The 144,179-nt window shown below is 42.8% G+C and overlaps 1 protein-coding gene across 1 annotated transcript; it reads left to right on the top strand.

Moving 5' to 3' along the window:
- Positions 1-28,176: 28,176 nt before the first annotated feature.
- Positions 28,177-136,446, top strand: LOC311136242 (glutamate receptor 1-like; the record flags this gene model as incomplete). The annotated part of the gene is made up of 16 exons (XM_084170373.1): positions 28,177-28,261; positions 28,490-28,624; positions 62,482-62,721; positions 92,140-92,327; positions 94,619-94,672; positions 96,954-97,112; positions 97,228-97,395; positions 97,971-98,075; positions 98,936-99,046; positions 108,069-108,275; positions 109,729-110,219; positions 127,427-127,625; positions 127,773-128,020; positions 132,249-132,363; positions 134,442-134,576; positions 136,279-136,446. The coding sequence occupies 16 exons, from the start codon at positions 28,177-28,179 to the stop codon at positions 136,444-136,446; spliced, it is 2,808 nt and encodes a 935-aa protein (XP_084026499.1).
- Positions 136,447-144,179: the final 7,733 nt, after the last annotated feature.

Here is a 144,179-nt window from a genome sequence, read left to right as displayed (position 1 = left end):
GTAAGAAGCATTTCAAGGTCCTGGAGTGGCCTAGCCAGTCTCCAGATCTCAACCCCATAGAAAATCTTTGGAGGGAGTTGAAAGTCCGTGTTGCCCAGCGACAGCCCTAAAACATCACTGCTCTAGAGGAGATCTGCATTGAGGAATGGGCCAAAATACCAGCAACAGTGTGTGAAAACCTTGTGAAGACTTAGAGAAAACGTTTGACCTGTGTCATTGCCAACAAAGGGTATATAACAAAGTATTGAGAAACTTTTATTATTGACCAAATACTTATTTTCAACCATAATTTGCAAATAAATTCATTAAAAATCCTACAATGTGATTTTCTGGATTTTTTTTCCTCATTTTGTCTGTCATAGTTGACGTGTACCTATGATGAAAATTACAGGCCTCTCTCATCTTTTTAAGTGGGAGAACTTGCACAATTGGTGACTGACTAAATACTTTTTTTCTCCACTGTATAGGCCCGTGACTTACACACTTCTTCTTCTTCTTCTTCTTCTTCTTTTTCTTCTTACTAAGGTCAATGATGCATGAAGATCCCCACAGTGTTGAATCCTCAGGGTACATTTTACAGATCAAATTATGTATTTGAGGGTCATATCATAACTCTTTCGTAACTCATTAACAACCCTTCTCCACATCAGAATTAAGTTGGTCATACTGGTCTGTAGCACACACATAAAAGGTATATGCATGAATTACACTGAACAAAAATATGAATGCAACATGTAAAGTGTTGGTCCCATGTTTCATGAGCTGAAATAAAAGATCCCAGAAATATTCCACACGCACAAAAATATTATTCCTCTAAAATGTTGTTCACACATTTGTTTACATCCCTGTTAGTGAGCATTTCTCCTTTGCCACGATAATCCATCCACCTGACAGGTGTGGCATATCAAGAAGCTAATTAAACAGCATGATCATTACACAGGTGCACCTTGTGCTGGGGACAATCAAGGGACACTCTAAAATGTGCAGTTTTGTCACACAACACAATGCCACAGATGTCTCAAGTTTTGAGGGAGCGTGCAATTAGCATGCTGACTGCAGGAATGTGCACCAGAGCTGTTGCCAGGGAATTGAATGTTCATTTCTCCAACATCGCTTTAGAGAATTTGGCAGTATGTCCAACCGGCCTCACAACCACAGACCACGTGTAACCATGCCAGCCCAGGACCTCCATATCTGGCTTCTTCACCAGCGGGATCGTCTGAGACCAGCCACCTGGACAGCTGATGAAACTGTGGGTTTGCACAGCTGAAGAATTTCTGGACAAACTGTCAGAAACCGTCTCAGGGAAGCTCATCTGCATGCTCATCGTCCTCACCAGGGTCTTGACCTGACTGCAGTTCGGCGTTGTAACCGATTTCAGTGGGCAAATGCTCACCTTCGATGGCCACTGGCATGCCGGAGATGTGTGGTCTTCATAGAAGAATCCCAGTATTAACTGTACTGGGCAGGTGGCAGACAGCGTGTATAGCGTCATGTGAGCGAGCGGTTTGCTGATGTCAACGTTGTGAACAGAGTGCCACATGGTGGCGGTGGGGTTATGGTATGGGCAGGCATAAGCTACGGACAACGAACACAATCGTCCTCCGGTGGCTAGCTGGCTTGAGAGCATCCTGTCGGGCTGTATCACCACCTGGTATGCAACTGCACCGCCCGCAAGAAATGGAACACTAGTCACTTTAATTATGCAATACTCATCTCATATGTATATACTGCATTTTATCGATGGCAATTTGAATGTACAGTCGTGGTCAAAAGTTTTGAGAATGACACAAATATAAATTTTCACAAAGTCTGCTGCCTCAGTTTTTATGATGGCAATTTGCATATACTCCAGAATGTTATGAAGAGTGATCAGATGAATTGCAATTAATTGCAAAGTCCCTCTTTGCCATGAAAATTAACTTAATCCCCCAAAAACATTTCCACTGCATTTCAGCCCTGCCACGAAAGGACCAGCTGCCATCATGTCAGTGATTCTCTTGTTAACACAGGTGAGAGTGTTGACGAGGGCAAGGCTGGAGATCACTCTGTCATGCTGATTGAGTTAGAATAACAGACTGGAAGCTTTAAAAGGAGGGTGGTGCTTGAAATCATTGTTCTTCCTCTGTTAACCATGGCTACCTGCAAGGAAATATGTGCCGTCATCATTGCTTTGAACAAAAAGGACTTCACAGGCAAGGATATTGCTGCTAGTAAGATTGCACCTAAATCAACCATTTATCGGATCATCAAGAACTTCAAGGAGAGAGGTTCAATTGTTGTGAAGAAGGCTTCATGGCACCCAAGAAAGTCCAGCAAGCGCCAGGACCATCTCCTAAAGTTGATTAAGCTGCGGGATCGCTTCTCACCCAAGGGAGTGGGCTCACTCACAATTTTGCCTAAGAACACAGCCATGAATAAAGAATGGTACCAACACATCCTCAGAGAGCAACTTCTCCCAACCATCCAAGAACAGTTTGGTGACAAACAATGCCTTTTCCAGCATGATGGAGCACCTTGCCATAAGGAAAAAGTGATAACTATGTGGCTCGGGGAACAAAACATCGAAATTTTGGGTCCATGGCCAGGAAACTCCCCAGACCTTAATCCCATTGAGAACTTGTGGTCAATCGTCAAGAGGCGGGTGGACAAACAAAAACCCACAAATTCTGACAAACTCTAAGTATTGATTATGCAAGAATGGGCTGCCATAAGTCAGGATGTGGCCCAGAAGTTAATTAACAGCATGCCAGGGCGGATTGCAGAGGTCTTGAAAAAGAAGGGTCAACACTGCAAATATTGACTCATTGCATAAACTTAATGTAATTGTCAATAAAAGCCTTTGACACTTATGGAATGCTTGTAATTATACTTCAGTATACCATAGTAACATCTGACAAAAATATCTAAAGACACTGAAGCAGCAAACTTTGTGAAGACCAATACTTGTGTCATTCTCAAAACGTTTGACCACGACTGTACAAAGATCCTGTGACGAGATCCTGAGGTCCATTGTTGTGCCATTCATCCGCCGCCATCACCTCATGTTTCAGCATGATAATGCACGCCCCCTTGTCGCAAGGATCTGTACACAATTTCTGGAAGCTGAAAATGTCACAGTTCTTCCATGGCATGTGTCGTGACATGACTTTTATTAATATGCCGACTGTCGAATCAACTAACTATGTTTAATTGTCTTTCAATTAAATTAATCATGTGACAATTAACTCATTAGGAATTTTGGCCACCACAGAAGAAGTTGTTTAACTAGTTACCATCTCCCGAATTAAACTCTTAGAAGATATATGTTATATATCAATAACAGTCACTTATTAAATAATTACCTCTTATCAGTCTCATTCTGAATGTCGCATAATCCTTGAACCTACAAGAACCCTAACCTTATTGATGAATCAGAAAAACACAAATTGCCTAATTATTTATTTACTAACTAACTAAATAATAACACAGAATACAAACACACACACACACACATAGGTTATTGATCACTAACGTAATACAATGAAAACAGGTCCCTAGTGGACTGGACTAACAATAGCATGAATGCTTGGTTAGAAGGAGGGGTCAGAGTGGAAGGGAGAGACAGAGATTCAAACTATCGTTGTTACTTTGGAAACTATTCTCACGGAAATACAAATGCTTAGAACCCAAATAACCGCTCATTCGGATTAGTAATGCAACATGTATTTACGTGTAGCTGTCTTCGATAGTTGAGTTGATGATGTAGGACTCTGGTTTGCCCACCAGAGACACCAATGTCCTTGGTAGAGTTTCTGGTCATGGTGGTGGTTAAAATGTATACTTCAGCGTACCCTATAGTTCGTAGAGTTGTTCTGTTAGATAGATACTTCAGATGTACCAGCGGTTGTCCTTCCCAACTCGTGTCTTTAGTGAAAGTTCTCTAGACGACTACACATGCCAACTGCAGACTGAGATGATAAGGTCTAGTGCGTTGTCTTCTTCTTCACCTCGTGTAGAGGTTGAGAGTTTCAGAGTTTCACCATTTTGTCATATTCAGCTCGCGCTGCATGTCGGCTGGTCTTCCTGGTCTAACCATTTTGTAACATTTAGCTCACGCTTCACGTCTGCTGGTCTGAGGTGAATTTCGTTACGAGGGGTTTTTATGCCCTCGGGGTAAAAGGGGCGTTCCATCACGCCGACCCAATGTCTGATGGCACTTGGGGTGTGGCTAGTCACTGTGCATAGTTTATGTGAAAAACGATTATCTCATTAAAAGACTAAAATCACATTCCTATCTTCACCAAAATACTCTCATACTTAATCATATATTTTATACAACATTTAGACGTAAACTTGATAGATAGAATATGTACACCTTTCGAGATACAGTTAGTAACGAATTTGACATGATTGATCTTTAAGTCCCCACCGACCGTTTCCCACATTATTTGAAGTAGGAATATTGTTTCATTATCCACTTTTGGATGTTGGAGTCTTGGCGGGAAAACTTCCTTTGTTCTACAGGGAAATTCCCTCTCCCAATACTGCATGGCACGGAAGAGATAGTTTCTGCAAGGAATTTACGACCTGTCATAAAACTGGCCCCCAGGCGATGGGGTGTTCAAACCTTTGCCTAGCCGGCATCTTTGATCCTCAGCCCATGAGGGCAAGTCATGACAGTCCCCCTCTGGTGGTTCAATATTCCTATTATTCTGTAAGTTGCAACCCACCATAAAAATGTCCTGGTTGTGGATCATCGTTGCAGTGCCCCTCTGGTGGTTTACCTTGGGAGGATCTCTGCAAGCTGCCGGCCACCACAAGGATGGGCACGGGAGGTCCGGGTTGGGCATCGCCGTTCCGGACCCGTTGTCTGGTCGTCTAGGCTGGGCAGTAACTTAGGCAGATATTAACAATGCACACACACTCACGAAATACATCATTATATTTCTTTCCCAAATGAGCAGCGTTGTGGCACTAGCTGATGGTTGTATGGGGAACTTGTTTATGGCTCTATCACTGCGTCAGAGAAAATGAAACAAAACGAATCAAAGTATAAACAAAAGAGATACAAAATATAGTTACCACACCTTAATCATCTAATTCTATATACATCCACAGTCTAGTCTAAATTACTCTATCATGGTATTGTCTCTAATGTAATGTCTAGGGTTTCCTACTTAGTGGTGTGTTGCTTAGGCGCTATCCTAAGTTGATAACTACATGATAAGTCTACAGCTGTAAGGCACTAGCTTCACACAGTCTACAGGGATGACCTATGGACTTCTGGGGAGAAACTGGTGAGTACAGTAGCTGTAGAATCAAAGGCCTCAGGGTAAATTTTCAACTTTACCAAGGCTGGTGTTTTGCTCGGACCCTTAAGTGATCCTAGCATAAATCCTTATTGGATGTTCCGTTGTACATGTGCGGTTATGCTTACACAAGTGCTCATGCCAAGGGAAAGAAGACCAGGAATCCTGGTAGGCTGCAACCTGTTCAGAATGAGTCTGACGTAATCAGATAATTTTCATGTCAATGCCTGGAGGTCAGTAAGAATTGGTGTCGAGGGAACCTGTAGTGGTTTTACTACAGGTCACGGTGTCTTACACCATTGTAGTGGCGATACGTACGAAGGAGTCTATTTCATAGCTATGTTATCCCCGGAGGAGCTAAACTCACGACGGAAGTGCTCTATAAGCACTGAACCAGTCATACGCGGTGTGATCATGGTTCATGACTTCTAATAACTTTCCTCCTGAATTGAGGGTTCTATTTATTAGTGGCGTTACATTTTACATTTTAGTCATTTAGCAGACGCTCTTATCCAGAGCGACTTACAGTTAGTGAGTGCATACATTTCTTTTTCATGGCATGTGTGTTAACCATCAGAAGAGTGTTTTGGGCGATTCCCTTCCACGTGTTGCAATCTGAGTGACTACTAACTCCTCTGTCGCTGTTGTCAAGGACAATTTCACTTGTTAGGTCTCTAACCTTCTTACTGATTGTAGCTGGACTGACTGTTGCTGGCATTGTTACTGGTACTCAAGGGGACCAGTTATCCTACCGATTTATTCTGAAATGTTATCCTACCGGAACACATGATTAGAGAACTTTACTAGTTGCATTGTAGTTGAAACTACTAATGGCAAGGAATTATTATTGTTGCCATTTGTTTTGGAGGTGGAAAGTTCACTGGACTTCTTTTATGACCAGTGTGGTACACCTCATTGATATCTCAAATGTGTTCTAAGGTTATCCCCGTCGAGGGGCTTGTCCACCCCTCTATGTTCTCATGGGGAATTTTACAACTTGATTTGTTTCCTGCACGTAGTCTCGATCCCCCCACCGGCCTCGACGAGGCTCATCATGGGTCTGGGCTAGTATTCCCCCGCTTTCTGTCCTGGGACCACCCCACCAGCGGTGGGTGTTGGTGTCCGATGCACAAACGAAAAGGTTGGACCCTTTGTACAAGTTGTCAGCAGCCGCGTGGTTAGTTGATTGGCTGTAACCATTCAACCTAATCTCCTGGTGTTTGTGCTTGAAAACGCTCAGTGGCTGTCGTGATCTGTCAGTCACCACAGCGTCCGCGTGTGGCAACCGTTCCAGTACCTGCGAACTGAGACGAGGATATCTTTCTGCGATATGGCACAGCCATATACCAAGCTCCGGTTGCGAGCTTGGTTGCTTGACTGGGTAGTCACACTGTAGCGCGTGACTGTTCTGGAATTCCTCCAGATGGTACCTATGGGTGGTATTCTGCTGCATGGCAGAGTCCACTTGGGCGCTTAGAATACTTATTTCAGAAACGTAAGTGTCGCACTTGCTCCATTCGGCCTCATACTTATCTGACATGGTTTGCAGGTAGAGGGCTTGAGTATGGAACGAGAGATTCCCTCCGCTTGCTTAGAAATCAATATGTCCATCTTCATCACCTGAGTTCTTACATCATTCTTTGCCTAGCCGGCATTTTTGATCCTCAGCCCATGAGGGCAAGTCATGACACCTGCATACTCACCAGACATGTCACCCATTGAGCGTGTTTGGGATGCTCTGGATCGACGTATACGGCCGCATGTTTCAGTTCCCGCCAATATTCAGCAATTTCGCACAGCCATTGAAAGGAGTGGGACAACATTCCACAGGCCACAATCAACAGCCTGATCAACTTTATGCGAAGGAGATGCGTTACACTGCATGAGGCAAATGGTGGTCACACCAGATACTGACTGGTTTTCTGAACCACGCCCCTATCTTTAAAAAAAAAGGCACCTGTGACGAACAGATGCATATCTGTATTCCCAGTCATGTGAAATCCATAGATTAGGGCCTAATGAATTGAGATTAATTGACTGATTTCCTTATATGAACTGTAACTCAGTAAAATCTTTGAAATTGTTTCATGTTGCATTAATATTTTTGTTCAGTGTATAAACACAACAGGACATGTACATAATAAATTCCTACACATTGTAAATATGAAAATATAATGCAGTATTTCAGAATGTTTCCTATTGCTTGCAGGAAAATATCAGACTGGGAAGAATTTACGTTCGCGATCTCCCCCTATCTGCAAGCATGAGCAATGGCATAACACCTTATTGACATCTGACTTGAACCAACCAATTAGAATATATAAATCAATTTTTTTTTTTCAATTTTTATTTTATATAGCCCTTCTTACATCAGCTAATATCTCGAAGTGCTGTACAGAAACCCAGCCTAAAACCCCAAACAGCTAGTAATGCAGGTGTAGAAGCACGGTGGCTAGGAAAAACTCCCTAGAAAGGCGAAAACCTAGGAAGAAACCTAGAGAGGAACCAGGCTATGAGGGGTGGCCAGTCCTCTTCTGGCTGTGCCGGGTGAAGATTATAACAGAACCATGCCAAGATGTTCAAAAATGTTCATAAGTGACAAGCATGGTCAAATAATAATCAGGAATAAATCTCAGTTGGCTTTTCATAGCCGATCATTAAGAGTTGAAAACAGCAGGTCTGGGACAGGTAGGGGTTCCATAACCGCAGGCAGAACAGTTGAAACTGGAATAGCAGCAAGGCCAGGCGGACTGGGGACAGCAAGGAGTCACCACGGCCGGTAGTCCCGACGTATGGTCCTAGGGCTCAGGTCTCTCAGTTGGCTTTTCATAGCCGATCATTAAGAGTTGAAAACAGCAGGTCTGGGACAGGTAGGGGTTTCGTAACCGCAGGCAGAACAGTTGAAACTGGAATAGCAGCAAGGCCAGGCGGACTGGGGACAGCAAGGTGTCATCATGCCCGGTAGTCCTGACGTATGGTCCTAGGGCTCAGGTTCTCAGAGAGAAAGAGAGAACGAGAGAATTAGAGAGAGCATACTTAAATTCACACAGGACACTGGATAAGACAGGAGAAGTACTCCAGGTATAACCAACTAACCCCAGCCCCCCGACACATAAACTACTGCAGCATAAATACTGGAGGCTGAGACAGGAGCGGTCCGGAGACACTGTGGCCCCATCCGAAGAAACCCCCGGACAGGGCCAAACAGGAAGGATATAACCCCACCCACTCTGCCAAAGCACAGCCCCCGCACCACTAGAGGGATATCCTCAACCACCAACTTACAATCCTGAGACAAGGCCGAGTATAGCCCACAGAGGTCTCCACCACAGCACAAACCAAGGGGGGGCGCCAACCCAGACAGGAAGATCACGTCAGTAACTCAACCCACTCAAGTGACGCACCCCTCCCAGGGACGGCATGAAAGAGCACCAGCAAGCCAGTGACTCAGCCCCTGCAACAGGGTTAGAGGCAGAGAACCCCAGTGGAGAGGGGAACCGGCCTGGCAGAGACAGCAAGGGCTGTTCGTTGCTCCAGAGCCTTTCCGTTCACCTTCACACTCCTGGGCCAGACTACACTCAATCATATGACCTACTGAAGAGATAAGTCTTCAGTAAAGACTTAAAGGTTGAGACCGAGTCTGCGTCTCTCACATGGGTAGGCAGACTGTTCCATAAAAATGGAGATCTATAGGAGAAAGCCCTGCCTCCCGCTGTTTGCTTAGAAATTCTAGGGACAATTAGGAGGCCTGCGTCTTGTGACCGTAGCGTACGTATTGGTATGTACGGCAGGACCAACTCGGAAAGATAGGTAGGAGCAAGCCCATGTAACGCTTTATAGGTTAACAGTAAAACCTTGAAATCAGCCCTTGCCTTAACAGGAAGCCAGTGTAGGGAAGCTAGCACTGGAGTAATATGATCAAATTTCTTGGTTCTAGTCAGGATTCTAGCAGCCGTATTTAGCACTAACTGAAGTTTATTTAGTGCTTTATCCGGGTAGCCGGAAAATAGAGCATTGCAGTAGTCTAACCTAGAAGTAACAAATGCATGGATTAATTTTTCTGCATCATTTTTGGACAGAAAATTTCTGATTTTTGCAATGTTACGTAGATGGAAAAAAGCTGTCCTTGAAACAGTCTTGATATGTTCGTCAAAAGAGAGATCAGGGTCAAGAGTAACGCCGAGGTCCTTCACAGTTTTATTTGAGACGACTTTACAACCATCAAGATGAATTGTCAGATTTAACAGAAGATCTCTTTGTTTCTTGGGACCTAGAACAAGCATCTCTGTTTTGTCCGAGTTTAAAAGTAAAAAGTTTTCAGCCATCCACTTCCTTATGTCTGAAACACAGGCTTCTAGCGAGGGCAATTTTGGGGCTTCACCATGTTTCATTGAAATGTACAGCTGTGTGTCATCCGCATAGCAGTGAAAGTTAACATTATGTTTTCGAATAACATCCCCAAGAGGTAAAATATATAGTGAAGGGATAAACATCTAATTCATATTTCTGCAGTGTCAAGTGGAAACATAACCGACCCTGTTACACTGGCATGGAGAGATTTTAGTGTCAAATATTGAAATTTGATAACATTTTATGAATTTGTTTATTTTATTTGGGGAACTAGGCCAAAAGCAACCCTGAAGGTACATTGTAGATCTTGTGTAACCACATGAATGTGATGTGATGAAAACAGGTCACAGACAGGCAGGAGAGTTAGGGAAGCTGCTGATGCTTTGTGAGCACACTGACTGACCTTGGTCACCTCTTATGGGCTGGAGCACCACTGTGAGCAGCCTGGGTTCCATGTTTATTTACGTCACCTAATGGAGTAATCAGTGTTTTCCTGTTAGAGAATATAAGAAAATGTGGGTATCCTGAAAGCTCTGCAGCGATGACCTACACAGTGTTTTAATGAGCAGTGTACCATAATCCCTTCAGTAGTGAAACTCATTAACTGGTGTAGTAAAACAGATCATTAACCCTGTGTATTCATCTGGATCTAGATTCAAAGGATAGTAATGACCTGTTCAGGTTTCAGGGGGAACAACCCAATTTTGAGTGTAATAAGATCTTAATAAGTAACCACATACCTCACAACTTCCAGTATTCAGAAATATGTTTGGTCAGATACTGTATTTGAGTGCTGAACAAGAAGAACATCAAAACCACCCCAGGGTTAGGACGGGGGGTCATCACCCTTTCTTTTGGTTGGGATATGATCCAAATGTATTTGAGCCCTAGGTTAGAGCTGGGGTGATCATGGGTGTGTAGGAATACTAATACTGACGACAACCATGGCAGGGTGATTGAAAGAGAAGGAGCTCAGGGAGAACAGGAGAACAGGTCCAGCTCTAGTGCCTTTGTCAGATTGGTTGTCCTCTCCCCTCCCCTTCTCTCTGAGGTGTTCCTTGGCTGACCACCCCTCTGCACAGACTGCACAGCAGAACTGAACTCTGTCTGCCATATGTAGAGGAAAGCTAAGTTAGCTCAACAGACTGATTGTTGGCAGCGAAAGGAAGTTTGCCTCCAGATTTGTGTAAACATTGCAATTAGTTACCTTCTGAGTTCCACTCCATTGAACAAGTGACTGGGAGTCGTATGGCACATTTTATAAGCAGATCAAAGTGTCAGATATGCATTTTCCCCCTCTTATTTGGAGCGTGTTTTATGATGTGTTTTGATCGAGTATTCCGGGAGCAGATGTGGGGGAGACTATTTTAGTTTTCAGTCACTTTTCGCTCTGTTCATTATCCATATGTTGACACAATAAAAAAAGTATTACAGTAATAAGTTAAATCTAACAATACGTATTCCAATCATGCTCATAAAAGAGAGTATTTTGTGACAACATGAAAAGTGAGTGCACATTGCATAATCAGTATTCAATAAAGAGCACAAGGAATGTTTATAACACCTGAGCCTCCACCTTTATTTAATAATTCCTTCCCAAACTATTAATGATGTGCCATGAACAATTAGATTGGATGGCTGGCAAAGAGCATCGTTTAAATATTAATTTAAGGATGTATTTTAATGTTTGATGGTGCTTAAGTGAGACAAAGTGTGCACTTCACAGAACACCCCTGCTGACAGTGTGCACTGCACTGACTACAATTCCTGCTCTGCTCTCTCCACAAGAACCTCCAATATACAGGTATAGTAAGTAAAAGTAAAGTAAGTAAGAAAGCCTTACTTAGTAAAGTAAGTAAGTTTAAGCCAGAACGGCTGTTATGAAAATGTATTATGTTATGTGGTTTCATGCATAACACTGTAAACATTTTGTTTTGTTGTGAATATGGTGTCATCCAACTCTTCACAGTGCAGTTTTTTCTTGTAAGCTCTACCAACTCTATTAAATTATATTCAGCAGTTTTCAGTTCTAAAATTTCTAAATACAGCTGTTTCAAGCTATAAACATCTGTGTTTCATGTTCTTCAGCACTTTGTAGCAATTTGCCTGCAAGTTGATATGAGTCATATTTCTATTTCCCCCATAACTTTCTTGTTGATTTTAATTTTCTTCTGAAAGATCTGCTTTCTAGCTTCCGAATAAAACAGCATAAAAAACATGGATAAAGCATGGACTTCATCTCCAACTTTCAGCGGGAAACCTCCAACACATTATTAATTGTCATATTACAAATTATTCATCACATGATTTTATGAGTTATTCATCAGCTTGCAACCACAGCAGAAGCCTGGAATGGAACACTATGAGTGATGTAAGGTTGACTCTAGGTGTGTTTGCGTCTCTGCTCTCCCGCCGCTTCCTATAACAGGTATCTGACAGATGGGTGGGAAACGGCAGGCGAATAAGCACAACAGAGTTGTTATCCTCAAATGACTGTATCTAGTCATGGCAACTTTGTAAACTATTTTGCTCCACTTTTTGTTTTGCTTTTGTACACTCCGTTTGCTAAAGAGCTCAGCATGCAGTTTTGTATTGAGCATGCAGTTTTGTAACTGATATTAATCAGTAAAATATATCTGGAAGATTGTTATTTTTGCTGGCGTGTATAAGGAACAATGCTGTTACAGTTCTGTGCTGGTAAAGTGAATCATCCTCAAAAAGAGAAGGCCCTTTAGTTAGATGAGTGATGGAGCAGAAGAAAACAAGAAAACAAGTGTTGCAGAGGATTGTTTGAGAATATCCCTCTGTTCTGAACCACTCTCCTCTCTACTTTCAAGTTCCCCCTCTTTCCATGCCGCAACTTAGCTGGAACCCCTACTAACCATTCCCTAAGCTACATATTTCAGCCTCACTTTATTCTCTGCAAAATGGCTGACGGGGGAGGAACATCAGAGTCAGCACTACAGCTATGGGTTATAATAGACAAAGGAAGCAGTTAAAAAGTTACCATTACAGAGGCTGTCCTAAATATTCCTGTTGGGTGTCTGGTAACACACACAAACACACACACATGCACATACACTCAAAAAGTTTCCCATCTGCTCCTCTTCTTCTGTGATCCACCACTTAAAGCAGCTTCCATTGAATTACAGTAATTGAGTTTTTTGACTCCAGCATAAAACTACTGACTACATTACCGTATTAATTAGGCTTCCATGATGTGCGATGAACTCTGGGGTGCCTCAGTTCTGGCTGCCAGATTCACTTAGTGCCGTATGTTTCCTGTTGTCAAACATCTCAGAGACAATACAAAGCTGAAAGAACCCTCTCAAAAAAGTTTCAATACCTACTGCCTGTTGTGTTTGCAAAGCTGCAGGTTCTGGTCTCATTGTATGGGCTTCATTAGCAAGTCCTCACAGCAGGTGTCTGTCACGTCTTTATCTCATTTTGATCCTTCTCCACCTCCTCTATCTCTACGCGTGGCAGTTTTTCTGTTTCACAAAGCCCAGGGTGCGCTATGTTTATGCTCCAGCACTGCACAGTCTGTTTGTGGTGCTATAAAGCTGAAAGTCATTACAACACCCCCCCCCCCCCCCCCCCCCCCAGAAGCGATAAAATGGCTTCAAAGAGTTCCACAGTTGCCATGACAACCAAAATAAAAGCAATTATATATGATTTAAGGAGAAAAGGCTGATGAGACGGAATTTCAAAGTAGCCCATGGAGTCCTATCTATGCCAGGAGTTAATGTCATCTTGTGTTCACACCCACATCTTGGTTTAGAATTCCACACAGTTTTTTTTTTTTTACCCGCAAATCAGCATGCTTTTACTTAATCAGGTTCCCTCTTATTATGGGGGAGGACATTAATCATAGTCTTCCTTCTCATGGACATAGAATCAAAATATAGATTAACAAAGAGGCCAACAGTGGTTTTCCTGGCATGTCGTGCATGGCAGTGCAGCAGCTGTGACATCTATTGAGTAACTTTAAATACTTAGTGTTCACATTACTGCAATATAATGACTGACTCATACTGCCATCACAATCACTTTCATTGTATGATGCCATAACTTTTAATAGCATGTTGAACGTTTGTATTTCCTACAGGAAATTCAAGAAAAAATAACAGAAAACATGTTTCACCTGAGAACCTGAGATCTGCCACTCATAGGGTGACTCAGTCAAAATTGTCTCATCAGGTCACTTGCTGTGCTCATCCACTTCCTCTCTGCCATGACGGTGATAAAGCCATCCCAGTCGTCTTCAATCAGCGGAGTAATTTGACATCTCCACACTCCACGGTAAGGACACTGTCTTCCCCTCTGGCTCTCCAGTAATAACATTTGAGGCACAGAGGACGGAGGTCAATATGTTCTGAGAAGTGTTAGTAGTTCAAGGGAAATGAGAGAAATGAGCTCTCGACAGATCCTCTCTCACGTTGGGCTCCTAAAGGTCTCCGATGAGGGGTAGCATTTGCAGTGTCTTTGATGGTGTTTCTCTGACCTTAGCGTTGACCTGCTTTAAAGTCTGACTGATCTGACACAATGTGGATAAGCAATGCCCAAAGAGGAGGCATACTGTTATCAAGCACTCTGTGAATGCTGGTTACTATTGCCACTCAGAACTATGTACGTTCTGAGAGTATAGAGCAGTGGATCCCAACCTACTAGGATTCTGCCAGAAGCAGTGACAACATAAAACCACATGTGGGAAGATAATTACATCAACACAAAGAAGTTGACCCTTTAGTCCTGTTCAAGTGCAACAGGGAATAGAGCTATAACCATGTGTAGCTTATGTTTCTATATACCAGGTCTTAGTGGACATTCACATACATACCTGTCAATCCACAGCTTGTGCAACATTTGAGTAAGTATTAGGGAGCACCAGACATGATACAGTGAAATTCACAGCCCAAATATAAAAGGGCAACACACTCCATAATCTCTGTTTCCTGCAGTTATGTCTACATTTTTGGAGGAAGCATTGGAAATTAATTCACCATACTTCTATTGTTGGGTAACACTTACGATATGTTGTGTACAGGTATCCAGGTCTCCAGAGTATGTAGAGTTTTCTGGGATAAGGTACAGTGGCTATCAAAAGTATTCACCCCCTTTGGCATTTTTCCTATTTTGTTGCCTTACAACCTGGAATTAAAATAGATTTTTTGGGGGTTTATATAATTTGATTTAAACAACATGCCTACCACTTTGAAGATGAAAAAATAATAATTTTGTGAAGCAAACAAGAAATAAGACAAAAAAACAGAAAACTTGAGCGTGCATAACTATTCACGGCTTAAAGTGGTCCTATGGACAAATACTCCAATCTCCAATCTCCGCTGTGGAGCGTTGCAGCTCCTTCCGGGTTATCTTTGGTCTCTTTGTTGCCTCTCTGATTAATGCCCTCCTTGCCAGGTCCGTGAGTTTTGGTTGGCGGCCCTCCCTTGGTAGGTTTGTTGTGGTACCATATTCTTTCCATTCTTTAATAATGGATTTAATGGTGCTCCGTGGGCTGTTCAAAATGGCTGCTCTCATTCTAGCAGTACATTCAGTACAAAAGCCGTAGTCAGATCTATCCTCTGTTATTCGATATAGAGTGTATAGAAATGGCTTATAAAGGCTTCAACTTAAAAATCAATGATGCACAATCAAAGGCTCTCTCTCTCCTTCTCACATCAAGGACTTTGAACAGGAAAAGCTGATGTAGCCAGTCCTTCACAGGCAGATTTGACAGTATAATTCTTACCCCTCATCATCCCATCTTGTGAAAAACTCCTGTGCGCCTCATTTTGAGACAAACACTTGCTTCTCCTCTCGCCTCCAGCAATAACAAGATATGACAGTTGAGATGCCGAAGCAAACCTAATATGAAAGGCGGGTAGGCTTTTCTTGCACCACAGACTACTTTGTGTAATAATGACGGTAATAGCCCATCTGCTTCCTGTATGGGGTGAATGCACTGAGACCTCCTGCCTCACTGTCTGCTTTTTCAAAGGTGAAAGGCTTTTAAAGTATAATGGAGTTGCAAATGTTACCTCAGTGAATTAGCCATGCTCTGTCACCTTTCTCGCAGGCCAGGGAAAACAGTCAGGGCCTGAGGATGGAGGGGAGCTAACAAAGCCAGTGTTTTGATTGCGCTGTGAACAAAAAATGCACAATCAATGCGACACATGGTTGAAGAATATTGGATGTCAGCTGTTCGGATGGTTTGTTCCATTATTCATCTGTTTAATATTTCATCCATTGGCCTCTTTACATACAGTGGGGGAAAAAAGTATTTAGTCAGCCACCAATTGTGCAAGTTCTCCCACTTAAAAATATGAGAGAGGAAATGTTTTCCAGAAAATCACATTGTAGGATTTTTTATGAATTTATTTGCAAATTATGGTGGAAAATAAGTATTTGGTCACCTACAAACAAGCAAGATTTCTGGCTCTCACAGACCTGTAACTTCTTCTTTAAGAGTCTCCTCTGTCCTCCACTCGTTACCTGTATTAATGGCACGTGTTTGAGCTTGTTATCAGTATAAAAGACACCTGTCCACAACCTCAAACAGTCACACTCCAAACTCCACTATGGCCAAGACCAAAGAGCTGTCAAAGGACACCAGAAACAAAATTGTAGACCTGCACCAGGCTGGGAAGACTGAATCTGCAATAGGTAAGCAGCTTGGTTTGAAGAAATCAACTGTGGGAGCAATTATTAGGAAATGGAAGACATACAAGACCACTGATAATCTCCCTCGATCTGGGGCTCCACGCAAGATCTCACCCCGTGGGGTCAAAATGATCACAAGAACGGGGAGCAAAAATCCCAGAACCACACGGGGGGACCTAGTGAATGACCTGCAGAGAGCTGGGACCAAAGTAACAAAGCTTACCATCAGTAACACACTACGCTGCCAGGGACTCAAATCCTGCAGTGCCAGACGTGTCCCCCTGCTTAAGCCAGTACATGTCCAGGCCCGTCTGAAGTTTGCTAGAGTGCGTTTGGATGATCCAGAAGAGGATTGGGAGAATGTCATATGGTCAGATGAAACCAAAATAGAACTTTTTGGTAAAAACTCAACTCGTCGTGTTTGGAGGACAAAGAATGCTGAGTTGCATCCAAAGAACACCATACCTACTGTGAAGCATGGGGGTGGAAACATCATGCTTTGGGGCTGTTTTTCTGCAAAGGGACCAGGACGACTGATCCGTGTAAAGGAAAGAATGAATGGGGCCATGTATCGTGAGATTTTGAGTGAAAACCTCCTTCCATCAGCAAGGGCATTGAAGATGAAACGTGGCTGGGTCTTTCAGCATGACAATGATCCCAAACACACCGCCCGGGCAACGAAGGAGTGGCTTCGTAAGAAGCATTTCAAGGTCCTGGAGTGGCCTAGCCAGTCTCCAGATCTCAACCCCATAGAAAATCTTTGGAGGGAGTTGAAAGTCTGTGTTGCCCAGTGACAGCCCCAAAACATCACTGCTCTAGAGGAGATCTGCATGGAGGAATGGGCCAAAATACCAGCAACAGTGTGTGAAAACCTTGTGAAGACTTACAGAAAACATTTGACCTGTGTCATTGCCAACAAAGGGTATATAACAAAGTATTGAGAAACTTTTGTTATTGGCCAAATACTTATTTTCCACCATAATTTGCAAATAAATTCATTAAAGATCCTACAATGTGATTTTCTGGATATTTTTCCCTCATTTTGTCTGTTATAGTTGACGTGTACCTGTGATGAAAATTACAGGCCTCTCTCATCTTTTTAAGTGGGAGAACTTGCACAATTGGTGGCTGACTAAATACTTTTTTTCCCCACTGTACATGGGTGCCACATTGAAACATGTTGGAATTACTACACACAATGTACAAAATGGGCCCGCCTGTCTGAAACTATTTGTCCTGGCGATCACTGCCTCAGATTCAACCAGTCTTCCCATGAGAGATTTCAGTCGTCAACTGGTGTGATCAATGCATGCACTGTATAACTTATACATTACAGCCCTCAGTGATTCATGTGGTAATGTAAATCCCAAAGAGATTTGTGCTTTTGTGGCTCTGATGATTTTTTGCTGACTCAGACTAAGAGGTCAGTGGGACTTACCTAGAGACAATTAAAATCCTGGATGGCTCATTCATCAACAAACACACTATCATATGATGCATCACCTTCCCATGATCTTTAACATAGAGGGTGAAATGGTGAGGCTTATGTCCTTGCACTTTAATAGCCAGTTTTGAGGGCTACAAACATGGTCTGGTGTTAAAATCTCTCACACAAACATTCCAGTCCTATATCTTATGTTATTAACCAAATGGACAATTACTTTGTTAATTTTACTTGCTTAGTATAAGAGGCATGTCAGTGCTAAATAAATGGTTCAAAATGTTTGGAGCCACATAAGGCCCCGAGACAAGCTGTCCTTTTCCCCTTTTCTGTCACTAGGGTCTCTTTCCCCAAACAGGGCATTACACACTCTGTAGTCACCTTACATATAGTCACACAAGGATTACCGTGGCTTGCGAAAGTATTCACCCCCCTTGGCATTTTTCCTATTTTGTTGCCTTAACCTGGAATTAAAATGGATTTTTGGGGGGTTTGAATAATTTGATTTACACAACATGCCTACCACTTTGAAGATGCAAAATATTTTTTTATTGTGAAGCAAACAAGAAATAAGACAAAAAAACAGAAAACTTGAGTGTGCATAACTATTCACCCTCTCTGATTAATGCCCTCCTTGCCTTGTCCGTGAGTTTTGGTGGGTGGCCCTCTCTTGGCAGGTTTGTTGTGGTGCCATTTTCTTTCAATTTTTTAATAATGGATTTAATGGTGCTCCGTGGGATGTTCAACGTTTCAGATATTTTTTTATAACCCAACCCTGATCTGTACTTCTCCACAACTTTGTCCCTGACCTGTTTGGAGAGCTCCATGGTCTTCATGGTGCCGCTTGCTTGGTGGTACCCCTTGCTTAGTGGTGTTGCAGACTCTGGGGCCTTTCAGAACAGGTGTATATACAGTTGAAATCTGAAGTTTATATACACCTTAGCCAAATACATTTAAACTCAGTTTTTCACAATTCCTGACATTTAATCCTAGTAAAAATTCCCTGTCTTAGGTCAGTTAGGATCACCATTTTATTTTAAGAATGTGAAATGTCAGAATAATAGTAAGATAATTATTTATTTCAGCTTTAATTTCTTTCATCACATTCCCAGTGGGTCAGATGTTTACATACACTCAATTAGTATTTGTTAGCATTGCCTTTAAATTGTTTAACTTGGGTCAAATGTTTCGAGTAGCCTTCCACAAGCTTCCCACAATAAGTTGGGTGAATTTTGGCCCATTCCTCCTTACAGAGCTGGTGTAACTGAGTCAGGTTTGTAGGCCTCCTTGCTCGCACATGCTTTTTCAGTGCTGCCCACACATTTTCTATATTATTGAGGTCAGGGCTTTGTGATGGCCACTCCAATACCTTAACTTTGTTGTCCTTAAGGTCATTGTCCATTTGAAAGACCCATTTGCGACCAAGCTTTAACTTCTTGACTGATGTCTTGAGATGTTGCTTGAATATATCCACATAATTTTCCTTCCTCATGATGCCATCTATTTTGTGAAGTGCACCAGTCCCTCCTGCAGCAAAGCACCCCCACAGCATGATGCAACCACCCCCGTGCTTCACGGTTGGGATGGTGTTCTTCAGCTTGCAAGCTGCCCCCTTTTTCCTCCAAACAATGGCCATTATGGCCAAACAGTTCTATTTTTGTTTCATCAGACCAGAGGACATTTCTCCAAAAAGTACAATTTTCGTCCCCATGTACAGTTGCAAACCGTAGGCTGGATTTGTTATGGCAGTTTTGGAGCAGTGGCTTCTTCCTTGCTGAGCGGCCTTTCATGTTATGTCGATATAGGACTTGTTTTACTGTGGATATAGATACTTTTGTACCTGTTTCCTCCAGCATCTTCACAAGGTCCTTTGCTGTTGTTCTGGGACTGATTTGCACTTTTCGCACCAAAGTATGTTCATCCCTAGGAGACAGAACGCATCTCTTTCCTGAGCGGTATGACTGCTGCGTGGTTCCATGGTGTTTATACTTGCGTACTATTGTTTGTACAGATGAACGTGGTACCTTCAGGCGTTTGGAAATTGCTCCCAAGGATGAACCAGATTTGTGGAGGTCTACAATTTGTTTTCTGAGGTCTTGGCTGATTTCTTTTGATTTTCCCATGATGTCAAGCAAAGAGGTACTGAGTTTGAAGGTAGGCCTTGAAATACATCCACAGGTACACCTCCAAATGACTCAAATTATTTTTTGGAATTTTCCAAGCTGTTAAAAGGCACAGTCAACTTAGTGTATGTTAAGTTCTGACCCACTGGAATTGTGATACAGTGAATTATAAGTGAAATAATCTGTCTGTAAACAATTATTGGAAAAATTACTTGTGTCATGCACAAAGTAGATGTCCTAACCGACTTGCCAAAACTGTAGTTTGTTAACAAGAAATGTGTGGAGTGGTTGAAAAACAAGTTTTAATGACACCAACCTAAGTGTATGTAAACTTCCGACTTCAACTGTATACTGAGATCATGAGACACTTAGATTGCACACAGGTGGACTTTATTTAACTAATGTGACTTCTGAAGGTAATTGGTTGCACCAGATCTTATTTAGGGGCTTCATAGCAAAGGGGGTGAATACATTTGCACGCACCACTTTTCCGTTATTAATTTTTTTGATTTTTTTTTAAACAAATTATTTATTTCACTTAACTTCACCAATTTGAACTATTTTGTGTATGTCCAATACATGAAATCCAAATAAAAATCCATTTCAATTACAGGTTGTAATGCAACAAAATAGGAAAAACGCCAAGGGGGATGAATACTTTTGCAAGGCACTGTACATACCCTCAGGCCAAACTTCATTATTACATTTAGAGCATTAACGTATTATTTAGGAATACTCAGTTATATTTTATATTTGTGTTTCAACCGACTCTCAACAGTAACTAACTCCCATAAGGCATATTCCTGGCACTTGCTTCAGAAGCACAATTACCATGGTAGAGCCGGGTGAATTCCTTTTAAAACAGCCACAGCATAGAGGCCTTTTGATGCCACCCTGGTGTTACTGCTATGTGTAAAGTGAATATTTAAAAAGCAAAAGCCATAACTGTAAACTAACAAGACACTGTTTAGTAAAATGGCGTTCCAAAGCAAAGTTTTTCTTTCCTTATGTAATCTAATGATCTCCCAATGGATAGTGCTTGTGCACACCTCTCTTTTAATTACTTTTAACAACACACTGTAAGAGCTCAGCTTTCTATCTGTTGCATGGATATGAAAGAGTGTTCTGCTTTCGCGGAACACATCGTATCCAAGTGAATAAATAAAATAAAATAAAATTGTATTGTCACATGCGCCGAATACAACAGGTGTAGACCTTACTTACAAGCCCTTAAAATTCCCTAAAAATATATATATGCACTACCGGTCAAAAGTTTTAGAACACACTCATTCAAGGGTTTTTCTTTATTTTTACTATTTTCTACATTGTAGAATAATAGTGAAGACATCAAAACTATGAAATAACACATATGGAATCATGTAGTAACCAAAAAAGTGTTAAACAAATCCAAATATATTTTACATTTGAGATTCTTGAAATAGCAACCCTTTGCCTTGATGACAGCTTTGCACACTCTTGGCATTCTCTCAACCAGCTTCATGAGGAATGCTTTTCCAACAGTCTTGAAGGAGTTCCCACATATGCTGAGCACTTGTTGGCTGCTTTTCCTTCACTCTGCAGTCCTCATCCTAAACCATCTCTAATTTGGTTGAGGTCGGGGGATTGTGGAGGCCAGGTCATCTGATGCAGCACTTCATCGCTCTCCTTCTTAGTAAAATAGCACTTACACAGCCTGGAGTTGTGTTGGGTCATTGTCCTGTTGAAAAACAAATGATAGTCCCACTAAGCCGAAACCAGTTGGGATGGCGTATCGCTGCAGAATGCTGTGGTAGCCATGCTGGTTAAGTGTGCCTTGAATTCTAAATAAATCACAGACAGTGTCACCAGCAAAGCACCCCCACACCAAATCTCAAATTTGGACTCCAGACCAAAGGACACATTTCCACCGTTCTAACGTCCACTGCTCGAGTTTCTTGGCCCAAGCAAGTCTCTTCATAATTATTGGTGTCCTTTAGTAGTGGTTTCTTTGCAGCAATTCGACCATGAAGGCCTGATTCACATAGTCTCCTCTGAACAGTTGATGTTGAGATGTGTCTGTTACTTGAAATCTGTGAAGCATTTATTTGGGCTGCAATTTCTGAGGCTGGTAACTCTAATGAACTTATCCTCTGCAGCAGAGGTAACTCTGGGTCTTCCATTCCTGTGGCGGTCCTCATGAGAGCCAGTTTCATCATAGCGCTTGATGGTTTTTGCGACTGCACTTGAAGAAACTTGAAAAGTTCTTGAAATGTTCGGTATTGATGGACCTTCATGTCTTAAAGTAATGATGGACTGTTGTTTCTCTTTGCTTATTTGAGCTGTAATTGCCATAATATGGACTTGGTCTTTTACCAAATAGGGCTATCTTCTGTATATCCCCCTACTTTGTCACAACACAACTGATTGGCTGAAACGCATTAAGAAGGAAATAAATTCCCCAAAATTAACTTTTAAGAAGGCACACCTGTTAATTGAAATCCATTCTAGGTGACTACCTCATGAAGCTGGTTGAGAGACTGCCAAGAGTGTGCAAAGCTGTCATCAAGGCAAAGGGTGGCTATTTGAAGAATCTCAAATATAAAATATACTTTGATTTGTTTAACACTTTTTTTGGTTACTACATGATTCCATATGTGTTTTTTTTAAATAGTTTTGATGTCTTCACTATTATTCTACAATGTAGAAAATAGTAAAAATAAAGAAAAACCCTTGATTGAGTAGGTGTTCTAAAACTTTTGACTGGTAGTGTATATAATACAGAATTTGAACAATATAGCCTTGTAGAAGTGTTTGTTATATAATTATTGTATGCATTGTGAATTGAACAATGGCTGACTCTCTGCTTGTGAAATACTGTGATTCATTGTGGCGGTGAAAATGCCATCTTTACTATGTACTACTATATTGCTGTATTTACTATATCTACATTTTAATCTAGAATTCAATGTGAGAAAATGTGTTTGGATGACACTGCACCTTGCATAATGTGTTATGAATACCACAAAATAACATGCCATGGATGTAAGAGCAATGAATGGGCTTTACTCCTGCTCTCTACCGTAAACTGTGCCCACAGCACATAGCAGAACTGATTTAAACGTTTAATTGCTCAGGTTTGTAATGCATTATGTCATTCTGCATTTTATAGATGTTGTGTATGCACAATGCATTCATAATTTATTAATTCCCTGGCTTCCCACTGTAGTTTATGGAAAATAGGGAAGTAAGGAAGTTAACATTAGTCATTCATGAGCTCTTGCTGTGAGGTTGCAATGTATAGAATTGTGCAGTAGATGCTCATGACAACAATATTGTTTTTAAATGTTGTTTTACTGCTAGCATGGAAACACTGTAAACTCAGGGCTATGGATAAAGACATTTAAGAGATGAACAAGTCAAAGTCTTTTTTAAAAATTATCAGAGTAGGCCAGTGTGAATGAGATAGAGACTTTACTTGGACAAGAGACTATTGTATTTGACTGTTGAAGCAAGTAATGTGTTTGTCTTTGTATTTTCAATTCCATTCAAACATTCCATATAGCCTGCGCTGATTGCCACCCACACGCCAACTGCTAATCAGTGGTGGAAAAGGTACCCTATTGTCATTCTTGAGAAAAAAGATACCTTAATAGAAAATGACTCGAATAAAAGTGAAAGTCACCCAGTAAAATACTACTTGAGTAAAAGTCTAAAAGTATTTGGTTTTAAATATACTTAATTATCAAAAGTAAATGTAATTGCTAAAATATACTTAAGTATCAAAAGTAAAAGCAAGAGTATAATTAATTTCAAATTCCCTATATTAAGCAAACCGGACGGCATACTTTTCTTGTTTTTTATATTTATTTACAGGGCCTTCGGAAAGTATTCAGACCCCTTGACTTTTTCCACATTTTGTTACGTTACAGCCTTATTCTAAAATGGATTAAATTATATTTTTTCTCAGCAATGTACACACAATATCCCATAATGACAAATCGAAAACAGGTTTTTAGACATTTTTGCAAATGTCATCAAAATAAAAAACTGAAATACTAATAAGTATTCAGATCCTTTGCAATGAGACTCAAAATTGAACTCAGGTGCATCCTGTTTCCATTGATCATCCTTGAGATGTTTCTACAACTTGATTGGAGTCCACCTGTGGTAAATTCAATTGATTGGACATGATTTGGAAAGGCACACACCTGTCTATATAAGGTCCCACAGTTGACTGTGCATGTCAGAGCAAAAACCAAGCCATGAGGTCGAAGGAATTGTCCGTAGTGCTCCGAGACAGGATTGTGTCAAGGCACAGATCTGGGGAAGGGTACCAAAAAATGTCTGCAGCATTGAAGGTCCCCAAGAACACAGTGGCCTCCATCATTCTTAAATGAAGAAGTTGGAAACCACCTAGACTCTTCCTAGAGCTGGCCGCCCGGACAAACTGAGCAATCGGGGAGAAGGGCCTTGTTCAGGGAGGTGACCAAGAACCCAATGGTCACTGACAGAGCTCTAGAGTTCCTCTGTGGAGATGGGAGAACCTTCCAGAGGGACAACCATCTCTGCAGCACTCCACCAATCAGGCCTTTATGGTAGAGTTGCCAGAAGGAAGCCACTCCTCAGTAAAAGGCACATGACTTCGCGTTTGGAGTTTGCCAAAAGGCACCTAAAGACTCTCAGACCATGAGAAACAAGATTATCTGGTCTGATGAAACCAAGATTGAACTCTTTGGCCTGAATGCCAAGCGTCACGTCTGGAGGAAACCTGGCAACATCCCTACGGTGAAGCATGGTGGTGGCAGCATCATGCTGTGGGGATGTTTTTCAGTGGCAGGGACTGGGAGACTAGTCAGGATGGAGGGAAAGATTAACGGAGCAAAGTACAGATAGATCCTTGATGAAAACCTGCTCCAGAGTACTCAGGACCTCAGACTGGGGCAAAGGTTCACCTTCCAACAGGACACAGCCAAGACAACACAGGAGTGGCTTCGGGACAAGTCTCTGAATGTCCTTGAGTGGCCAAGCCAGAGACCGGACTTGAACACGATCGAACCTCTCTGGAGAGACCTGAAAATAGCTGTGCAGCAACACTCCTCATCCAACCTGAGCTTGAGAGGATCTGCAGAGAAGAATGGGAGAAACTCCCCAAATACAAGTTTGCCAAGCTTGTACCCAAGAAGACTCGATGCTGCAATCGCTGCCAAAAGGTGCTTCAACAAAGTACTGAGTAAAGGGTCTGAATACTTATGTAAATGTGATATTTCTGTTTTTAATTTTTTATAAATTAGCAAACATTTCTAAAAACCTGTTTTGCTTTGTCAATATGGGATATTGCGTGTAGATTGATGAGGGAAAAAACGATTTAATGAACGGAAAGGCTCTGGAGCAACGAACAGCCCTTGCTGTCTCTGCCAGGCCGGTTCCCCTCTCCACTGGGGTTCTCTGCCTCTAACACTGTTGCAGGGGCTGAGTCACTGGCTTGCTGGTGCTCTTTCATGCCGTCCCTGGGAGGGGTGCGTCACTTGAGTGGGTTGAGTTACTGACGTGATCTTCCTGTCTGGGTTGGCGCCCCCCCTTGGTTTGTGCTGTGGTGGAGACCTCTGTGGGCTATACTTGGCCTTGTCTCAGGATTGTAAGTTGGTGGTTGAGGATATCCCTCTAGTGGTGCGGGGGCTGTGCTTTGGCAGAGTGGGTGGGGTTATATCCTTCCTGTTTGGCCCTGTCCGGGGGTTTCTTCGGATGGGGCCACAGTGTCTCCGGACCGCTCCTGTCTCAGCCTCCAGTATTTATGCTGCAGTAGTTTATGTGTCGGGGGGCTGGGGTTAGTTGGTTATACCTGGAGTACTTCTCCTGTCTTATCCAGTGTCCTGTGTGAATTTAAGTATGCTCTCTCTAATTCTCTCGTTCTCTCTTTCTCTCTGAGAACCTGAGCCCTAGGACCATACGTCAGGACTACCGGGCATGATGACACCTTGCTGTCCCCAGTCCGCCTGGCCTTGCTGCTATTCCAGTTTCAACTGTTCTGCCTGCGGTTACGAAACCCCTACCTGTCCCAGACCTGCTGTTTTCAACTCTTAATGATCGGCTATGAAAAGCCAACTGAGAGACCTGAGCCCTAGGACCATACGTCGGGACTACCGGCCGTGGTGACTCCTTGCTGTCCCCAGTCCGCCTGGCCTTGCTGCTATTCCAGTTTCAACTGTTCTGCCTGCGGTTATGGAACCCCTACCTGTCCCAGACCTGCTGTTTTCAACTCTTAATGATCGGCTATGAAAAGCCAACTGAGATTTATTCCTGATTATTATTTGACCATGCTTGTCACTTATGAACATTTTTGAACATCTTGGCATGGTTCTGTTATAATCTTCACCCGGCACAGCCAGAAGAGGACTGGCCACCCCTCATAGCCTGGTTCCTCTCTAGGTTTCTTCCTAGGTTTTCGCCTTTCTAGGGAGTTTTTCCTAGCCACCGTGCTTCTACACCTGCATTACTAGCTGTTTGGGGTTTTAGGCTGGGTTTCTGTACAGCACTTCGAGATATTAGCTGATGTAAGAAGGGCTATATAAAATAAAATTGATTGATTGAAATTGATTTAATCAATTTTAGAATAAAACATTTTGTAATGTAACAAAATGTGGAAAATGTCAAGGGGTTTGAAAACTTTCCGAAGGAACTGTACGCCAGGGGCACACTCCAACACTTAGACATAATTTACAAATGAAGCATGTGTGTTTAGTGAGTCTACCAGATCAGACTCGGTAGGGTTGACCAGGGATGGTCTCTTGATAAGTGTATAATTGGACAATTTTCCTGTCCTGCTAAGCATTCAAAATGTAACAAGTACTTTTGGGTGTCAGGGAAAATGCATGGAGTAAAAAGTACATTATTTTCTTTAGGAATGTAGTGAAGTGAAAGTTAAAAATGGCAAAAACATAAATAGTAGGGTAAAGTACAGATACCCCAGAAAACTACTTAAATAGTACTTTAAAGTATTTTTACATAAGTACTTTACACCACTGCTGATAATTTTCTTGTCAATTGTTACTCTGTTCTCATTGGTTGTTCAGACTGACACAGGTGCACATTATTTTACATAGTAAAGGAACATGTATTTCTAACCTGTGTCAGAAGTGTTTGGAGAGTTGTCCAACCAAGGTGACGTTTTACTGCCTATGGTTTTACTTGCTCAACAGTTTTAAGCAGGGGTACAACTTTCACTGGGGACATGTCCCCCCCACATTCTGAAATTATATATAAAAATATTGTTTTTAACCCTTTCAATTGTTAGAGTAGGCCACCTCTTTCACAGCCAGTATCAATTGTTTCTGCCGTTTTCAAAAACCTATGGCGCCAAATCCGCCCATCTAAACAGAAAAACAAATATTCTGCTCTCCAAAAAGAGCAAACAGTCTCTTAAAATATATTCTCTGTCAGTATCTCTCCCATGATCCAAAGTCATAAGGCTCCAGACATGAGAACAGTGGTGGGACCAAACTAGGCTATTATGAGGTTATTATCAGGCCAATCAGGCAATCGCGCCGCATTCTACAGTGCCCATTCATTTCCGATGTCCTGGAATAGTACGCGCAAAGAGTTGATCTCGGTTGCCAGTTAAGACAAAGCCGACGTCTTGTTTTCTTATTTCTGCTGGAGCAGCAGAATTTAAACACTGTGTCCTATATGCTATTATGTGAAGAAGCAGTTGGTTGGGCTATACATTTTATGATCTGCAATAATCTAATAAATAAAGTGTCAATATTTTCACTATACTTGCGTACATAAATATAATTATTAACTAATCAATGTAGGTTAAAATGTATGACCAATAATAGACAGGTCATCGGGTCATTATGCCATAAACGTATTGGCAACTCCACTACTTTAACAGCTACAAAAGTGGTACAGTCTGGGCAAGGGATTTGGGCATTCCCAGTTCTGTACCGATGTATTCTCATAGTGTGTGAATACTGTACTAGAATGTTAAAACCATCGTACACTCCCATTTAATACTGATATAATAATTGAAGCTCCGCAGCCTATATCTAATGTAGGTAGGGCTCTCAGTCGGCTCGTTTATTGGCATGATTATTCTTATTAGCTCTGCGCGCACGGCAGAGACAGCGAAAGAGAGCGCCAGGGTAGGGAGAGAGCGGTTCTGACGCTGCTATGAGACCAGGCTGCAATACAGCTCTGCAAATTCAGTTTGTCTATTTCAACAATGGATGCATTGTGAGTGTGTCAGTGAACTGACAGAGGCTTGTGGGAAACAGAAGCAGACCTTTGTTTGGAATTTGTCTATTTTTTCGTCGCCAATGCAAAAGGAAATATGCAGCGAAGCCTTACCTTGGTCTTTGTCAGTTTTTGTGTTGGGTTTTGCTCTGGTTCAAGTTTCCCAAGTAATATCAATATAGGTGAGTGTTATCAGCACGGAATGCTTCTTATATCAACACGGAATGCTTATTATATCACTACTACATCTTGTCAGTTTGACATCTAAACTGCTGCGAAATTTCCAAAGTTGCATTACAGTCTCCATACGTCTAATTTTGTAATACATTCAAATATTCGTTGTATGATGACAGTTGATGTGAACCTACTTTCAACCTTGTCTTCAATGATTGTCTTTGTCTTGCTAACAGGGGGATTGTTCCCAACGGGCTCCCATGAATATGAGGTTTTTCGGTTTGCGCTATCTCATCACCAGGATATCCCCAAACTGGTACCACAAGTGGACATGGTCGACACCGCAAGCAGCTTTGCTATGACATATGCATGTAAGTTTATTCTTTATCTCCCCCGAATGAACAGTACATGTAATTGCACTGAATACTGTTCCCACTTTGATGACAGTTAGTGTTCAAATGCTGTCTGCATTTCTTTAACATCTGTTGCTTTAATAAATGTAAAGGATAGTGTCATTCACTCCTTCTACATTCGGACATTTTGATTTTGGAGGTAGGAAATCGTCCTGTCTAAGCACTCATATTTCCATAAATCTGCAGTTTTATGATCGATTAAAACATTTTAATGCACCATATGTTGGCCTCATGCAACTACGTTTTGTCTTTCATTTTGTCTAAGGAAGCTGCACAACAGTTGAAGAATAATGGGTATTAAGGGCGCCAGAAACTACTTGGAGATGTTTTTAATCATAGCAGTCATGAAACGTGTCAACCAAGTTGAGTTGAGCTGTATCAGTGTCATTTTGGGGGAAATGATATGCAACAGCACTATCAGGGAACCATAATTATATTATCTGTTTCCTCAAGCTTCCAAGAATGTTAACCTCAGCCATAGACATACAATGCAGTAGACTACTAGACAGTGGCTTTGAGTTCAGGGCTCTTGTTATAAGAGCTCAGTGATTCAGTATTGTTCCTATGCCTCCCGATTCTAGACATTAGTGTGACCTGCTCAGGACATCAGGATTTGCTTTAGGAAGGAGAAGCTGTGTTTCATCTGTGTTTCATCAGTTGATTTAAATAGACATAGACTATCTAGATGATGTACTGTACATTTAAATAGACTGGACTATCTAGATTATGTACTTTACATTGAAATATATTGGACTATCTAGATTATGTATTGTACGTTTAAATAGACGTAGACTATCTAGGTTATGCACTGTAAATGACCTTAGCATTTCAGTGTGTTTTTTTCAGACAGCACAATTGATCATAGTCATGATCAACGTCATACTGATACTTGGCTGTATCAGACAGGGGACAACCTATTCATGGATTTTGCACGGTCGCGTCACTCTATTGTAATGGACGTTCTTAATCCGACTGACTCCCATTCTGACTGTGCTACCCCAGGCATTCTCAATGGGGGCTAATGATGATTTCGTCTTAAGTACACTATAGTGTCTTGGGAATACAATTATATTTTTAAAGAAAGCAAACGATTAGTAGGAAACTCTTTTGTCATCATTATGATACTGTCAGATTTACTTTAGACAGATGGCTATGTTGCCATAATCTAGCAACCATCATCATAAAAAACATAATTGAGTTGCCCAGGGTGAGTTTGAGGAACGACAAGCCATGGAGAGCCATAATAACAGTTACAATAATTACTGTATAGTAGAATAATAATAACATCCAATTATCCTATTAGAACCATTAACTAGGCTACCAATAACTCAGAGAAACCACTTGATGCCTACCATGGTGAAGGATTAATGCGGAATGCATTGAAGTTAGTCTGCATGCATCACAAATACAGTCACCCTCATCTACAGCCAGGGTCTCAGGGTGTGCAGACACAGCTGCCTGCTTCTCCCAGGCAGCACAGTATCACTCACCTGGTAGAGAGCTGGGAGACACATGGTAAATGGCGTTAGTGGACTCTTGACAGTCTCTTGTGCCACACATGACCTAAGGTGTCCCACATAGCTACTTCAGGATTTTGGCAATGAAGCCCTTTATCTACTTCCCCGGAGTCAGATGAACTCGTGGATAACATTTTTATGTCTCTGCATGCAGGTTGAAGGAAGTTGCTAACAAGCATTAGCACAATTGCTAACTAGATTTTACGCTAGCATGATGTCATAGCGCTAATGCTAGTTAGCGTTGGCTCACAAAACTAGATCTACCTTCATACTGGATGCAAAGTCATCAAAATGGTATCCATGAGTTCATCTGACTCTGGGAAAGTAGATAAAGGGCTTCATTGCCAAAATCCCGAAGTATCCCTTTAAGGCCAGGCACCACACCCTAACAGGGATTTATTTTCTCTTTATCATATCACAATCAACTTTTACCAGTTGAATGTAGACACAAATGTAATATTTTTTTTGGTAACATTTGCCCATATCTATTTATATATGCGCATATTTGCAAAAAACTTTTTTCTGGAAACATGAATGAAGTCGGCCTAAATATTATTATAATTATTTTTATTTTTTATTTTTTAGGGGGTAGCTTTAATATTGCAGATAGATTGTAACTTCCATCAATGTAATTGTCTGCATCACTTCCAATCCCCCATGTTTTTTTTTCTCGCAAATATATATATATATATATATATATATATACATATACATACATATAAATACATATACATACAGTGGGGAGAACAAGTATTTGATACACTGCCGATTTTGCAGGTTTTCCTACTTACAAAGCATGTAGAGGTCTGTAATTTTTATCATAGGTACACTTCAACTGTGAGAGACGGAATCTAAAACAAAAATCCAGAAAATCACATTGTATGATTTTTAAGTAATTAATTTGCATTTTATTGCATGACATAAGTATTTGATACATCAGAAAAGCAGAACTTAATATTTGGTACAGAAACCTTTGTTTGCAATTACAGAGATCATATGTTTCCTGTAGGTCTTGACCAGGTTTGCACACACTGCAGCAGGGATTTTGGCCCACTCCTCCATACAGACCTTCTCCAGATCCTTCAGGTTTCGGGGCTGTCGCTGGGCAATACGGACTTTCAGCTCCCTCCAAATATTTTCTATTGGGTTCAGGTCTGGAGACTGGCTAGGCCACTCCAGGACCTTGAGATGCTTCTTACGGAGCCACTCCTTAGTTGCCCTGGCTGTGTGTTTTGGGTCGTTGTCATGCTGGAAGACCCAGCCACAACCCATCTTCAATGCTCTTACTGAGGGAAGGAGGTTGTTGGCCAAGATCTCGCGATACATGGCCCCATCCATCCTCCCCTCAATACGGTGCAGTCGTCCTGTCCCCTTTGCAGAAAAGCATCCCCAAAGAATGATGTTTCCACCTCCATGCTTCACGGTTGGGATGGTGTTCTTGGGGTTGTACTCATCCTTCTTCTTCCTCTAAACACGGCGAGTGGAGTTTAGACCAAAAAGCTCTATTTTTGTCTCATCAGACCACATGACCTTCTCCCATTCCTCCTCTGGATCATCCAGATGGTCATTGGCAAACTTCAGACGGGCCTGGACATGCGCTGGCTTGAGCAGGGGGACCTTGCGTGCGCTGCAGGATTTTAATCCATGACGGCGTAGTGTGTTACTAATGGTTTTCTTTGAGACTGTGGTCCCAGCTCTCTTCAGGTCATTGACCAGGTCCTGCCGTGTAGTTCTGGGCTGATCCCTCACCTTCCTCATGATCATTGATGCCCCACGAGGTGAGATCTTGCATGGAGCCCCAGACCGAGGGTGATTGACCGTCATCTTGAACTTCTTCCATTTTCTAATAATTGCACCAACAGTTGTTGCCTTCTCACCAAGCTGCTTGCCTATTGTCCTGTAGCCCATCCCAGCCTTGTGCAGGTCTACAATTTTATCCCTGATGTCCTTACACAGCTCTCTGGTCTTGGCCATTGTGGAGAGGTTGGAGTCTGTTTGATTGAGTGTGTGGACAGGTGTCTTTTATACAGGTAACGAGTTCAAACAGGTGCAGTTAATACAGGTAATGAGTGGAGAACAGGAGGGCTTCTTAAAGAAAAACTAACAGGTCTGTGAGAGCCGGAATACTTACTGGTTGGTAGGTGATCAAATACTTATGTCATGCAATAAAATGCAAATTAATTACTGGATTTTGTTTTAGATTCCGTCTCTCACAGTTGAAGTGTACCTATGATAAAAATTACAGACCTCTACATGCTTTGTAAGTAGGAAAACCTGCAAAATCGGCAGTGTATCAAATACTTGTTCTCCCCACTGTACATATATATACACACATCCTTTTTAAAAATATAGTTCCCTTTATTACTTTCCAACCCCACCACCCATTCCCTAATTGGAGTAAACTAGTTAACAACACTACTTCAAGCTTATACATACTATATATATTTTATGGACACAGTCAATTTTACAATAATTATATTTAGTTTGTTTTTACTCATGAACTTCCTCTATCCTCAACCTCTCCGATCATTTTCATGATGTCCATCCGGTTTGCTTCTATATGCCATATCTTTCTAACTGTGCTCTTTCAAAAAGCTCTCAACCTATAACCTATATACTTATTATGGAGACAGTATGCTTTACATTAGTTATCTTGTTGTTATTAGTTGTTGTTAGTTGTTATTAGTCCCATCCTTCAACTCCATTCAACACCACCCATCTATCTCTTAACACCATCCATATTGGATTTCTATTTGCCATATATTTTTCAACTGTACTGTGATGTTTTACAAAAGTTCTGAAGCCTTCTATTCTCATTGTTTCTACAGATTGTAAATTGAAAATAATTGTATTATATTATTGATCGATTAACTATGACTTTTCAGATCACCCAGTAGTGCTATCTGCAGGGTTAGCTCCAGGTAAATATTGCAATCCTTGAGCCATTTCTGGACCTGTGTCCGAAAACAAGCTACAAATGGACAGTACCAAAACAAATGATCCTGTCTTTCGCAGCAAAATCTGCAGTGCTGGGAAGATTGTATTCCCAATATCAATAACATTATATTGGTAGCAAGAATTGTATATAATAATTTAAATTGAAATATTCAAAGTTTTGAATCCGGCGTCGTTTTGCGCATCAGTTCATAAACACTATGCCATGGAATCGGTACGTCAAAAATCTCTTCCCAACTATTTTGCAATCTATGTGGGATGGCTGTCAATCCTTTGGTCCTTAAATGAAGCTTGTATACTTTTTTTTTAATCACAAAGTTTTTGAAATGTGTATGTTTCGTTTTTGAAAATACTAATATGAACAGACCAAAATACCAATAAATCTCAAAATTGATATGTCGATGCAAAAATTGCATTTCAGCCTGTGGTGCCTGGCCTTAAAGACCTATAAGGTATTCAAACATTTCTATGAATACTTGATGGATCCAGTGCAGACTCTCTGACCACCTAAAGCTACCCACCACAAGTGCATAGGTTGAAGCCATAATGTCATGCCCTGTATCCTGACATCAGGCCTATAGAGGGCAATGTTGGGGTATAAACGAAATAAGTGTTGATGGTTACAGTGTATTCTAGTCCAGTAAAACCAAGTGCTGTTTATTCAAAAGACTGGTTTTCCTTTGCCTGAGTGAAAGGGTTGAGAAAACCTATTTCAATGACTAGATATACTAGTTCACTAATCAATGGTGTCTAGAATTGTCATTCATTTTGGAGGCACAAACAGATAAAGATGGATAAAGTTAAATGGAATATGATTTATCAGTCATCCCAAACCACTATCTGTATGACTTATCAGTGCTGGAGTATTTTTTTGTTGAATTCTACATTGTACTAGAAGCTAATCCTCCTCGAGTGAAGAAGTTTCCTAAGTAGTCCATGGGTCAGACCAAAAGTTTGTCCACTTTGGGGTGGCAAAGATTTGATGGTATTAAATTGTTCCCCGCAAGCCCCTGATCAAATTGCTAGATGATGACATCTCCAAAACATTTGGTTTCTATGTTTTTCATACCTTTATATGTCTTGTTGTATGGGAGTCTATGCAATTGAATGTTCACAGGCTGATTTTTGATAAAGGAATGTTGAGACAAGTTGGAACGTTCACATGCACAAAACAATGCCCGAACATTCTATTGGATCTATTGGATCTCATCTTAATACCAGGCACCACATGCTAAAATGACATTTTTGCATTTACTTATACATTTTTAGATTTGGGGTATGTTGGTCCATTAAAATTAGTATTTTCAAAAAGTTAAAATAAAAATGTCAAAAAGTTGATGAAAATGTATATTTTTATCATACTACCGTCATCAAAATGTCATGAATTGTAACTACTTTTAAAAGCCCATTTCATATAGAATGTTACAAACTGGAATATATGTAAATTAGTAACTTACTTCGAAGAGATGGTGATTGGGTCTAAATAGGTGTTTGGCATTTGGTAGTGTACTCGTCTTGAACTGCCATTTTCCACGCTCCAACTAATTTTTCTAAGCCTCAGAAGCATCTGTATTCACCACATGTTGTGTTGTTATCCTTAGACGTATTCTCCAGACGTATACATAGGAAATTGTTGATATGTTGTCAAACTTTTATTCTAGATAACATTTTCTTTAAAACAAATAGCCAAAAATGCATTTTAGGTACCTTTCTGTAGTATTTTACAGAGAAAAATGAAAAAATTATTTATCTACAATCTGCTATGTATAAGTCCGGTCCTGGAGTGTCTTAACAAAATGAAACCAAAATATTTAGGCAACTCAATATTAGGAAGGTGTTCTTAATGTTTGCTATACTCAGTGTAAATATTATATATATATATATATATATATATATATATATATATATATATATATATATATATATATACTTGCTAAAATTCAAAATCAAATAGCTAAATGATCCTTGGTATGACCATCTTAAAACAATTCCCTATGTTAGCTTAGTAGAAACCCAGCCCCGGGCCATTAGACTTAGGGGGTTATTAATAGATGCATTATTTCAATGACATAGTGGTGTCATCATTATGGCTGTTCTCAAAAGTGTGCTTCTGCCATATCAAAAGGCCAAAACACATCTAGAAAATTATGCTGATATATAGCCTGTACTTGCCCCATTTCCCCCACCGGCCGGTATAGGCCCGTGACTTACAAAATTCTTCTTCTTCTTCTTCTTCTTCTTCTTCTTCTTCTTCTTCTTCTTCTTCTTCTTCTTCTTCTTCTTCTTCTTCTTCTTCTTCTTCTTCTTCAGGTCAATGGTGCATGAAGATCCCCACAGTGTTGAATCCTCAGGGTACATTTTACAGATAAAATTGTGTATTTGAGGGTCATATCATAACTCTTTTGTAACTCATTAACAATCCTCCTCCACATCAGAATTAAGTTGGTCATATACACATAAAAGGTATATGCATGAATTACACTGAACAAAAATATAAACGCAACATGTAAAGTGTTGGTCCCATGTTTCATGAGCTGAAATAAAAGATCCCAGAAATGTTTCATACGCACAAAGGCTTATTTCTCTCAACTTTTGTGCACAAATTTGTTTACATCCCTGTTAGTGAGCATTTCTCCTTTGCCAAGATAATCCATCCACCTGACAGGTGTGGCATATCAAGAAGCTGATTAAACAACATGATCATTACACAGGTGCACCTTGTGCTGGGGACAATAAAAGGCCACTCTAAAATGTGCAGTTTTGTCACACAACACAATACCACAGATGTCTCAAGTTTTGAGGGAGTGTGCAATTGACATGCTGACTGCAGGAATGTCCACCAGAGCTGTTGCCAAATAATGTAATTTTAATTTCTCTATCATTAGCCACCTCCAACGTTGTTTTAGAGAATTTGGCAGTACATCCAGCCGGCCTCGCAACCGCAGACCACGTGTATGGCGTCATGTGGGCGACCGGTTTGCTGATGTCAAAGTTGTGAATAGAGTACCCCACGGTGGCGGTGGGGTTATGGTATGGGCAGGCATAAGCTACGGACAACAAACACAATTGCATTTTATCGATGGCAGTTTGAATGCACAGAGATACTGTGACGAGATCCTAAAGCCCATTGTCGTGCCATTCATCCGCCGCCATCACCTCATGTTTCAGCATGATAATGCATGGCCCCATGTCACAAGGATCTGTACACAATTCCTGGAAGCTTAAAATGTCCCAGTTCTTCCATGGCCTGCATGCTCACCAGACATGTCACCCATTGAGCATGTTTGGGATGCTCTGGATCGACGTGTATGACAGTATGTTCCAGTTCCCGCCAATATCCAGCAACTTTGCACAGCCATTGAAGAGGAGTGGGACAACATTCCACAGGCCATAATCAACAGCCTGATGAACTCTATGCGAAGGAAATATGTCACGCTGCATGAGGCAAATGGTGGTCACACCAGATACTGACAGGTTTTATTTTTTTAAGGTACCTGTGACCAACACATACAGTGGGGAGAACAAGTATTTGATACACTGCCGATTATGCAGGTTTTCCTACTTACAAAGCATGTAGAGGTCTGTAATTTTTATCATAGGTACACTTCAACTGTGAGAGACGGAAACAAAAATCCAGAAAATCACATTGTATGATTTTTAAGTAATTAATTTGCATTTTATTGCATGACATAAGTATTTGTAACATCAGAAAGGCAGAACTTAATATTTGGTACAGAAACCTTTGTTTGCAATTACAGAGATCACGCGTTTCCTGTAGGTCTTGACCAGGTTTGCACATACTGCAGCAGGGATTTTGGCCCACTCCTCCATACAGACCTTCTCCAGATCCTTCAGGTTTCGGGGCTGTCGCTGGGCAATACGGATTTTCAGCTCCCTCCAAAGATTTTCTATTGGTTTCTAGTCTGGAGACTGGCTAGGCCACTCCAGGACCTTGAGATGCTTCTTACGGAGCCGCTCCTTAGTTGCCCTGGCTGTGTGTTTCAGGTCGTTGTCATGCTGGAAGACCCAGCCACGACTCATCTTCAATGCTCTTACTGAGGGAAGGAGGTTGTTGGTCAAGATCTCACGATACATGGCCCCATCCATCCTCCCCTCAATATGGTGCAGTCGTCCTGTCCCCTTTGCAGAAAAGCATCCCCAAAGAATGATGTTTCCACCTCCATGCTTCCCGGTTGGGATGGTGTTCTTGGGGTTGTACTCATCCTTCTTCTTCCTCCAAACACGGCGAGTGGAGTTTAGACCAAAAAGCTCTATTTTTGTCTCATCAGACCACATGACCTTCTCCCATTCCTCCTCTGGATCATCCAGATGGTCATTGGCAAACTTCAGACGGGCCTGGACATGCGCTGGCTTGAGCAGGGGGACCTTGCGTGCGCTGAAGGATTTTAATCCATGACGGCGTAGTGTGTTACTAATGGTTTTCTTTGAGACTGTGGTCCCAGCTCTCTTCAGGTCATTGACCAGGTCCTGCCGTGTAGTTCTGGGCTGATCCCTCACCTTCCTCATGATCATTGATGCCCCATGAGATGAGATCTTGGATGGAGCCCCAGACTGAGGGTAATTGACCGTCATCTTGAACTTCTTCCATTTTCTAATAATTGTGCCAACAGTTGTTGCCTTCTCACTTGCCTATTGTCCTGTAGCCTATCCCAGCCTTGTGCAGGTCTACAATTTTATCCCTGATGTCCTTACACAGCTCTCTGGTCTTGGCCATTGTGGAGAGGTTGGAGTCTGTTTGATTGAGTGTGTGGACAGGTGTCTTTTATACAGGTAACGAGTTCAAACAGGTGAAGTTAATACAGGTAATGAGTGGAGAACAGGAGGGCTTCTTAAAGAAAAACGAACAGGTCTGTGAGAGCCGGAATACTTACTGGTTGGTAGGTGATCAAATACTTATGTCATGCAATAAAATGCAAATTAATTACTTAAAAATCATACAATGTGATTTTCTGGATTTTTGTTTCCGTCTCTCACAGTTGAAGTGTACCTATGATAAAAATGACAGACCTCTACATGCTTTGTAAGTAGGAAAACCTGCAAAATCGCCAGTGTATCAAATACTTGTTCTCCCCACTGTATCTGTATTCCCAATCATGTGAAATCCATAGATTATGGCCTAATACATTTATTTCAATTGACTGATTTCCTATATATGAACTGTAACTCAGTAAAATCTTTGAAATTGTTGCATGTTGCATTGATATTTTTGTTCAGTATATATGCAGTTAAAGCAAAGTAAAATCTATTTTCCCATTTATGAAGCATTTATAGCTAAACACTTAATGGTAATTAACGGTGCAGTTTACCACTGCTCTACAACACCAACATTAAACGTCTGTGTATGAATTCTATGCAGTCAATGTCATTTCATTTATATTTTCACATTCATAAAGCATTTATAAAGCATTTATAAACATGCCTAACTTATCAAAAAGAACTTGGACACAACACAGAATTTGAAAGGAAATATAAACATTTTATTTCAATTTTCCAGATGTAGCACATAAAACAATTGCTGAGGACATCGCCGAAGAATCCTACTATTGACATTTTTCAGTTTGACTTTTCTTGAATAGATTTAACAAAGATTCATATTCAATTCATTGAAATTCAATTCCCCATTTCAGACTCGTAGCTAGCAATAACTATTTTAGTGAGTAAAACATACTAACCAGGGTGGTAAAGATAGCTAGCATTTCCCCCTTATTCACTAATGTAGCTAGCTAGCAGCTAGCTAAGCCCCTAGCAATGTCAACACGTTTTCCAACTCGGTCAATAGACATTTCAAAATCGACATAAAACTCATAAAACATTTAGTTAACAATGGTAGCTATCTCACTATTTTAAAGCTTACATTGTACACATTAAGAAACCTTTAACAACAGGACAAGTTAAGCGACAGAAACATCATTACTTTTTTTCCATTTTGGCTGCACAGCCACAGAAAGAGCGTGAGAGAGGTGAGAGGTCCTTGAAATGTCACTTTCTGGTGACCTCTCGCTTCTACAAAAATCGTCCAAAAAACAAATTAAACATTTAGTTAACCTTTTTGTTCACTATTTCATGTCTGAAAGTTTATTTTGGAAAGATTTTGGTGAGCGTGAAACATCTAGCTTCGCCTCTTCCTTTCCGATGAAAACGAAAGCAACTGGTTTCTGTCTGTTTCGAAAGGTTTGTTATGTGCAAAAGTACATTTACATTTAAATCATTTAGCAGACGTTCTTATCCAGAGCGACTTACAAATTGGTGCATTCAACTTAGGATAGCCAGTGGGACAACCACTCTTTTTATTTTTTATTTTTTTATGGGGGGTGGGGGAAGAATGCACCAAAAGTACAATGTAAATAGTTAATATTTCCTTTAACATTCTGTTTTGTGTCCGTATTATTTTTGATAAGTGTGGCATGTTTATAAATGCTTTATGAATGGGAAAATATAAATGACAGTACATTGACTGCATAGAATTCACACACAGACCTTTAATGTTGGTGTTATAGATCAGAGTGGCAAACTGCACAGTTAATTACCATGAAGTGCTTAGCTATAAATGCTTTATTAATGGGAAAATAGATTTGACTTTACTTTGACTGCAGAGAATCCATACATAGACCCTTCGTGTGTGTTATAGACCAGTATGTCCAACAATTGTGATGAGGAGGAGGGCTGTTAATGAGTTATGAAAAAGTTATTCAATGACCCTCAACTACACTATTTGATACGTAAACTTTACCCTGAGGATTCAACCCTGTGGGGATCTTCATGCACCATTGACCTCAGTGAGAAGAAGAAGAAGAAGAGGAGGTCACGAGCCTATACTGGCCGGTGGGGGAAATTAGGCTGGTACAGGTTATATATCAGCATCATTTTCAAAATGTGGTTTGGCTTTTGAGAACAGCCATAATGATGACACTACGCTGTCATTGTAATGATGCATCTATTAAGATACCTAAATATGAGCTCTTGCATAGCATGACATGAATGCGCTATTGATATGCTATGGATATATTTCATTAACCTTTAATAATGCGGTTGGGACCTGTTATAACACGTTCATGAAATGCTTATAGATGTGTAATAAATGCGTAATGGATATGTAGTCAAAGTAAATCGTTACCAAAATGTATTATATTTGTGTCCACATTCAACTGGTAAAAGTTGATTGTGATATGAAAATGGGGGAGGATTACCCTATTAGGGTGTAGTGCCTGGCCAAACCATGGGATTTGGTACATTTTTGCCATCAGATTAAATGATTTACCTAGACTGACTCATCATTGAAACAACAATGTTACAAATAGCAGAACTACATATTTGTTTCAGGGAAATTGGTCATAATGAGAAATAATGCAAGTCCAAAACATCCACATCTGGTAGCGTATTGGGACGGAAGGTGCTTTTTGGGGGGAAGGTGCTGAAACAAAAAAAGGGCACCCCCCCCCCCCCCCCCCCCAACAACAAAAACATACGCAACCGCGGTCACAGACTTGTTGAGACTTTGATTAATTACATAAAAGCAATAGATGGCCACATCTTAATGGCAAATTAAATGACACAAATAAATAACCCTCTCAAAAGTCTTATTCACTTTACTAATAACCATAACACAATACTAAAAATAAAATATAATATAAAACTTTGATGAGTAAAGTATTTTGCACAACTATTTTGAACTGGAATAAATATTGCACTATTTAACAATGACCAACACAATTCCAGTCAAAATAGAAGATTGTGAGAATTACTGTAGCCTACCATTACTATAACCAACCCATCTCCATTTGTTGCCACTATGCATCCTACCTGGCTGAAACTATTGCGGAGCAGGGAGGTTGAAGAACACTTCAGGGATACAGCTGCTGCTATACATTATCCCTAAATAAGTGAATTTAACGACGACTTGCGGAGTTGCGGGCTGTCGGTTTAACTGACATACTTGGGCCATCATTTTGTGTTGTCCTCATTGTACCACACATTTGAAGCCAATATTGGTCTTATAACACCAATTATTTATTCAGTGATGGCCATGCAAAATCAATGCAGTTCCCCCCCATTGAAATGAATGGCAGCCATCTTGAAAATAGGCTGCTGGCACTGATTACAGACCAAATCTATGATGACTCTGTATAGCAAAAACAACAACATTCCCAATATGTCACCTTGTTCTGTGTGAAATTTGGTGTAGTTAACATCGAGGGTACCATGTACCATGTACCTCAATCACCTCAACTACCTCGTACCCCTGCACATTAACTTGGTACCGGTACTTCTTGTATATAGTCATGTTATTGTTATTTTATTGTGTTACTATTTCCTTTTACATTTTTGGCAAATTATTCATACTTTAAAATTCTGCATTGTCGGGAAAGGGCTTGTAAGTAAGCATTTCACCATAAAGTTACACCTGTTGTATTCGGCGCATGTGACAAATAAAATGTGATTTGATTTGATGTGATAATAGGGCACATCCCAATACATATTATTTTTTTTACCTCCCATTCTGTCCCAATACCCCAAAATGCATACATGTATGACCTTTGACCCCTCAAGGTGGGCCCATAGAGATGTTATTACCATTCCAATTGTTTCATACCTTAATTTGTGTTGTGTTATGAAGTCAATAACATATCAATTGCCTTAATTTGAGAAGATAGTTCCCTGATAATGCAACATTACATTTCATACCCTCAATCCTGTTGGCCCAACTAACCGTATAGGGGTCATAACCTTAATGACAGTGATAATCACATTTAGCTACCTCCGATATGTGGTTATCATACCAAAATATACCACACAGACATGAAAATCATCATTAGACTTTGCCACCCCAAAGTGGACAAATATGTGAAATTTGGCCCTCTGACCAATGCACTGACAGAGCTATGGTGTGATTTTAATGGAAATCTGGGCATGCACTCTCAATTTGTGCATCAGTTGGTGTCCTATCATTTCTCAATTCCCCTGCACAAGTATTAGTCACAATGCCCTCCAGTAAAAACAGACATTACCATAATCTGCAATTGAGGATGATTAAAATGAAGGCAACAAACTCATACATTTCCAATGTGCTGTTCATAGCAATGCATGTTTCACTTAGATTCCAACATGGGAAATTCAATGGAACTTTCCATGTTTGCACCAAAATCCCCGTTATCAGCAAATTACAGATTGGATGAGCGAAGAATATAAATATATTGCCTGGGGACTTTCTAGTCATTTGTTTTGTGTGTGCATAAAAATACATAATGTCAAACATTGTTGGGCAATCCAAAAAATAAAGATAGAGCTTGGAGTCTTCCATTTGCTTCTTGTGAGATAAGTTGACTTTGATGAGTGAGAGTGGAGTGGCTAAGAGTGTGCCTCCACATTGGTAAGAAACCATTCCAGTTGGATTATCCCTAATTAGATATACATGGTGTAGTGCTATGTTGAAGCCAAGACTTTCGGCTATATGGAAAACTGAGCTGTAGCCTATGTGTGTGTGGTGGAAGTGGTGAACAGCATATTTACAGTTTCTCCTCATGATAGTGGTGAAAAAATCATAGTTGGAAAGACTATCATGTTAAAGGTCCATGTGTAAGTGTGTGTGTGATTACTCTGATATAGCATGAAACGGTTGCCTAAGTGGCATTGGTGTTTCCATGGAGCTTGTGCCTGTTATGTTAATCATTTAGCGGGGCCCTGCCTCAATGAACCCATTTAACCTTTTCATGTGTGAGTTCCAAATATCTCTAACGGTCGCCACTGCGTGATTTTTTTTATGCGGGTGATGTCAGAATGCACTCACTGTTCCAAAATGTGATTGTTACACAACAGGACAGTTAACCCACGCTACCCTCAAACCAAAGCACGCTGCCTGCTAATTATCTATTGGCTATTATTTTCTAACAAGTTGAATTTTCTAACAACAGTTTGAATTGAGGTGTGTTCCGCCTCCTCATTAATTCACATAAGAAGTAGCCCATTACAGTGTTGCGGACAATTTATGTTTGAGGCTTTACTGAGCTGGACAAACTTCTCTCTTTGACGAGAGCCTAAGCACTTCCCCAGTGTTTCCCCAGATCAGGTATGAAGACATTGCGCATCTCTAGTCAGAACAGGCCTTGCACTAACTTTTCCCCCCTGGCATTTTTTCTGGCTGGCGCCCGCATTGCCTTCATTGTTGTTTTCCTTACAAATAATAACTTTGGATAATGTGTGTGTTCCTATCAAAGTAAGTGCCTTATTTTCTGTATATCGTGTTGTCGTTTATACTGTAGCATACCGTATGTACGTATGGAGCATAATGTATTTACTGTTTTATTCACATTTTGAAGTACTGGTGACAAATAATGCATTCCGATTCTTGCATAGATTGTAATAGACATATATGATGTGTTTAAAATACTTTTTTGAAGGTTGTACTGGTTATGATGAGCTTATGCTAAGCTATTGTCCAGCTATGTGTGGCACCATGTTTGTCGACATCATACAATGCATTCTGGTTGTCACGTAAGCGTCTGTCAGACCAAAGATGTTATAAAAGGTGAAGGGATAGTTCACTCGACTGACTTATGGTGCTTTCAAGACAACTGGGGACTCTGAAAAATACGAGGTCAAATCATGACGTCAGTGATCTTCAGGTCAGAAAGTCAGAGCTCTAGAAAGAGGCCCGAGTTCTCGAGTTGGAATTCCGAGTTTTCCCAGTTCCCAGTTGTCTTGAACGCACTGAAGTCGGATGTTGGAGATTTCCGAGTTCTCTGTTATTTTGATCATGGCATCAGATTGTAACTGGTACCTCAGGTTGCCAGCTCAGACCCCCCTTTCCAGGGGTTTTATTTTTATTTAGTGTATAAACTTCTCCTGTTTTTGAACCCCATTTATTGATAAATCCCCCATCATAGTAATATTTCCTGCATCATATCCCCCCACGATATCCTCCCCCATTTCTACCCCACTTGGACTTGAAACCCCCCCCCCCACAAATTAAATGAACCCCCCCACAAACCCGCCTAAAATGGTTTCATCCCTGTTTAGCTTTCGCGCTACGATTAGGCTAGGCAGTAGGCTTGTATTTGGGGTGATGATCTGTGAGGTGAGACAATTTTATTTGTTTTGTGATTTGTCAAAAACGGTAAACGACTTGTCAAGTCATGTGCTCCGGTTCTTCTATACACTGTAACAAGTACATTGAAGATTTGTAATATGCTGAAAAGTGCCCAAACTAAGTAAATATTTTTCAGGCAATGGGCGCAGCCATCTTTGACTTTGTTTATTTGCGTCTTATAGTGAATGGCATTCTGGGATTAGGGAGTTTTCGCTTGTCAAATATAAACAAACATGGCTACCTTCATGAAGAATTTAGCTGTTGTTAGCTTAGCTGACACGCATCTCTTTTCTTAACAATATTACATTTCTCCCTTGTGCTCACCAGAGATGTGGTACATTGTAAACAAGTCTAGCTGTTAGGTCGCTAACTTATGTTTAGTTTTTTGTTAGCGCAACCTGCTATTTAGACTGGTTTATGGAATGAGTTTGGCTGTGGATGTGTTCCGTGTGATGTTTGGATGATGAAGTTCGCATTTATCTTTTACAATAAAAGTTGAAATTGAGGAATAAAGTTGTGAAGACTTTTATTTCTCATCAATACAAAACATTGTTTAGATGCTTTTCAGACAAGAATGCTGTTTAGAGGCGTTTGTTGCATCATACGTTCTGTTGCTACTGTTCCAATCACATATTTCCGATTGTACGATGCAGGGACCACTCAACAATGATCACAAATATGTGATCGTACACGTCAAAGGGTTAATCTATTATTCATTGCATCATAACTAAACAGATTATTTTCTGCAGCTAAGAATTGTGAATATGTGCTATTAACTCAGTAAATCAGAAGGGGAAGTGCAGTTGTTAAAAATCAATTTAAGTAGGAGGGGATTGAAAGTATTTAGTAGCTGTAGGACATATGTTCTCCTGGGGTTAGGCTCTGTAATGCTTAGATTACGATATCAAGGGGAGTAGCAGGTATCCGGATACTAGCCAACCTCCATAGGCTGTGGCAAGACATTTCCTTGTTTGTAGAAAAGAACAATGTGATCTGATAGAAATGGGGAGCAGGAGCAGCATGCTTGATCAGGAGCCTGTTGTGTTGTCCAGCGGGGGAGGGCAGTGGACACTATGCATGACACGGACCTCAGTGTGGCCAGTTGGACACAAGAGAATGTGGGAATCGAAGGCTACGTGTTGTTGTCCTCTCCAGTGTACATGGGCAATTCCATGGTAACGGAATTACGCTGAGACTCAGATTTTCACTTTAAAATGTATACCAAACAAAAAACATTGATTCAAAACTTTAGCAAACCATGCACTCTACGCACAATGACTACTTTTTACTATTTCCACAGAAGATTTTACCAAACCACATTTACAGTAAGAACTGTGCAGATACAAACTGAGGGAGATTTTACCGTAATTCTGTTACCAAACTTTGCATGTGCACAGTTTTTCCAGTAAAAGTTTAACAATTGTATTTACTGTGTAAATTGTTCAAAGTAGTCATTGTCCATAGAGTCTCAGTGTAATTCCATTATCGTGGAATTGACCACAGGTGCAGCACTCCAGGCAAAGATATTGTGCCGCCTTAACCCTCTGGTCTGCTCCCATTGTTTGGGTGATTTGTATTCTATGCTTGTCAGTCTCAGACTACTGTATCTCTATTGTGTGCCATACATCCATCAATGTGAGGGCATTGTTTGCCTCCTGCCTAAAGGTGTGGCTAGAATATTGAGGAATGAGTGACATGTGACTATCATTTATTGTCTGATGCAGCAGCATCATTTTACATTGATTCTGAACAAAGGCACTGTATTGTGTATGCCTATAACAGATGCTATCAAAAGAAAATGCAAAGCAATTGATTTTGGTAACTCTTGAGGCCTAAGGGAATTCATGTACAATATGTCTGGATAAAACAATTGGCATTTTGTCAAATTATGAATGTGTGTATGTGTGTGTTTTGTCACATGAGGAGGACATCTGGACTAACACTTTACAAGTGCAATCCTCTACACAATCAGTCTTTCTCAGTTTGAGCATGACCTGGGGACTTGTATTTTTCTAAGTCAAGGTGTTTCCAATAGATGTGTAGGACTATGCATTTCAGCAGTAAGAGACAGGCACAAATAAATTCAGTCCCCACTGTTCAGTCCTGTCAGGACACCCACACTAGTAGTACGGCATCCTTGTGTCAGGTTGTCCAGTGTATTTGTTTGAGTCCGTCAGAGACGTCAGCTCCTTCAAGGTGGTGACATGCAGCCAGGCCAGACGCCCCAGTCATGTCCCTCAACCTCAGTCCCACATCAGCCTGCATGGTGATAGCAGTGTTTATATTAAACACACACAGAGAGCAGGAAGCCTCTCTCCTCTCCTTCCTATGGTCTTTTCAACAAGCAGTCCTTCCTGGCTGTCTTTCTTCACACACTACCGCTGAAGGTTCTGAATCATGCAGCCAACACCTACAGGTTGTGAGGCATTGTTTTTGAAGCAAGGACGAGCTACAGGCCCTGTAGCAACTATTAGCAGGGTTCTGGGATCTTTAAAAATAAAGTGTTGTCACACTTGGACATTGTCTGTAGCCCGCTGTTGTGGAATAGGTTGGTTTTAGGGGGTTTCTATGTTGATTGTATGTGACAGATATCTCATTAGCTTGATAGAATTTGCCGACAGGAACAGGACCAAGGTCAGAGAGGACATGAAGAGGACAGCTGGTCTCCCAGTTCAGGGTTGTTCAGATATACTGTCTGTTTTTTCAGTCCACTCATATATGAGCTTTAAGTATTTGGTTATACATGGTAAGGCCATATTTCAGACCTATTTTATGAAATGGCTTAGAACCCCTAAATGACTTGGTCCACATTAAGTGACATTATGTCTGTATCCTTCTTACACTGGGTGAAGTAGTGTCACAAAAGTTGGGGGAGTCACTATGGCGCATCAAACAATATACAGAGCTCATGTAGCTATAGTCTGGTGCAGTCCGGCTCTACTGATAGTGGCTTTGGCTGATATGTTTGGGAATCATAGAGCACCAAATCTCACCACAATGAACTCTGTAACAAGTGAACTTATTTTGCGCCAAAGCCAGCAGAGCATGAGGGCAGATTGCCAGCATTACAATTCACATTAAGAGCCTGAGAAGTGGATTGTATTGAGCTCTGGCTCTGATTCATGATGAGGCTTGGCTCCAGTTACTGCATGGTGCTCGTAAAAGTCAATATGCGTTATCACTGTTGTCAACACAAAGTGCTTCCGCAATGATACGGTTGTGTAAGACAGTCCCAACTGGACGGCCTGTCTTTATTTGATCCTCTCTGTAGCCGAAGCAAATCTCACCAGCAAGAGAGCAGGCTGCCAGAACAGAGAGCCTCAGCTGCCATCAGCTGATCTTCACTGGGGAGCCAGAGGATCAGAGAGGATCATTCACTTCTGGAGCGTTCTGCATCTCCCAAAAACACCTCAGGAGAAACATCTGTTTTTCTCACTGCTGAATGCAGGCTGTGACATGAACTACCTCAATTGAGAACAATCCAAGGTCATTTTGTAGTATAGTTTGCCTGTAGTACAATGGAGGGTAAAATTATGAAGAGATCAAAGGTACATGGGACAATGTACTGTGGTAAAAGGAGATAACAGAACTGTGGAGTCTTGTATTGCCTTTTTATCTCCTAAAGAGAAAGATGTGTATCTTGAAAGTAATAAAATAGACTTTGTCAGCTTCTGGTATCTTTGGCATTGGAGGAAAAATGGCCCTGGCTGTTACAAGGATAAATTAATCAGTAGTTGTGATTTAAATAGGAACAACATAACATACACAATAAAGCTAATCAAATCAGCTCAATATAATCAGACATACTAGCATAAGTATATTAATTCAAATCAGCATTACACAAGTCATTCCAATTTGGATAATTTTTTTGGTCTGTCTTCCCTAAAGGGGAATGTGAAACAATAACAAAGCGTTCTCGTCGCCACTATTTCGGTAATAAGCTGAGGGATGGGGCTGGATGCAAGCATTGACCATTCATGATATAAAAATTATAGTTTTAACCATGTTTTGGGGGTATACAGTGTTTGTTTACATTGACTTGGTTCACAAACATTGAAGTTAAACAATAATATATTTTGTGTTCTGATGGGCTACGACAGTTAATATGGAGGTGAATGAAAAGCACACCTGTTTAGGCGAGGTGCTGGCTAGCGGAGTAGAACACTTGAAAAAGAAAATGAGAGCCTCACACTCTAGGAGCTCAGATGCAGTTAAACGACAGTTAAACATAGCTCATGAGGCATTTATAAGTGGTATTCTTCAAAAATCAATGGGTACATACAGTGCATTCGGAAAGTAGTCAGACCCCTTGATTTTTTCCACATTTTGTTACGTTACAGCCTTATTCTAAAATCAAGTCCGGGCTCTGGCTGGGCCACTCAAGGACATTCAGAGGCTTGTCCCGAAGCCACTCCTGCGTTGTCTTGGCTGTGTGCTTAGGGTCGTTGTCCTGTTGGAAGGTGAACCTTCGCCCCAGTCTGAGGTCCTGAGCGCTCTGGAGCAGGTTTTCATCAAGGATCTCTCTGTACTTTGCTCTGTTCATCTTTCCCTCGATCCTGACTATTCTCCCAGTCCCTGCCACTGAAAAACATCCCCACAGCATGAAGCTGCCACCACCATGCTTCACCGTAGGGATGGTGCCTGGTTTCCTTTTGGCAAACTCCAGGTGGGCTGTCATGTGCCTTTTACTGAGGAGTGGCTTCCGTCTGGCCACTCTACCATAAAGGCCTGATTGGTGGAGTGCTGCATAGATGGTTGTCCTTCTGGAAAGTTCTCCCATCTCCACAGAGGAACTCAAGAGCTTTGTCAGAGTGACCATCGGGTTCTTGGTCACCTCCCTGACCAAGGCCCTTCTCCCCCAATTGCTCAGTTTGGACGGGCGGCCAGCTCTAGGAAGAGCCTTGGTGGTTCAAAACGTATTCCATTTAAGAATGATGGAGGCCACTGTGTTCTTGGGGACCTTCAATGCTGCAGAAATGTTTTGGTACCCTTCCCCAGATCTGTGCCTCGACACAATCCTGTCTCGGAGCTCTATGGACAATTCCTTCGACCTCATGGCTTGATTTCTGCTCTGACATGCACTGTAAACTGTGGGACCGTATATAGACAGGTGTGTGCCTTTCCAAATCATGTCCAATCAATTGAATGTACCACAGGTGGACTCCACTCAATTTGTAGAAACACCTCAAGGATGGTCAATGGAAACAGGATGCACCTGAGCTCAACTTCGAGTCTCATAGCAAAGGGTCTGAATACTTATGTAAATAAGGTATTTCTGGTATTAAATCTAAAAACCTATTTTCACTTTGTCATTATGGGGTATTGTGTGTAGATTTATGGGGATTTGTAGTTTTTAAAATTAATTTTAGAATAAGGCTGTAACGTAACAAAATGTGGAAAAAGTCAAGGGGTCTGAATACTTTCCAAATGCACTGTACTAATAATTTATAAGTCCAAGAATTGATGTAGCAACTGCAGATTGAAATCACAGGGGTCACCCTGCCCACAGTCCCACACTGAGAAACCAAGGTGCAACAGAGAAACTTTGAACAGTGATAATGGGCTGCAGCTTTGCAGATCAAGTCTCCCTCCTGTAGATTTGAGTCACAGTTTTTGTTTTCTTTCTCAACTGAACAGCCATGTTGAATGAAGGCAGCTGAGTCGCTGGCAGATGATATACGTACATCAAAGTGTTCTATATAGGCCATGTGTATACAGCACCGTTGCTGCAGTCCTTTATTATATCATTTTATGGCAGCAGCTCTTGTCTTTTCAGATGGCTTTTGGCTCCAGGCTGACTCCCTACATGAGACTAATATTGAATAACAAGCAAACAATTGAAACTGAAACCTGCAGAGAGATGCAACAATGAGTGACAGTGCAGAAATGATTGCGCCTGTCAAGGCGTGCTGAAGGTGGGTGTGGTGTATGAATCATGCGCAGGACGCAGAGGCTCAGTCCAAAGGCTTTAGTGCAATATATATAAAAGACAGAAGCACAATAAGCCCGAAGGCGAATACACGGCGCACACAGGCGACAAAACAAACGGCGCACAAACATGTGCAAAATAACCTCTCCAAAACACTGGAGGGAAAATGTAGCTCCAAACACGAAACAGAAGCGCAATCACACACAACGACAAGCACACACAACGAGAACTAAATAGGACACTAACAAGACACAGGTGTACAACATCCAGACAAAACCAAACGAACATGAAACATAGATCGATGGCAGCTAGTACTCCGGGGACGACGACCGCCGAAGCCTGCCCGAACCAGGAGGAGGAGCAGCCTCGGCCGAAACCGTGACAGTACCCCCCCCTTGACGCGCGGCTCCAGCCGTGCGCCGACCCCGGCCTCGGGGACGACCAGGAGGACGCGGAGCAGGGCGCGCGGGATGGTCCCGGTGGAACTCTGACAGGAGAGATGGGTCTAGGATGTCCCTCCGCGGCACCCAGCACCGCTCCTCCGGGCCGTACCCCTCCCACTCCACGAGATACTGGAGACCCCCCATCCGGCGTCTAGAGTCCAAGATGGACCGAACGGTGTATGCCAGAGCCCCCTTGATGTCCAGTGGGGGCGGAGGAGTCTCCCCTATCTCATTGTCCTGGAGTGGACCAGCTACCACCGGCCTGAGAAGAGACACATGGAACGAGGGGTTAATATTCTTATACTCAACAGGTAGATGTAACCTATAACACACCTCGTTCAATCTTCTCAGGACTTTAAAGGGCCCCACAAACCGCCGACCCAGCTTCCGGCAGGGCAGGCGGAGGGGTAGGTTTCTGGTAGAGAGCCAGACTCGATCTCCGGGTGCGTACACCGGCCCCTCACTGCGGTGGAGATCGGCGCTCGCCTTGTGACGAAGGACGGCCCGCTGCAGGTGGACGTGGGCAGCGTTCCACGTCTCTTCCGAGCGCCTCATCCAATCATCCACCGCAGGGGCCTCGATCTGGCTCTGCTGCCAAGGTGCCAGAACCGGCTGGTAACCTAACACACATTGGAAGGGGGTTAGGTTAGTAGAGGAGTGGCGGAGAGAGTTCTGGGCCATCTCGGCCCAGGGAATGTACCGTGCCCACTCCTCCGGCCGGTCCTGGCAATACGACCTCAGAAACCTACCCACATCCTGGTTGACACGTTCTACCTGCCCGTTACTCTGCGGGTGGTACCCTGAGGTAAGGCTAACCGAGACCCCCAAACGCTCCATGAACGCTCTCCAAACACGAGAGGTAAACTGGGGGCCTCGATCAGACACTATATCCTCGGGTACCCCGTAATGCCGGAAGACGTGGGTAAATAGGGCCTCAGCGGTCTGTAGGGCAGTAGGAAGACCCGACATAGGGAGAAGACGACAGGCCTTAGAGAACCGGTCCACAACGACCAGGATGGTGGTATTCCCCTGAGAGAGGGGAAGGTCTGTCACAAAATCCACCGAGAGGTGGGACCATGGTCGTTGTGGAACGGGCAGGGGTTGTAACTTACCCCTGGGCAGATGTCGGGGCGCCTTACACTGGGCACACACCGAGCAGGAGGAGACATAAACCCTCACATCCCTAGCCAAAGTGGGCCACCAGTATTTAGTGCTAAGGCAATGCACCGTCCGGCCGATACCCGGATGTCCAGAGGAGGGTGACGTGTGAGCCCAGTAAATGAGTCGATCCCGAATCTCGAGCGGAACGTACTTCCGACCCTCAGGACACTGTGGAGGGCTGGGGTCGGTACGCAACGCTCGCTCGATTTCGGCATCGACCTCCCACACCACCAGTGCCACAAGGCAAGACTCCGGTAGTATGGGAGTGGGCTCAACGGACCTCTCCTCCGTGTCATACCGCCGGGACAGCGCATCCGCCTTACCATTCTGGGACCCAGGGATGTACGTGATTTTAAATACGAACCTGGTGAGAAACATACTCCATCGAGCCTGGCGAGGGTTCAGTCTCCTCGCTGCCCGGATGTACTCCAGGTTCCGATGGTCGGTCAAAATGAGGAAAGGGTGTTGAGCCCCCTCAAGCCAATGCCTCCACACCTTAAGGGCTTGAACTACAGCTAACAGCTCCCTGTCCCCAACGTCATAGTTACGCTCCGCCAGGCTGAGCTTCTTTGAGTAAAAAGCACAGGGGCGGAGTTTAGGTGGCGTGCCGGACCGTTGAGAGAGAACGGCCCCTATACCAGCCTCAGACGCGTCTACCTCGACCTGAAAGGGTAATGCGGGATCCGGATGCGCCAGCACCGGAGCCGACGTAAACAGGTCCTTCAGTCTCCTAAAGGCCCTGTCCGCATCGGCTGACCACTGCAGGCGCACCGGACCCCCCTTCAGAAGGGACGTGATGGGAGCTGCCACCTGTCCAAAACCCCGGATAAACCTCCGGTAGTAATTCGCAAAGCCCAAAAACTGCTGCACCTCTTTTACAGTAGTTGGGGTTTGCCAATTACGCACAGCGGACACACGATCCACCTCCATTCTCACCCCTGACGCGGACAACCGATAACCCAAAAAGGAGACCGACTCCTGGAAAAACAGACATTTCTCTGCCTTGACATATAGGTCGTGCTCCAACAGCCTCCTCAATACACGACGCACCAGGGTTATATGCTCGGCTCGGGTAGACGAGTACACCAGAATGTCATCAATGTACACGACCACCCCTTGTCCCTGCATATCCCGGAAAATGTCATCTACGAAGGATTGGAAGACTGATGGAGCATTCATCAACCCATATGGCATGACGAGATATTCGAAATGACCTGACGTGGTACTAAACGCTGTCTTCCATTCGTCACCCTCCCTAATGCGCACCAAGTTATACGCGCTCCTGAGATCCAGTTTTGTGAAAAACCGCGCTCCATGCAATGACTCCGTCATGGTCGCAATCAGAGGGAGTGGATAACTGTATTTCACAGTAATCTGATTGAGACCACGGTAATCAATGCACGGGCGCAACCCTCCATCTTTCTTTTTCACAAAAAGAAGCTTGAGGAGGCGGGAGAAGTGGAGGGCCGAATGTATCCCTGTCTCAAAGATTCGGCTATGTAAGTCTCCATAGCTTTTCTCTCCTCTTGAGACAAAGGATACACATGGCTCCGTGGGAGCGCTGCTCCTGCCTGGAGATCAATCGCACAATCCCCCTGTCTATGAGGAGGCAACTGCGTCGCCCTAGTTTTGCTAAACACGAGAGCTAAATCCCCATATTCAGGCGGAATGTGCAGTGCGGGCACTTGGTTTGGACTTTCCACCGAAGTCGCCCCCACGGAAACACCCAGACATCGCCCCTCGCACTGAGCAGACCACCCATCGAGAGCCCTCTGTTGCCACGAAATAGCAGGGTTATGGGTGCTTAACCAGGGAATCCCCAGCACCACTGGGTACGCAGGAGAGTCGATCAGATACAGCTGTATAGTCTCCTCATGACCCCCCTGCGCACACATCCGAAGTGGCGCTGTGATCTCCCTGATCAACCCCGACCCCAACGGGCGGCTATCTAAGGCATGAACGGGAAAAGGTTTGTCAACAGGTAGGAGAGGGATCCCTAACTCAAAACAAAACTTCCGATCAACAAAATTCCCAGCTGCGCCTGAATCTACTAGCGCCTTATGCTGGGAATGAGGTGCAACCTGTGGAAAACAAACAGGTATACAAAAGTGCGCAACAGAAAGCTCTGGGTAAGTGGGACGTCTACTCACCTGGGAGGCCCCCCCCAGTGCGTGGCCTGTTGTCTTCTCCCCCGGAGAACCCTCCCCAGCACCTGGCCGCAGTGTGCCCTCCACGACCGCACTTGGTGCAGGAGACAGGCCCCCTCGGGCTCCTCCTCCGTTCTCTAGCGCCGGCACCCCCGAGCTCCATAGGGCTCGGCTCGGAGGTGCCGGAGGGTGGAATGGACGGACTCCCCTCGGGACGTCCACGGGTGGCCAGCAGGGTGTCCAGACGGATGGACATATCGACCAACTGGTCGAAGGTAAGATGGGTATCCCTGCAGGCCAACTCACGTTGAACGTCCTCTCGTAGGCTACATCGAAAATGGTCGATGAGAGCCCGTTCATTCCACCCTGCATCCGCCGCTAGAGTCCGGTACTCTAGAGCGAACACCTGAGCGCTCCTCTTCCCCTGTCTCAAATGGACTAGACGCTCCCCCGCCGCTTTTCCCTCAGGTGGATGGTCGAACACGGCCTTGAAGCGGCGGGAGAACTCGGCGTAGGTGATGGTGTTGGCGTCCATCTTCCTCCACTCGGCGTTAGCCCACTCCAACGCCTTGCCCGTGAGACAGGAGATGAGGGCGGAAACGCTCTCGTATCCCGAGGGCACTGGGTGTACAGTGGCCAGGTAGAGCTCCACCTGCAGGAGGAACCCCTGACACCCGGCAGCTGTTCCGTCATACGCCCTCGGGAGCGAGAGCCGAATCCCCCTGGGTTCCGAACCTGGGACTGGTGGACCGACCGATGGGGTGGGCAGGGTAGGTGGAGGTGTGGGTACCCTGCTGGCCTCCCATCGGTGCAAGGTGTTGATTACCTCCTGTAGAGCGGTCTCCAGTTGTCTTATCTGGCCCTCTTGCCCACGGAGATGCTCCTCGAGCGACACAGGCGTCACTGCCGATCCTGCTGATTCCATTGTGGTGTGTGATTCTGTCAAGGCGTGCTGAAGGTGGGTGTGGTGTATGAATCATGCGCAGGACGCAGAGGCTCAGTCCAAAGGCTTTAGTGCAATATATATAAAAGACAGAAGCACAATAAGCCCGAAGGCGAATACACGGCGCACACAGGCGACAAAACAAACGGCGCACAAACATGTGCAAAATAACCTCTCCAAAACACTGGAGTGAAAATGTAGCTCCAAACACGAAACAGAAGCGCAATCACACACAACGACAAGCACACACAACGAGAACTAAATAGGACACTAACGAGGACTAACAAGACACAGGTGTACAACATCCAGACAAATCCAAACGAACATGAAACATAGATCGGTGGCAGCTAGTACTCCGGGGACGACGACCGCCGAAGCCTGCCCGAACCAGGAGGAGGAGCAGCCTCGGCCGAAACCGTGACAGCGCCACACTATGGAAATAAATAAAATATGTACACAGACAAACAGAGACATGAATAAGATAAAAAAGAACACCATATTAGAGAATCAATGGAGGACAGCAAAGACAGCTGTCACACACATCCCATTCCACACACATTCCGTCTGTTCTTTAAAGGTTTCCAGAATGTTTCATTAGGTTGTGGCCCCGTGTAGCTCAGTTGGTAGAGCATGGCGCTTGCAACGCCAGGGTTGTGGGTTCATTTCCCACGGGGGGCCAGTATGAAAAAATAATAATAATAATATTGTATGCACTCACTAACTGTAAGTTGCTCTGGATAAGAGTGTCTGCTAAATGACTAAGATGTAAATGTTGTGGGAACAGTCTGCTAAGAACATTGTGGGTTTCCAAAACACTAAAACTGTCCAGTTGCGCTGACATTCAGATAATGTTTGGATCAGGGTGAACAAAACATTCCTTTGATGTTGCTAGAATGTTTACAGAACAGCCCTTCTGAGTTCTTTAAAGGTTCCCAGAACATTTAATTAGGTTGTGGGAACAGTGTGGGTACATTACAAGAGATAGGTTCCCAAAACACAAAATATACTCAGTTGTGATGACATTCATACAATGTTTAAGTTAGGTTGCACAGGACATTCTTATAGTGTTGTAAGAATGTTGACAGAACACCTGGTCTAAGTTATTTAAAGGTTCCCAGAATATTTATTTCAGTTATAGGAGTTGTCTGGGATACTGCAAGAATATTCTAATGATATTCACATAGTTTGCACAGAACATGCCCACAATGTTGCACAATGTTCCACAATTTCCAAATACAGTAAGTCTGTTTTTATGACGTTCATAACATATTTGTTTAAGGTTTAAAGTGGAACTGACAGCATTTTAGCAACGTGAAATATTATACAAAATCTGTTCATATACACCCCCAGGAAGAATATTACCCTTTTTTACTAAGGCATTTGTGACAATCTTATAGCAATATAGAGTGGGAAAGCGGGCGTGCGTTTGGACAATTAATAGACACTGCAGTAAATAAAACCAAATAAAACCATCTGTCTCGTCCAAGACCGGAGTCTACGCAGACCAGTGCACCATAGCCAATTAGAGCTACAGTAGGCCTTTATGCAAACAAGCCATTGTCACACAGGCCTGCCATCATTCACTTTGAACTGGACTGTGTGTTTAGAGGCAGTTGCAACAGCGCGACTTTAGATCATTAGTTGTTAGTATTCAACATAAATAGATACGCTAGCCTATTAGTCACGTTATGACTGACTTGTGATCATTGCCCTTGCTAGTTTGATTGTATTGACATTCTCAGCCTTAGTTACATTTGTCCGTTTTTGTCCAGAATATTGAGTCATTGAAACTGAAACAGTGCATCCCGAATGGAGGCAGCAAACAATGTGCCAGGCCAGAGGTGATTTACAACCTGCATGAATTATATTAATCATGCATTGAACTGCATCCATCTATTCTGCCAACAATGCATTAGTGTACGTCATGGAACGTTGAGTCAAATATAACCTATTTTTACAACTTCTTATGAAGTTGGTTTTGTGGCAAAAACTGGGAATATTATTATTGTCTGTTTGTTTCATATCTGCAAAGTAGTTAAAACGCTGTCAATTCCACTTTAAACTTTAGGTCACCGGTTACTTTGTGTGATAAACGTTAAATGTTTTTTGCAATGGGAAGTAATAGTTGTACATTTCGATTGGGAAATGCTTAATGGTTGTGTTTTTTTATTCTTGTGATTGGGACCTACTGGCGTATTATGTCCGAGTTCATCTGTCACGCCCTGGCTCTGGGGACTATTAAATGTTGAGCCAGGGTGTGGATTTTCTATTGTTTAGTTTTCTAGGTTTGTGTTCTAGTTCATGTATATCTATGTTGGCCAGGGTGGTTCCCAATCAGAGGCAGCTGTAGCTTGTTGTCTCTGATTGGGGACCATACTTAGGCAGCCTGTTTGGCACGGTTATTTTGTGGGATCTTGTTCCGGAAGGTTTGTGTTCAACCCAGGACTTCACGTATCGTTTGTTTTGTTGTTTTGGTTCGTGTTGTGTACTGCAATAAAAGAATGTACGCATATCACGCTGCGCCTTGGTCCGCTTCATCTAACGACGATCGTGACATCATCGACTACTTATCCTTTAATATCATGCTGTGTGTGACTGCTGTTTTCCCATCTGCCCTATGCAGTGGTGTAGTGGTGACTGGAGAAGTGGGTATACTCACATTTTGCCAAAACGTTCCCAAACGGCCCAACCAGCAAAGGAAAGACACCCTGTGTGAAAAATCCTACGTCTATAGTTTTGCTATAGATCTTGCTGATTTTCACTCTCAAAATCACCCTTTTTTTTAAATAGAAAAAAGACAAAAGTGTGATGGTCTAAGTCCACAACAATGCTTAAACCACATCAATCTGATTGGGTGGGCCTGTCAGGGCCTGGCACCCCAGTGGGTGGGCCTCTGTCAACCCCATCCATGTCTACGCCCCTGATGAAAATGGCACATGATGACAGATTGCGCATCACAAATAGCCTAATAACCAACACTTCGAAATAAACGTTTTCAATACCTGGTTTGCATACCCATTGTTGCCTTAGTTAGCATCTACTGGTAGATATCATAAGTTGAAACATCTTTCCTACCTTACAGGCTACCGATGTCATTCTTCTGTGAGCTGTTCCATTCCAAAACCAGTTGAGAGCTGCACACTCTTGCTGACTGCAGATGATATTCCACTGAAACTAGGCTATGTGTGCGGCGCGCATGTGAATATACACTGCTCAAAAAAATAAAGGGAACATTTAAACAACACAATGTAACTCCAAGTCAATCACACTTCTGTGAAATCAAACTGTCCACTTAGGAAGCAACACTCATTGACAATACATTTCACATGCTGTTGTGCAAATGGAATAGACAACAGGTGGAAATTATAGGCAATTAGCAAGACACCCCCAATAAAGGACTGGTTTCGCAGGTGGTGACCACAGACCACTTCTCAGTTCCTATGCTTCCTGGCTGATGTTTTGGTCACTTTTGAATGCTGGCGGTGCTTTCACTCTAGTGGTAGCATGAGACGGAGTCTACAACCCACACAAGTGGCTCAGGTAGTGCAGCTCATCCAGGATGGCACATCAATGCGAGCTGTAGCAAGAAGGTTTGCTGTGTCTGTCAGCGTAGTGTCCAGAGCATGGAGGCGCTACCAGGAGACAGGCCAGTACATCAGGAGACATGGAGGAGGCCGTAGGAGGGCAACAACCCAGCAGCAGGACTGCTACCTCCGCCTTTGTGCAAGGAGGAGCAGGAGGAGCACTGCCAGAACCCTGCAAAATGACCTCCAGCAGGCCACAAATGTGCATGTGTCTGCTCAAACGGTCAGAAACAGACTCCATGAGGGTGGTATGAGGGCCCGACGTCCACAGGTGGGGGTTGTGCTTACAGCCCAACACCGTGCAGGACGTTTGGCATTTGCCAGAGAACACCAAGATTGGCAAATTCGCCAATGGCGCCCTGTGCTCTTTACAGATGAAAGCAGGTTCACACTGAGCACGTGACAGACGTGACAGAGTCTGGAGACGCCGTGGAGAACGTTCTGCTGCCTGCAACATCCTCCAGCATGACCGGTTTGGCGGTGGGTCAGTCATGGTGTGGGATGGCATCGCTTTGGGGGGCCGCACAGCCCTCCATGTGCTTGCCAGAGGTAGCCTGACTGCCATTAGGTACCGAGATGAGATCCTCCGACCCCTTGTGAGACCATATGCTGGTGCGGTTGGCCCTGGGTTCCTCCTAATGCAAGACAATGCTAGACCTCATGTGGCTGGAGTGTGTCAGCAGTTCCTGCAAGAGGAAGGCATTGATGCTATGGACTGGCCCGCCCGTTCCCCAGACCTGAATCCAATTGAGCACATCTGGGACATCATGTCTCGCTCCATCCACCAATGCCACGTTGCACCACAGACTGTCCAGGAGTTGGCGGATGCTTTAGTCCAGGTCTGGGAGGAGATCCCTCTGGAGACCATCCGCCACCTCATCAGGAGCATGCCCAGGCATTGTAGGGAGGTCATACAGGCACGTGGAGGTCACACACACTACTGAGCCTAATTTTGACTTGTTTTAAGGACATTACATCAAAGTTGGATCAGCCTGTAGTGTGGTTTTCCACTTTAATTTTGAGGGTGACTCCAAATCCAGACCTCCATGGGTTGATAAATGTGATTTCCATTGATAATTTTTGTGTGATTTTGTTGTCAGCACATTCAACTATGTAAAGAAAAAAGTATTTCATAAGATTATTTCATTCATTCAGATCTAGGATGTGTTATTTTAGTGTTCCCTTAATTTTTTTGAGCAGTGTATTTCATATGCTTTGCGATTATGTAGGCTACTTTGTGCATGATTTCTCTATTGTACTACATAATTGATAAGTCGTATACCTCCACTAGACTACTTTGATATGCATCAATAGGGATTAAGAAGTAATATAAGCAATGCCCACCGGAAAAAAGTGGGTATATGGCTTCTACCTGCGTATAGCCTCCACTACACCACTGGCCCTTTGTGTTTTACAAACAGTGCACTCTCCTACATGAGTGCGCTGGTATTACGGTTGCTGTCATTTCAGAATCACAAACCTGTCACACACTGAAGGCCTATAGGTTCGCCACTGCGCAAACATGTCTATAATAGATATAAAGGCTGTTAAGATATTAATGTTTTAAGAAAGGAGTGTATATATTTGGCCTGGCAAGGCGGTTTTATGGGCTGATTGAATGGAAGCTGACAATTCTGGTATCGGTCCTCACTGTCCGAGACCAAGTCAAGACCGAGTACAAATGTATCCGACACTGAGACAAGACCGAGACACTCAATATGAGACAAGTACTACAACACTGGTACACAGAGAGCTAACATTAATAATATGCATGTCAATCTCTCCTGGCTCAAAGTAGAGGAGAGATTAACTTCATCATTACTTGTATTTGTGAGAAGTATTGACATGGACATGTTGAATGCACCGAGCTGTCTGTTTAAACCACTAGCATACAGCTCAGACACCCCTGCATACCCCACAAGACATGCCACCAGAGGTCTCTTCACAGTCCCCAAGTCCAGAACCGACTATGGGAGGTGCACAGTACTACATAGAGCCATGACTACATGGAACTCTATTTCACATCAAGCACTGTAACTCATGAAATCAGATTTTAAAAAACTATAAAAAATACACCTTATGGAAAAGCGGGGACTGTGAAGAGACACACACAGGCACAGACACACACACACACGATAACATATGCACTATAGACACACTACACATGGATTTTATGTTGTAGATATGTGGTAGTAGAGTAGTGGCCTGATGGCACACACTTAATGTGTTGTGAAATTGTGAAATTTTGCTGGACCCCAGGAAGAGTAGCTGGTGCCTTGGCAGCAGCTAATGGGGATTGATAATAAATACAAATACCCCCAAGCCGAAAGACTGCTAAATAGTTAACCAAATAGCTACTCGGACTATCTGCTTTGACCCTTTATGCACTAACTCTTTTTGACTCTATGCACACACACTGGACTCTACCCACACTGACACTCCAACACATACTCACACACACTGCGACTGTCTATTATCTAACCTGTTGCCTAGTCACTTCACTCCTATGTAGATAATATACTTGTTTTATTTCAACCTTATTTTACCAGGTAAGTTGACTGAGAACACGTTCACATTTACAGCAACTACCTGGGGAATAGTTACAGGGGAGAGGAATGAGCCAGTTGGAAGCTGGGGATGATTAGGTGGAAATGATGGTATGAATTTAGCCAGGACACCGGGGTTAACACCCCTACTCTTATGATAAGTGCCATGGCATCTTTAGTGACCACAGAGTCAGGACACCCGTTTAACGTCCCATACGAAAGACGGCACCCTACACAGGGTAATGTCCCCAATACTGCCCTGGGGCATTGATGTATTTATTTTTTTAGACCAGAGGAAAGAGTGCCTTCTACTGGCCCTCCAACACCACTTGCAGCAGCATCTGGTCTCCCATCCAGGACCAACCCTGCTTAGCTTCAGAGTCAAGCAGGCAGTGGGATGCAGGGTGTTATGCTGCTGTACCCCTGTACGCAAACTCGGTACTGGTACCCCATGTATATAGCCAAGCTATTATTGCTCACTGTGTATTTATTCCTCGTGTTACTATGTTTTCTAATATTATTAATATTATTAATATTATTATTTTTTAATTGTATTCTGCATTGTTGGGAAGGGCCCATAAGTAAGCATTTCACTGTTAGTTTACACCTATTGTTTAAGAAGCATGTGACAATTAAATAAAATAAGATCCAACATTAGAGTCTACATCAGAAAGTATAACAATAACATCCATAGAATATCCAAGGATATTTCATTTAAAATAATAATAAAATAAAAAAATGTTATCAAAAACATTCTTTAGATAAAACCCTAACTAGAACTTAATGGGAATCTTAGCTAATGTTCTGGAAATGTTCCCTGTTTGCTTGGATGACACTATGTTGCATTCCTGATGTGATAATTACCCCATCTCTTTTCAATGTTCTCATACAAATACGACTGCTTCCTCTTGCAATTCTACAAATGAGTCGTAGAGAAAATGTTGCAGTTTTAAAGCAAGTTTGCTGTAATTCTACACATTTTGCCATGGGGCAGAGAGAAGATTTAGCAATGTCATTTCATGCAGTTCTACTGATCCATAGAGTGGAGATAAATGTTTGCAGTTTTTAATATAATATCTGAGAGTGACTAACAAAGTCAATGGGGGCCGCCCGGTCGGTAATTCAACCATGATTACTACAAGTTTAGATAGCTGGCTAGACTAACTTACCAATCTTTTTTTTAATTTCGTGACACAGGCTAATTGAGTGACTATAAGTGACTGACATAACAAGAGAAAAACTGTTTCCAAATTTCCAAATTGCACTTTGTGCATACAGTAAGTTGAGACCCCGACTGTGTTCCTTAAAAAAAAAAAAAGATCCGCGGGCCTACTTAAGGCTGTCCCATCTCTGTTCTAGGGGAGTTAACAGTTAACATGTATACCTACACCCATTCTCATATCTCACCGATTCGCTGTCTGTTCAGTCTTTTCCATGAATAAACAATCAGATGTGAACACCTCTCCTTTCTTTTTCCTCTCCACAGTTTGTTCACAGTTTTCCAAAGGAGTCTACGCCATCATCGGACTGTATGACAGGAAGACCATGAACATGCTCATGTCGTTCTGTGGGGCTCTCCACGTCTGCTTTGTGACACCCAGTTTCCCCATAGAAACCAACAACCAGTTTGTAATCCAGCTGAGACCGGAGCTCCAGGAGCCCCTGATTGCCCTGATCCAGCACTACAAATGGACCAAGTTCGTTTACATGTACAGCTCACATTCAGGTACTGTTCATCATTCTCTCATGTTTGTTTTGTATTTACAAGTGGAACCTCTTTAGCAAGTCAAACTATACAGTAGGCTACTTGGCAAAAAAATATGAATATAAACATCACATACTTTCACAATACACAGATAAAGCACAGTTGATCGATGTTAAGCCTAGCTATTATTCTGGATACATTTTATTATTGGATGTATTGTTGATATTTGTTAGATGTAGCCTATCTCAGTTCAGAGTGGCATTAATTGAAATGGTTTGGAATTATGTTGTACAGTCAGACTCATCCAATTAAAGTTTGCTGTACTGTTTCCTCTCTGACTATGAGTGTTGCCATGCTGTATATGGTATGTGAAATTGTCGTACAACATCTGTGGATTTATTTGTGTTTGTTATTCTTAGCTGTTAAATGCATTGTTTGGTATTCTGCCAGAAGCTCCTCTAGATGTGTAAACTGTATTCTGTAAACTGTACGTCCTCAATGCACATTTGGTGCTTGGATGGGTATATATAAATGCAATGGTCTCCTATGGGAAATGAGTCCCTGGTGCGTGTTCCTCTTCAATTTGCATCCACTCAACTGTAACCTTCACTCAACTTCAGTGCCATCAGAAACAGATGCAGCAAGTAGGAGATGTTAACTGCTTAATGATGCAGAGTCTGGTTGATGCGGTGGATGTGCCCAGGACACGCGTGTCTGAACCAAAGATGAACAAATATAACTACATAATGTGTACTTGCTTGCTTATTTTGACCATGTACAGTCTTTGATCTGCACATAAGTGGTTCTTTGACAATGGATCGGTTTTTTTGGTGTATATTTCCGGTGAGATGTCCATGAAGCGGGACAAATGCTCCATCGATTTGTTTATCTAGCCGTGGCGCTTTAGTCTTGGACAAGGAACTCAAGGTCGTTGACTTCTTCATGACACATCCGAGTGACACCCCCCCCCCCAACCTCACCGCCATTGATTCAAGCCCTGTTGCCTGGATACTGCACTGCACAGTCGGTAGATATTTAAGCCTTTTAGGAAACTTCACACCAATGTTTATGTCTGTGACTCTGTGTCTGTGTAATGTGTTTGTGTGTGCGTGCGTGTGTGAGTGCATGCGCTGAGGCTTGTACTCTTCAGGATGTGACCAGAGATGAATCACTGCTGCTTTACTCTTTAACGCTAAAGCCAGAGCTCAGGGCTAGAGAAGCCACACTGCCCTTCTCAGTAGTGTGACGCCTCAAGGCTATACTCCAGAGCAGAGTTTTGTAACAATACGACAAGACGTGATTCCCCGTAGCCTGGTGAGTAGGACCATTGGGCCAGTAACTGAAAGGTTGCTGGATCAAATCCCCAAGCTGACAAGGTAAAAATCTGTAGTTCAGCCCCTGAGCAAGGCAGTCAACCCCCAACAACTGATCTCTGGGTGCAGATGATGTCAATGTAAGGTAGCCCCCCGCACCTCTCTGATTCAGAGGGGTTAAATGGGGAAGATGCATTCAGTTGTACAACTGACTAGGTATCCCCCTTTCCCTTAAGTGCTACATTACAGTATGATTGCTAGGGCTGGAACGATACCAGTATTGCAATATTTATATCCATGGCAAAAATTCAAACATGAAGCAGACCTAACTCTTTGGTCCTTTGAAAACCTGCCGAATGTAAAATATTGTGTGCTATAGCTTGGAAAATAAATAAATGTGACTCTGGATGACAACATAATGATGTTTGTTTCCAACATTAGTGCTGTTTTCCTAAATAAGTTAAATTCCTTGCCACGTTACTAACGAGTATCATGATACTGGTATCGTCCCGGCCCTAATGATTGCTCTCACAGACTACAAGAGCACTGTAAAAGGTTTTACTTGTTTTTAACTTTTTGTGTTGTGTGGTATATGTTGTTCTCCGTGACTCTTTAGAACTGCAATCCAGTTTTCTGGCTCCTCTTTTGACTGACTCCATCCCACAGTGCAGTCCCAGAGGGGAAGAGTGGGTGGTGGTAGAGGTGGATGAAGTTTGATTAGATTAACCCTTGTTTTCCTGCCTTGCTAGCTCACACATATGTTTGTTATAGTAAAAAGGAAGATAACTCTATTGTTTCGCAACAAAGGCTCAGCATCTTAACCTAGACAGGGTCTATATTATAAAGACCAAGATCCGCTTAAATAAACACTTTATATAGGGTTTAAACAATTTACACTGTACACAAATAGAGACCGGGCGGAAATTGAATTTGGGTTTGTGTGACATTTGAGAGGAGCTGTGATGGGCAGGTCAGTGAAAGCAGCAGAGAAAGGGGCCGATAGGAGCCCAGGCTGCTTTCTTTGCCAATCCAAAAACTCATCTCTTCCGTTTCACTTGCTTATCTGCGCTGCTGCAGTGGTGTGACGCGTTGCTAGCGCTAGACAGATAGAGCACAGCGTTTGTCTCTCTCCCTAGTTTATCTGCAGGTTAGTGCTGCTCAGTGGACTATAAAGCTGGTTTGCTCTCCGGTGTGAGACGATTTCACAGCTGCTGAGACAAGCTCTATGTGCCTGTACAAGAGACGGCAGGAAGTGTATCGCAATGCCAGCAGAGGCAGTTTAAAAATTGGATGCGACATAGTGTTTTAAATGCATTTCAACCTCACTGTTACTTCTGACAACCTACTTTTGTCATCTGTGGCGTAATCCATGTCGCAATTAAAATTAGAAAAAACGTAACTTTATCTGTTTCTATATACAACAGAAAATAGCATAGACTTAGTCAACCATTCAATCTCTCTCACAGCATGAAATATTTTGTTTTTACTGCTAATGAATGCAAAGGCAAAATTATTATACATAGCACACATCACTAGGAGATTTTCCTTGTCAGGTCACATGGTCAGGAAAAACTTTTAGCCTGTACATTAGGAATGCATAATGTAATTGATGAGCAATTTGCATACAAACTAAAAGCTGTGACTGTAATTTTATAAGTGTATTAATACATAGACTGCATGGCTCCAGTGATAGCTTCATATAGAAAGAGGCAGCAGCTTGTGGTGGCTCCAAATTTTCTCCATTTGGGTGTACTTGGGTATTTTTAGTAAATGATATGCATTGTCAATGTTTATGCAAATCACATGCAGTGTAGAAAGATTAATGTCTATATTTATAATTTTCTCTCTACCCAGACCTGAATGTCATCTTATTCTCTTCCTTCTGAACAAAGCTCTTGTTTTAGAGAGAATTCTGAGGGCTTTGGTACTGAGTTCACCCACTGGTTGATTCAGACAACATTTACTACTATAAACAACAGAGGGCCAGAGAAAACAACAACATTATATCTCACATCACAACTAAAGAAATCATCTCCCACTTTGTTCATGCCAAGGAGCCTCAAATGACATCTTATTGCAATAATAGACTATGAACATACCTCATTAATTTGCAGGATGAAACAGGATACCTAGTCAGTTGCACAACTGAATGCATTCAACCGAAATGTGTCTTCCACATTTAACCCAACCCCTCTGAATCAGAGAGGTGTGGGGGGCTACCTTAATCAACATCATCTCCACACAGGGAGCAGTTGTTGCAGGTTATCTGCCTTGCTCAAGGGCAGAATGGCAGATTTTTCCACCTTGCCAGCTCTGGGATTCAAACCAGCAATCTTTCGGTTACTGGCCCAATGCTCTTAACCACTAACCCATAGTTACTGTTTTACTTGATTAACAATAAGGATAATTTCAACTTCATTATTGTAAAAAAAAGGCCAGCCATCTCAAGCGAACTATGTTCTCACCATCACCTTCACATCACCTGTCAATCTCCTAGCACACTACTGCCATTTTCCCAAACAATCAGTACGCTTGGTTGCATGGCAGACCCCCGCCTCCTTACACTTCAGTTAGTGCACCTTTCCCAGGTATTTTCATAGAGATAGTTAAAGGACTCTTCTTTTTATCTGTCCCGTTATGGCGTCTGTGAGTCCGACCCAGTTGGTGAAAGTCCTCAATGGCGCTGCCCATGCTAAAACAGGCTTTTGGGCACTAGAGTTGTCTATCTAAGTCTATGGGTATTTTACTGTAAGGTTGAGAACATACTGTAGTTTGGTTGAGAAGGCTTGCCTTAAGCGGCCTTGGACAAGAGGAAAGATGATGGCGGACAAAGATAAAAGGAAGAAAGTGGAACATATTATGAATAAATATGGAGTGGGGGATTACACAAGCCTTCTGGAAGATCTGGTGAAGGAGAGGATAGCGAATAAGGAAAAAATTAGAAAAGGGGAATATGGAATGGAGGATCGCACAGAACTTTTGGAAGAGTTAGAGAAGGAAAGTGAACGTGAAGAGAGTGAGGGCAATTAATTGTGGGCAGGTGCAGTGATGACCGCAGAGAAAGAGCTGAGTGTAGAGGGAAGCGGTGTGGTAAAGAAGATTGGCGCCAAGTGCAAAAAGAGGGATACATGCTCTAGTATCTCAGACATGGAACCTAATGAAAGTATGTCTGTAGTACCTGCGGTGAGGACCGCCGAGAAACCGGGCCTCGACCCGAGGATGAAAAGGATGATTCTGGCCCAGTGGGAGTGAGATTTGTGGAGAGAATCGATCCTTGCATTTTGGCTGATCCATATGTGGTGTCAGGTTGGGTGGGGAAGAGGTTGGGGACTGTTGAGTTGGTGACTCTGAGTGGAATAGCGATGATTTATTGTGTTTCTTCAGTCCAGAGGGAGTAGGCGCCACCGATCAAGCGATTAGGGACAATAACTGTGACTTGCTTTGCTCTCCGGAGGAGGGCGCCTTTGAAAGGCGTGATAACAGAGGTGGCATTAAGTGTTGAGGAGGACCAGAAATGTAAGATTGCCGGTGTCTGTGACGCCCGCCGTTTGGTGCGACGCAGACCACCGGTGGAGAGTGTGGGGAAACGGAGAAGTGATTGTCTGTCCTGCTGAGTTTTGATGTAGAGTCTTTGCCTGAGAAGGACAAGTTAGGAAGTGTAAGTTATCCCATGAGAGCTTTTGTTCTGAAATACTACAGTGTTTTAGGTGTCAAGTTTATGGGCATGTTGCAGCAGTGTGTATGAGGGAGATTCCTAGATGTGAGAAGTGTGCAGGAGGGCATGAGACAAAGGAATAATGGCGCCGGAGTGGATGGCTGCCGTTTTATGGACTCTTAACCAACCGTGCTATTTTGTGTGTTTTTCGCATTGTTTGTAACTTATTTTGTACATAATGTTGCTGCTACCGTCTCTTATGACCGAAAAGAGCTTCTGGACATCAGAACAACGATTACTCACCTTGAACTGGACGAATAATGTTTATTTTATGAGTCGGACAAGAGGGATTTGCTCCAGACACCCGACAGGGCCCTCATCCCCGTCATTCGCAGTAGAAAGAAAAGGAGATATCGGGGAAGGAGATCGGGGTGCTTGGTAAGGAGCCGGCGACGAGTGGCTAATCTGCCTTTGCCATCGATACTATTGGCCAACTTATAATCGCTTGATAATAAAGTGGACGAACTACAGGCACGAATATCCTACCAACGGGACATTAAAAACTGTAATATCTTATGTTTCACCGAGTCATGGCTGAATGAAGACATGAATAACATACAGCTGGCGGGTTATACACTGTATCGGCAGGATAGAACAGCAGCCTCTGGTAAGACAAGGGGTGGCGGTCTATGTATATTTGTAAACAACAGCTGGTGCACAATATCTAAGTCTCAAGGTTTTGCTCGCCTGAGGTAGAGCATCTCATGATAAGCTGAAGACCACACTATCTACCAAGAGAGTTTTCATCTATATTCTTCGTAGCTGTCTATTTACCACCACAAACCGATGCTGGCACTAAGACCCCACTCAATGAACTGTATACGACCATAAGCGAACAGGAAAACGCTCATCCAGAGGCGGCGCTCCTAGTGGCCGGGGACTTTAATGCAGGGAAACGTACATCCGTTTTACCTCATTTCTACCAGCATGTTAAATGTGCAACCAGAGGGAAAAAAACTCTAGACCACCTTTACTCCACACACAGAGACGCGTACAAAGCTCTCCCTCGACCCTCCATTTGGCAAATCTGACCATAACTCTATCCTCCTGATTCCTGCTTACAAGCAAAAACTAAAGCAGGAAGCACCAGTGACTCGGTCAATAAAAAAGTGGTCAGATGACGCAGATGCAAAGCTACAGGACTGTTTTGCTAGCAGAGACTGGAATATGTTCTGGGATTCTTCCGATGACATTGAGGAGTACACCACATCTGTCACTGGCGTCATTAATAAGTGCATCGATGACGTCGTCCCCACAGTGACTGTACGTACATACCCCAACCAGAAGCCATGGATTACAGGCAACATCAGCACTGAGCTAAAGGGTAGAGCTGCCGCTTTCAAGGAGCGGGACTCTAACCCAGAAGCTTATAAGACATCCCGCTATGCCCTCCGTCGAACCATCAAACTGGCAAAGCATCAATACAGGACTAAGATCTAATCGTACTACACCGGCTCCGACGCTCGTCGGATGTGGCAGGGCTTGCAAACTATTACAGACTACAAAGGGAAGCACAGCTGCGAGCTGCCCAGTGACACAAGCCTACCAGACGAGCTAAATTTCTTCTATGCTCGCTTCGAGGCAAATAACACTGAAACATGCATGAGAGCATCAGCTGTTCTGGACGACTCTCCGTAGCCGATGTGAGTAAGACCTTTAAACAGGTCAACATTTACAAGGCCGCAAGGCCAGACGGATTACCAGGACGTGGACTCCGAGCATGCGCTGACACAACTGGCAAGTGTCTTCACTGACATTTTCAACCTCTCCCTGTCTGAGTCTGTAATACCAACATGTTTCAAGCAGACCACCATAGTCCCTGTGCCCAAGAACACTAAGGTAACCTGCCTAAATGACTACCGACCCATAGCACTCACGTCAGTAGCCATGAAGTGCTTTGAAATGCTGGTCCTGGCTCACATCAACACCATTATCCCAGAAACCCTAGACCCACTCCAATTTGCATATCGCCCCAACAGATCCACAGATGATGCAATCTCTATTGCGCTCCACACTGCCCTTTCACATCTGGACAAAAGGAACACCTATGTGAGAATGCTATTCATTGACTACAGCTCAGCGTTCAACACCATAGTGCCCTCAAAGCTCATCACTAAGATAAGGACCCTAGGACTAAACACCTACCTCTGCAACTGAATCCTGGACCTCCTGATGGGCTGCCCCGAGGTGGTAAGGGTGGGTAACAACACATCCGCCTCACTGATCCTCAACACGGGGGCCCCTCAGGGGTGCATGCTCAGTCCCCTCCTGTACTCCCCGTTCACACATGACTGAATGGCCAGGCATGACTCCAACACCATCATTAAGTTTGCCGATGACACAACAGTGGTAGGCCTGATCACCGACAACGACGAGACAGCCTATAGGGAGGAGGTCAGAGATCTGGCCGTGTGGTGCCAGGACAAGAACCTCTGCCTCAATGTGATCAAGACAAAGGAGATGATTGTGGACTACAGGAAAAAGAAGAGGACCGAGCACGCCCCCATTCTCATCGACGGGGCTGTAGTGGAGTAGGTTGAGAGCTTCAAGTTCCTTAGTGTTCACATCACCAACAAACTAACATGGTCCACCAAGACACCAAAATCTATTCCCCCTAAGGAGACTGCAAGGCACTACAGAGGGTAGTGCGTACGGCCCAGTACATCACTGGGGCCAAGCTTCCTGACATCCAGGACCTCTATACCAGGTGGTGTCAGAGGAAGGCCCTAAAAATTGTCAAAGACTCCAGCCACCCTAGTCATAGACTGTTCTCTCTGCTACCGCACGGCAAGCGGTACCGGAGCGCCAAGTGTAGGTCGAAGAGGCTTCTAAACAGCTTCTACCCCCAAGCCATCAGACTCCTGAACATCTAATAATATGGCTACCCAGACTATTTGCATTCCCCCCATGTGACCATTTTTATGTTGATTTTATTTGATTTATCGGTGAAGAAAGTTGTGGGGGTGCCCATGGGGCTGGAGATCGGAAGTGTCCGGTGAGAGAAAGGCAGGTTGAGGTTGCCAGGGTTAGAGTAGTTCAGAAAGTGTTGTATGCCAAAGCAGTGAAGAGAGTGGTAGAGGAAGATGGTTACAGGGTGAGGGATACTGAAAGGATTCCTGTGAGTAGACAGAGACCAAGAGAGAGTGATGGGAAGAATATGTGCTTCAGTAAGGTGGGCTTTTTAGCATTCATAGCCATGGTTGGCAATTGTACTGCATAAATGGATCAGAAGTCACAGAAAATAGAGGTTGTGGTGGGACCAGCTGAGAAGTACATGGGATTGTGAGGATTTACTGCAGAATAGTTGCAGGGGTTTTGAATGGTAAAAGGAAAGGGCATACCAAGTCAGTTGTACAACTGACTGCATTCAACTGAAATGCTTCTTCCGCATTTAACCCAACCCCTCTGATTCAGAGAGGTGCGGGGGGCTGCCTTAATCGACATCCACGTCATCGGCGCCCGGGGAACAGTGGGTTAACTGCCTTGTTCAGGGGCAGAACAACTGATTTTTACCTTGTCAGCTCGGGGATTCGATCCAGCAGTGTTCTGTCCTCTCAGACCGTTGGTCTGGAGTAGGAATAGATAGGGTTAAATAGTGGAATGGGGTAGTGTTTGTTGATGTTGTTGAGAGGGCTAATAGTTGGCAGGGCAATTTTATTTTTCCTTTTTCAAATGTTGTATTACCATATGAAGAATTTAATGTAGGTAGGTTGTGTATGGCCTCACACACCAGTACAGTAGGTGGCGGTGAATGCACCTAAAAGTTGGATGCGATCCGCCAATCAAATCCTAATGAAGAAGAAGAACGAAAAAGGCTTGCCTTTTTAACAGTGCATGGAATTGCAATAACATATGAAAATGCTAAGTAGCCTACTTACCAGATGAAATATAAAGTTATTTATCAGATGGGTCATTTTCAGGTCAGAGCTGAAGGTGGTGTGTTTAAATTGCATCTGATACTTTTGTTTTAGCTGTTTTGTTAATAGTTGCCTTAACAAGATTACCTAGCAGTGGTGCTTTGTTGGAGGCTGTCTGTGTTGGTCAAAAATGTGCTTTGAAGATAGTCACTCTGGCCCTGAGGTAAAGGCAGAATGGGAGCCTCTTTGAAGTGAGAATTTAGCTGACTTAGTAGATCAGCTTTAATATTGCAGTTAGATTGTGGTTTCTATCAATGTAATTGTCTGCATCACTTCTACACCCCCATATATATATGTTTTCAATATATATATATATTATTTTTAATATATGTAACCCTCTCACCAGGCTCGAATTTGACTCTCACGATATTACCTTACTTAGAATATCTGAACAGCATGGGATATTAGGCGAGAAGGACATCTCCAAAAAGAATCCCTATTGTAAACTTGCTAGGGTGAATGACAAATAGGTTGTTTTTTTTCATTTTTTTTCCCACCTTTATTTAACCAGGTAAGCCAGTTGAGAACAAGTTCTCATTTACAACTGTGACCTGGCCAAGATAAAGCAAAGCAGTGCGATAAAAACAACAACACAGAGTTACATATGGGGTAAAACAAAACATAAAGTCAAAAATACAACAGAAAATATATATACAGTGTGTGCAAATGTAGCAAGTTATGGAGGTAAGGCAATAAATAGGCTATAGTGCAAAATAATTTACAATTAGTATTAACACTGGAATGATAGATGTGCAAGAGATGATGTGCAAATAGAGATACTGGGGTGCAAATGAGCAAAATAAATAACAATATGGGGATGAGGTAGTTGGGTGGGCTAATTTCAGATGGGCTATGTACAGGTGCAGTGATCGGTAAGGTGCTCTGACAACTGATGCTTAAAGTTAGTGAGGGAGATAAGAGTCTCCAGCTTCAGAGATTTTTGCAATTCGTTCCAGTCATTGGCAGCAGAGAACTGGAAGGAATGGCGGCCAAAGGAGGTGTTGGCTTTGGGGATGACCAGTGAGATATACCTGCTGGAGCGCATACTACGGGTGGGTGTTGCTATGGTGACCAATGAGCTAAGACAAGGCGGGGATTTGCCTAGCAGTGATTTATAGATGGCCTGGAGCTAGTGGGTTTGGTGACGAATATGTAGTGAGGACCAGCCAACAAGAGCGTACAGGTCACAGTGGTGGGTAGTATATGGGGCTTTGGTGACAAAACGGATGGCACTGTGATAGAATACATCCAATTTGCTGAGTAGAGTGTTGGAGGCTACTTTGTAAATGACATCGCCGAAGTCAAGGATCGGTAGGATAGTCTGTTTTACGAGGGCATGTTTGGCAGCATGAGTGAAGGAGGCTTTGTTGCGAAATAGGAAGCCGATTCTAGATTTAACTTTGGATTGGAGATTCTTAATGTGAGTCGGGAAGGAGAGTTTACAGTCTAACCAGACACCTAGGTATTTGTAGTAGGTCAGACCCGTCGAGAGTAGTGATTCTAGTCGGGTGGGCGGGTGCCAGCAGCGTTCGATTGAAGAGCATTCATTTAGTTTTACTAGTGTTTAAGAGCAGTTGGAGGCTATTGAAGGAGTGTTGTATGGCATTGAAGCTCGTTTGGAGGTTTGTTAACACAGTGTCCAATGAAGGGCCAGATGTATACAAAATGGTGTCGTCTGCGTAGAGGTGGATCTGAGAGTCACCAGCAGCAAGAGCGACATCATTGATATACACAGAGAAAAGAGTCGGCCCAAGAATTGAACCCTGTGGCACCCCCATAGAGACTGCCATAGGTCCAGACAACAGGCCCTCCGATTTGACACATTGAACTCTATCTGAGAAGTAGTTGGTGAACCAGGCGAGGCAGTCATTTGAGAAACCAAGGCTATTTAGTCAGCCAATAAGAATGCGGTGGTTGACAGAGTCTTGGCCAGGTCGATGAAGACGGCTGTACAGTACTGTCTATTATCGATCGCGGTTATAATATCGTTTAGGACCTTGAGCGTGGCTGAGGTGCACCCATGACCAGCTCGGAAACCGGATTGCATAGCAGAGAAGGTACGGTGGGATTCGAAATGGTCGGTGATCTGTTTGTTAACTTGGCTTTCAAAAACTTTCGAAAGGCAGGGCAGGATGGATATAGGTCTGTAACAGTGGATCTAGAGTGTCACCCCCTTTGAAGAGTGGGATGACCGCGGCAGCTTTCCATTCTCTGGGGATCTCAGACGTTACGAAAGAGGTTGAACAGGCTACTAATAGGGGTTGCGACAATTTTGGTAGCTAGTTTTAGAATAAAGGGTCCAGATTGTCTAGCCCAGATGATTTGTAGGGGTCCAGATTTTGCAGCTCTTTCAGAACATCAGCTGTCTGAATTTGTGTGTGAAGGAGAAGCGGGGGGGGGGGGGGGGGCATGGGCAAGTTGCAGCGGAGGGTGCAGAGCTGGTGGCCGGGGTAGTGGTAGCCAGGTGGAAAGCATGGCCAGCCGTAGCTAAATGCTTGTTGAAATTCTCGATTATTGTAGATTTATCGGTGGTGATAGTGTTTCCTAGCCTCAGTGCAGTGGGCAGCTGGGAGGAGGTGCTCTTATTCTCCATGGACTTTACAGTGTCCCAAAACTTTTTGGAGTTAGTGCTACAGGATGCACATTTCTGTTTGAAAAAGTTAGCCTTTGCTTTCCTAACTGCTTGTGTATATTGGTTCCTAACTTCCCTGAAAAGTTGCATATTGCGGGGGCTATTTGATGCTAATGCAGTACGCCACAGGATGTTTTTGTGCTGGTCAAGGGCAGTCGAGTCTGAGGAGAACCAGGGCTATATCTGTTCTTAGTTCTGTATTTTTTGAATGGGGCATGTTTATTTAAGATTGAGAGGAAATTACTTTTAAAGAACAACCAGGCACCCTCTACTGACGGAATGAGATCTATATCCATCCAGGATACCTGGGCCAGGTCAATCGCTAGAGTATTTTAGGGAGCGTTTGACAGGGATGAGGGGTGGTCGTTTGACCGCGGACCCGTTACGGACGCAGGCAATAAGGCAGTGATCTCTGAGATCCTGGTTGAAGACAGCAGAGGTGTATTTAGAGGGTAAGTTAGTCAGGAAGATATCTATGAGGGTACCCATGTTTACGGATTTAGGGTTGTACCTGGTAGATTCGTTGATAATTTGTGTGAGATTGAGGGCATCTAGTTTGGATTGTAGGATGGCCGGGGTGTTAAGCATATCCCAATTTAAGTCACCAAGCAGTACGAACTCTGAGGATAAATGGGGGGCAATCAATTCACATATGGTGTCCAGGGCACAGCTGGGGGCTGAGGGGGGTCTGTAGCAAGCGGCAACAGTGAGAGACTTATTTCTGGAAAGGTGGATTTTTAGAAGTAGAAGCTCAAACTGTTTGGGCACAGACCTGTATAGTATGATAGAGCGCTGCAGGCTATCTCTACAGTAGATTGCAACTCCACCCCCTTTGGCAGTTCTATGTACACGGAAAATGTTGTAGTTGGGAATGGACATTTCAGAATTTTTGGTGGCCTTCCTAAGTCATGATTCAGACACTGCTAGAACATCAGGGTTGGCGGAGTGTGCTAACGCAGTGAATAACTCAAACTTAGGAAGGAGGCTTCTGATGTTAACGTGCCGAAAACCAAGGCTTTTACGGTTACAGAAGCCAACAAATGATAGCTCCTGTGGAGTAGAAGTGATACTGGGGGCTGCAGGGCCTGGGTTAGCCTCTACATCACCAGAGGAACAGAGGAGGACTAGAAGTGCTTCTAGTGCGTTGGGTACAGAGAATAAAGGGGGCAGATTTCCGGGCGTTGTAGAAAAGATTCAGGGCATTATGTACAGACAAGGATTTGGAAGGATATGAGTACAGTGGAGGAAAACCTAAGCATTGGGTAACAATGAAAGAGATAGCATCACTGGAGGCACCGATTGAGCCGGTCTCGGCGTGTATGGGGGGTGGAACAAAGGAACTATTTGAGGCAGTTTGAGAGGGACTTGGGGTTCTACAGTGAAATTGTATAATAAGAACTAACTGGAACAGCAATAGGCAAGGCAAATTGACATGGGAGAGAGGCATAAAGCAATCACAGGTGTTATTAGAGAGAGCTAAGACAACAACTGGTAATGGCGATAAAGTTTGGGCTGCCGAAATCACTGATCAATCACTCTACTATGAGATGATCCAGGAGTTATTCTAACAACATTAGACATCTGGCACATGGCTCTAACACTGGATGGAGAAATGTCTCTCCAATCTTGCTCCACTGCACATTGCTGATGAGGGCGGCGAGATAAAGCATCGGCATCTATGCTCTGCCTACCGGGCCTGTACTAAAGCATTGGCATCTATGTTCTGCCTACCGGGCCTGTACTAAAGCATTGGCATCTATGTTCTGCCTACCGGGCCTGTACTAAAGCATTGGCATCTATGTTCTGCCTACCGGGCCTGTACTTGAGACTAAAGTCATAGGTAGCCAACGATGACCAGTGGCATCCAGTTTTGCGGACGTGAGGACATATGTCAATGGGTTGTTGTCTGTTCTAACCTCGAACTTGACCCCATACAGGTAATCATGTAGCTTATCAACCACAGCCCACTTCAACGCAAGAAACTCTAACTTGTGAGCTGGGTAGTTGCGTTCAGAAGTGGTCAGGCTTCGACTCACAAATGCCACAGGACGCAGATCCTCACCTTGATCTTGGTACAGTACTCCACCTAACCCTTCGCGGCTAGCATCTACATATAGAACGTATGGCAACTGAGGATCAGCAAAAGCCAACACAGGAGCTTTTGTGAGGCTTTCCTTCAATGTCTCGAATGCCAATTCACACTTCTCATTCCACCTTGATCCAAATGGTTCTGAAGGGTTGAGGTAGGCTTTCACCTCTTCCTTGGACTTTCTCCCTTTCTTGCCTGCGGGAAGATATCCACATAAGAGCTGATTCAGGGGGTAACTCACTTTAGAGTAGTCTTTCACAAATCTCCTGTAATATCCACAGAATCCTAGGAAAGAACGCAGAGCAGTCACAGTTTCAGGCCTTGGCCACGTGCTGACAGCTTCAATCTTTGATGGGTCTGTGGTCACTCCATTCTGGGATATGATATGTCCAACATAGTTGACAGATGTGCAGCAAAACTGACACTTGTCAAGGGACAGTTTTACTCCAGGGTTTCTGTCGGCCTGTGTCTGTTCTTGTGATGGATTTACCCTTTTATTTTTGCTTTTAAATGCAACATCTGACCTTTGTGTGTCAGAGTGAGCTGCTGTGACGTTAGCAGACATGAGACGTGTCATTTCAATTTTCAAACCTTTTAGCTCTTTTCTCAGCACTTATATCTCAGTATTAGCTTCTTCACAAACTGTAGCAACAGGAGCAACAGCTGATGACTTCACAACACTCTTCGTTGTGTTTCTGTCTTGAATCAAGTCCTCCTCCTCCCTTACTTCCTGCAGCAGCTCAGTAAAGGTTGGTGGATCACGCAGCTTATACAGTGAGGGAAAAAAAGTATTTGATCACCTGCTGATTTTGTAAGTTTGCCCACTGACAAAGACATGATCAGCCTATAATTTTAATGGTAGGTTTATTTGAACAGTGAGAGACAGAATAACAACAAAAAAATCCAGAACAACGCATGTCAAAAATGTTATAAATTGATTTGCATTTTAATGAGGGAAATAAGTATTTGACCCCACTGGAAAACATGACTTAGTACTTGGTGGCAAAACCCTTATTGGCAATCACAGAGGTCAGACGTTTCTTGTAGTTGGCCACCAGGTTTGCACACATCTCAGGAGGGATTTTGTCCCACTCCTCTTTGCAGATCTTCTCCAAGTCATTAAGGTTTCGAGGCTGACGTTTGGCAACTCGAACCTTCAGCTCCCTCCACAGATTTTCTATGGGATTAAGGTCTGGAGACTGGCTAGGCCACTCCAGGACCTTAATGTGCTTCTTCTTGAGCCTCTCCTTTGTTGTGGGGATGGTGTTCTTGGGGTCATAGGCAGCATTCCTCCTCCTCCAAACACAGCGAATTGAGTTGATGCCAAAGAGCTCGAATTTGGTCTCATCTGACCACAAGACTTTCATCCAGTTCTCCTCTGAATCATTCAGATGTTCATTGGCAAACTTCAGATGGCCCTGTATATGTGCTTTCTGGAGCAGGGGGACCTTGCGGGCGCTGCAGGATTTCAGTTCTTCACGGCATAGTGTGTTACCAATTTGTTTTCTTGGTGACTATGGTCCCAGCTGCCTTGAGATCATTGACAAGATCCTCCCGTGTAGTTCTGGGCTGATTCCTCACCGTTCTCATGATCATTGCAACTCCATGAGGTGAGATCTTGCATGGAGCCCCAGGCCGAGGGAGATTGACAGTTCTTTTGTGTTTCTTCCATTTGCGAATAATCGCACCAACTGTTGTCACCTTCTCACCAAGCTGCTTGGCGATGGTCTTGTAGCCCATTCCAGCCTTGTGTAGGTCTACAATCTTGTCCCTGACATCATTGGAGAGCTCTTTGGTCTAGGCCATGGTGGAGAGTTTGGAATCTGATTGATTGATTGCTTCTGTGGACAGGTGTCTTTTATACAGGTAACAAACTGAGATTAGGAGCACTCCCTTTAAGAGTGTGCTCCTAATCTCAGCTCGTTACCTGTATAAAAGACACCTGGGAGCCAGAAATCTTTGTGATTGAGAGGGGGTCAAATACCTATTTCCCTCATTAAAATGCAAATCTATTTATAACATTTTTGACATGCGTGTTTCTGGATTTTTTTGTTGTTATTCTGTCTCTCACTGTTCAAATAAACATACCATTAAAATTATAGACTGATAATTTCTTTGTCAGTGGGCAAATGTACAAAATCAGCAGGGGATCAAATATTTTTTTCCCTCACTGTAGGTTTTCGAGCTCGACCTCAATCTTCCTATGATCCATATGCAGCTTTTCATCAATGATTTTCCTCAGATTCCATCCAGGTCTCAATTGGAGACTCTGGGATTCCATCCACTACAACGTTATTTTGCCTTGATTGTCCTTCTAGATACTCCTGTTTCCCTGTCATTATTAACATCGATTCACAGACAGTGTTGATGTCTTTTCTCGTGGACTCACAGTTACTTCTCATGTTGCTACAGTCCTTTTTCAACTCATCAAGCTCTCCCTAGGAGAAATGCAGACTGTTTTTCAGGTCCTGGACCTCTCTGGTCAGATCGGCCATTCTTTTGTTTGTTGAATCTGCCAGTATTTGGATAAAGCTTGTGAAGCTATTTTCCTGCAGTTTTAACAGCTCCTTGTAGAATAATTTCTGTTAGTTTAAAAATATATTTAACCTGCGTATGCGTGACGCTGTCTTCTTTTTTGTTTGGCATGATACCAGCGTAGGCTATTGTTGGTATACCATGTATTTTCAGCCCGGTCAGGTAGCACTTCACACACACACTCACAGCTTTGTCTATTCTCTCCTTTATCCTTCATTTTGTCTCTCTCTCCAAATGGTGCCTAAATATCCACGCCTTGTCACTATTTATAAACGTTCAGTGTGCTGTTTATAAATGGCACAGTAACAAAGTAAGAAGTGTGCAAAGTTTGTCTGTTTCTCTGAGTTAGCGGAGTAGACTGTCGTTTCTTTTTGCTTATTTGAGCTGTTCTTACCATAATATGGACTTGGTCTTTTTCCAAATAGGGCTATCCTCAGTATACCAACCCTACCTTGTCACAACACAACTGATTGGCTCAAACACATTAAGAAGGAAAGAAATTCCACAAATTAACTTTTAAGAAGGAACACCTGTTAATTGAAATGCATTCCAGGTGACTACCTCATGAAGCTGGTTGAGAGGATGCCAAGAGTGTGCAAAGCTGTCATCAAGGCAAAGGGTGGCTGCTTTGAAGAATCTCAAATATATCTTGACTTTTTTAACACTTTTATGGTTACTACATGATTCCATATGTGTTATTTCATCGTTTTGATGTCTTCAAAATTATTTTACAATGTAGAAAATAGTGAAAAAACCCTTGAATGAGTAGGTGCGTCCAAACTTTTGACTGGTACTGTATATATATATATATATATATATATATATATATATACTGTATATTTAATTTTAAAAAAATATATATATTATTTTTCCCTAACCCTATCACCCCTCTCGTAATTGGAGTAAACTAATGGACAACAACACTTAGGATTCTACTTCCAGCTTACACACACTACATACATTTTACGGACACAGTAAATTTTACATTAGTTATCTTGTTGTTTTAAATCCCACCCTTCAGCTTCACTCAACCCCTCCCATCTATCTCTTAACACCATCCATGTGTTATTTCTATTTGCCATATATTTTTCAACTGTGCTGTGATGTTTCACAAAAGTTTTCAACCTTTCTATTCTCATAATTTCTACAGATTGTAAATTAAATATTATAATATTATTCATCGATTTGACTATGACTTTTGAAATCACCCAGTAGTGCTATCTGCAGAGTTGGCTCCAGGTAAATGTTGCACTTCTTCAACCATTCCTGGACCTGCGACCAAAAACAAGCTACATATGGACAGTACTAAATCAAATGATCTAGTGATTCTGTCTCTTCGCAGCAAAATCTTCAGAGCTGAGGTGGTTGTATCCCCCATATATATATATATATAACATCCTATTAGTTGCAAGAATTGTTATAATAATTTTATTTGAAAAATTCTACATTTTGAATCCGTTTTGCGTATCAGTTCATAAACCATGTGCCATGGAATCAGTACATCGAAAATCTCTTCCCAACTATTTTGCAATCTATATGGCAATGCTGTCAATTTTTTGGTCCTTAAATGAAACTGCTGTACTTTTCTATTAATCACAATTTTCTTTAACCAATTTTGGTCTTTAATGCAGGGTCAATAGACAAGTTCCTTACTTCTCCCACCTTCCACTTGCCTCTTCCATTTCTGCGGTAATGCTGCAATTAGTTGGTTGTAATTTTGGGTAGAGCAGACATTTCCATATATTTTTGTTAGCAGCATGTGTTACATAACTCCACCAGTCCTATTTATGATATCATTAACAAAGATTATACCTTTTTTTATATATATATACACTACCGGTCAAAAGTTTTAGAACACTTGTTACAGGATGGGGTCGCAGATCCGGAGCAACCCACTATGTGTCATCCTCCGACAACCTTAGGCACCTCCTCACTCACAGTCAGGACTAATCATCATCCTATTGGTGTCACCTGTGTCTATCGGTTCACCTGTGTGTTTATGCCCTCACTTCCCTGTGTTCCCTTGCTCAGTTTTCTCTGCTAGTTTCTCTATGTCCAGCAGTACTACTCAGTGTCTGATCGGAGATCTATGTACAGGTACTTGAGAAGTGTTCTCCCTGTTTCATTATTTGTTTCAGTCTTAGGTAGTATATCGTATTTTGGCTGTCAGACGGTTTTTGGAGACTTATTTGCTCCGCCTTTCTTTTATCGTGATAAGTCCGTTATTTTGTATTTTGGCTTCGGGACCACCGGTATAGATCCTTGTTTCACCATCTCTGCCTACTGCCCACTGTATATCCTTCACCACACCTGGGTCACACCTCACCCCAACCCTTACACCTACTCATTCAAGGGTTTTTCTTAATTTTTTACTATTTTCTACATTGTAGAATAATAGTGAAGACATCAAAATGATGAAATAACACATATGGAATCATGTAGTAACCAAAAAGGTGTTAAAAAAATCAAAATCTATGTTATATTTGAGATTATTCAAATAGCCACCCTTTGGCTTGATGACAGCTTTGCACACTCTTGGCATTCTCTCATCCAACTTCACCTGGAATGCTTTTCCAACAGTCTTGAATGAGTTCCCACATATGCTGAGCACTTGTTGGCTGCTTTTCCCTCACTCTGCGGTCCGACTCATCCAAAACCATCTCAATTGGGTTGAGGTCGGGGGATTGTGGAGGCCAGGTCATCTGATGCAGCACTCCATCAATCTCCTTCTTGGTAAAGTAGCCCTTACACAGCCTGGAGGTGTGTTGGATCATTACATTTACATTTACATTTACGTCATTTAGCAGACGCTCTTATCCAGAGCGACTTACAGGAGCAATTAGGGTTAACTGCCTTGCTTAAGGGCACATCGACAGATTTTTCACCTAGTCGGCTCGGGGATTAGAACCTTTCGGTTACTGGCACAACGCTCTTACCCACTAAGCTACCTGCCGCCCCGGTCATTGTCTTGTTGAAAAACAAATGATAGTCCCACTAAGCCCAAACCAGATGGGATGGCATATCACTGCAGAATGCTGTGGTAGCCATGCTGGTTAAGTGTGCCTTGAATTCTAAATAAATCACAGACATTGTAACCAGCAAAGCACCCCCACAACATAAAACCTCTTCCTCCATTGTTTACGGTGGGAAATACACATGCAGATATAATCTGTTCACCAACACAGCGTCTCACAAAGACACGGCAGTTGGAACCAAAAATCTCAAATTTGGACTCCAGACTAAAGGACACATTTCCGCCGGTCTAATGTCCATTGCTCGTGTTTCGTGGCACAAGCAAGTCTCTTCTTATTATTGGTGTCCTTTAGTAGTGGTTTCTTTGCAGCAATTCGACCATGAAGGCCTGATTCACACGGTCTCCTCTGAACAGTTGATGTTGAGATGTGTCTGTTACTTGAACTCTATGAAGCATTTATTTGGGCTATAATTTCTGAGGCTGGTAACTCTAATGAACTTATCCTCTGCAGAAGACGTAACTCTGGGTCTTCCATTCCTGTGGCGGTCCTCATGAGATCCAGTTTCATCATAGAGCTTGATGTTTTCTGCGACTGCACTTGAAGAAACTTTCAAAGTTCTTGAAATGTTCCATATTGACTGACCTTCACATCTTAAAGTAATGGTGGACTGTCGTTTCTCTTTGCTCATTTGAGCTGTTCTTGACATAATATGGACTTGGTCTTTTACCAAATAGGGATATCTTCTGTATACCCCCCCCCCCCCCCCTAACCCTAACCCTAACCTTGTCACAACACAACTGATTGGCTCAAACGCATTATGAATGAAATAAATTCCACAAATTAACTTTTAAGACGGCACACCTGTTAATTGAAATTAATTCCAGGTGACTACCTCATGAAGCTGGTTGAGAGGATGCCAAGAGTGTGCAAAGCTGTGATCAAGGCAAAGGGTGGCTATTTGAAGAATCTGAAATATAAAATATATTTTGATTTGTTTAACACTTTTATGGTTACTACATGATTCTATATGTGTTATTTCATAGTTTTGATGTCTTCACTATTATTCTACAATGTAGAAAATAGTAAAAATTAAGAAAAACCCTTGAATGAGTAGGTGTTCTAAAACATTTGACCGGTAGTGTATATAAAAATAATGTTTTTTTTAATCAATTAGTATATTTGCGTTTAACCACAATATTTGTTGTATTATTTGTTCTCTCTTTTCTGGTGGATTAAACTGAAATTGCAACCAACTTTCTATGCCTTGTTTTAAAAGTAGCAATATTTTGGAGATGATTTCATTTTCAAATAACCGAAAGTGAGAGGTTGTAATCTGAATAAAGGAAAACAGGCCATTCTTGAACATGTGGTTAGACATTCTTACTAATCTGCTAGAGAACCAATTTGGATATAAATATAACTTTTGTATGGGTGACGCCTTTAGTGAGAGGTCTAATGCTTTAATATTTAATCATTTCTGCCCTCCAAATTCTAATTCATTATATAAGTAGGCACGTTTAATTTTATCTGGCTTGCCGTTCCAAATAAAATGTAATATGTTTTGCTCATATAATTTAAAAAACAGGTCGCTAGGTGTAGGCAAGACCATAAGCAAAAAGGTAAACTGGGATATGATTAAAGAGTTAATCAGGTTGATTTTTCCACAAATAGAAAGGTATTTTCCTTTCCATGGTAGCAAAATCGTATCTATTTTTGCTAACTTTCTATAAAAATGTTTTGTAGTAAAATAATTTCTTGCTTTCGGGATATGTATACCGAGTACGTCCACATCACTGTCAGACCATTTTCTTGGTAAACTACACAGTAATTTAAATGTTGTCTTTTTTTGTGATCCAATTGGCCCAACGTTGGCCGGGGTAGGCCGTTATTGTAAATAAGAAGTTGTTCTTAACTGACTTGCCTAGTAATATAATATACTTATCATAATTTGGTTGTAATCCAGAGAGGTTAGAAAAAGTATCTAGATCCTCTATGAGGCTGTGGAGGGATGCAAATTGTGGATTTAAAAGAAAACATGAACTATCAGCGTACAATGACACCTAGATGTCTAACCCCTTGATATTATTGTTGGATCTGATTTTAATAGCTAACATTTCGATGGCCATAACAAATGTGTATTTCTCACTACTGATGTTTCTCACTACAGTTAGGATCACTGTTATAGAACGCTCAGAAGAAGCACTGTCATTTATCAATGCAGCACCTCAGACATATTACTGTGAACTCTCATTAATGATGAATCTGTTGCTACTCTGTATCATTAATTGCATCTGAGCCTCTGTATTTCTATTATGTTGCTCTGCTTTTATCAGTTCTTTGTTGTCAGGTGCTTTAATACATCACTATGTACACTCCCAGACGATTTTATTTGGACAGTGAAGCTAAAACGTTTAAATTTGGCTCTATACTCCAGCGTCTTGGATATGAGATCAAATGTTTCATATAAGGTGACAGTACAGAATGTCACCTTTTATTAGACGTTATTTTCATACATATCTGTTTACCATTTTGAAATGAAAGCAGTTTATGTATGCAGTCCCCTCATTTGAAGGTGTCATAAGTATTTGGACAAATTCACTTTTCAGTGTATTGAAGTAGTCAAAAGTTTAGTATTTGGTCCCATATTCCTAGCATGCAATTGCAATGACTACATTGTAGTCTCTACAAACTTGTTTGATGCATTTGCAGTTTGTTTTGGTTATGTTTCGGATTATGATATTGTGCTCAATAGAAATTAATGTTAAATAATGTATTATGTAATTTTGTAGTCATTTTTATTGTACTGTGGTGGCCGAACAACGATGCTGCGATGATGTGTTGATAAGAAATCCGCTGACACTGTACTTTGATTATAAAGGTTTATTATATCAAAGATTTCAGCATCAATTTACAGACTTCTGCAGAATCTGGAGAGCAACAAACCCAATCTCAAATATGATCACTCTCCCCTTCCTTTGTTCAAACATGGTATATATATATATCCTATGCCCTATGTAACATAAGATGACGTGTTTTGAATAGACCAATCCCTGGCCTCCACATAGCCAAATGTCCTCTGTCTTAGGGGGCCCCTATAGTAACACTTTCCAGATGTTTCAGCAAAGTAAAGTAAAGTTCATTTAACCAACAATATGAAAACCTCAGCCAAAGTTATAAATGTTCAGATACTACAGTACATAAGAATATTTCTGAACACTTCTACATTAATGTGGATGCTAATATGATTACAGATAATCATGAATGAATTGTGAATAATGATGAGTGAGAAAGTTAGAGGCATAAATAAATAGCATATTCCCCCAAAATGCTAACCTCCCCTGTTATTGGTAATGGTGAGAGGTTAGCATGTTTTGGGGAGTATGATATTTATGCCTCTGTAACGTTCTCACTCATCATTATTCACGATTCATTCATGATTATCTGATGTGCCCAATTAATTTCTATTGGGCACAACATAATACAAAAAACAACCAAAAACAAACTGCAGATGCATCCAACAAGTTTGTAGAGTCACAAACTTGATGTAGTCATTGCGTGCTAGGAATATGGGACCAAATACTAAACTTTTGACTACTTTAATACACTGAAATAGGGTTGGGCGGTATCCAGATTTTCGTACCGTTTCTGTACCATACCGGGGTATACGGTATTAACGGAAGTGCACACGGGGGGGGGGCACAAAACAATTTAGGCAACATGGGTCTTGATCTAGGAAGGGATTGATTGTCTCTGCTGTATCAACGAAGCTTGATCTTGCCATCTAGCCACTTAGCAAACCAAATGCATAGCTGGGGCCCTGAGCTGGATATAATTCATTTGACACATCTTAGATAGTTAACTTATAGTTATAAGCAGTTGCGTAGCACACACCCCCGTAACCCGCGCAAGGCGGGTGTCCCCCCAATCACCTTCGGTAAGTGAATTTGTCCAAATACTTATGACATTTTCAAATGGGGGGACTAGATACATAAAGTGCTTTCATTTCTAAGTGGTAAAACAGATATGTATGAAAATAACCTCAAATAAAATGTGACATTCTGCACTGTCGCCTCATATGAAACATTTGATCTCAAATCCAAAATGCTGCAGTATAGAGCCAAATTAAACATTTTAGCTTCACTGTCCAAATACAGTAAATGTGTAGGGGAGTGTACAATATGTCAGAAACAATGTCTCAGAACAGAAGATCCTTATTTTCATGGTAATACTTCTGCTTCAAAATTGAATTATATAAACAGAAAGGCACACTTGAAAGAAAACCCAAGCCTCACTTCCTCCACTACATCGACATCATTAAACATACGGGTGTACTTAAATTGGAGGGAATTTATATGTGGGAATATTGATGAGCCGGTGTTATGGATACAGGGAAGGAATGGCATTCATTCAGATGATTCAGCTGCAGTCACACGTCACCCGTTTAAGTTCTAAGTCATGGACCTCAAAGAGAGAAGAAGAGACGTGAATGGGGAAAGGAAGGGGAGAGGGGGGCAACTGAAGTAGTTCTCTCCACTTCATAGGCCCTTTTCACTATGATCACCCCCGACTGCATAATGTCTTCAGATTAACTGGCTTCAAACATACTTCTTCCTTGTCTTCCTCATTGCAAAATACTCAGCCTTTCCATTTCCAGGATTGAAAGGGGGGAGCCATTTGAAATGCTACATTTGGCAGTTTTCAAACTTCGGGCCATTGGGAAAGCAGATATGAAGCAGCACATTTAATTTGGCTGAGGAGAATACACAGGCATGCAGACAGCAGCATAGGCGCCTCAGCTTGGCTGTCACAGTTTTAGGTGTGGTGAAAGTGATTTCAGGTGACTGGTGTGAAAACAACCAGGGCAGCTCTGCTCGCACACAGTCTGCTGTGTGGCTCGGTGATATCCTCTGTTCTCTCTATGCAGTGGTACTGTGCTAAACAAACCACTCCTGATCAAAATGCATGATGAATTTATAATACCCGTTTATTTACCAAGGTGGCTTTAAAGAAAAGAGCACACATATGTACAGTGCCTTCAGAAAGTATTTACACCCCTTGACTTATTCCACATTTTGTTGTGTTACAGCCTGAATTCAAAATAGATTAAATTGTTGTTGTTTTTCTCGCCCATCTACACACAATACCCCATAAAGTGAAAACATGTTTTTAGATTTATTTGTAAATGTCTTGAAAATTAAATATATAATTTACATCACACCCCTGAGTCAATACATATTTGTCACGCCCTGGCTTTGGGGACTCTTATATGTTGAGCCAGGGTGTGTAGGGTCTATGTTTTGTGTTCTATGTTCAGTTTCTAGTTCATGTGTTTTCTAGGTTGGCCGGGGTGGTTCTCAATCAGAGGCAACGAGAATCAGCTGTTGCTTGTTGTCTCTGATTGGGAACCATACTTAGGCAGCCTGTTGTGCACTTGTGTTTTGTGGGATCTTGTTCCGTGTTGGTTTGTGTTGTTAACCGAGGACTTCACGTTTCGTTTGGTTGTTTTGTATTTTGTATCGTGTTGCCAGTACACTATTAAAAAGATGTACGCATATCCCGCTGCGCCTTGTCCAATCATTATAACGATTGTGACAGAAGATCCCACCCATACAGGACCAAGCAGGGTGTCCAGGAGCAAACGCCGGAGGTAACGTTAGTGGATGTCCTCCTCGGTTGGGGGCAGATCACGGAGTAGGAGGCCATCCGTTACCGGAGGGCGATGAAGGGGGAGACCCAGGCAGGAGAGGAGAAGCGGCGCCAACCGGGCCGTCGTCGGACAGGCGAGAGGCACCCCCAATAATTTGTTTTGGGGTGGGCACATGGCATGGACGACTGGGCTGCTGGAGGCAGATAAAGGGCGAGTTTGTGGACGAGGAGAGAAGGCCACCAGGTTACGGGGGCCATTGGTCATTAGAGGGAAGGAAAGTGTAGAGGCACGGCGAGAGGTACTGAGGTGTGTTACCAGTCCGGTCCGGCCTGTTCCTGATCCCCACACAAGGCCAGTGGTGTGTGTTCCCAGTACGGTCCGGCCTGTTCCTGTCCCTCGCACCAAGCCTGTGATGCGCGTCGCCAGCCCGGCCCGGCCTGTTCCTGCCCCTCGCACCAAGCCAATGGTGCGCGTCGCCAGCCCGGTCCAGCCTGTTCCTGTTCCCCGCACTAAGCCTATGGTGCGCGTCGCCAGCCCGGCCCGGCCTGTTCCTGCTCCCCGCACCAAGCCTATGGTGCGCGTCGTCAGCCCGGCCCGGCCTGTTCCTGCTCCCCGCACCAAGCCAGTGGTGCGCTTCGACAGCCCGGTCCGGCCCATTCCTGCTCCCCGCACCAAGCCAATGGTGCGCGTCGTCAGCCCGGCCCGGCCCGTTCCTGCTCCCCGCACCAAGCCAATGGTGCGCGTCGCCAGCCCGGCCCGGCCTGTTCCTGCTCCCCGCACCAAGCCTATGGTGCGCGTCGTCAGCCCGGCCCGGCCTGTTCCTGCTCCCCGCACCAAGCCAGTGGTACGCTTCGTCAGCCCGGTCCGGCCCATTCCTGCTCCCCGCACCAAGCCAATGGTGCGCGTCGTCAGCCCGGCCCGGCCCGTTCCTGCTCCCCGCACCAAGCCAATGGTGCACGTCGCCAGCCCGGCCCGGCCTGTTCCTGCTCCCCGCACCAAGCCAGTGGTGCGCTTCGTCAGCCCGGTCTGGCCCGTTCCTGCTCCCCGCACCAAGCCTATGGTGCGCGTCGTCAGCCCGGCCCGGCCTGTTCCTGCTCCCCGCACCAAGCCAGTGGTGCGCTTCGTCAACCCGGTCCGGCCCGTTCCTGCTCCCCGCACCAAGCCAAGGGTGCGCGTCGTCAGCCCGGCACGGCCTGTTCCTGCTCCCCGCACCAAGCCAGTGGTGCGCTTTGTCAGCCCGGTCCGGCACATTCCTGCTCACCGCACCAAGCCAATGGTGCGCGTCGTCAGCCCGGCCCGGCCTGTTCCTGCTCCCCGCACCAAGCCAGTGGTGCGCTTCGTCAGCCCGGTCCGGCCCATTCCTGCTCCCCGCACCAAGCCTGTGGTGCGCGTCGCCAGCCCGGTCCGGCCTGTTCCTGCTCCCCGCACCAAGCCTGTGGTGCGCGTCATCAGTCCGGCACAGCCCGTGCCTGTTTCACCGGTGCCTGGTCAGGTACCGGTCAGCTGCTCCACACCGGAGCCTAAGCAATCCGCTCCACCGATGTCCAGTCCAGCTCCAGCCAGCGGGACCAGACCAGGGGCGCTACGGGGGGGTTGTTAGAGGGTGGTGGTCACGCCCGGAGCCGGATCCGCCTCCGAGGCGGAATGCCCACCCCCCCCCCCCCCCCTGTTGGGTTTATGTTGGCGCGGTCGCAGTCCGCGCCTTTGGGGGGGGGGGGTACTGTCACGCCCTGGCTCTGGGGACTCTTATATGTTGAGCCAGGGTGTGTAGGGTCTATGTTTTGTGTTCTATGTTCAGTTTCTAGTTCATGTGTTTTCTAGGTTGGCCGGGGTGGTTCTCAATCAGAAGCAACGAGAATCAGCTGTTGCTTGTTGTCTCTGATTGGGAACCATACTTAGGCAGCCTGTTGTGCACTTGTGTTTTGTGGGATCTTGTTCCGTGTTGGTTTGTGTTGTTAACCGAGGACTTCACGTTTCGTTTGGTTGTTTTGTATTTTGTATCGTGTTGCCAGTACACTATTAAAAGATGTAGTCATATCACGCTGCGCCTTGGTCCAATCATTATGACGATCGTGACAATATTAGAATCACCTTTGGTAGTGATTACAGCCGTGAGTCTTTCTGGGTAAGTCTTTAAGAGCTTTGCACACCTGGATTTTACAATATTTGCACATTGTTATTAAAAAAATTATTCAGGCTCTTATATATATATATATATATATATATATATATATATATATAGATATGGGTAAACTGACTAGACATCAGGATATATGATCAACAGAGCAGCAGTGTATATGATGATTGTATGTGAGTGGGTGTGTGTAGAGTCAGTATAAATGTATGTGCATATTATGTGTGAGCAAATGATGGAGTGAGTGTTTGAATGTGTGTTGGAGTATCTGTGTGAGTAGTGTGTAGGGCCCTGTGAGTGTATAAAAATTATAATAAAATACAAAGGTCAACTCAGATAGTCCATGTAGCCATTTTGTTAGCTATTTAGCAGAATATGGTATGGGGATAGAAGCTGTTCAGGAGCCTGTTGGTGTCAGACGTGATGCACTGGTACCTCTTGCCGTGCAGAAGCAGAGAGAAAAGTCTATGGCTTGGGTGGTTGAAGTCTTTAATAATTTTCCGGGCCTTCCTTTCACACAGTCTGATATACAGTGCCTTGCAAAAGTATTCATCCCCCTTGCCATTTTTCCTATTTTGTTGCATTACAACCTGTAATTTAAATTGATTTTGATTTTGATTTCATGAAATGAAAAAAATTACTTGCTTCAAAAAATTCTATAAAATAAATAACGGAAAAGTGCTTCGTGCATATGTATTCACCACCTTTGCTATGAAGCCCCTAAATAACATCTGGTGACACCAATTACCTTCAGAAGTCACATAATAATAAAGTAATAATAAAGTCCACCTGTGTGCAATCTAAGTGTCACATGATCTCAGTATATATACAACTGTTCTGAAATGCCCCAGAGTCTGCAACACCACTAAGCAAGGGGAACCACCAAGCAAGCGGCACCATGAAGAAAAAATTAGCTCTCCAAACAGGTCAGGGACAATGTTCTGGAGAAGTACAGATCAGGGTTGGTTTATTAAAAAAACTCCGAAACTTTGAACATCCCACGGAACACCATTAAATCATTTATTCAAAAATTGAAATAATATGGCACCACAACCTGCCATGAGAGGGCCACCCACCAAAACTCACGGACCAGGCAAGGAGGGCATTAATCAGAGAGGCAACAAAGAGACCAAAGGTAACCTTGAAGGAGCTGCAAAGCTCCATAGTGGAGATTGGAGTATCTGTCCATAGGACCACTCCACAGAGCTGGGCTTTACGGAAGAGTGGCCAGAAAAAGCCATTGCTTAAAGAAAAAAATAAGCAAACACGTTTGGTGTTCGCCAAAAGACATATGGGAGACTCCCCAAACATATGGAAGAAGGTACTCTGGTCAGATGAGACTAAAATTGAGCATTTTTGCCATCAAGGAAAATGCTATGTCTGGCGCAAACCCAACACCTCTCATCACCCCTAGAACAACATCCCCACTGTGAAGCATGGTGGTGGCAGCATCATGCTGTGGGGATGTTTTTCATCGGCAGGGACTGGGAAACTGGTCAGCATTAAAGGAATAATGGATGGCGCTAAATACAGGGAAATTCTTGAGGGAAACCTGTTTCAGTCTTCCAGAGATTTGAGACTGGGACGGAGGTTCACCTTCCAGCAGGACAATGACCCTAAGCATACTGCTAAAGCAACACTTGAGTGGTTTAAGGGGAAACATTTAAATGTCTTGGAATGGCCTAGTCAAAGCCCAGACCTCAATCCAATTGAGAATCTGTGGTATGACTTAAAGATTGCTGTACACAAGTGGAACCCATCCAACTTGAAGGAGCTGGAGCAGTTTTGCCTTGAAGAATGGGCAAAAATCCCAGTGGCTAGATGTGCCAAGCTTATAGAGACATACCCCAAGAGACTTGCATCTGTAATTGCTGCAAAATTTGGCTCTACAAAGTATTGACTTGGTGGGGGGTGAATAGTTATGCACACTCACGTTCTGTTTTTTTGTCTTATTTCTTGTTTGTTTCACAAGAAAAAATATGTTCCATCTTCAAAGTGGTAGGCATGTTGTGTAAATCAAATGATACAAACCCCCCCAAAAAATCAATTTTAATTCCAGGTTGTAAGGCAACAAAATAGAAAAAATGCTAAGGGGGTTGAATACTTTCGCAAACCACTGTAGAGGTTCTGGTGTGCAGGGAGCTCGGCGCCAGTGACGTACTAGGCTGTCCGCACCACCTTCTGTAGGGCCATGCAATTGAGGGCGGTTCTATTGCCTTACCAAGCAGTGATACAGCCAGCTAAGATGCTCTCAATGGTACAACTGTATATATTTTTTAGGATTTGAGGGCCCATGCCAAACCTTTTCAATGCACCTCTCGACCATACATTAGGTGAAGTCAAGTAAGCAGGCGTAAATGGCATTTAAGTGACTACAAAGGATGAAAAGACAAGTACAGATATAGACCTAAGTGTGGTTTACATAATCAAATATGCCCAGACTAATTAGTCTTTACCTTTTGGTGTTTGTCTTGTCATTTAGGCCTGACAGTGCTGCAGAAGATTCTGGACACGGCAGCAGAAAAGACATGGCAGGTGACATCAGTGAACCTGGACAGCGGTATGGATCAGGCGGCCTTCCTGAAGGTGGTTCAGGACCTAGAGAAGAAGAAGGAATACAACATCATCCTGGACTGTGAGCTGGAGAGACTCAACATGATCCTCAACCTGGTAAATAACATTGGATTGACAGACTGTCCAGTAATGAAAAGGGAGATAGATGACTATCAAGAGGTTAATGAATGAAGCGATCGTCTGTAAACTAGACACATTACTTCAATGATTGGATGGGATGGGTTCATTCCAACAAGAGGACCACTCAGCTAGTGACAAAATAACATTTTCTCCTCTTACTTAAGTTTTCCAACTCAAACTATTGACAAGGGTTCAGGTAGCCCTTTACACTTTTGGGCAAAAATGTTGTTGTCTGAGTAAGGGAAATGCTGTAAAGTACGAGGACTCGATGTATTTTGAAAGATGAGACGTTGAGTATTATAATAAATTCTGCTTTAATGTCAAATGTCCAAATGTGCACTTCACATTTCCATATCATAAAACTCATGTAATATACAATGTAAATGTACAGTTACAGTTACAAGATGCCATGATGTTATACCCTGGGTTGTCCTGAACAGAATGAGCCTATGTTTGTTGTATTGTGAAGAAAATGTGCTGTGGACCACGCATCTTAATGCATTATTGACTCCATTCTATATGTACCATAATGACAATCTGCTTCTCTGAATTGCCTTGTGAAAGCCCAACACTGTAAGATAATATTTTATAATTTAACTAGTCATGTTGGCAATAGAACACGCTTCAAATTATGCCCCCCCTGACCCAGACTGCGATTTATAATGGACCGTTTTTAGATTGCGTAAACAACAGTAATTGTGTAAAGGCGGGGATGCAGGGTTGTGTTCCAAACTAAACTACAGGTGTGCTTGCTCTAGTTCCTAAACGACACAGCTAGGAGACCTCAAAAAGCACCTTATAGTTGAAGACTCTTCTTTGAGTCATAGAACTGCATTGAAATTACTTAGGAACTGTGCACACTTTGGACAGTTCCTACCCCAAATTTTCCAAGAATATTCTTATCATGTTACTGAATGTATCCCGAGTATTTTCAGATTTAGTTATCAACAAATGCAGCAGAAACTACAGTAAATATACAATTCACATAAAATCAAAAGCGTAATGTTTGTATTCCATCTTGTGTCAGGTGAACTGTTGTGTCCTCACCTTTAGTCTAATAATTTTCCCATAATCTCCAAACTGTTCCATTTTAAAATTGTTACCATGGTTATGCATATGCTTTCCATATTTATTCTGTAAGAAACATTTCAATTTAGCCCTATCCATATAGGCCAATTCCGCTGAGTGTAAGGGGTTAAAAGGGTTCAGTTTGAACACATTGTGTAGTGTTGTTAGTGTCTCTGTGCAATACTTTGCCAGTCTCTGTGGACAGGGGACAGGGAACAGTGGAGAGAGGTCTGTAATGAAGAGAAAGATACATTCTTAGATTCTATGCTGCTGCTGAAAGATCATACCATCAGTCAGTTCTCTAGGAACAACATTGTTCCCTGGTACCAGTTATTTACTGCACTGGAAATGTCATCACCACAGAGAGTATAGCTGGACTAAAACTATTTAAAAATATGTATCTAATTTTTATTTCATCTTTCAAAGCCATCAAAGAAAACCTTTTTATAAATGTAGTGTATCTTGTTTGGGGGAGAGAACAGTTCCTTTGAGCTATTTTGAATATGTAAGATCTCTTTAGTACTGTCTTTTTCATTGGACAGAAGCTGTATGCGGATGTTAGAATATTCTGACATCAACATGAAGATATTGAGCAGAACAGGCCCTGTACTCATACATGCTCCTCTGTGTCCACTGTGCCAACAGGTCACCCAATTCTGATCTTTTGCCAATTATTGGAAAATCTGAGATTGGCTGCCTGTGTAAACACAGCCATGGTGTCTGAATAGCAGAGAGCTAGTTTAATGAGTGTGTTCACAAACACGTAGGTTTCAGATGAGCATTTGGAAATCAGTGGTCAGGCTCAATTAACCCTGACGGCTGCTTCATTTTGTGTCCCCCAGCCAGAGGCTGTCCCGGGCCTGTCCATCACAGGTGTACTAGTGATTTGCACATGTAGTCATTAAAGCTCTAATTGGGCTTCCCACAGTGACATATGACAAATCATTCCCAGCCCTCCACGGTGAGTTGTTCCAGCTGCCCCCTTTCTGCTGTGCCCTGATATTTTACTCAGACATGCAGGCAGAGATGGGAGATGAGCAATTAATTCCTCAAAGATGGGACCAATTAGCTCCTATTTTGGGAGGACCACAATTAATGGGACGCTTCAATCCACATCTGTATTGAAATAGCTTCATCTTCATTAGACGGGATGCAAAATGCTTGATTCAAATCATTTCCCCTTCTATTATGCTTTCCAGATCGCTGCTCAGAAGAAAAACCTCAAAAATTACCACTACATATTGGCAAACCTGGTAAGTCTGGCCCTCTCTGAAACGATGGAAGCTTTAATGCAATATGCAAGCTCCATTGCATAATAACATTTCATTGTTATTTATTTTCAATCTATTTCAAATGTAGATATTACTGAAATTCCCAGTAATGAGAACACTACTGTGACAGTGGTATGAATTTGTGTTTTGTTCACGACACTACAGATGCCACAGTAAGAATTAAAACTCCATCCCCACTGAAGGATCAAAAACTTTTAAACACAACTGTATGCAGAATTGATAGAAACCGATTGTTTAGACTAATCAATGGTGGCGTTGTTCCATGTGTTGATGCCTCTGTATCTGACTGACTGTAGCTCTTCTGCTTGTCTATGCAGTACACAATGTAGACAGATGGCTGATTACCCGCTGAGCAAGTGAATGATCATTTCTACTCCTGCAAGGCATTGCAAGGCTCTGAACTTTTTATGTGTGGGAAAATGTGTGTGCATGCGTGCGTGTGTAAGGGTGTGCATGTATACACTATACTTGTGCTTATATATTTGGTATTTGAATGTCTGTGTGCTTTTTTTCTTTGCATAACTAAACAGAAGTTAGTCCTCCATTATTCATGGAATCAATTCATTGCTTCATGTTTATATTCATTGGCCACCATCACTTTATTATTGTTAGTAGGCTATCCTTAATTGAAATGATAAGCACTGTGATGTAAATCAAATTAAGCAAGGACCTTATGAGCTCATAGTACATACAAGCAATAGTAGGCAGAAGGGACTACACTTCTGCATTTACACTTACTGTATCTAGGTGTACTGTAGCATAGTTGCTTCCATAGAAATAGAAGTGTAGTGTCTAGTAAGTTATTGTATTTCTATGGTTGCCTCTCACGTTAGCATAGCTTCATACAGAGATCTGAAGTCAACTGTCGCCCATGAGGCAACAAGCGAGAATCTTGCTCTAGTGGTATGTTCGGTATACTTTTGGGTGTGTTATACACAGTACTTCTTTAGGAGAGGATGCTGTATGTTTGGCTTGAGGTTGCATGTCAAGAGCATGGTTTAAAAGTGCACTCCAGAGGGCTCAACTCAGAGATCTGGAAACATTTGTGGTAGACCTCATAATTGGGCTGTGAAACACAGAAGAAAAAAAACAGTGACTTCACAGGCAGGATTGTTAAATTCATAATTGGATTGTGCCATAGGAAAAATAAACCCCAAAACTGCAATTGTACATGTAGGATTTCTTAGTTTTTAATTGGATCCGGTAAAGGGGGGTTGGGGGGGGGGGCTGTCAACTCTAAAATAATGATGATCATAAAGGCTGCAAGATGCAACACTCTGTGTGAGTAGGATCCCTGCGGTTCATTACCATGGGAGCTATTTGCTGGAGGGGGGCACACACACACATGCTCATGCACACACACACACATAAACTCACAAACACACTCACACTCCCTCTCTTTATTGATTAAGCATGGCCTATGTAACAAGACTTGATCTTAGTTATCAACCTATGAAGATTCCCTAAACTTCCAGAACTGTTCTTATTAATTATAGCCTCAGGGTAAGAATGAAATATGTAATATGTGACTTTTTATCATTCAAAGAAAGCATTAAAATAATGTTTGCTGAAGCCTGTTTCCGAGGCAAGCTGCAGTGTGACTCCAGATGGGAGGTGTAATGTAGTTTGATGCTCTTAGACTCTGGAGACGCAGGTAATTAAATGCAAATACGGTCAGGGGAGTCTCTCCCACTTGGTTGCCCACCATATCTCTAAGTCAATCAAAGAAACCACTAGGAACAATTCAATTTAAAGTTCCAATTTCAAGTCCTCAGGCAATTTGATGTGTGTCTGCTGTATGGTTTAGTATGCACACTTCCCCACATGCTCAAATACTGTGGGAGTGCTGTCCTGTGTTTGACTTGAAACTAATTTTTTATTCTATCTTTGCAATAATATAAGTAGTCATATTTGAAAATCAATATAGCAAAAGAAGGCAGATTAAGTTGAAAAGACAGCTGTGGAGATTGCTTGTCAAACTGTAGAAAAGTGGTTTTCATCTTGTGCTTCATAGATTTGTAATGATTGCCTGGACTTTTAATCTCTGGCTTCTCAAGGGGGGTTGAACAGCTGAGTAGCAGCTCTGAGAAATCAAAACTTTCAATACCAGCACTCTGAAAAGAGACTGTCATACAATTATCTGCACCATCATTACGGCTGGGCCATTTTTGGCTCTGTTTTGTTTAATTAGCTCAGGTTTGCTTCTTTCAAAGCTTGCTTCTTTCGATTCCTTCTTTCCTAGGGCTTTTTGGACATGAACTTCACTGAGTTCCAGAAGAGTGGTGCCAATATCACCGGGTTCCAAATAATGAACTACTCAGACGAAAACGTCAGCAAGGCCATAGAGGAGTGGGTGGACTTTGACAGCAAAGACCTCAAACAACCCAAGAGAAGACTGAAGGTATGATCGAACTGTCTCATTGTTCAGAGATCTTTCCATTAAAGTTTTCAAGGTTACAACAAACATAATTTATATGTAAGCCTCTAATGTTACCTCCTTGGATTTGCCCTCTCAGTACACAGGAGCCCTCACATACGACGGAGTGAGCGTCATGGCCACTGCCTTTCAGAACCTTCGGAAGCAGCGTATTGACATTTCCCGGCGAGGTAATGCTGGCGAGTGTCTGGCCAACCCACCAGCTCCCTGGGGCCAGGGTATCGACATCCAGAGAGCCCTTCAGCAGGTAGGCAGTTAGCATCACTCACTCCACAGCCACAGCTGGACGACAATGACTAGGATTCAAACTCAATACTAGCCGCACAGGCAATTAATCATGTATGACTATGAGAAATACTGTACAATACAATAAAATACAATGCAATATATTACAATACAATACCAGCTTAATTAAGTACTATTGCGTTAAAACCCTCAGTTTCAGGCCCACCAACATTTTAAGAAACAGCAATTGCAAACCTATGAGCGATATGTATTCCTTAGAAAGTTATCTTGTGACCTGGAGACTTATATTTAAAATATTATGTTAGACAGCATGCAATGTCAACACAACCAGCTGGTAATATTAGAATCCTTAGATAGCAATCTTGTATTCTTGAGATAAGAAAAATTATGTTATGCTATTTTTGCTTGTAGCTATGATGATATATACAGTATTGTGTGAAAATATATCAGATGTTGATTTCTTTGTGTACTGTACTTGAAAAGCCTTGAGCGTTATTCGTTATTGAGATTCCAGGTTGCACGTATCTCCTAGTTAGCCGTTCTTCATACCTGGTCAATATCTGGTTTGCCCCACAGGTTCGGATTGAGGGATTGACTGGACATGTCCAGTTTAACGAGAAAGGCCATCGGACCAACTTCACGGTCAACGTAATGGAGCTGAGCCCGAGTGGACCACTGAAGGTGAATTGGGACTCGTCTATAACCTCTAATTATCAATCAACCACTTTATCATCCTCAGGGGAAATCTGTTGTGTACAGTTAGATAGTATACTGTATGATATTTGACCTAAACACAGTAGACACAGTAGGAGAAATCCATTAGATTTGATTTAAATGTTGGATTTAATGTTAACAACAAAAAATGTTTTAAAGAAAAATGGACTGGTCATTCACTAGGAATATGCCCAGCATCAAGAACAGCTGGAGCCAAGCAAAACAGAACAGTAAAATGAACAAATTGGCATTATTTATAATGAGTGTCTCCAATGTTCATGTCATGTCAGAATGTGACATACTGTATTTGCTTTCATAGCGTAGTTGTAGGATTTTCATATTATTTTATTCATATGCAAATAATTTATTTACACTGAATCAGAAACTGAGTTACCCTAGCTTTTCGAGTTTATAATATACCCATTTATATTTCACATGACAAAATGTACACTATATCAGAGTAAATACATTAATGCAACCAGTGGCACGTTAGCTATAGTACTTAGTGATCTGTGGAGCAAATTCCTCATATAATTTGGTATGCAGGGTGTTTGTGCATAAAGATGACTGTATATTTCTCTTTAATGTTATCACCAAGACAGTCTTACAACCTGAGAGTAGGACAGGCTGGCCCTGATGCACAGTAGGAGGTGTTGGTTATCACGGAGTATGGCTTAACGACTAGCTAGGGGATTAACCATATGAGTTAAGGGATGTGCTTATCCCCACACTACACTACAGTGTATTCATATTTATTACACTATAAATAGAAGTGTAGGATTTCTTCTGCTATGTGTCTTGATATACTGTACCCCTTCTGACTGCAGGTGGGCTACTGGAATGAGTATGAGAACTATGTGAACACAGCGGTATACACGCCAGTGGTTGAAGAATTCTTCGGACTGCAAAACAGGACCTACATAGTGACCACTATCCTTGTGAGTCTCACTAGCTTAACTGAAAGGCTCAATGTTTGTATGATGATAATGTTCCATGGACCAAAATAGGACAGTTGTTTAAAGCTGTGTTTGGTATGGAAACATAGAACAGTAGAGAGTCGCTTTTATCAACCCATAATATTAATCTGTAGCAGTATGGCAGTGCAGTTAATGTTACAAAGTCCTGAGAACTGTCTGTATTTTTTGGCATAGTGATATCCGCACAGCTTTGTAAACAGGAGGTAGCTGCAGCAAAATAACAGATACACAAATTCTCTCATGTTGTCATATGACAATGCCCTGGCAACAGAAGCCGTGGTATTAGTGTGTCTTTGAGGGATGTCCCAGAAGCGGCTCTCCTGCCTGGCTATGAAGTCTGAGCGGTCAGAGTTGGCAAGCCAGCTGATTATGCTCTTTCCCTTTCTGCATGGTGACTGCATTCAGCTCCTCCATTGTAGCTCTGCCATATCAACACATCAGAAAGGTTCAGGTCACCTCTGATCAGGGTTGGTGAGATCAGTCCCGGCTGCAGCACTGAATAACACTGCCAGTAGATCTGGCATAAGAAAGACGGCCAGGTGGAGAGGTTATACTGAAAAATAGGGATTTTTAGGTTAGATACACAAAGGGATAGAAATGAGTGGCAACTATCCCAGATAAATTGGAGAGTGAATGTATTTAAACTTTTCATTTCGTACAGCACATTCATCCATCTAAGCAATCTCTGTTGAAATGGTCTATCAATATCAGTGGGTCAAGTCAAGGGATCAGGGAGGGAGAGCCCTTACGTGTCTCAAAATGCTTCTGGGCTAATCTGAACTCTTAATACTATCCTTTTGAAACCACCATCTCGGCCACACTATGGTCTATTTCCAGATTGTACGCTATGCTGTGTCCACCTATGGCCTTGCCATAAGGGCTGTTTTCACAGCAGCTCTGTTCTGCTTTATCTGGAGGGCAGAGCTCCACACAGCCCCTTTACAGTCACCCAGGCCTGGCCAGCCAGAAATAGCAGGAGCGCTGCTCACCCATCAGATCTGAATCAACCCACACTAAGGAGAAGGTGCGAGAGGGTGGCCATGAATAATGCCATTTGAAGGCCCCTTCGTGTAGGCTACACAAATACATTTACATAAATTGGTGTGAAGCCCCATGGTCAGGGATGTAGTGCTGCCATAGCACGGGGGAGCGGCACTCCCTCACTTTTTTCAATTTGAGAATACACTGAGCTGTTAAAAATATTTCAGTACATTTTATTCTGATATTATTACCACTAAGATTAAATGATTAAATGTGGTTTCTTCTTTGTCTTCTCTCTCTGGCGGGGGCGCTAATGATGAGTAACTGTAGGCGTGTGTGCAGAGGCCCGTCGGTCGGACACTTTACCACTTTGAGCGGGCTAAATCCAACATAGCAAGACAGACAGAAAACTCTACCAGGGGTTGCTAAAACGGCTGTCCTCAAAACAGTTTATTATGGACTTGGGGCTAATGTACGACGCACTTGAACTCGCCCTACTGTCCGAGTGCTTAGCTTATAGAAACGTACCACCTCTATTGCGTATGCAGACAAACTGATCCACCACATGAACTTTATCATCACACCAACTAGATCTAGGATCCAAATTCACAGCGTGTCTGCCTTGATGTTCATAAAACTCCACGGACCCCCTCTTGCGCAGTGGAACCCAGAATGATATGTGACCACTTGGTTACGGTGCTGTCCTTTCACCACCGTGATTCAAAGGGCTTTCAAATCGCTTAAAATAACCCTCATCAAGATACAGTGGCTTGCGAAAGTATTCACCCCCCTTGGCATTTTTCCTATTTTGTTGCCTTACAACCTGGAATTAAATTTGATTTTTTGGGGGGGGGTTTAAATCATTTGATTTACACAACATGTCTACCACTTTGAAGATGTAAAATATTTTTTATTGTGAAACAAACAAGAAATAAGACAAAAAAACAGAACTTGAGTGTGCATAACTATTCACCCCCCCCAAGTCAATACTTTGTAGAGCCACCTTTTGCAGCAATTACAGCTGCAAGTCTCTTGGGTTATGTCTCTATAAGCTTGGCACATCTAGCCACTGGGATTTTTGCCCATTCTTCAAGGCAAACCTGCTCCAGCTCCTTCAAGTTGGATGGGTTCTGCTGGTGTACAGCAATCTTTAAGTCATACCACAGATTCTCAATTGGATTAAGGTCTGGGCTTTGACTAGGCCATTCCAAGACATTTAAATGTTTCCCCTTAAACCACTCGAGTGTTGCTTTAGCAGTATGATTAGGGTCATTGTCCTGCTGGAAGGTGAACCTCCGTCCCAGTCTCAAATCTCTGGAAGACTGAAACAGGTTTCCGTCAAGAATTTCCCTGTATTTAGCGGCATCCATCATTCCTTTAATGCTGACCAGTTTCCCAGTCCCTGCCTATGAAAAACATCCCCACAGCATGATGCTGCCACCACCATGCTTCACTGTGGGGATGGTGTTCTCGGGGTGATGAGAGGTGTTGGGTTTGCGCCAGACAGCGTTTTTCTTGATGGCCAAAAAGCTCAATTTTTGTCTCATCTGACCAGAGTACCTTCTTCCATATGTTTGGGGAGTCTCCCACATGGCTTTTGGCGAACACCAAATGTGTTTGCCTATTTTTTTCTTTAAGCAATGGCTTTTTTCTGGCCACTCTTCCGTAAAGCCCAGCTCTGTGGAGTCTACTGCTTAAAGTGGTCCTATGGACAGATACTCCAATCTCCGCTGTGGAGCTTTGCAGCTCCTTCAGGGTTATCTTTGGTCTCTTTGTTGCCTCTCTGATTAATGACCTCCTTGCCTGGTCCATGAGTTTTGGTGGGCGGCCCTCTCTTGGCAGGTTTGTTGTGGTGCCATATTCTTTCCATTTTTGAATAATGGATTTAATGGTGCTCCGTGGGCGTTCAAAGTTTTGGATATTTTTTTATAACCCAACACTGATCTGTACTTCTCCACAACTTTGTCCCTGACCTGTTTGGAGAGCTCCTTGGTCTTCATGGTGCTTGCTTGGTGGTGCCCCTTGCTTAGTGGTGTTGCAGACTCAGGTATATATATACTGAGATCATGTGACAGATCATGTGACACTTAGATTGCACACAGGTGGACTTTATTTAACTAATTATGTGACTTCTGAAGGTAATTGGTTGCACCAGATCTTATTTAGGGGCTTCATAGCAAAGGGGGTTAATACATATGCACAAACCACTATTCCGTTATTTATGTTTTAGAATTGTTTGAAACAAGTAATTTTTTTCATTTCACTACACCAATTTCGTCTATTTTGTATATGTCCATTACATGAAATCCCCAAAAAAATCCATTTAAATTACAGGTTGTAATGCAACAAAATAGGACAAATGCCAAGAGGGATGAATACTTTTGCAAGGCACTGTATGTTGCCTATTAGTCATTACTTATTATTATTATTATTATTATTATTATTATTATTACAAATAGAAGCTTCTCACTTCTCACAATGATGCTCGGTTAGTAAAGTTAGATCAAAGCTGAATCAATGTCGCGCAAGATCACATAATGATGCATTAGTATTTTACATAACAGAACCAAATATACACTGCACAAAAATATAAATGCAACATATAAAGTGTTGGTCCCGTGATTCACGAGCTAAACTATAAAATCACTGACATTGTCCATACTCAAAAAAGTTTATTTTCTCAAGAATTGTGCACAAATTTGTTTACATCCCTGTTAGTGAGCATTTCTCCTTTGCCAAGATAATCCATCCACCTGACAGGTGTAGCATATCAAGAAGCTGATTAAACAGCATGATCATTAAACAGGTGCACCTTGTGCTGTGCACAGTAAAAGGCCAATCTCAAATATGCAGTTCTGTCACAACACCATGCCACAGATGTCTCTAGTTTTGAGGGAGCGTGGAATTGGCATGCTGACTGTAGGAATGTCCACCAGAGCTGTTGCCAGATAATTTATTGTTCATTTCTCTACCATAAGCCGCCTCCAACGTTGTTTTAGAGAATTTGGCAGTACGTCCAACAGGCCTCACAACCGCAGACCACATGTATAGCGTCGTGTGGTCAAGTGGTTTGCTTATGTCAATGTTGTGAACAGAGTGCCCCATGGCGGCTGTGGGGTTACGGTATGGGCAGGCATAAGCTACGGACAACAAACACAATTGCATTTTATCGAGGCCAATTTAAATGCACAGAGATACCATAACGAGATCCTGATGTCATGCCATTCATCCACAGCCATCACCTCATCTTTCAGCATGATAATGCATGGTCCCATGTCAAAAGGATCTGTAGACAATTCCTGGAAGCTGAAAATATCCCAGTTCTTCCATGGCCTGCATACTCACCAGACATGTCACCCATTTAGCATGTTTGGGATGCTCTGGATCGACGTTTACAACAGCGTGTTCCAGTTCCCGCCAATATCCAGCAACTTGGGGTTGGAAAGTAATAAAGGGAAATATATTTTTTAAAGGATATGTGTATGTGTGTGTGTATATACAGTGGGGGGGGGGAGAAAGTATTTAGTCAGCCACCAATTGTGCAAGTTCTCCCTCTTAAAAAGATGAGAGAGGCCTGTAATTTTCAACTATGACAGACAAATTGAGATTTTTTTTCTCCAGAAAATCACATTGTAGGATTTTTAATTTATTTATTTGCAAATTATGGTGGAAAATAAGTATTTGGTCACCTACAAACAAGCAAGATTTCTGGCTCTCACAGACCTGTAACTTCTTCTTTAAGAGGCTCCTCTGTCCTCCACTCGTTACCTGTATTAATGGCACCTGTTTGAACTTGTTATCAGTATAAAAGACACCTGTCCACAACCTCAAACAGTCACACTCCAAACTCCACTATGGCCAAGACCAAAGCGCTGTCAAAGGACACCAGAAACAAAATTGTAGACCTGCACCAGGCTGGGAAGACTGAATCTGCAATAGGTAAGCAGCTTGGTTTGAAGAAATCAACTGTGGGAGCAATTATTAGGAAATGGAAGACATACAAGACCACTGATAATCTCCCTCGATCTGGGGCTCCATGCAAGATCTCACCCCGTGGGGTCAAAATTATCACAAGAACGGTGAGCAAAAATCCCAGAACCACACGGGGGGACCTAGTGAATGACCTGCAGAGAGCTGGGACCAAAGTAACAAAGCCTACCATCAGTAACACACTACTCCGCCAGGGACTCAAATCCTGCAGTGCCAGACGTGTCCCCTGCTTAAGCCAGTACATGTCCAGGCCCGTCTGAAGTTTGCTAGAGTGCATTTGGATGATCCAGAAGAGGATTGGGAGAATGTCATATGGTCAGATGAAACCAAAATATAACTTTTTGGTAAAAACTCAACTCGTCGTGTTTGGAGGACAAAGAATGCTGAGTTGCATCCAAAGAACACCATACCTACTGTGAAGCATGAGGGTGGAAACATCATGCTTTGGGGCTGTTTTTCTGCAAAGGGACCAGGATGACTGATCCGTGTAAAGGAAAGAATGAATGGGGCCATGTATCGTGAGATTTTGAGTGAAAACCTCCTTCCATCAGCAAGGGCATTGAAGATGAAACGTGGCTGGGTCTTTCAGCATGACAATGATCCCAAACACACCGCCCGGGCAACGAAGGTGTGGCTTCGTAAGAAGCATTTCAAGGTCCTGGAGTGGCCTAGCCTGTCTCCAGATCTCAACCCCATAGAAAATCTTTGGAGGGAGTTGAAAGTCCGTGTTGCCCAGCGACAGCCCCAAAACATCACTGCTCTAGAGGAGATCTGCATGGAGGAATGGGCCAAAATACCAGCAACAGTGTGTGAAAACCTTGTGAACTTACAGAAAACGTTTGACCTGTGTCATTGCCAACAAAGGGTATATAACAAAGTATTGAGAAACTTTTGTTATTGACCAAATAATTATTTTCCACCATAATTTGCAAATAAATTCATTAAAAATCCTACAATGTGATTTTCTGGATAATTTTTTTTCTCAATTTGTCTGTCATAGTTGACGTGTACCTATGATGAAAATTACAGGCCTCTCTCATCTTTTTAAGTTGGAGAACTTGCACAATTGGTGGCTGACTAAATACTTTTTTCCCCCACTGTGTGTATATATTTTTTTTTTCTTCAAATTTTTATATATTTTTTTATGTATTTTTTGTATCATTATTATTATTATTATTATTATTATTATTATTATTTATTTATTTGTGGGGGTGGGGTGGGGGGTGGGGGTAGAATGATTACTTTTATACTATCCCAGGTATTCCTTAAAGAGGTAGGGTTTTAAGTGTCTCCGGAAGGTGGTCAGTGACTCCGCTGTCCTGGCGTCGTGAGGGAGCTTGTTCCACCATTGGGGTGCCAGAGCAGCGAACAGTTTTGACTGGGCCGAGTGGGAACTGTGCTTCCGCAGAGGCAGGGGGACCAGCAGGCCAGAGGTGGAAGAACGCAATGCCCTCGTTTGGGTGTAGGGACTGATCAGAGACTGAAGGTAAGGAGGTGCTGTTCCCTTCACAGCTCCGTAGGCAAGCACCATGGTCTTGTAGCAGATGCAAGCTTCAACTGGAAGCCAGTGGAGTGTGGGGAGGAGCGGGGTGACGTGAGAGAACTTGGGAAGGTTGAGCACCAGACGGGCTGCAGCGTTCTGGATGAGTTGTAGGGGTTTAATTGCACAGGCAGGGAGCCCAGCCATCAGCAAGTTGCAGTAATCCAGACGGGAGATGACAAGTGCCTGGATTAGGACCTGTGCCGCTTCCTGTGTAAGGTAGGGTCGTACTCTGCGAATGTTGTAGAGCATGAACCTACAGGATCGGGTCACCGCTTTGGTGTTAGCGGAGAAAGACAGGGTGTTGTCCAGGGTCACGCCAAGGTTCTTTGCACTCTGGGAGGAGGACACAACGGAGTTGTCAACCGTGATGGCGAGATCATGGAGCGGGCAGTCCTGCCCCGGGAGGAAGAGCAGCTCCGTCTTGCCGAGGTTCAGCTTGAGGTGGTGATCCGACATCCACACTGATATGTCTGCCAGACATGCAGAGATCTGATTCACTACCTGGTTATCAGAAGGGGGAAAGGAGAAGATTAATTGTGTGTCATCTGCGTAGCAATGATAGGAGAGACCATGTGAGGATATGACAGAGCCAAGTGACTTGGTGTATAGAGAGAATAGGAGAGGGCCTAGAACTGAGCCCTGGGGGACACCAGTGGTGAGAGCACGTGGTGCGGAGACAGATTCTCGCCACACCACCTGGTAGGAGCGACCTGTCAGGTAGGACGCAATCCAAGAGTGAGCCGCCCTGGAGATGCCCAACTCGGAGAGGGTGGAGAGGAGGATCTGATGGTTCACAGTATCAAAGGCAGCAGATAGGTCTAGAGCAGAGGAGAGAGAGTTAGCTTTAGCAGTGTGGAGAGCCTCCGTGACACAGAGAAGAGCAGTCTCAGTTGAATGAGATGGATGTCGTCAACCTTCTTTTCAAAATGGTTGACGAAGTCATCCACAGAGAGGGAGGAGGAGGATTCAGCAGGGAGGAGAAGGTGGCAAAGAGCTTCCTAGGGTTAGAGGCAGAGGATTGAAATATAGAGTGGTAGAAAGTGGCTTTAAGCAGCAGAAACTGAGGAAGAGAATGTAGAGAGGAGGGAGTGGAAAGATGACAGGTCCGCAGGGAGTCTAGTTTTCCTCCATTTCCGCTCGGCTGCCCAGAGCCTTGTTCTGTGAGCTCGCAATGAATCGTCAAGCCACGGAGCAGCAGGGGAGGACCGAGCCGGCTGGGAGGATAGGGGACATAGAGAGTCAAAAGATTCAGAGAGGGAGGAGAGGAGGGTTGAGGAGGCAGAATCAGGAGATTGGAGGGAGAAGGATTTAGCAGAGGGAAGAGATGATAGGATGGAAGAGGAGAGAGTAGCAGGAGAGAGAGAGCGAAGGTTGCGACGGCACATTACCATCTGAGTAGGGGCAGAGTGAGTAGTGTTGGAGGAGAGCGAGAGAGAAAAGGATACGAAGTAGTGGTCGGAGACTTGGAGGAGAGTTGCAGTGAGATTAATAGAAGAACAGCATCTAGTAAAGATGAGGTCAAGCGTATTGCCTGCCTTGTGAGTATGGGGGGACGGTGTGAGGGTGAGGTCAAAAGAGGAAAGGAGTGGAAAGAAGGAGACAGAGAGAAATGAGTCAAAGGCAGACGTAGGGAGGATAAAGTCACCCAGAACTGTGAGGGGTGAGCCATCCTCAGGAAAGGAACTTACCAAGGCGTCAAGCTCATTGATGAACTCTCCAAGGGAACCTGGAGGGCGATAAATGACAAGGATGTTAAGCTTGAATGGGCTAGTGACTGTGACAGCATGGAATTCAAATGAGGAGATAGACAGATGGGTCAGGGGGAAAAGAGAGAATGTTCACTTGGGAGAGATGTGGATTCCTGTGCCACCGCCGTGCTGACCAGATTCTCTCGGGGTATGCGAGAACACATGATCAGATGAGGAAAGAGCAGTAGAAGTAGCAAGTGTTTTCTGTTATATTCCCATGAAACTGACTGAGATCAAATGATTGGCATGCAGTTTGGACATTTCACCGGTAAAACGTGAAGAATTATCATTCACGATTGACAGTGATGATGGCCTATTTTGAAATTAGGTAGGCCTATGCCTAACTTGTTCTTTAAGGATATTAAAAATAGAAGATTTTCTTAATACTTTGTGTGGTCATGGGCAAATGTTGCAATTGGAGGATGCATTTTATGCATAGGCCTATTCTACAATGATATTCAATATGCTACACCTGTCGGTACAAACTTTGATTGAGAAATGATGACATCCCAAAAAAATAGCACTATACCACTGCCCAATGTTTGTATAAAAGGTGATAAATTATAACGTACCGTGTGTTCGTTATCCCAAAGAAAGGTCGAAAGCTTCATAATAAGTGGCCCTTTTAAAAATGAATGAAAGAGTCATGGTGAATGCATGCAAAGTGTGACGAAAATTTCAAAAAGAACCAGACATCAATGTTGTCCTTCATGTTTCCAAGGAATCTCCATATGTGATGCTAAAGAAGAACCATGAGCAGCTGGTGGGGAACGATAAGTATGAGGGCTATTGTGTGGAGCTGGCCGCCGAGATCGCCAAGCATGTGGGCTACACCTATAAGCTAGAGGTCGTAAGCGATGGCAAGTACGGAGCCAGAGATGCTGAGTCCAAGATGTGGAACGGGATGGTGGGCGAGCTGGTTTATGGGGTTAGTAACCATCTCATGAACATACTGGGCACCTCACTAGGCTCTGAGAGGATAAATGTGTTTATCATACACTCTCAGACAACACAGCAGTCCATGGAATTCATCCAATGGCAAGGACAATAATTGCTTTTTAATTTGACACAGCCTGACTCATTTTTTTATGTAACCGCTCGTTCAGTTTATAAAGTTGCAGTAACTAAAATAAAATGGTACAAATGTGGTACAATATTTGCAACAGTACACACCATTGTACCATCCTTTATCACAACCTTCACTATAGCTCTTCCCCAGTGATATGCTTCAATATTCAACCAGACACTACTTTAAACCTATTTTTAACCAAACAAATGTCTGCAAAAGACATGTGCAATGATTTCATTAGTGGGTGTTTGTCACATACTAAATACATACAACAAATTCAATGTGGCCTTTAGTATAACTACTGTTCTGTTGTGTTATTTGAAATCTGGAACACACACAGATCTACATTGTACATTATGTTGCTGCCGTAGCCAAAGGACATACTGTAGTGCAGTTCATTTCTTTCCAATACTATGTAGGGTTGACATAAATGATTTGTGATAAGAATAACAATGTGTTGGAGAAGTGTGTCACAGCTTGGCTTCAGCCAGGACACAATGTGTCCCTACGAGCTCTAAGATATATTCTGACAAAGGTCTGTACCCCTCACTTTAAACGTTTAGCAGCTCCCTCAATGTCAAAACATAACTACACAATGCAGATGGGCCCAGATAGGCTGCCAATGTTGAAGTGGTAAGGTACCAAATAGTCAAAAGCTGCTGCCCGTTACCCCCCAAAAGTTGGGTAACAGGCAACAGCATGAGCACAACACGGCAGCTGGATGTTTATTCCAGGAAGTTTGTTGTTGAAATGTTCCTTACAGAACTGTCACTTCACATATCTTCAATTTTTCATGGGAATCATGTCAAACCCTATTTCTCTGCCCTCAGGAACTTGATATGAAATATACGCTCTAACAGTTTGGTCTAGGGTACTGTAGAATATGTTCTGTCCATACAATGACAGAGGTGCTGGGTGGACTCAACCAAATCATGTCTCGCTTGAGGGTTTTTGTTTTTTCTCTCAGAGTAGTAAGCCTAATATTTCTTGAAAGCGATTCATTATTATTCAGCTTGAAAAGACTCAGTGTTTATGTAAGCCGGAGCTCTCTAGAGAGAGTTATCTCAGAAAGTCCTCTCTTATGGAAAGAGAGTTTACTATTACTGATGTGTATGCTAATCCCTGCCCATGGGAATAGTTAGTTACATTCCTTCACCTCACCTTAAGGAAATACTTTTGTCATCTCCACTTGAAGACTTTATGGGTGGAAGGACGAGTACAGAGATGGGATTTCTGAGTGTAGGGATACTGTTGGTGAATTATACATTGAGGGATACATAGATAAACACATCATTATCTCCTTGCCTCCTAGAAAGCAGACGTGGCAGTAGCCCCATTGACCATCACCCTGGTGAGAGAGGAGGTGATCGACTTCTCCAAGCCCTTCATGTCCCTAGGCATCTCCATCATGATCAAGAAGCCTACCAAGTCCAAACCTGGAGTATTTTCCTTCCTGGATCCTCTGGCCTACGAGATCTGGATGTGCATTGTGTTTGCCTACATCGGCGTGAGCGTGGTTCTCTTCCTGGTCAGCCGCTTCAGCCCGTACGAGTGGCAGGGGGACGACTCAGATGGGGAGGAGGGTCAAGAGCAGCAGCAGAGACCGCAGCACAACCAGCCATCGTCCTCCAGTCCCAGGAGAGAGCCAGGTCAGTCCCAGTCCCAACAGGGCCAAAACCAGGGCCAAGGACAGGGACAGGGACAGGGGCAGGGCGAAGGGCACACCAATGAGTTTGGGATATTCAACAGCTTGTGGTTCTCGCTGGGCGCCTTCATGCAGCAGGGCTGTGACATCTCACCAAGGTAGGTGGTCTGTTTTCTACCCCCACTGTTACCTGTAGTGTTTCTATTAACAACGTTAGCATCCTTCCTCATTCATCAGTATTACAGTGCGTCATCATCAGCAGACATAATCTTGAATTGTGTTATTTCATTGTTGTACTTGATTTAGCAGTAATACAGTATTTGTTAACGGTGAGATCCTCCATGCAATGTATTACAACAAGATAAATACCAAGGAAATGAAAATACCTGTAACCCAGGTAATGCGTAAAAACATTTGAACTGATAAAGGCAGGTGACCATTATCAATCTACTGCAACTGCACTCTGCTAAAGATAGATCCTCCAGTGTGATGAAATGCATTGTCCCCCCAAACCCCCTTCCACATGGTGATGAAAAAGGTCAAGAACAAAGGTAGTTAGAATAGTTACCCCACAGTGAAGACAGCGGAGATGTGTCATCAGCAGACAGGATACAGAGGCATCCTGCAGAACAGAACAGAAGCAGAGCAGAGTGACAGACTGACCGACAGACAGTATGGCTGGACTGGGCCTTGAGGAGGCTTTGTTCTATTCACAACCCAAGGCAGTAGTCATGGGGTCCAGGCCAGACCCAGGCCAGGGGTACCTAGCCCAGGTCAAGCCCCAGGACACAGAGTCCAGTCTGGGCCAGGAGGCTGCTGTTGGAGGGGCTTGTTGTTGTGCTCTTATAAGGGCAGACCGGGACATCAGCAGACGCTCCTCAGAGAGGAGATAGGGGTATTTTTGTGACACAAAAGAGGGTTTATTTTTCATGCTGATTCTCTGTGAATAGACATGTCAATTTCAAAAGAAGAATTTGAGAAATTAGATAGATTCGGTTATGGTTCTTACAGGATGCATTCCTTCAAGTGAGTTAACAATAAAATAACCCTTTCGGGTGGACCACTTGACATTGTGCCACCTGTGTATCTCATAGAAAGAAAATGACAGATACATATTGGATTGCAATTGCTTTTGGCCGTATCTATGTGGTTCCTTATGCGCTGCTCCCTTGGCATAGGACAGGAGTTCCATTCTCATGATCACAATTCTCTGCCCTGTGCCTTTGTTTCCAACTAACCATACTGTACTGTGTCCTGCATCCCTGCCTGCCTGCAGCTAAAGATACCCTGACCCTCGCCTGGCATCCTTTGTTCTTTTATATTCCATTGTCACCTAGGCTCAGTTAACACTTGTAAATTATACATTTATTCCTTCATAAAGTCATATGGGGATTCTTTACCAGAACAATAGTGCAGGTCAGTCTGGTGACATTCCTGCTGATGGCTCACTGCCTCCTCCTCTGGGCGCTTGGCTTGCGCTAACTGCTGGCTCCTCAGCCACTGTCTGACATTTAGGTAGGACATGTGTATCCTTTTACTTTGGGGGAACTAATGGGCTCAAATTAGATTACATTTGCAGAAAGCTGCCTGTGACAGATGTTGTTTTCCCTGTCATAGATGCGGCCGTTTAGCCCTGCCAGAATGGTTAAGCTTCAGGAGAAGAACATCCCAAGCAGTCCGTCTTAATTTGTACTGTACATGTTTATTTTCCTCTGTCCCTTTGTACTCTCCAACCAGGTGGTGTACTGCAGATGGGTGATTGGTCTAAATCAAATCTTTACAAATGTGTTGATCTTCTCTTATCTGCTATTTTGTCCAACATTTAAGTGTCCCCTCTCCTCAGTTGACTTGCTTGGGTGATTTGCCTTCATCTCCTAGGCTGTCAGAGGAGAGGAGGCCTGCCTGACCCAGTGGGGATTCACCTCCTTGCTACCTCAGTGGGTCAGACAGTGATGAAAGAACTCAGTGGGATGAGGAGTTCTTTACTCATGGGGCCAGAACACAGATGAGCTACGTTCACACGTAGGGGGTCTCTTAATCAGTAACGTAGCACACTGGAGGCACTACTTATATAAGAACACCTCTCCAATTAGTTTGAAGACTCTTGTGCTCCGCTCTTTGTCATACTGAGATTGTTTATGACAAGAATCTACTGTCACGATCGTTGACTGAAGACACGGACCAAGGCACAGCGTGATAAGCGTACATACTTTTATTTAACGTACTTAATGACAAAAACAACAAACAAACGATACGTGAAGTCCTGAGGTTATAACACAACAAACCTTTACGGATCAAGATCCCACAAAGACTAGTGCAAAACAGGCTGCCTAAGTATGGTCCCCAATCATAGACAACGAGCTACAGCTGCCTCTGATTGGGAACCACCCTGGCCAACATAGATCAAACGATCTAGAACAAAAACCTAGAAAAACTAAACATAGCAAATCCACACCCTGGCTCAACATTTAAGAGTCCCCAGAGCCAGGGCGTGACATCTACACTGAGGATACCAAACATAAGGAACACTTCCCTAATATTGAGTTGCACCCCCCCACCCCCACCCCTCTCCCTTTTGCCCTCAGAACAGCCTCAATTCGTCAGGGCATGGACTCTACAAGGTGTCGAAAGCATTCCAAAGGGATGTTGGCCCATGTTGACTACAGTGCTTCCCACAGTTGTGTCAAGTTGGCTGGATGTCATTTGGGTGGTGGACCGTTGTTGATACACATGGGAAACTTTTGAGCGTGAAAATTCCAGCAGCGTTGCAGTTCTTGATACAAACCTGTGTGCCTGACACCTACTACCATACCCTGTTCAAAGGCACCTAAATATTTTGTCTTGCCCATTCACCCTCTGAATGGCACACATACACAATCCATGTATCAATTGTCTCAAGGCTTCGAAATCCTTCTTTAACCTGTCTCCTCCCCTTCATTTACACTGATTGAAGTGGATTTAACAAGTGACATCAATAAGGGATCATAGCTTTCACCTGGATTCACCTGGTCAGTCTGTCATGGAAAAAGCAGGTGTTCTTAATGTTTTGTATACACATGTAGGTTCTTCATTATTGCATACATTTCACGGTGTGCAATGTGAGGCTGAGCGAGTATGTACACTACAGTGATGGTTCTGTATCTCTGGATGGGTCTAATTTGGAGCAGAGATGTGGGGGATTGTGAAAGGTCACCTGAAGGTCAGTATAAATAGAAAGGTCAACTAGCTACCCATACTGGGGAGTTCAGTGAGAAGACCTGCAGTGCAACAACTCAAATGTTATATATAGACAACAGCTCTGAGGGAGCAGTTTAAAGACTGGTTGGCCAGCTGCGTTTGGCAGGATGTTATTTGGCAGAGAATGCGGTAACTAGCAGACCTGCCATGTTGTGTATAATGATGATAATCTCCAAACAGCCAGATCGAAACATGACTTTGAAGAACAACATCTTTACATGAGCAATGGGAGACGGAAGTAGCAGCTTTGTGGGCAGACCCCAGCTATTTATTCATGGTAAAATGTATTTGTTCTCTGTAAATGTCACCACTGCCACTCAGAAAGGGCTCGTCACATTGCAACTCACAGGAGCCGCTCAACGCCTAGTTTAACTTCTGAGGTTAATGTCTGCGTGTGTCGTCTTAATACATGTTGATTACAGATTACATGATTACTGATTAGCTTCACAGACATACAGCTGCATTAATCCATCCATCTATTCATCATTAATTAATTAATTCATTCATTATGTACACTTAGTATATAAAACATTAACAACACCTGCTTTTTCCATGACAGACTGACCAGGTGAATTCAGGTGAAAACTATGATTCCTTGTTGATGTCACTTGTTAAATCCACTTCAATCAGTGTAGATGAAGGGGAGGAGTCAGGTTAAAGAAGGATTTTCACGCCTTGAGACAATTGATACATGGATTGTGTATGTGTGCCATTCAGAGGGTGAATTGGCAAGACAAAATATTTAAGTGCCTTTGAACAGGGTATGGTAGTAGGTGCCAGGCGCACCGGTTTGTATCAAGAACTACAACGCTGCTGGGATTTTAATGCTCAACAGTTTCCCTTTGGTATCAAGAATGGTCCACCACCCAAAGGACATCCAGCCAACTTGACACAATTGTGGGAAGCATTCGAGTCAATATGGGCCAGCATCCCTGTGGAACGCTTTCGACACCTTGTAGAGTCCATACACCGATGAATTGAGGCTATTCTGATGGCAAAAGGGGGAGGTGCAACTCAATATTAGAAAGGTGTTCCTTATGTTTAGTATACTCAGCGTATACATGACAGATAGATTTAGAGCGAACACTAACCTTTTTGTTCTCCCCTGTGTAAAGCCGATGGGATTCTCTCCCATTCACAGAGGCAATCTAATATTTAAGAGAGTTTTACTGAGGGATTGCGTGAGGCAGTGAAGAAGTGGCAGTGTTGATTAGGAACACCTTCGCCAGGCCTCGCCCCTCTCACTCTCAGCCTCATACGCTCCACTTCTATTGCTGGAAGAATGTGTGATGCACCTCTAACATTACTGTAACGTTTCACAGCATGTTAAAGTAAGTTACTGGACAAATATTGCATACTTACCTATGTCATACAGAGGCTTCTGTAGATAGGTGAGTTGTGAAAGGGTTAAGATGGGTTTTAATATAATTAAATGTAATCTGGCTTCTTCTGACAGCACATCTTTTGCCAGTAGCCAGGGTGATATCAAGTTAATTAAAGAAAATGTGTGCGCATACATAGAGTATGTACGTGTGTGCACACCAGTGGCGGTCGGTGCCGTTTAAGATGAGAGAGGATACTTTTTTTATTTCACAAGCATGACCTTATTTCTATTACAGCATATTGGATGACTGTCATTCATATTCCATTCACCCAGTTCAATGTAACATTGATAGGTTTAGGCTACTACATGATACTCACATTTCTCCTATACACATCATGAGGTTGCTACAACCTAGCCTATGAATGAAAGTTTACAACGTAGGTACACACAGGTCGAGAGAAACATTTGAGGTGACAAGACAGTGACACATGGACAGACAGTAACACATTCAATACTGCCTTGCACACTCTTGCCTGCATCTAGCTGATCTAGGGTGTAATTATTAGTCTAACAGTTGCAAACGAGAGTTTCTATTTGACAAATTCAGATATGTTTATCCCCGTTTCGTTTGCTTCCGTTTAAGAAACATTTTTCAACAGAATTGGCAGAATCTATACACCCCTGATCACATGTAAACACAGTTCACTTTCATAGCAGCCACGTTGTATTCCTTTTCGCATCTACGTGCTCTCCTCCTCTCACCTTTTCCCTTCGCTTGTGGACTTCAATGCTGTATGTGACCAGGGGACAAAACCTTTCCAAGCCAAACCATATCATGACCTCTACATCGTTGTCACCATATTAGCTAAAGTAACGTCATAGACAACATAGCTAATAGAACTAAAGCATTAGTAAACCTGCTACAATCATGCAGTAACGTTACGTTATGTTACTAAGTCATGTTTTGCAAAGGGGTCAGATACTTATTTCCCTCATTAAAATGCAAATCAATTTATAACATTTTTGACATGCGTTTTTCTGGATTATTTTGTTGTTATTCTGTCTCTTACTGTTCAAATAAACCTACCATTCAATTTATTGACTGATCATGTCTTTGTCAGTGGGCAAACGTACAAAATCAGCAGGGGATCAAATATATTTTTCCCTCACTGTAGGTGTCCTCCAGCTACACCATGTTGCTACCCTACAGAGTGCTGTTGAGGCTACTGTATACCTTCATTGCAAAACAGTGTGTTTTAATCAATTATTTGGTGACGTGAATATATTTAGTAAAGCTTTATCTAAAAAGGATAACTTTTTTAACGTTTTACAATTTTTATTTGTATGAAATTCACTGAGGAGAATGGTCCCTCCCTTCCTCCTCTGAGGAGCCTCCATTAGTGGGGAAGGATCACTGTGTAATCCTTGGCTAGACCCCTGTCCTCCTGTCTGTGTGTCTGCAGTGAGACATGGTCTTGAATGGGTCAGACCTCCAGGCCCAAGGCAGATGTGATCAGTGTGACCAGATGCCCCGACGCTCCTCTTCCTCCCCCAGGCACAGCCTGTCTTTTCAGCTCTGCTGTTACACACACTCCAACACCCAGCCATCCCATAGCTACAAAGGTTTACACACTCACACATACTCCTCCTTTTACAGTACATACAGTACACTCTGTTTCTCTGACCCACACAAACACGCACATAGGTATGCACGTCCAGACACACACACACACATACACTCACAAACGCAACCCTGCGTGCCTCACAGCCCTTTCCCAGTGCAGAGGTGAGGTGACCCAGTCACCCTGAGTGTTATGACATGCTCAACAGTTTAACAGAACAACGGTTCTGTCAAAAACAGAGATGACCGTCACATCAGAGCTGTGTGCTGCAATCATTGCACTGTCATGTTCAGACAATACAGACCGACAGAATGCAAGTTGTGAAGTTAAGCATTGTCTCTGGAGACTTGTTACCCGCCCAGACTTGGCTGAAAGACCTACTGACATAACACTGCCTCCCTCCCTCAGATGAGCTCAAATGTTTGGAGAGGACAGTTCTGTCATGATTAAACTGGATTTGAACCCAAATGCAGACAACTACACCGAGCCAGAGAAGGTTTAACAGGTTTATTTACAATGTTCAATTTGTCCAGGTTTCCAATAATAGGGGAAGAGCAAGTCCAGGTTACAGGGAGGGTAACAGATCCAGGTCAGAGCAGGTGTGGTACCGTAATGTCCTAGTGTCCGTGGTGAGTCCAAAAGGGAGGTCCGGTAGTGGAAAGCAGGATGGTGGTGGCAGGAGTGAAGCGGAGGCAGGAGTCAGGTTCCAATAATCTGTGGCACAGGAGAAAAGTAAATAGAACAGGCCAAAAAACACAAAGAGCGAAAACAAGCAGGTTGAGTCGGCAGCGAGACTAACATGGTCGTCTTGACTATGATCTGACGATGAGTGGCAAGTTTGACCGGGTCTTAAAGGCTGAGGTGATTATGGTAAATGAGCTGCAGCTGGAACCCTGACTCCCGCACACCAGACTTCACTCCTGCAATCAAAAACAGACAGAGGGGAGGGGGAGAGCAGAGAGAGAGCTACCTAGCAGCAGTAGGCCTAACAGTACCCCCCCCTCTACGGACGCCACCCGGCGGCCGACGGAGTTTATCCGGATGTAACCTATGAAAATCATGGACCAGAGCAGGATCCACAATGAAGCTCCTGGGAACCCAGGAACATTCCTCAGGACCATAACCCTCCCAATCCACCAGGTACTGGAAACCACGACCCCGGCGGCGAACATCCAGAAGTCGCCGGACAGTGTAGACAGGACCCCCACCCACGATCCTGGGCGGAGGAGGGGGACGAGAGGGCGGGCACAGAGGGCTGACAGACACAGGCTTGATCTGGGACACATGAAAAGTGGAATGAACCCGTAGGGACGCAGGAAGCTGTAGTTTAACCGCGCAGGGGTTAACAATAGACAGTATCTTGAACGGTCCTATAAAACGCGGCGCCATCTTCTTAGATTCTACTTTCAATGGAAGATCACGTGACTTAAGCCATACCTCTTGACCAGGAGAGTAACCGGGAGCCTGGGACCGGTGACGGTTGGCTTGCCTCTGCATGTACGACGAAGCTCGGGACAGAGCTACACTGGCCTTCCTCCAGACCTTGAAGCAGCGGCGCATGTGGGACTGCACCGAGGGTACCGCCAGTTCCCTCTCTTGAGAAGGGAACAGGGGAGGTTGATAACCCAGAGCACACAGAAAGGGAGACAAACCAGAGGAAGCGTTAGTCAAGGTGTTATGAGCATATTCCACCCAGGGGAGCATGGAGCTCCAAGACCCAGGGTTAGACCCTGTGACACAGCGGCGAGCGGTCTCCATCTCCTGGTTCGCTCTCTCGGCTTGCCCGTTGGTCTGGGGGTGATATCCAGAGGACAGGCTGGATGTGATGCCCAAAGCTTTACAGAAAGCTTTCCATACCTGGGAGACAAACTGGGGACCCCTGTCAGAGACAATATCAGTGGGTAGACCATGAGAGCGGAACACATGTTCAACCAAAATATCAGCTGTCTCTCTGGCAGTGGGCAGTTTAGGTAGGGCCAAAAAATGAGCAAACTTAGAAAAATGATCAATCACAGTCTTTCCAGACGAGGGGGGAAGTCCAGTGACAAAATCCAATGCAATGTGGGACCAGGGCCGGCTGGGTATTGGCAGAGGTCGTAGATGACCAGCACTGGCCTGGGTGGAGTTCTTACTTCGTGCACATACCGTACAAGCAGCAATGAAGGCTCGAGTGTCCGCCTCCATCCTGGGCCACCTGAACTTCCGTCGCACAAAGTCAAGGGTCCGAGTAACTCCAGGGTGACAGGTAAGGGGAGACGAGTGAGCCCACTGAAGTACCTGGGAGCGAACAGACTCAGGGACAAACAACCGGTTAGGAGGACCACTCCCAGGGTCAGCTTGATGATGTTGAGCCTGTCTAACAATCCCTTCGATGTCACATGTAATGGCCGCAATACTGCAGGTAGGAGGCAAGATGGGTTCAGGGTTACTACCAGTATCAACAGCAGAATGAACACGAGACAGGGCGTCAGGCTTGACGTTGCGTGATCCAGGACGGTAAGACAGAGAAAAATTGAATCTCCCAAAAAATAGTGCCCACCTGGCTTGACGGGGATTGAGCTGCTTAGCTGACTGGATGTATGCCAGATTCTTGTGATCCGTCCAAACGATGAAGGGTTGTTCCGCCCCCTCCAACCAATGCCGCCACTCCTCGAGAGCCAGCTTAACGGCGAGCAGTTCACGATTGCCAACATCATAATTCCTCTCTGCCTGAGAAAGCTTCCGTGAAAGAAAAGCACAGGGATGCAGTTTGTTATCTTCAGGAGAACGTTGTGACAACACCGCACCTACCCCAGTGTCGGATGCATCCACCTCCACGACAAACTGGCGGTCGGGGTCCGGCTGCATCAGAATGGGAGCCGAGGTGAAGCGATGTTTCAGTTCTTCGAACGCTGATTCGGCCCCTTCATTCCAATCGAACGGTAGTGAGATGGAGGTGAGAGCGGTGAGTGGTGCCGCAATGCGGCTGTAGTCCTTGATGAACCTCCTGTAGAAGTTCGCAAACCCCAGGAATCGTTGAAGTTGTTTGCGGGTGGAGGGGGCTGGCCAGTCCGTGACCGCAGAGATCTTAGCTGGGTCCATCCGCAACTCCCCCTGAGCTATTATGTAACCCAAAAAAGAGGTCTCAGACACATGAAATTCACATTTCTCCATCTTCACAAATAGTTTGTTCTCCAACAACCTTTGCAACACCTGGCGCACATGCAGTTCATGTTCCTGGGAGGACTCTGAGAAAATCAGGATATCATCCAGATAGACAAAAACGAAACGATTCAACATGTCCCGAAGGACATCATTCACGAGTGCCTGAAAAACAGCAGGGGCATTAGACAAACCAAAAGGCATGACCAGATACTCAAAATGTCCCAAGGGTGTGTTGAAGGCAGTCTTCCATTCATCACCTTTACGAATGCGCACCAGGTGATACGCATTTCGTAGATCCAGTTTCGTAAAGATGGTAGCACCATGAAGGAGGGGAAAAGCAGAATAAATCAAAGGCAGAGAATACTTGTTCTTAATGGTGATGTTGTTAAGTCCACGGTAATCAATACAGGGTCTGAGGGTCTTATCCTTCTTTCCAACAAAAAAGAATCCCGCTCCTACAGGTGACGAGGAAGGACGAATAATACCTGCCGCCAAGGAGTCCCGCATGTAGTTCTCCATAGCCTCCGTCTCCGGGCGGGAGAGATTGTACAGGCGACTGTTAGGGAGAGGGGCTCCTTGCTGGAGGTCAATGGCGCAGTCGTATGGCTGGTGAGGAGGAAGAGAAGTAGCTCTGTGTTTGCAGAAAACGGATGCCAGGTCATGATACACGTCAGGAACAGCAGAGAGATCCATGGACTCCAGTGGAGGTTGAGGCACAGTGCTGGCAGGGGTCTGAGCAGAACACAAACAGTTCACATGACAAAATGTGCTCCATGAAACAATTCTACCTGTCACCCAATCAATGTGTGGATTGTGTCTTATGAGCCAGGGGATACCAAGGACCAGGGGGGTCTGTGGGCAGTCAATTATGTGAAATTGAATGCTCTCCTGATGATTACCCGACACTCTGAGACAAACAGGGACAGTCTGATGAGTAATACGGGTCAACAATTGTCCATTTAGACCCTTAGCCGGCAGCGGAGGGTCCATAGGAACAGTCTCTAACTCCATTTGTTGAGCCAACTCTCGATCCAAAAAGCTTTCATCGGCACCAGAGTCAACCAGCGCACTAACAGGGAAATCCTGGACCTGCCACTGGAGGGATGCCTGGAGCAGAATGCGGGGAGAAGAGGAAGAATCCGCTGTTCGGCTCACCAAAACTTCTCCCATTAATGATGAGACGGCCCTTTTCCCGGACGAACTGGGCAGGAAGGAACGAAATGACCAGCTTCTCCACAATACAGGCAGGCCCGAACCTGAATACGACGTGCACGCTCCTCTGAGGACAACCGTGCACGACCCACCTCCATGGCTTCGGGTTCAGTGCTCCTCGTATCGACTCGGGAAGACTCGGCCCTCTCCGTAGGGAAGAGGCGGGGAGGAGTTGGTTGACGACAGACAGGTTGCTTGGAACTAACACTCCTCTCCCGGCGGCGCTCCCGAATCCGATTATCCAACCGGATGGTGAGTGAAATAAGGTTATCCAGCGTAGGCGATTCATCATATGACACCAATTCATCCTTCAAAGTCTCAGACAAAGCATTAATGAACACTCCTTGTAATGCCTCGTCATTCCATCCACTCACTGCCGCTAACGTCCGAAACTCCACTGCCATCTCCGCCACACTGCGAGACCCCTGCCGAAGAGACAACAACCGTTTAGCAGCCTCCTTGCCCCGTACGGGGTGGTCGAAAACCTTCCTCATCTCAGTGGTGAAGGCAACGTAAGCGTTGCAAATGTCCGACTGACTCTCCCAGACCGCGGATCCCCAGGAACGAGCGGAACCGCTAGTAGAGTTGATAAGGTAGGCAATACGGGCTCTCTCTGAGGCGTAGGTGAGGGGCTGTTGTTCAAACACTAGCGAGCATTGAGTCAAAAAATCACCACAGGTTCCCATGTTCCCGTCATAGCGCTCTGGAGCAGGAACAAAAGGCTCTCTGATCTGGGCTGGAGGAGCAGTTTGTATGCCATGAACGAGGGGTGCATTATTAATTTGGGTAGTAAGGACAGACACTTGATGGGTGAGTAATTTAATCTGATTAAACAGCATCTGACTGTTCTCAGAAATAGTCTTAAACAAAGTATCATGTTGGCCAAGTAAAATGCCCTGATTGGCTATGGCAGTCCGAATTTGAGTGCACTCTGGGTTGGTATCCGAGCTACAGTCTGCTGGGTTCATCATGGTCAGATCATACTGTCATGATTAAACTGGATTTGAACCCAAATGCAGACAACTACACCGAGCCAGAGAAGGTTTAACAGGTTTATTTACAATGTTCAATTTGTCCAGGTTTCCAATAATAGGGGAAGAGCAAGTCCGGGTTACAGGGAGGGTAACAGATCCAGGTCAGAGCAGGTGTGGTACCGTAATGTCCTAGTGTCCGTGGTGAGTCCAAAAGGGAGGTCCGGTAGTGGAAAGCAGGATGGTGGTGGCAGGAGTGAAGCGGAGGCAGGAGTCAGGTTCCAATAATCTGTGGCACAGGAGAAAAGTAAATAGAACAGGCCAAAAAACACAAAGAGCGAAAACAAGCAGGTTGAGTCGGCAGCGAGACTAACATGGTCGTCTTGACTATGATCTGACGATGAGTGGCAAGTTTGACCGGGTCTTAAAGGCTGAGGTGATTATGGTGAATGAGCTGCAGCTGGAACCCTGACTCCCGCACACCAGACTTCACTCCTGCAATCAAAAACAGACAGAGGGGAGGGGGAGAGCAGAGAGAGAGCTACCTAGCAGCAGTAGGCCTAACAAGTTCACCGTGACGGAGTACTTAGTGTGTGTGTGTGTGTGTGTCGGTGCCTGTGTGTGTGTCGGTGCCTGTGTGCATGTGTTTGCTGTAGCATACACTTGGGAAATTATATGTCATTTTCATTTTACTGTTGCCATTGGCGATTTGTGTATCATTATTGTACCTCATTACCTCTTATATTGAATTGATGGTAGTGTTATACAGTAGCTATCCACATTAATATCAACCCTGCTGACCAGTTAGTTGCATTTTAATGAAAATTGTAATAAACAAATGTCAATTTTAGAAGTGTTCCCTGCTGCTAACATGCTGGAAGTGTAACTGGACGACCAAGCTGAGGTTTTTCCCACCTTGTTGTAGTGGCTGGACCTGGAGCGTTCCCCTGTGTCCAGTTCTTGTGCCTTAGCTGTCATGAATTGAAGTTGAAACAGAAGAAATGGCTTTATAGTGTGCCTGCTGAAGGCAAGAACACTCTTGATTTCTTACCTACCTACTTACATACATTATTATTATTATTTTTATTCCGCTCTATCTAGAGCTTAAACCGCTTAAGCTATTAACACCAAATCAACGTTAGAATGTGCTGACAGGCCGTCTTCAGGTTGCTTAAGAAAATATTTTTGAAACTATTTATGCTTTTTGTACTACAACCATATTTGCATAAAACTCAATGCAAGTCAATAGCCATAGACTTGAATGGTAAAACATTTAAAAATGGATACGCATCTCGTCTTTCACCATTTAAGCTATCTACACCAAACCAACTTTAAGATGTTCAGAACGACTCTACTTAGATTTCATATCAAAGGCTTTTTGATACTTTTGATACTTTTTACTATAAGTATTTAAAACTTGCAATATTTACATTAGAGTCAATGGTGACAATAAGAGGTAGATTTTCACAGTGCCACTGCTTTCTAACCATTAAAGATAGAAACTCTAAACCAACTTCAGGATGAAGGAAACACTGAATAGATTAATAGATTATTTAATTTCTCCATACATTAATAAATTAACATTTGCATACATTTTCATATTAGAGCAAAACTCATAACTCTGTAACCGTATACGCTATATACTACAACAATATTTAAATTAGCTCCCAATGGATTGCAATGGCAAAAAAGGGCGACAGACTTGAATGGTAAAAATAAAATAAAATTCTAGACCTATCTCCTCTTTCACCGTTTAAGCTATCAACACCAAACCAACGTTGAGATATTCAGACTGACCCAACTTACGTATATTGCTTGCATTCAGATTTTTATACTATTAACACTTTTTCAACTATAACAATAACACATTTGATTTGCATAAAATAACATGGGTTAGAATGAAAACCATAGGAATACAGTGGTAGCTATTCAAAATGGTCCTGCTCCTTGGCCAATTACAAGACCAACTTTAAAACGTTAAGAACAATCCTAACTTAAAATCTTTATAAACTATAAACTGTTTTAATTAGCATAAATTAGCATGTAACTTAATGGGTTCAATGCCAACCATAAAAACACAGTGGTAGACATGTTAAATGCTACTGCTCTTTAACCATTTAATCTACAAACATTTAAACAACGTTAACTATTTCTATTTGCAAACATTAGCATAAAATAACCCACCAACTCTTGAACAGTTTAAGCGAGAGACATCAAACCAACTTTCACATGTTCAGGCTATAATATCCTATGAATCATTCAATCAATTAATCAATCTATCAATTCTCACATCTACCTACTTTTTCAACTATAACCAGTCACTACCATTACTACTGCAGTCACTTCCACTACTATAACTTATTTCACAACCACTAATACTTTAAGACAAGCTAGCAAACACACACATTTTCTTCTGGAAATGTAGTTGTTTTTGCTTTCCTTTGCTGGTATTATCAGTGGCATTCTCACATGCCCCCCCCCCCACCCCACACACACCCCTATTCCTGGGCTCCCTCTGTTGTCGCTGTCTTTAAATTCTCTTTTAGTGTGTGAGCTGCATTGTGCAGCAGGGATTCAGGGCAATAAAATGAGCTTTTGTTCAGCGAATCTTCCAGAGTAACGGTTGCCATGATTTCTGGATTTGGAAACAGGTCTGTGGGTGATGATGTTCTTCTCCCCAAATATGCAGGGTGAATCCAAATACTGGAGCCAGCTAATCCTCTGCTTTGCATAAAACAACAGAGAACAACACCTTGTTATTTTTATTTTCACACAATTACTCTGCTTTAGTTAGCTGCTTTGCTGCTTCCAAGAGAGGAGTGTCATCTTCGAGAAACCTGCATTTACACTCAGTGCTCCTTTAATGCTGAACGCTATTTGCTACAGATCTATCAGCTTTCCCCATCTTCCCCTCAGCCCACACAACTTTCATGTTTATTTACACCTGATCTGCCTGAAATTGAGAAGATTGTTTCATAGAATGCATACTAATTGGATGGGTGCAGCCTACAAAGGACAATCCAACAATACGTGTTTCTGTTTTCATAAATGTGATCACTGTTTCACAGCGACGCTGTGATCATTGGAGCAGACATGCTGCAGCAGCTATCTCTGTCCCTGCTGTGGTTTAGAATACGTTTGTAGCAGAACGTAGAACGCTCACAGATTCAGGCCTAGAATGGGGTCAGGGGCCTCATTTATCAAAGGTTTGTGCGCACAAAAAAGACTAAACCTTGCGTGTGCCAGTTTTCCCGCAAAGGTTGGTATTGATCCCTTTTGAACTTGATGGGAAAGTATGCACAACTTCTAGTGGTTGATCAACTGTATTGCAAGCAAATATAGTTATTTTAAGGGAAATAGCATTGTTTGATGCACAATAATTATAATAATGGTAGGCTAATAAAAACATTAAAATGTAGGCCTAATGATAAAACAGATGCATTTGCCATTGGTAAGGAGATCAAATAGCAGCATGTCACCTAATATATTTATTTTACTTTTATTATTCAGGCCTAAATCATAATCATATTACAGGGCATGTCTCTCCTTTTCTGACAGGACTGGTTTATTCCCGCTACACAACAACTATTAGGCTACCATTTATCCATTGCTCATTTGATAGCCAACCATGCTCAAAGGTAAATAGATCAGTAGCCTATTTAAAATATTTGACAGTATGGGTAGGCTACAGTATTGCTGTGCGATAGGAGCGCAACATCATAGCCTATTTAATCTCAGAGCCTATACCAAGGCAGGAGATAGAAACACAATCATGTGTTGATAAACAAAATATTGAGCAACAGTTTGTCCTTTGCATAGAAGTGTGGGCTGTAGGCAGCATTTACTTTGAAATTGTTTGAATATCAAATCAAATCAAATTGTATTTGTCACATGCGCCGAATACAAGAGGTGTAGACCTTACCGTGAAATGCTTACTTACAAGCCCTTAACCAACAATGCAGTTCAAGAAATAGAGTTAAGAAAATATTTACTAAATAAAGTAAAGTAAAAAATAAAATAAAAGTAACACAATAAAATAACAATAACGAGGATATATACAGGGGGTACCGGTACTGAGTCAATGTGCGGGGGTACAGGTTAGTCGAGGTAATTTGTACATGTAGGTAGGGGTAAAGTGACTATGCATAGATAATAAACAGTGAGTAGCAGCAGTGGGGGGGGGGGGGGGTCAATAGTCCGGGTGGCCATTTGATTAATTGTTCATCAGTCTTATGGCTTGGGGGTAGAAGCTGTTAAGGAGCCTTTTGGACCTAGACTTGGCGCTCCGGTACCGCTTGCCGTGCGGTAGGTGAGCTAACAGTCTATGACTTGGGTGACTGGAGTTTGTGACAGTCTTTGGGCCTTCCTCTGACACCGGCTAGTATATAGGTCCTAGATGGCAGGAAGCTTGGCCCCAGTGATATACTGGGCTATATGCACTACCCTCTGTAGCGCCTTACGGTCGGATGCCGAGCAGTTGCCATACCAGGCGGTGATGCAACCGGTCACGATGGTGCAGCTGTATAACTTTTTGAGGATCTGGGGACCCGTCAGGAAGTCCAGGATCCAGTTGTAAAGGGAGGTGTTTAGTCCCAGGGTCCTTAGCTTAGTGATGAGCTTTGTGGGCACTATGGTGTTGAACGCTGACCTGTAGTCAATGAACAGCATTATCACATAGGTGTTCCTGTTGTCCAGGTGGGAAAGGGCAGTGTGGAGTGCGATTGAGATTGCGTCATCTGTGGATCTGTTGGGGCGGTATGCAAATTGGAGTGGGTCTAGGGTTTCCGTGATGATGGTGTTGATGTGAGCCATGACCAGTCTTTCAAAGCACTTCATGGCTACCGACGTGAGTGCTACAGGGCGGTAGTCATTTAGGCAGGTTACCTTCGCTTTCTAGGGCACAGGGTCTATGGTGGTCTGCTTGAAACATGTAGGTATTACAGACTCGGTCAGGGAGAGGTTGAAAATGTCAGTAAAGACACTTGCCAGTTGTGTCTGCGCATGCTCTGAGTACACATCCAAGTAATCCGTCTGGCCCCGCAGCCTGAATGTTGACCTGTTTAAAGGTCTTGGTCACATCGGCTACTGTGAGCGTGATTACAGAGTCGTCCGGAACAGCTGGTGCTCTCATGCATGCTTCAGTGTTGCTTACCTCGAAGCGAGCATAAAAGGCAGTTAGCTTTACAATCGATCTTGCAGAATGCGCGGCCAGTGTTTGGCACTTTTCAGTCTGAAAAAGTCATTGCAAAAGATTAGCCATTGCACTTTCTTTTAGAAACTGACATGGCCCAGTTCCAACATTTCCAAATCATACAGCAAATGAGGGTTTTTGTTACCATAAAAGGTGAATGGAGGGCATTTTCCAGATGGGGTTGTAGCGCTCGTTCAAGAGTGCACAAATGTAGTATGGCTCTGATTTATCAATGAAAACATCCGTATATTTTGCATGTGACAGTTTGATAAACCCCAATAATTTGTTGTGCACGCAAAGCCTAGAATTTAGTGAGAAATGTACGCACAGTTGATAAATGAGTCGCCAGGTCTTTTGAAGGTACAATTATCGCTATGATTGATCATGAATATTTTAATTGCTTATCTTTTTCTCATATTGTGTATGTTACACATCTCACTGTACCCGTGGCATTGTGAGAAACTGTGATTATCCAAGTGATTGAGTGGTTATCTGTAGTGTCAACAGAATGCAATGCAGTGTCATTGTGTGCCAAGAAACGATTAGTGTTACTCTTGAAACATGGATTTGTCACTCCCCTACGATAGACTCCCCCTTTCGTTTGAGTCTATCGTAGACTGGCAATGTTTGGATAATTGGAGACTCCTCTCTCTCTTCTCTCTAGGTCCCTCTCTGGTCGCATCGTGGGGGGCGTGTGGTGGTTCTTCACCCTCATCATCATCTCCTCCTACACGGCTAACCTGGCTGCCTTCCTCACAGTAGAGAGGATGGTGTCGCCTATAGAGAGTGCTGAGGACCTGGCCAAGCAGACGGAGATCGCCTATGGTACCTTAGACGGAGGCTCCACCAAAGAGTTCTTCAGGGTGAGCTGCTGCTCTAGATGTTATCACTCTGAAAAAGTATACAGTCATGAAGTGGCTCTATAGTTTCTGATGAGATGGCTACATTCTCAAAGAGCACATCTGTAGCCTATATAGTTCACTCAAGTCATTATTGTTTTTGCACCTCAGAGATCGAAGATTGCCGTGTTTGAGAAGATGTGGTCCTACATGAAGTCTGCCGACCCGTCAGTGTTTGTGAAGACCACAGACGAGGGTGTGGTACGGGTCAGGAAGTCCAAAGGGAGGTATGCTTACCTGCTGGAGTCCACCATGAACGAGTACATCGAGCAGAGGAAACCATGTGACACTATGAAGGTGGGCGGAAACCTGGACTCTAAAGGATACGGCATCGCCACTCCCAAGGGATCAGCACTAAGGTAATTACAGGCTGGTCACATCACCATGACGATCTACCACATGTTGTGTTTTACATGTGAATGCCAAAGACACAATGAGGTGAGTGTGCTTACATAAATGATCAATTATTTTTCAGATGTAATTATAAAGTAGATAATAATGACTGAAGATATATTTGCTTTAATACATTTAGTTAAATGTTATATTAATGTCTCAATCTATGGGCAAATTATGCACATTTTGTCTGTTTCAGTAATAATGCGTAATAGTTACATATTGTAATGTTATAGTGAGATCTCATTCAGCCATACATAACTATACTGTACTTATGGTTTGTAACCACTCTCACCAGAAGTCTAGAATGCTTGTGTCCCTTCTGTCTCAACTCAGTTAATAAAGTATCATCAACACGTACTTACAGTTGAAGTCAGAACTTTACATACACCTTAGCCAAATACATTTAAACTCCGTTTTTCACAATTACTGACATTTATTCCTAGTAAAAATTCCCTGTCTTAGGTCAGTTAGGATCACCACTTTATTTTAAGAATGTGAAATGTCAGAATAATAGTAGAGAGAATGATTTATTTCAGCTTTTATTTATTTCATCACATTCCCAGTGGGTCATAAGTTTACATACACTCAATTAGTATTTGGTAGCATTGCCTTTAAATTGGTTAACTTGTGTCAAACGTTTCAGGTAGTCTTCCACAAGCTTCCCATAATAAGTTGGGTGAATTTTGGCCCATTCCTCCTGACAGAGCTGGTGTAACTGAGTCAGGTTTGCAGGCCTCCTTGCTCGCACACGCTTTTTCAGTTCTGCCCACAAATGTTCTATAGGATTGAGGTCATGGCTTTGTGATGGCCACTCCAATACCTTGACTTTGTTGTCCTTAAGCCATTTTGCCACAACTTTGGAAGTATGCTTGGGGTCATTGTCCATTTGGAAGACCCATTTGCTACCAAGCTTTAACTTCCTGACTGATGTCTTGAGATGTTGCTTCAATATATCCACATCATTTTCCTTCCTCATGATGCCATCTATTTTGTGAAGTGCACCAGTCCCTCCTGCAGCAAAGCACCCCCACAGCATGATGCTGCCACCCCTGTGCTTCACGTTTGGGATGGTGTTCTTCGGCTTGCAAGTTTCCTCCTTTTTCCTCCAAACATAACGATGGTCATTATGGCCAAACAGTTCTATTTTAGTTTCATCAGACCAGAAGACATTTCTCCAAAAAGTACGATCTTTGTCCCCATGTGCAGTTGCAAACCGTAGTCTGGCTTTTTTATGGCGGTTTTGGAGCAGTGACTTCTTCCTTGCTGAGCGGCCTTTCAGGTTATGTCGATATAGGACTCGTTTTACTGTGGATATAGATAATTTTGTACCTGTTTCCTCCAGCATCTTCACAAGGTCCTTTGCTGTTGTTCTGGGATTGATTTGCACTTTTCGCACCAAAGTACGTTCATCTCTAGGAGACAGAACGCGTCTCCTTCCTGAGAGGTATGACGGCTGCGGGGTCCCATGGTGTTTATACTTGCGTACTATTGTTTGTACAGATGAATGTGGTATCTTCAGGCATTTGGAAATTGCTCCCAAGGATGAACCAGACTTGTGGAGACCTACAATTTTTTTCTGAGGTCTTGGCTGATTTCTTTTGATTTTTCCATGATGTCAAGCAAAGAGGCACTGAGTGTGAAGGTAGGCCTTGAAATACATCCAAATGTTGTCAATTAGCCTATCAGAAGCTTCTAAAGCCATGACTTCATTTTCTTGAATTTTCCAAGCTGTTTAAAGGCACAGTCAACTTAGTGTATGTAAACTTCTGACCCACTGGAATTGTGATACAGTGAATTATAAGTGAAATAATCTGTCTCTAAACAATTGTTGGAAAAATTACTTGTGTCATGCACAAAGTAGATGTCCTAACCGACTTGCCAAAACTATAGTTTGTTAACAAGAAATTTGTGGAGTGGTTGAAAAAACGAGTTTTAATGATTCCGACCTAAGTGTATGTAAACTTCCGACTTCAACTGTATGTTGGAAGCATGACTGTTCAGTCCCTTACTTATTCATACAATATCATTTTGCAATGTCTTTCTCCATTAAATAACTAAGCAAACGGGGGACGATAACGGTTATGAAAATATAAATTCAGTCTTGACAGATAGTACATGAAAGCTAATTAAAATGAACTTTAAATTAAGCCCTGATGTTATTACCTGCAGCTTTTTATCTTTGCGCTCTGTGGTGCTGTTTCACTGCTTCATTTGGAAAAACAGTAGACAATGGAGACACTACAAGAGATGTGCACTTTGGTAGTAAATATCAAATCGGCATTTTCGCAAGAAAGAGCCCTAGAAATAGAACCCTACATTTTAGTTGTTACCTTTCCTTGTACCATCTCTCATGATTGAATTACCATTTTATTTTAGTACCAAAAACCAATTATGACCCAATATTTGCCTAGTTATTTCAGGGCAAAGGCACTGTAACCCAGTTTTATTTATGTTTTGCAAGATTTTGCTGTTCAAATTTAGGAACTCATGAGTTTCACCACTTTTCATGCATCTGTGTTCAATCAGATTTTATTTTCCTCATATTAACAGGCCCATTCACAAAGCACATAGGCTTTGGCATCCACACCTAGCAGCCTTTTTGATCGATCACTCATGTCGTTTACCTAGTTTATAGTCTACCAATTCCACATTACCTGCATCACATATGTTTGATACACATGTAATATCTTTATCAAGGTGACCGAAGAGAGTGGTGTTCACAAAGGCTTTCATACTTACACTCACTGATGTGATGGCTGGTACAGGCTGGGCGGGATTGCCTCATACATGCTCTGAGATTAACTGTTTTGTATCACACTGTGGCTGTGAATTCAAATTCGCTATCAAGTTCCGAGCCAATTATGTCAATTGATCTTTATTTGGATTTACGTATATAGGATTTATATTTTCCTATTCTATATTCTTAAAGTTGTAAAAATGTTGCTCTTGAAAACGAACCATCTAAAACTAGCTTTAACCAATCAATAATCACCATGCCGCAGTGTACTATATTTGCACTTTAATGATAGTTTGTGTATGTTGGAAGTAGAAAATGCTGTTGAAATAACTACTGTATGAACTGTAAGAACTTTGCCACATCAGATGCATACTATTCTATATGAGCTTTGGTTTTGATCATTTGGAAAATCTCTTAACCATCAGTTCTAAATACGATCAATGTTGCTCTGTCAGATTCAGACAACACCATTATCCACCATCATAAAGTTGTAAACTGTAATCAGTTCTCCATAATATCCATGAAACACAAATGGACCAAGAGTCATTCATTGCTATGCTTCTGATGTGGCCCACCATTCCATCCCACCCTTGCCTTATCTTGCCTTACCTGTTGAAAATGTAATGTTCTTCCTTCCTGTTTTTCCCCACATCATCATCACTCACATCACTTTATTTTGTCAGTTGCATCACAAGAAAACTGACGCTCTCAAAGATAAATGCTACTAATCCTAATACAGGATGTGGATTTCTTTTACTCATCCATAAGGCAGACTCTTTCTTTCCAATTCTCTCTGGATAAGAAAGAATTCAGGGGTTTTACTGAGAAAGACTCTAGCTTGTTGAGGTTCATGCTGCTATATGTCCATTAGTCTTCTTTTCAGCAGCACCTTCTGCCATGTTAGTAATGAGAGGGTTGTCCACAGTGGACCAGCAATAGCAATGGGTGAAGGCAAGGGAATGGACCACAATGGACAATATCGGTAATGCTTTGGATGGTGTTCCTTGATCACAACAATAACACAATGAATGATGATGACTGACGAAAACTGAATATTACAAAGTGAATCAACAAGTTGGCTATTTATGCCTTTTCCTTATCCAGGGAACTACTTATTTCAGGAAATGTTCATAGAACGATATGATCACACACCAAAATCTAAGACATTACTGACATTTATAGTTCTCCTACCTATAACCCTTGTCTTGCTTGGTAAAATCTGTCATGGTTTAGCCATATTACATTATTTTTACATACTAGAAACAAATGTTTGTCTTAATTGTACAGTGTCAGCCACATTATTAGTTACTTATTTTTTTAAATACATTTTTCATTGTTCTGATGACAATACCTACTTTTTACTCTTTAGACTTTATTTCTGAACTACCTCTGCCACACACCACGTATCACATCTCCATAAATGCTGACCAGTATTATTCTATTATCATTTCAAGAAACCCAGTAAACTTGGCAGTGTTAAAACTGAACGAGCAGGGCCTGTTGGACAAATTGAAAAACAAATGGTGGTACGACAAGGGCGAATGCGGCAGCGGGGGAGGTGATTCCAAGGTCAGCCCCAGTATGAGAAACCTAGCGGGTAACCACGACGATGGGGGTAACCGGCAACGTACCTTCAAAAACACACTGGCTGCAATACCACAAATCCCCCTTCGTCCTTGGTGACGTTAGTTTGTGTAACCGTAGAACTATATTGTATTATAAATTCTTCAAAAACTTGCAGTTTACTTTCAAAGTAGTTGTATTAGCAATTCCCCGAAATAACACAGTTTTATGTATGTTTTCTCAAGTACTGCCTTTATAGAGCAACAATAATTGACAGGTTTGCATATCTGAGTGTTTACATTTTGCCGGTTACCCAAAGTGATATAGTAATACACATCTTGCAGTAGGGAGAAAGGACACAAAGCTAGATGGAGTATTAATGCATATCACTTTGGCAGTGACAGTTTCAAGTTGTGATTGTGTTTTTTTGTTTATCTATCTAGATATCTATTCATAATCATGGGTGTATGTTTACTATGTGCTGAATAACATAAGATAACATGGGTAATGTTATTTATGTTATTTCCCTGGTTGAAGAATCCCCGTAAACCTAGCGGTGTTGAAACTCAATGAGCAAGCCGTCTTAGACAAACTAAAGAACAAATGGTGGTACGATAAGGGAGAGTGTGGAAGCAAGGACTCCGGAAGAAAGGTCAGTCCATGTGTTGGTCCTATACTTAACACCAAGATTGAGCATTAGCACTTCTGTAAGGTCGCTCCCTAGCACTCAGCACCTTTTCTCTTTGTCTCCAATCTGCCATTTACCCAAACTGGTGTCCTTATAACAGCGATTCATGTCAGCTCTGGAACTCAGACACCTTAGTGATTAGTGTTAATTGCTGTGTCCTCGCATCCTATGGATAAGTCAACGGCCTGTAATTAGATCTTGGTAAATGCTTGTTTCATCAAACCAAAATGTATACCTAGGGTTGGATTCTCTTCTCCGAAATCTGAGTAGCTAATGCTGATGCAGCCAATTGCAATGATAGCAATAGACGTTGAATAGTATATGAAAAACAAAGCTAAAAACCATAAAATTGCTGTCAGCGCCAATACCATATTTTCCAATGTCTGGGATATTCTTGAGTCATCAACAGACAAAGTATTCACAGTTTGCTGAATGAATAGAATTTTGATTGATTTGTGATCTTAACTTTCAAAATAAAATAAAGAGACACAAGTGTAAATGACGGTGCGGAGAGAAAGCCCTTGATACAAGACCTCCTCCATATCTGGATCTTCTCTCCCAGAATCGGCCCCTCTAGTGCTGTTTTCCTCGTCTCTGTCTTTTATTTAGACAGTGTGCATGCTATTGGATGAGATCCAAGACACGGCCTGTCGGCCACCAAACCCAGACAATGCATGTCACGGATGTGCACAAACCCTCTTGTGATGTAATGACTACCATGGCTTGTCGAACAAATTGCCCTCCCTTATTTAGTGCATTTATTTGAAAATGTAATGATATTTTATAGAGATACCCCTACCTATGAAGTAAACCTAAAACAAAGTTGACCTTTTTTCCTCTTGCATGGTTCCACTCTATTAGAACAAGTCTTGGAATTATTTAGAATACACAACACCAGCTACATATAATTCTGGAACTTCCTGGTTAAGTAAAATATAAATAAATAAGCGAGGAGATATAGAATGGAATTAATGGTTTTTAATGCAAATGTTATTTTGATTGACTGGACATTATGTCATATAAAAGATACAGTATACCATAAATGCACATTAATCCTCTACTTTCTGAGGACATGTTCACCCCAAGCTTGTTAGATGTGCATGACTCTGCATGTTTCTGTCAGCCCTTAGAAATATACTGTATCAAGTTTGTTGTTGATAGTAGTCAGTTAAATTACAAAGACATGCCAGCACCTTTATAGGTGATAAACAATAACCTGTTGATTAATGAAGGCACACTTAAGGGTATATGCCTTATAAGGTCACCATGACAGTGTAGTAGCCTTAGAGAACAGTTATATGGTTATCCTACCTTTATATTAGTGTACTATGGTGTGCTGTAGTGTTTTTCTTGGGCATGATTTGGTGCATCTCACCCTGTGTCTCTGTGCCTGTAGGACAAGACCAGTGCTCTGAGCCTCAGCAATGTGGCTGGGGTGTTCTACATCTTAATTGGAGGGCTGGGGCTGGCTATGCTCGTGGCCTTGGTCGAGTTCTGTTACAAGTCCAGGATTGAGTCCAGGAGGATGAAGGTAAGCTAAGTGCAGGACTACAGGCAGCGCTTGCCATAACCTTTATGCAATGACGAAGGCTCTGTAATGTAATAAGAGCCAATATCCATGACTCTAACCTGGCACCGATCATTATCTACTCATGCCGCCACTATGACTCATACAGAGATACTGTACATCTCCCTGAACTACAGGAATGAAGAATAAAGCACTTTGTCAGGCATAGAGCTGTTTTAATGAAGGGTTCCATGCAGTGCTACAGCTACTAGATGACTATGATTTGAGTAATTGTGCTGAAGAGTTTGTGTGTAGGTGGAGAATATGTCACACCACTTCTTAGTTGTACAATACTTATTCTCTCCTGTGTTGTACTGTATCTTCTGGAAATAGAGACGTTTGTGTTATGTTTGTAATCGCCATCTCTGATGACCCTTGAAAATAATCACATATTAACTGGCAGATGCATTTGATCATGCTACAGTAGAAGCTCCTATTTAGATCAAAGATGTGGCTGTCTTTTCATCTTAGCAGAGAATTAGTTCAGACTTGTATATAACTTTGATGAGCAACTTCTCATTAACCTCATGGACTTAATGCTTAATATTTGTATTTATTCAAATTTTTACATTGTAGTCATTTAGCAGAGCCTCTTATCCAGAGCTACTTACAATTAGTGCAGCGTTTCCCAAACGCGGTCCTCTGGACTCCAAGGGGTGCACGTTTTGGTTTTGAATGCATTTATAAAATAAAAAAACGAACATCCAAATGCAGCAGACAGTAAGATTAAGTAATTACAACAGATGTGTTGTTTATTACATCAGTTAAGAAGACATGAAACCAGGGTCTTTCTTTGCATATGAGCAACAAAAGTGATTTAATGACATTATTATATTTTAATGTGTATATGATACATGCCTGCTTTACAGTACATGTTCAACTCTCCAGCATAAACAGCCATTCTGTTGAAAATGTTTACTTGTCATGTCGAGTAGACAGCAGAATCACATAACTGCTGTGTTTAAAGTATCACAGCCACAAATCGCTGCTGCGAATATACCAATTAGTCTGCATCAGCCGAAGAGCATAATCCTCGGAATCCATTGAAGTGTGCTGGATTTAAATCATTTATACACCGAGGATGTACAAGCCCACATCCAGATCATTAGCTCCAGTTTCAAGCCTACAGGGTTTCATTATGTTAAACTAATGCAAAAGAGAGTAGGCTGGGAGCTAGTGCCGCACGGTTCTGCTTGCGTTATTGTTATGGGTTCGGCCTCATATTTTGTATGGTACAATTATTGCACATGGCTCTCCACTGTGTGAAATAAACAGAGAGAAATAAGCAGAGAGAATGAGTTCATTCTCTGATCTTTCACAAGAGTTTATGATGGAATAAAGCAACTGAGTGACTCATAGTACAGAAGTCAGGATTGTCTGTTTGCAAATCCCTGCTTTATACAAAGTCACTGAACCAATAATGATGACTTAGTGGCTGTTTCAAGTAATTCGTTTTTTTTAACGCATTACCGAGGGATATGTCCATCCTAAATTGAACTCAGTAAAGTAAAATTAACCCAGTTGGCTTCAGTAGATTAACTCAGTAGAGTTCAATATTTCAATAGATTACCTTAGTAGAGATCAGCAGAGTTCATGCGTAACTATCATGTGTTTCTCTGTGTTGTTGTTATGTAACACAGTAGTGTAATGAAACTCTCCCATGCAGCAAATCATTGATGCGGCCATGCTGAGCTCCACCCTGAGCAGGATGACCAGGACAGGGAGTGGGGGAGAGAACGGACGGGTGGTCGCCCATGACTTCCCCAAAGCTGCACAGACTCTCCCCTGCATGAGCCAGGCCGCAGGCATGGGCCTGAGCACCACAGGCATGTGATCGGGCAGCCCTTCCCCAGACCCCACAAAAATGAGGAAAGGAAAAGAGAGGAAGAGAAGGGGGGAAAAGTGTTGCACTGCGGCATTTCGCTCACCCGCCACTGAACTACTGCCAAAAGGATTCACTGACTGCTCATGCTGGACTCCTGAACGTAGAAAGAACAAACAGAATCACTTGTCGAAAGAGATTTATTTGGATCTCTTCTGCTGCAATAAAGAGGCTGTCTTGGACTTTGATCGGAGGCATAATTTTTGGTGTATCTAAAAAGAGAAGCTCTTCCCCAACCCAAGAATAGTGACACTTATTGCACTATGCCAATTCAGTTTGTCCTGTCTGCTTTGATATGTCAATAACAGTCATGAACAGCTATGTCGTCTGCCTTATAATGAACAGTGGTTTTGTTCCTTGAGACACAAGCATTTCCAATTCCAAACATTAGACTCACACCCACTTAGTACACTATCTATAGATGCATACAGTATGCTGAATAAAAGTTTTGTATGTTTGCACTGGAAGGACACATTACAGGACTGGATGATTTATTTTGTCATTCTGTTAATGTCACTCCATTGAAATAGAATGCCTCCTACTTACAGATTTCCTCTCTAATTTGCTCATCATCTGACATGGAGAAAAAAAATATGTAACATTTTGAAATGACTATTTAGAGAGAAGTTTTTGTGCAGCCATGACATATTTCCCAACCATTTTCTCTATGTTGTTCATACGTGTCTTAAACCACCTGTTTGTAGGCAATCTATTGACCTGTCATTTGATACCACAGTGATGTCCTTTAAGTACAGTGACGTATGACAAGACTCCAACTAGATTTCAAACTAAGGTGAAAGGATTAAATAGAGTACAGATAGCAGGTAGCAATTATAATCTGTTCTATTTCATGATGCATGTTGCCATTAATACGTCAGGGTTGAAGTATAAGCCATTGATAAAGAGATGGAAATGTTCCACTACCAATTAGCTGGTAAGTAGATGGCAGTACAACATCTAGTGGTTTAACATCTTTGACATTAATGAGATGATTAATATAGTGGCTTTAGAGTTGGAAATGAGAGGATGGCAGAATTAGCCCACAAATTAGGGTGAGCCATTTGATTTAACTCTATAAATCCACTGATATTTCAGTCTTTTAAACCTACTAAATGGATTTGTGGATGGTGATTTTGAAATAAGGCATATGATAAAATACAATTTTACACAGCTGCAACTTTTTGGATCCACAGTACATCCAAGGTGAGTTTGAATGGATTTGTTCTAAAGATTCCCTTATTCCTAAGCACAAGAACACTTAAAATGGACTCAAAATACACACTGTATCTTATACTGTATGTACTGTAACATGGTATTCTACTGTAAGGGAAAGCATCTCATAGTCCATTGAGCAGCCATCCATTGTATCTGTTACTATCCATCACCCAATATGTTGCTGTATGACTCAAGAGAGTAATTGTATTCTATACATTTTCTCCCTATTTGTCATCATCTTTGGCATAGCACAATAAAAGGGAGTGTCACACAACTTAAAAGGTTTTTGTACCTTAATCAATTTGTTTTAAAAAACAAATAATATCCACATTTGTATGATATGAACTATATGTTCAGACACCCTGATGATGTTGAAATGGTGTTCCATTCAGTTGACTATTGGTTCAGCCAGTTTTGTTTGATCTATTTTCACTCCAATTCATGTTGTGCATTTATAGTGAGATTCAATTTATATTGTCTTTTAAAATACTATTTTGGGTCTGCCACTACTTTGTTTAATTTCCTTCAAAAAATGCAAGAGAAAAGCTACCTTATGTCTTTGTGTTCACATCTGTCTCAAGAGATAGCTTTTAGAAAAATACTAATCCAAGATGTGACTTGGGTTTCAATAGGAGGGGAAATAAAACTTTGTTTAGTAACAGTGCTCTCAATAAATTAAAAACTTTTGTAACCACATGCCAGGGATTGTTTGGATTCTCTTTCCCTTTACTCAGCGCTTTGCTTGGTCTGGGGAGAATAGGATGATGAGCCTAAGAGTGAAAATAGTCTGGGGAGATGGAGAGAGAGAAAGAGACTCTCCCCTTGTGTGTATCTCTATAGTTTATAGAGTCATTAAATTAGTGAACTGAAGAAGGGTAATTGTTTTAAGATTGCCTTTTAGAATCTTCACAAAAGGCCTGATGAAGTATCTGAAATTGGAGGTATCAAGTGGATCCCACCTCATTACTACATTGGAGTAAAACTTTTTCTTCACCTTTTCTACTATTTACCCTCCTCTGATTTCCCCACAGGTGAGTACCAGTACATGAATGTGTGTTTGGTGTTGAGTACATATACACAGTGTCTCAATGGTCTTCTTTTCACATGGCCTGCTGTGCTGTGAGACTCTTCCTGTTGGCCCAGAGTGGGGTATTGATCATAATAAATGCCACATTTGTTCTCACTTTCATTTCCCCCACAGAGCTGACCTTTCCAGGCAAGGCGCTGTCGGAGAAACCCCAGCCCATTTTCACTCGATACCAAACACAGGAAACATCCTGAGGCATTTTTATGGTTTTTAAAAGAAAGACAAAAGGTTCTGAGACATGATGCAATTTTAGGTCTGAAACCAACTGGGCCTCAAATGGCGGTGTTTTAGATTTTATCTCTCTGTTTCCCTCTTTTCCTTTCTTTCGGATCTTTTCTGTGTGTGAAAGAGTTTTTACTCTTCAAACTAAAGAAACAACATTTCCATATGCATCAAATGTCTAGGACAGGGTTCCCCAACTGGCTACTGATTATTAATTTTTATTGTTGGACATAATGGACTGTAAAAACACCAGCAAATTCAAGTGATTTTAATTTAGAAAATCTGTTCCAAAGTATTCCCACACATAATAGAGAAAGTATTCCCACACATTATTATTTTTAAAAAACATTTTTAGTCATTTAGCAGACGCTCTTATCCAGAGCGACTTACAGTTAGTGAGTGCATACATCTTTTTTTTTCATACTGGTCCCCCGGGGGAAACCCACAACCCTGGCGTTGCAAACGCCATGCTCTACCAACTGAGCTACACGGGACTATAATAGAGAGTATACAAAACATTTTCCCTGACACTGACCAGGTGAATCCAGGTGAAAGCTATTATCCCTTATTGATGTCACTTGTTAAATCTCTTTCAATCAGTGTAGATGAAGGGGAGGAGACAGGTTAAAGAAGGATTTTTAAGCCTTGAGACAATTGAGATATGGATTGTGTATGTGTGCCATTCAGAGGGTGAATTGGCAAGGCAAAAGATTTAAGTGCCTTTGAACGGGGTATGGTGGTAGTAGGTGCCAGGCACACTGGTTTGTGTCACGAACTGCAACGCTGCTGGGTTTTTCACGCTCAACAGTTTCCTGTGTGTATCAAGAATGGTCCACCACCCAAAGGACACCCAGCCAACTTGAAACAACAGTGGGAAGCGTTGGAGTCAACATGGGCTAGCATCCCTGTGGAACACTTTCGACACCTTGAAGAGTCCATGTTCTGAGGGCAAAAGGGGGCTTGTTTGGGCTTCTTGCGGTGAATTTGCAGTCTACAAATTATCCGCTCAAGCTGAATCTTGTTGATGATCCCTGGTCCAGGACCTTTTGTTCTTTGTGTTGTGAACTGGGGGCATCACACGGTATAACACACCATTAATCACTGCACTGTAATCAGGAGGGGAGAAACATGCTAAAAAAAGAGCTGGCAGTTAGTTGAGAAGCCCATAATTGTGAGTTAATGGCTCATTACATTATATTGTTCCCTCATTAAAACTTTCTGGGGAAGTCTTGTAGTGTCACAGGGCTAAATCACTAGTTCAATCTGATCTTGGTGCTCGTTAAATATTTGAATTCAATTTTCTGCTGATTTAGATTGTATTATTATCATTAGCTTGTTCTCTATTTAGAGACGGTCTGATGATGTTGCTTCATTAGTTGTTTCATTAGTGAATCATCACCATTTAACCAGTATCTAACCTGATCAAATGCAGCATCTACTGTTACTTTATATATATTGCCGTTTCCTGCATGTCAATGATCCATAGGCCTACATACAGTGGCAGTACAATTCGTACAGTATCTGCACATGCCTACGGTACTAGAATGGTTTAGTAGATCTACCCCACACTGTAAAAAAATAAATTCAGATTAACATTTAATTCAGTGAGCCTACTGTATCTCTGTACACAGAAAACATACACATCATCTGCACTGCATTGCAGCGCTACAGGATGAAATGGATGAAATGGTTTCCAACAAAGCTTGATCACAATGTCTGAGAGCGAAATATAGTTTCAAGTAAAACCATAGGAGATATTGACCCTCCTGGATGTTCCAGCAGCTGTACACTGATAAGGCACTCCAGCATCAGTACTGTAGATTCACATCTACTTGCCTGTGTGAAGAAGCACCTGTATCAATGGCTATGGAATCAACCACTGAACCAATTTGCATGAAATTTGACATCATCTACACACTAGGTCTAATATGTCAGACAACATGTCAGAATAGCCTCAGATTGGATGAAAAGCATGTTCAATTCTACCTTATGGATGTACAGTAGTAGCCTATTTGTAACACAGGTCACCTTAACACACATCGTAAGTGTAAGAGTGGTGTAAGAGTGGCGCAGCGGTCTAAGGCACTGCATCTCAGTGCTTGAGGCGTCACTACAGACCCCCTGGTTCGATTCCAGGCTGTATCACAACCGGCTGTGATTGGTAGTCCCATAGGACGGCGCACAATTGGCACAGCGTCGTCCGGGTTTGGCCGGTGTAGGCCGTCATTGTAAATAAGAATTTGTTCTTAACTGACTTGCCTAGTTAAATAAAATAAAAATATGGAGCTGTTTGACCACATATTTCTTTATATTTTAGCAGATGCTCTTATCCAGAGCGACTTACAGGAGCAATTGGGGTTAAGTGCCTTGCTCAATGGCACATTGACAAATGTTTCATCTAGTCGGCTCGAGGATCTGAACCAGCGACCTTTTGGTTACTGGCCCAACGCTCTTAACCACTAGGCTATCTGCCGCCCCCTTCCTATAGTTGTTACCCACAAGGTTCCATGGTTCCTTGAGTGTGTATAGTCTCTGGGCTCCACCCCGGTCACCCCCTAGACACACCGGATCCTTGGGACGTCCCTATCCTAAATCCTAATCTTAACCCCTACACTTACCCTAACCTTAACTATAATAACCCTTCCCTAACCCTAACCTTAACACTTACCTTAATCGTTTTAAATTTCAACTTCAATGGGGTGACGTCAGATTTGGACATCCCAAGGATCCCAGTTTTCCTTCCTGGTTTGAGTTGTGTTAGGGACAGGGGTAAACATTGTCGGATTACTTCATGGAGCAAAACCTTTATTTAATTTTCTAAATTCAAACGAACCCCCTGCAACTAGACATGGAAGTTTAGAAGACATGCTGTCTTCCAAGTCAGGAATTGAGGAAGTATTGCCAAGTAAAGGTTGATCAAACTTTCTCTGTGCTATGCTTTACACTAACTACTGTGTTACGGCTGTATGGAAGCATTCACAAGCATTCACATATCACACCACAAAGTGTAGCTACAGAAAACAGATACTTTATTTTGCATTTTTATTTGTCTGAGCCTATACATTTGAGTTTTTGATAATTATGTTTTTCAATTCAATTATACCATCTGATTTATTTGTGAATAAACTTAATTCTTTACATTATATTTGTGCCCTCCCTTTTATTTTTATTAGCAGCATTGGGTCCAGTGATAACTGACTGTAGCTCAATTGGTAGAGCATGGCGCTTGTAACGCCAGGGTAGTGGGTTCGATCCCTGGGACCACCCATACGTAAAAATAGATGCACACATGACTGTAAGTCGCTTTGGATGAAAGCATCTGCTAAATGGCATATTATTATTATATGGTTGCCGAATTTCTAGGCCCCCTTGATTGTGTCTCTTGCAGCTAATATTATTGTTTTATTATTTCATGACTGTTTGATAGTGAGACCAATTATTTATTTTTTGTGGTTCAATATAGAATTTTGCTATTTGACAATATTCTCCAAGTTTCAAGCATTAGACATCTTGTAAAGCAGTTAATATTTTAGCTTTAGAGAGCCAAATTGATCTCCATCATCCACCAAAGAAAACCTTCCTTATCTGCAGTCACACTGCCAACCTCTGAATTTGAATGAACTGGCTTTTTACATGGACTGACAGGCTATTGAGAGTTATAAATCTTCATACAGGTAGTAAAGTGACTTAAAATGGGGTACTTTGTGAGGAAAATAAGTTTGTGCATACACTATGGGGCTCTTAAATATAATAATTTTGTCGCACTCTTATCTCTTCCACACACCTTTGCATCTTAAAAGGTTTGTAGCTGAAATCCCAAACTCACTATGTACAGAGTGAGCTTGCTGATTCTTGACATCGCATAGACGCCATAAGCTCATATGAAAAGGTGCCTTTTCATCAGGAATATTCAGGAATATTTGCAAGTATTTAAAAATGACACCATTCCTGATATACCACTCAATAATGACAGCACTTTGTTATTCCTCTCCATCTCTCTCCTTCACACTTCCAGTTGAATAAGTCGTGAATAAGAGCGGGGAGCATTATGGGAGCATTGTTATAGCTGATAAGAGGAATTTGATTCGAGGAGAAGGAGCTGAGAGATTTCTGTTGTTGTTGACTTCACTTGAACGTTTTCTCTCTTGTGCCTTATGCAATGCTTGCAGTACGCACTGTATAAACCAGAGCATCTTCATCCAGGATAGAGGAGCGCTGGCTCAATGACTCAGCAAGTGATCTAATGTGTTGTCAACCTCTGGCCATCGTTCCATGTGGCGACAACAAATGAACAAAAGTTTGTCCCTCCAGAGTGGATTGACCCCTATTGCCTGCCTGGGCTAATGAAGCTAACACAGCAGATCTCCCAAAGCCCAGGGTGGAGAAGACTGAACCCGTCTGGTATCAAGTCAACGGTCTGTGTCTGGTCTTAGACTAGTGGGCCAGTGGGCCAGGCAGCACAGCAGTATCTTTACACACTCAAGGAGAACTTCATTGTTCAAAGTGTAAACACTCTACCTCTCAATTTTCAGTCCCCCAAAATGTTGCCATGCCAACCTTGCAATTCTGCCGACATGACTTGAGTCCTTGAATGAGCCTGGTTGATCTCTTATTGTAGTGTTGCACAATGGTAAACTTTAGCCCAATGTGTTGAGAATGTGATATTATGAAATGTATTCAAATTGAGTGTTAAACTGTACTATATCAAGTGTGCCATAAGGCATTTCTCCTCACCATCAGATTGAATCCTTGCACAAAGATGATTTGACAGTATTTCACAGCAGGTAGCCTAAAGTTGGTCCATGGACAGGTTGTGTTGTCCATAAAGTGTGCATAAAGAAAATCCTTTCAAACTGTTGCCTCTGGTTGGCAGCCTAGACATCCAGATGTTTCACACATGGACATGTGTACATTGACATTTTACATTCACACGTAAAAAACTGGAGTCCTTATAATGCCTCTTCCTTATGTACTTAGGATGACAGCTCCACAACGTCTAATGCCTTTTCTATGTATTAGGAGATGGAAATGTCTGATTGAAGTTAATCAGATTATGGTGGCATTGGAGGTCCACTTGAATCTGGACAGGCTTGAAAGTCTATTGTCAACATATAATTGAGTTGTGAGTTCAGAAGCTTGCCGAGCATTTCTAACATATTAC

This window comes from Coregonus lavaretus (assembly GCF_964263955.1).
Source record: "Coregonus lavaretus genome assembly, chromosome: 10".
Taxonomy (NCBI): Eukaryota; Metazoa; Chordata; class Actinopteri; order Salmoniformes; family Salmonidae; genus Coregonus; species Coregonus lavaretus.
The sequence above is the reverse complement of the archived record's forward strand: the minus strand, read 5'-3'. Positions and strand labels throughout refer to the sequence as shown.